A 121,896-nucleotide genomic window follows, 5' to 3' on the forward strand; every position below is an offset into this window, starting at 1 on the left:
AATTCTATTTTAGCAACATGTCACATGGTTTCATCTCCTTTTATTAATTTTGTTTGAATTTCCCACCGGATGATTTCATTTGATCCCACCTAAATCTTGTACCACAAGAAACAGTAAGCAGTTCAACCCACGCACATTTTCTCCCTTCCGCTCCGTTTATCAACTGTTAGTTTATCCTCCCTCAGTTATCTCTCCTTGGGCTCAGGGATCTTGGTCTACTGAAGTGTTTCTGATATGAAAGCTATTCCATATCTTAAGTGATATTTCTTCACCTTCTCTATACCTTTTATAATATGACTGTACCCTTTTTGAGAAGAGCATGTTATTCAGAGCGGGGGTGTATCACAGCTTATACAGTGGGGTAGCTTTATTGCTATAAGCAATTTATTGTATTCAGCTGTTAATTCAATTACATTTTGAAAAGATGCACAAAGACTAAAAAGGAAATGTAAATCTTTATCACTTCAGTCACCTCACGCTGATTCTGGGACTTGATACTCAAGCTTAAATTTCTCAAGACTAATTACTGATTTGGGGAATCTAATTGTCTTACTGGAGCATATAATGCAAAGTATTTTTGAGGCTGTAAGCAGAGACTTAGGTGTTTACATTCTGTTTGAAAACTCATTTCTGGTTGGAAAAGAAGTGTAATATTTTTGTTTCCTTCTCCAGATTCCTGTGTGAGACTGGAGCAGGAATGAAAACTCCTCATCTTATAAGTTAAAAGCTTTCAAATCACAAATCTCCTCTCTGCCTCTTTTTTTTCACTAGTATTTTCTGTGTTTGCTCCTAGAAGTTAAACCTGTTGCTGTAAGTGGCCTGAAAGAGGCTCTTAAAGAACTATATAATGCAAATATACATACATATATAATTTTAATTACATATATCGTTTAAAAGTTTTCATGATGTGAAAACTTATACAAGAGTATAATGCTTAACTACAGCACTTCTTAGAGCATTTGGGTACTCTGAACAAGATCTTAAATCAGCATGGGTTCTCTGAAGGTAATAGAGCCATGAAGGTTGAAATTAGATGAAATAGGATGAAGCAATTTTCTGACCATGGCAGAATCATATCTCTCCTGTCCCTTTCCTAAGGACTTCCAAGGGCTCAAACATCATGATTTACCTTGCTACAGGAGGTCCAGACAGTCCTTGCACTGCATTTGCAAAGCTTTTTGGTCACAGCCATACGGCTGACAAAGGCATTATTTACACTGACAGGTCTGATAAGAGAATGTAAACACCTTAAAAGTGCCATTCCTCTTGCACAATTAGCTTCTGGCTGCTGAATCAGTGCTCTGGGGACAGCCCTTCCTGCCAACCACCCCTCCTGTTGTTCAGCCTGCACCTATCTCTGCTGCCATCACACCATTCCTCTTCAGGGCTCCACATGAGCCTCAGAGAGCCCAGCAAAGCCTTTTGCCAGCCAGCACCTAATGGTTGTGCCCCTTTTCTAATCCAAATATTTCGTAAACTGACAAAAGAAGAGTAGCTGGATGTGATAACTGGTGAGAATCCTTGCCATACACATATTTTCTTTCAGGTTAAGTGTACTATTCTTGAATTACCAAACCAACCCCCCTAGATAAAAAATGTGAGGAATCCCAGATAACTATCGACTGGTTAAAAATACTTTTTTGCCTAAGTTTGTAGGTTCCTCCAGAAGCCCAATGACTCCATCCAGATAGTAAACCACAGTACTCTCTGAGCAGACACAGACCTACTCTGTTTGCAAAACACACAGCACCATCTGAAGTCCTTCATCCATACTGGGTAAAAATCAATGGATTCAAACCCTGGATAAAGGTTTATCTTTTATTATCTTGTAAGAGATAACAGCAGAGCTGATGATATGATCCAACAAGTGTTTACAATCATATTATTGTATTTCATAAGTTGCCACTCCACACCTGTCAGCACAGCCTGAGCTGCAGCTACTGTGCAGGCTGCAAGGCAGCAGAGTACAGTCTGGGTGCAGCTAAGTGGTTGAGATGCCCAGTAAAAACAGCAGCTGTTGCATGGGAGTGTGCAGAGAGGACAGAGTCAGGCTCTCCTTGGAGATGCACAGGGGCAGGATGAGAGACACATGCTCCAACATGGGAAATTCCAATTAGATACAAGGAAATTGCTTGCACTATGAAGGGAACCAAGCACTAGCACAGGTTGCCCAGAGAGGCTGTGGAGTCTCCATCCTTGGAGGTATTTAAACATGGTCTGAGCAACCAGCTCCAGCTGACCTGCTCAGAGCAGGGCACGGGGGGTGGACTACACAATATCCAGAGGTCCCACCTCAATTACTCCATGATGCTGTGAGTTTATGGCCAGTTACTATATTTCAGTTGCAGAAGCACTAGTTAACAGGTTTTGAGGATTTTTCACATCACTGTAAGTATCATGGGAAAGTAGCAATAAAGTATTTAAGAAAATTCAAGGACAAGAAAATAACCATTACCTATTAAAAAAAACCAACAACCTGAGCACAAATGTAGATGTTGGAGAGATGATTTCCAACCAAATTATCAGCTGGCAGCACAGCTTCTCAGGAAATGGAGTTCATTTAGACATGGGGAATTTCCAGCATGCTAGAGTGTGTTTTCAACCAGATTTGAGATGAAAAATACAGTTCATATATTTTACAGGAAAAATCAAAAATATTTCAATTAGTAAAAAATGCTAATAGTGTTAAAAGATCATCACATAATACACACATGCACATACATGCATGAACATAAATAAAATATAAATACATATGGAAATACAACAAGAATACCAACAGTAAAAATTCAGGAAAAGTGATGCAGGGGAATCAAAATAAAACAAGGAGAGAATATCCAAATGGAACATCACAATTCAATTTTGAATTTGTTTGAAATTTTCCCATTGAAAAAGCCATTTGTTTTCAACATTCTTCTTTGTGAAATACATCTTGTACCTTGTGGAGCAGCATTTTTCAAAGGGAAAGTTCAGTTTCAAAACTTTATATCAGTTCTCTTCAGCTATTCATCCAAAAGCAAGTATCTTTGAGGAATATGAGGAATACAACTCCTATTTTACTGAGCCATGGTTTTCCTTTCATCACAATAAAGCAGTGAATTCTTCATGTTTGCTACACATTCCTGTAATGTTTCACAAAACGGCATCTACAAATTTTACTACCGTGTTTCTTTCCAGACCACCCTAACAAACAACTTCTGCTTTATTTTTAGAATTAGCCCTTCTTGCTGGCTTTTATTTTCCTGTGCCACCCTAGCATGATTTACTGTAATTCAAATTTAACTATTAGTTTGCTGCACTGCTCACCTGACTCTATGGCACAACTGATACTTACCGATTTGCCTCCAGGCCACTCATCACTCAGGCTATTTGAGCACCCCAAGTGCGACAAACAAAAAGGACATAAATAATGTAACTTTCTTACTTCAAACTATGGAGGACACGTAATGAAATTAGCTTCCCAGAGATCCTAGCAATCAGTCCTCGCTGCATGAAAAGCTGTGACACTGCGCATTATGTCCCTGGGTGTAAGCATACACCATTTATGGATGCGAGTTACGGCCAAGAAAGGAGATTTGTGCTTCCAGTGGTGTAATGCCACTAAAGGTCATGTTAGAAGAACTGAAAGTCTCTGTATCACAAAGTTATAAAGACCCCTGACTTTTCAAACTCGTGGTAGTAAAAAATGAGAGTGACTGAGGCTACTGCACAGTTAGTGTCTGAAGCAGCTGCTGCTCCACAGTCGGTCAGGAAAAGGTTAAGATTTTCTGGAAGTGATGTCTCCACAGATGGCAAATTCCTCTTTCTGTTCAAATGAGACTGTCAAAAACAAAACAACCTCTCTCCCAGAGAAAGAAAACTAATTTTCCACGAATTCAACCCTTTCTTCTTCCACCATTTCCTCAGCTGTTGGTTCACTGCCAGCTCACTGCATCCTCAGCCCTCCCTCCCAGTGGTTCTCAGAAAAGATTGTATTTGCTGCTTGCTGTTGATTCCCAGCCCCGGTTACCCTACTCTTGCAGTAAACATTACATTCCCCTTCCCCCGCTCTCATTCCTACTTTTTCTCTCTTACCTTTGTGGTTCCATCCCCAGTCTGCAATATCATGTGCTATTTGAGCAAAAGACGCTACCTCTCCCTAAAAAATCTGACTCGTTCACACCTCTGAACGTAAAAAGTTAATTGCCTCAGGGGTTTATTCATCTCAACAGCATCAAGCTAAGCCTCTTTTTCTCATGATTCAGTTTCAAATCTGTGTGTTACCAGCTTTTTTGCAGATCTTCTCTTGTTTTCCTGTGACAATCTTCATTTGCTTCACTAAGATCTTTAAACTCAGCAGACTTCAAGAGCTGCAGTTGGTAGCCTTTATTTTTCCCCTTCAGCCTTCCTCCAAGGCTTAAAAGGCTTCTTTTACATTTTCCGTTTTTTTTTTTTAATCATGTAAGAAGATTCATCTGTAGATCACAACTAGCAGGAGCTCGACCATCAGAGTTAAATGTCTTAAGTCCTGTATCCTTTTGCAAATGTCTGAACACTCGTCTGCGAGACTGTGGATGTACAAATGTGCCATTTCTATGAACTAAAACTTTTTCAGCAGCAGACCCATTTCTCCAGGAGGTGTTGTAGTTCTGTTCATAGTCTGTGGCTCTGGGGCATCAATAACTTACTTGTTACTGCACTTCCAGTCAGTTTCATACTTTCACACAGTTATACCAATAAGGGGGTTATGTTCTGAGGATTTCTATAAAAATCTGCGCAATAACATAAACACCCTTTATTAGGTAAACAAACCATCAGGAAAACAAAATTTTGGTTATCATAACTTGAATGATAATGTGGAAATGTGGAAAAACACATTTATGTGAGGGTGCCATATTTTTAGGAATTTACATGGAATTTTGAAATCTCAGTCTTTTCTGTAGGTCTTGGCTGTGTGTGCATGCAGATGTTCATTTAGCTTGTGTCTACATACACGAATCAGATTGCAAAACTGGAGCTGCACACTGGTGTGGCAAAGAGGCACTGCCAGTGGCATGGCTGGCTATGTTTTCATCATTTTCAAGGAAGGAAACCTCATTAATTCATTAATTTCTGAACACATACAAAAACTACAGCAGAACTGGGGAAGAAAATTCCCCAGCTGAGAAAGAAAATCCCCAGCCAAACTATTCTTGCAGACGGATCCCTCCAGCTCTTGCAAGGGAGATGTAGCAGATGGTCACCTATTTCAAGCCACCTAATTTCAGTGCTGTGCTAGCCCACTGGATATGCCACTTTCAAGCATGTATTCTGCCTCTAATTCCCGTGCACAACACTCACAGGGGCTCCTTTTCCTGTCTTTTTCTATAGGCAACTATACTATATGAACTACACAGTGGATACACACACAAACACTGTTTTAGCTCTGCATTGTACTTGTTCAGCTGATGAGTAACTTGAGAATGGACATTCAGAGAGGCTATGTGTGCTTCTGAGCTCAGCTAAACAGCTCTCCAAAAAGTTGTACTTACAGTATCAGGGCCCAGGGCCAGCTTTGGTGTTAGAGCAACTAAGGCACTTGCAACAGAAAGCCCCACTTCTGTGAGAAGAACCTGCAGAAGACACCTACATCCAGGAAAAGATAAATATTTTCCACAGGAAAATTGTGAAATCCTTTTGTGATAGTATCACATATTTTCTAACTATATGGCACACAAAAATTATTACTTCACCATCTATTCCTACTGCCTCTCTATGTTTAGAACTCCACTTTCACTCCCTCCCTAATCAGCACCTCTCCCAAAATCAGGGACCTCTGTCAGTGCCTGACTGCCCAAAGTGCCCTGGGTACCATGCCTTAGCTGGTTGGTTCACTGATAACTGTGCCAATTACTCCTGATGGGAGAGGCCTTCGTGAGCAAAGGGAATGAAAAGCATTCTCTCGTTTTGCTAATCATAATTCAAATTATCAAACAGGATACACTAATGTTTTTCTTAGGCCTGTTTTCACGGTAGTAGCCATGAATTTTCATGTAGCCTTTGAGTAAGCTGTGCTGGCTGCCCAAGTTCTTTCTTTATAAATACTATCTAGAGTTGTTGATCCCTGGGCTTTCCCAACTCAGTCAAGGGTAAAATCTAGCTCGCTCGGTCTCAGCTAAAGAGAAACCTGTTTCCCTAGCCCTCAAATGAGGTCAAGCCATCAGTTTTTACATTGGAAAATCCTAAAAAATATGTCTCTAGTAACTCCAATGAATTTCTTGGTTGTTAAATCAAACTATCCCATGACAAATTGGCACTTTTAAACAGAATACAGTCCCATAATTCTTTCATTTCTGTAGATAAATGTTAAATGAGGATGATGTCGCAAAATTCCAGATATCTTGCTGGAAAGCAAAAAGGTTAATTAATCCTGAGTGTAGTTTCAATCATGAACAAATAACAATGTTTAAAGATCTCCAGGGTTTACATTTCAGCAGAGGCTGCTATGCATACAGCAAGACTGTGATGCTCTTCATCAATGTCTGGTGCTCCACAGAGATTTTTTCTGTGTGAGTCCCAAAATTCAGGATTTGAGTTTTATTCACATAATGAAGCTTAGACTGAATGGCTGAGCCAAACTTACCAAGATGTCAGGACATACTTTTAGTTTTAATTCCTCACTTCTCCCCTTTACCATCTCTCCAGCACCTGATCTCTTTTCCCTTCAGAGGTCACCGCTGTCAGTTCCACACCAGAGACAAGCTATGACTGCAATCTGGCATTTCTAACCACTGCAGACCCAGGAGTATAGTCCATGACAGGAATTTGCCTGTTAAACATTGTGTCCTAAGACTGCAGTGACATGAAAAACCCTTATTCTTCTACCGTGGTTTCCTGTCCTAGACACTGTATTTTCCCAAAGGCCTGACTTTTTTATTTATAGAAAATATAATGAGGCATTTTGCTCCTTATTATAATTGGACAAACACTGTGTGAAAGATCATAATTTCTAAGAGACCCTCACACTGATAGTTTGGATCCTACATCAATCAGAGGAGCTTCTTGCCCGGATTTTGGTGGGAATCAAATCAGCCCCCAAACCTCATGAATGATGCTTACAGGTGAGCTTGTATTTACTGCTGGCTGTTTGGGAGTGTGGCATATGAAACATCAGACCTGCACCTACAGCTGCTGTACCCGCGAGCTCAACACTGAGCACACGATCCAGTGAGAGTGCAGCGAGCGTGGCAAGCACAGTGACTTACAGAACAAGGTGGCACACCCAGCATCAATGCTGAAAGAGCTGAAATCTGATCTGATGTCTTTGCAGAAGGACAGAGAGGACTATTAATGTGTATTACAAGGATGTAAATTTGAGCTGTGAAACAGAACTATGAGATAAGCCACAGCCAGAACTACAGATTTGAGTTTTGTATCTATCTGCTGTGGGAAAATGGAACCTTGGATACAAGAGCACTTAAATCCAGGGCTTAGGGCTTTGGACTTGAGTCTAATTTTTCCATCTTTGTATGTTTTTCAAAACTATGTTCAGATTTGATCTAACACAAATTCAGGCCCAGACCCAAAATCTCAATTCAGATTCAACTCTACTGAAAATGAGTTATCCAATTTGTGCCATTTAAATCCAAATTTGTCCTAATTTCTAGGAAGTTCAACGTCAGTTAAACTGGTTTTGAAGTTCTATGGGGAAGTTCAGGTTCATATACCAGAAACATTTGGAGAAATGTAGAGGAAGAGGAAAACACAAGGGTGAAAATCATAAGGAAAATACTGAGAAGACCAGCTGCCAAGAGAGGGGAAAGAAGGGGACACTACTGCATGGCTCTGTTCACGCTTCTGTCAGATAGGACATAGAGAACCAGTTCTAGTGTGGAAGCTATGGAGATAGATCAGCATGAAATGTCTATATTATAATAAATCTTGGTTTTCAGGTAGATTTTCTGGAATGAGAGCATTCCCATTCTAACCAGTGATGTAGATCTGGGACTGGAACTGACTTGTATCTCCCTTGGAAATGATGGCACCTGACTGCTTTCACTTTGTGAGCAGGTATTTAGTATTTTAGATAGCTGACACACTGACATGATGGTGTAGACATGACATGAATCTGGGGTAACAGATCCAAGCAGAAGTAACTTAATACCAGTGACATCACTTCACTGGTTAAAGACCCTTATTTTAAAATTAAACTCTTATTTTAAAAGTGGTTTCTTCTAAACTGAAATGGTTAAATCTTTTCTCCAGTCCTGAGAAGATCATTTCCATGAACGGAGACATGTGGAATATTACTGTTTTGATTTTGCTGTTCTTGATAAAGAAGGAAACCACAAATCCTTGCTTGCTCTGTACTCAGAAAGACAGAATGAAAAACACTAAGCGACCACCTGCTGTGCAAGCACAGCCTGAGATATATGTACAAGCTGGTAAGAAATAAACCCCTTTTTTCATTCTCAGTGAGACCAAAGGTATAAACTTCCTCACACACAGTGTCTCCTTGGTCAGCAAGATCTGCATGGGCTGTTGAACTTGGCAGAAAGTGCTCCATGTTCGTGCTCACTCTCTCTCTCATGTGCTCACCATTGAAAGTAACTCCCACAGGTGCTGCACAGAACCAGAGTTCATTATTTAGACAGGCATTCATACGAGAAGGAACACTCAAAGTGACATGCAAAAAGCATCTTGCAACTGCCTTTATAAGGGCAGTGACATTGCAGAAACTCAACAAAATTATCATGTGAAGCTCAACATGTTATTGTGGGTTTTGTCCTTTTCAATATCCGCATTTTTGTTTACTGATTTATCATGTGCATGTGTGAAACTGTGGACCCAGCCTCAGGTCCAGTTGTTGCTGTACTGTTTTGCACACTCTGTGCAAAGCTTTGGCACACATGGACCAAGTGCAGATTCCATAAGACCCACACAGAGCAGTGATGACTGTGCTGCAGAAACACTCAGAGCTAAGAGCAGGGCCATGTGTGGAAAGGGAGCCCAGACTATGTGCCAGAGAAGCCTGATAGGATAAAGAAGTTTGAAATTGCAGGATGGTTCTAAAACTCAGCTAAGACTTGAACAGCAGACTGAATGGGTTCTCTCATAAAAAAGAGAGGAAATCCTAGTGGTGTTTAAAAATTTCATGAAAAGGAGAAAGCAGAAGCAGTAGCTACAGAAGAAATTGAGATCAAAGATGGAGATTTTTTTAAGGTGGAAAAGCCAAAAACTTGCTTGCGTTATGCAGCAAAAAATCCCAGAACAAAAAGAAATGAAAGTGGCAAGTAGAAGAGAGTAGAGATGGGAAGCGTGCAGCCAGAGATCCGCCTCCAGTAGAGGTATATTCCCTGCTTCTCATCCCACACACCACTATTACCAGCCACAGAGTGCCTGTAGCTTGCACAGCACCACCATTTTCTCCAGACAGCTGCTTGACTGATTATATCCCTCTTTAACCATTCTGGAATGTGTTTTTAAGATGTTTTGATGATCAGATCTACCTACATGACATCATTGCTGCGGGCCAAGGAGCTATAATGACAAATCTGACCCGGGCTCTTGCACTTGTGAGTGTGGGCACATACAGACTTTGGGCATGGCCTATGCTCAAAGTATACTCAACTTTTTAAAGTATATTTTCCCAAAATTGATGGCATAGTCTGGGAAATGAAATCTCATCTCTGGAGCATTGCACTGGGACCTTCAGTGCATTTTTACTTCCTGCCTCAGACACAGCGATTTGTTGATGACTGCTCACATAGTGAACTGCACAGTTACCCACTCTGCAAATGCTGGGAAATGTCTTCCAAGGTAAAACATTAACAATTTTTGAAAGATGTGGAAGAAGTTAAATTAAGGTGAAGCTTTCTCAGTTTTCTTTTCCTTTTTGTGAGACATTCAGCATTTGGTTCAGCCCCCAATGTTATTTAAGTGTACTTGGTGCTCACAGAAGAGTTTGAGGCGGTTGAGCATCCCAGAGGGCTGGGTACACAAGTCCAAGGCTAAACATTTCCTAAGAAAACATTTCAGGTTACCTTTAAAATTAGAGGCCAAATGGCAACTATAAAACAGGTAATAAATTACTATCACAACCAGAGCCCCGTATCTCCTTCGCAAGCAAACATCTGAACAAGACCAAACTACCGGTAGTGCAATAAAACACAAAGGGTGTGGAGTTTGTGTAACATGAAGACATAATTTCTGCTTCATGAATCTACTTATAGAAAGAGGAATGAATTTCTGGGAAGTAAGCAAGTTCATTTAAACAGAAAATAAACTTCAAAGAGAATCATAAAAAGGGGAGGGCAAACACAGATCCCTTTGTTTTCAACTCTGTACAATTGCTCAATAAAAATGTCTGCTATTCAGATTTAATTTTTGGTTTAAACATTACAATTTCTTCTGCTAATCTTGGCAAAATTATGTTCTTGTTCTGTAGGGACTTCTGTCATTACTCTTTTTCTTAGCCTCTGAGCTTAAGGCTTCACAGGGACACCAGAGTTCATCCCCACAGACTGGCCTCCAGGACTATCAGTTGCTTATAGCTTACCCAAAAGTGTGGAGTGATATTTTTAGATATGGACACTATATCTGCAAAAACAGTACAGGTTAGCTCAAAGTCTGAGAAACTGGATGTGTCACTGCTGTAGGAAAAAAAAATCCATTCTTCATTCTTTCTTTTCAAGCTACAATATAAATTCCGAATCTATTTCTGATTTTTAACTTAAAAATGCATATTAGCTGGCAAGTCAGCTCTTCCTTTTTCCCTGCCTCTGATCATAATTCCTCTTTTAAAAGACTATCTGTGATCCTCTTCAGCAAAAAGAGAACCAAAGAAAGACTTTAATTCTTATCAAATGTTGTAGCTATATTTTATCCACAATTTCCTTATTCTCCTGAGAGCTGAACCAGCTGACATTTATGGATTTAACTATTAGCATGCTATACACGATATATCTTAACTTACCTGGGCACCCTGCCTACAGTGGCAAGGATTGTTGTTTTTAACAGTTAAATTTCCCATGGCATTTAGTGGACCTAGCTACCTATGGGGACCTACCTCATTTTCCTGCCTTTGAAAATCCAAACCAACGTTAATATCTAACAGTTTTTGTAGCAACCTTTTTAATACCCAAAAGAAGACAATTTGTATTTGTATATAACAGATCCCAAAGACCCAAGATGATAAAGAAAACCAAAATACAAAGTCCACTGGAGGCAGAGCAAAGACAATGTATGACACTAGGGACATCAAGATCATGATTTTGGTCATCTGCTACACTGAAAGCTGGGAAAAAAAAATAAAGTTCCTTATTTACCCACAGACTTGTCCTTCTCTTGTGAACATCAAACTCACCTGGAGCATGAAATGTTTCTAGAGACTATGGCATTGTTTTGGTCTGGTTAATATTTCTTTTTGTAAAGCTTTTTATCTTGTTTTTCAAACAGTGCTAGCACCAAAATGACCTGGCAGCTTTTCTTTTTAAGGAAGTATGACTGGTCAGATTCCTAGGAATAACTATTTAAGCCAGAGGGTATGTGGTAGCCAAAGATCCTCTACAGTTATAAACAAGTACTTCTATAAAACATTGCTTCAGGGAGAGAAATGTGGCAGATAAGGCACTTCTGGATGACAGTTACATTTTCCTCAAAGTAGGAAAAACAATGTCATAGTTCCCAAAGGCCCCATCTCTGAGCTTGAAATAGAGCAAAAAATTAAAAAGAATGAAAAAGAAAGCAAGCACTGTTTTCCATTTCTCAAGAACTGCCAGTAATAAAAAGACAATGGATAAGCCTTTCTTGCACTGCATGTAATATTTTTGCATCTTCATGAATGTTATGTATATAAAGCATACACAGAGATGGCAAGAAAAATAATACCATCAGTACAACCACAGAGTTGAGAAAACAAGCATTCAAAGCCAGGGAAACTGTCTTAAAATAAAATGCTATCCCTGAGCTTTACCCTCCTATATTTATTCTAAAATATAGGATTTGTTATAGAAATAAACAAGAGAAATATTGGTGATTCCAACAGCACAAAAACCATAAAACCATTTTTTGTACAACTCAGCATACTATCCTTCACCAAAAGTAATGTTTGGCCCTTGCACATCTGTAGGCTGGAGAACTTCACCAGCTAGTTTTCTGCAAGCCTCTCATACTTGAATTGCAGAAGTGTATTAATTAAGCTAACTTTGGTCAAACTGTCTTATTGCTTAGTTATCCTTGCACAAGGAAGGTGTGGTTTTATCAGGGGAAAAGTTATTTAATGTGTTTGGAATGAAAAATGCAGTAGATACATTCTCCCTCCTGCAAAGGGACAAACTATGAAACTCAATTAAATTTAGTAAAATTGTACACCATTGGTATAAGGATTTAGAAATCTAAATTAAAGATTTCCCTTTAGTACTCAATATTACTACTACTATCTTTTTTTTTAACCCACCCAAATGTTAATGGTCTCATAAATTACGCAACACACACTCTGAGTACATCCAAATTTTTTTTTTTGTTTATGTGAAATAAAAATAATAATGAATTCATTAACTGTCTGCATTGATATCAGTCAGGGACAGTTAATTAAGTAGTTTATAAATTCACCATTGAACAAAATGTTCCTGTAGGTTAAAAATAAATGAAATGTAATATTAATTCCTGTGTTTAGGGATTAGAATCAAGGATTCCTGCAGCATGGTGGAGGTTATCAAATGAAACCACAGAAGAGAAAACAGAGGATACCAAGACCACAGGAAACCCATTAGACCCAAGTGTAATTATGAACTAAGTAATGTCCTGGGATATTTCAGACAAAATGTTTCCACTAAAAATGGAACAATATTCATGGAAATGTGCATTGCTTCACCTAAATCTGAGGTATTTTGTATACAATTCTGGTCACTTGTTCAGAAGGGATGAATTCAGGATGCAAAAGCAGTGCAGATGACTGGCATGAGCCAAAGAACGTATAGGCTACCATACATGAAAATACAATAGGCTCATTTGTTTAACCTAATGAAGTAAAGGTCATTAGTGAAAATGGAATCAAGCATAACATCAGAAAGCTAAAATAACTTTTTCAGCTATTGGATAATGCTGACACTTGATGGAAATTGGAATTCTGATATTTGTACGATAATGTAGATTCTTAACCAGCAAAAAACCTCGTTTCTGAAACAGACAATTAGCGGAAATAGAAACTTAACCGCTTTACAGAGAGACACAACTAACTAGTGAGAGGGACTGTATGATACAGTTGTCTGCAACAGGAGAGACACAGACTTGATGATCCAAAATGTCTTTTTGAATTGTATCATCCTACCTAATAGGTACTAATCCTATAGGTATAACCTATAAGTTTAATGGGGTTCAGCCATCCATAGAACACTAGGCATCACCAATGTTTCAAGGATTGCAATAGCTGACAGGTACTACCACCTCAAAATCACTTTTTAATTTAAATCAAGAGCTGTCAGGCAAGTGTTACTCATGTTTACTCTTTTCCTGAAATCACCCTGGCTTGCTATGGCTACAGACATGCTGCCAGTAGTTGTCCCCGCTAAAAGCAGCTTCCAGTACATCGGTTACCCAGACTGTGCTGTGTGGGGTCTCATCCCTGCCCAGGCTCCTCTGCCGAGTGGTGCCCAGTGACACAGCCCTGCTGCAAACTGCCTCACATTGAGCACAAGCACTCAGAGAGCATGGAACACGCAGTAAACCTAGAGGACTGTGGGAGAGACTAGCAGTGTTGAAGCAGCCAGGATTTGGAAATTTTGGCTTTCAGGAAGAGGCCAGTTTGTTAACATGAACTGTGAATCCTGGAGTGTTACAAGCCTGGTTTTTGACTTCAGCCTGTTTTCATCAAAGACCACCTTTCTGTTGAATGAGGTGGTCCCACCCAGGGGTCACTTTCTGGTCTATCTGCAACCTTGTCACCACATGGTGAAACTGCAGCTATTGTCTACTGAAGTTTTGCCCACCTCCAGCCATCGCCTGTCATTCCTTCTGCAATCTCATTAAGCCGTGTTTTGCTTCGCTGACACCAGCGTTGCCAAAAAGCTCAGCTGGCGAAGGAGTCTGTGTTAGTAATGTGGCTGGCATTCTGCCTCCTGGAGCTGAGCACTTCTGAGTCTCTGCTGGTCCACTCGGATGGATGGCCTAAAACTCTCTCCCTCTGTTTAGCTTCCCAGTGACGTAGCAGGCTTGCACTTGGACTATTGCACTGGCCTTGCTCCCTAGCAGTGATAATATCTATAACAGCTATTTTTCTTGCCTTGTAGCTTCTCTTCCCTAGCCAGCCACCTGAGCTGTTGAAATACTTCGTGATCCTGTGTTCCAATTCCACTTGAAAGCTCCAAGCAGCCCTGCAGACCATTCCACCTAATTCATGGAAACAACTCAGCTTTGATGGAAGATTTTACTTAAATTGTTTCAAATTTGGGTTAGAATGCTTCTTTTTCGGTTCCCTTGTGAAACACTCATCAGCCTCATTTATGCAGGTCTTTTCATTTCAGAGGCCAGAGATGTGAAGCACAAACTCTGCCTTCTCTTCACAGTCTATAAACAACAATTAACTGTCTAGGATGGAGTCCATTTCACTTCACCTCAGCCATTAAAAAGTCAGCCTAAGTCAATAATTTAGATTATCTCTATAATGGCTGGAAAAGGGAGATTTCTTTTAGAAGAAAAACCTTCACCTACACTGACACATGGGGAGGTCTTACCCTCTGGAGAGGTCTCTCTCCTCTGAATGCATATCTAGGACACCTAATACTCAGAAACAAAAGGTAGATGAGTCTGAAGATTGATGGTTTATGTCTTGACAGTATTTGTAAAAGAAACTAATTATTTCTGGCTCTTAAAAGCTAAGTAAAACTTTGTAGCCCATTTCAGAGAAGGTAAATAGAAGCACATAGAGAATATCTATCAAAAGACAGACAATCACTGTCAAAGTCACAAGATGAAGACAGGAGATCTTCAATCACAATCCTGTGCTAAGAGCATTAAACCCTGCCTCTTTCAACAAACAACTTTCTTCTTGTTGCCTGCAAACTTATCAACAGCAGTTTTACATGGATTATTAATTGCTTGTAGTGCCTTGCCTAGAAAAAAGTGGTCACACACAAAGGGTTTTCTGTCACTGGGTGGCCAGTCCATACCCCCTAACCCCTTCAAGCCAGCTTGAAGAGAGCAGTCAGGTTCCACATCCAGAGCAGTTCTAAGTGATACTTTACTGCTCTGGATTCAGTAAAATTCCAGTGGAGACACAGTCGTACCAGGAAAGTGTTGGTTTGATTTTTGGGTATTTTTCCCAGGAAAGAAGGGATATGAACAAAAGCAATCTTTCCTCTGATCATAACTGTAGAAGGCTTGCCAGCTCCAAACATACTTTCTAGTGTAGAGCAGACCTCGAGCCTTCACAAGTATTATGTCACCTTCCATACATAAAAGTCAGACCTGTGAACCTTCAAGTTCTTAGGTTATGCAAGCCACTATGTGTGGATCTGTAATGATATACACATTCACACATATTTGAGTGTACCCAGAAGTATTTGCATGTGCACACACACAATTTTATCATTTTTAGGAGTAACTCTTGATTTTGAAATATTTGGTCTTACTAAGTACACAGCTCCCCAGAAATTTGTATGCACCTACAGGGGAACTCCAAAGAGATATCTCTCACTTTATCATGCTGGACTTAGCCTTCTGAAAAGACTGACAAGATCAGGAAGGGAGAGGTATGGCTATAAAGCCAGGGTGAATAATTTGTGGTGCAATGTAGTTGTAAAATCACTGGGCAAATACCTACTGTATCTCTAATCCATTGAGCTGCTGAATGTGGAGTGCCTGTCATGGAGAAGCCCAGATGTGTCATACAAGAGGCTGCATGGGAGTCCACAATTCTTATTGCCAGCTTATCAGAAAGAGTCATAAGACAAAGGAATTGCTCTTTTTCAAATAGTTCAGTAGCTGAGAGCAGAAAATAGTGGGTTTGTTTGTGGTAAAGACAGCAGTACACCCTGCACTCACTCTGCTACTGTGCAGAAAATGTAAGAATGCAAAGCAATAGCATTTTAATTTCAGGTTGTAAATGCTACACTCTGCTCTTCATGCCCCACGCTTCATGCCGAAGAAAAGCTGCAGCATGCCAGACAGGAGCTCTTTTCAGTGAGCAGAAACAAAACTGAGGAAACTGGAAAACGACATTGGTGTACTGCATTTAAACTCCCTTCTTATGGTAAGCAACAGCCGCACCAGCAAGCCGCAAACAGAGAGACACCTTAATGGTCCAGGAAGTTCAGAGATCTTTGAGTTAAATATTGAGCAATGCAGGTGCAGGCTGCAGATGGGAGGTTTGGGTGTGAAAGCATGCCAAGTGCATAACAAAACTCGATTGAAGGAAGCCAGTACTAAGACCTCAGTCTGAATTCATTGCACATAGATGGCAGGAATTCCACAGATAGCCTGTGTGAAACAAGAGAGTTTTCAAGGTTCCTCAGTGTGAGAGCCACTGGCATAAAAAGGGACCTGCGGTGCTTTGCTCTCTCTCAATTACAGTTATCACTGGGCACACCCAAGGATATCTTATGCTAAATATGCAGGGACAAATAACTTCTTGGTGCAGCACAGCTGAAGTGACTGTATTCACAGAATCACTGTTTTTTCAAGATTTGTGTCTAATTACTTCAGAACTAAGAACTGAATATTTTGCTGGTCTTACCCCCTCATGCTACTTCATCTGTAAACTATAGGAGGTAAAAAAAGAGTTGACTCTCTTACACACAAAGCTGAGTGAAGAGAAACGCTATCAAAGCAGGCCCTTGCATTTCCTTGGAACCATTGACATACTGGCATTTAGAATCTGGGCCATTGTTCATACAGTGGTTTTGATATATAAAGCCCTGTGCCTACACTAACTACTCCATTACTGCTGACATACTTAAAGAGACAGACTTTATGATTTATTCTTAATATCTTACATTCCTTTGCTTAGGTTCCAATTCTTCCTAACCTTTACAGCCAGCATTTTAAGTTTACACATTATTAATTATTATACCAGAAATATATGCAGTATATTAGGTTAGACACATACACAAGTCCTTGTAGAATGTAGGAGACTTCACAAAACTAAATTTCTCTCTCCTCAAGTGTCTTTGAAATTACTCCTAAACTTTTATTGCAACTTAAGGATGCAAATAGGATTTATGCATGAAATGGGCTGTTGCTGGCTGTTAGCACATGGGTGAATTTGGTCCAGTGGGTGTGTATGTTGATTTTTCACTCTAGAATTTCTGATCCTCCCAGTTCTTCACTACTACCTGCCAAGATTGCTATTGTTAGGTTTGGTTTTTTGTACACCTGAAGAAAGATTTATAACCTTTGTGGTCAAAGTATTCCACATCTGATCCTTTTTCTATTTGCCTTTAACTCTCTTCCCCAGCCCTGTTCATAACTGCTTAATAAAGTTTAAATGGATTGATGATGTATTTATTAATTATTCATGTAACTAAAAGCTAGTTTATTAACTGAGTAGGTCTTGGTTTCTGGAGTACTGGGGAAAGAGCATGTCACTGAGGACTTCTCTATGTTGATGGTGGCCATATAAGAGGTTCTAACTTTCTCAAGTGCTTATTTCTGAGAACTTTCAGCTCCAAAGGACTGGTGTTTGCAACAATTTTCTTTGGAAGATTTGAGAGCTTAAACATTTCAGACTTAGTGGCAAATTTTAAATCAAGTTAATAGACCTTTTTGAGAGAAACTATCATTTGTATTTTGAGTTCTATAATTATTTCCCTAAGATAATAAAATTCAACTGTTTTGAAAATGAATGTTATTTTACCTGTCCTATTTTTCAAAATAGTATTTCCTTAAAGCTTGATAGCTTGACTCTTAAATTAAAACACCTTTTCTATTTTCACATTACATCTTAAATAACTGACATATTTTATGATCATCTCTGAAACCCAATAAGTCAAGCTCTGATTTGAGACTTCTGTATTATTTTATAGTTCTTACTTGCCATAAGAAGACTCCAAAAAGAGATGAAACTTTGTGGCAGATTATAATGCTACAATTATATAATGTTTCTTTTGAAAAAGTCAAGTATTCAAGCATAGAAGAACAAAAAACCAAAAAGTTGAAAATTGCATTAAAAGTAAGAGCCATTAGTGTTATCCGAGAAAAATACATATATTCTGTACAAAACTGGAGACTCCACAAATCCCAAATTCTAAATTTTCAGCTATTCATTGAATACACACTTGACCAGTAGCAGTTTGTCCAGGCCTTTCATTAGAATTATGCACAATATATTGCCCTCTCCAGATGTACTCTGCCACTGCTTCATAAAGAGGAGACATGGCAGCAGGCACAATGGAAGAGGCCAAAGGAAGACTTTGGATACTTTTTGCCCCAAAGAGATGACAGAACAGATTTGATAACTGCAGAAATAAATACAGCATGTTTATGTAGATAATATTTTATTTGTAAATAAAACTTTAATTTATTTAAGAAATTATGGTTCCGAATTTTTACAGCAGATTTTTATGATGGTATTTCTAAATAACTTCTACCAAAGGTGGAATTTCTTCACTGATGTGAATCTGCTTTTGCCATGCCTTACTGGTGAGGTTTTGCTGAAGCAGTTCCTTTGAGAGGTGCTCACTACAGGAATAATTTTGCTGTTCATAAGGGATCCAAAGAAGCCTGAGGAGAGCATGCCTTTATTGTAGACAGAGGAGAGTAAACTGAAAAGCCATCCTCATGTTCTCCTAATCTTGTTCTTCTTAGTCCCATGTGATTCAGACATCCCAGACAAACTCTTCAACATGCACATGAGCAGCAGTGTTCTCCCAGCACCAACACCCTTTAAAAGGCAGCCATTATTAACATTCCCACGACTCTTCCCACACCCATCCCTACTAAAACCCTCTTACCAAGCTTCTGAAAGCATCTTTGGATCTTTGGAAAGTGCCACATGGCTATGCCTGTTCCTCTTCCAGGTCAACTGTCTCCTCTCTAAAGATCTCTTCCTCTCTTCCATCTCTCTTGCATACTGTGAAAGGACATAGTAGGGAAAAGGATTTCATTGACAGTTTATATAGATCCAACAACCCATGTTTTGATGTGGCCCAGGAGAGGTAAAATCTAATTTCTGGATAGTTTTCAGTAACTTTTTCCTGGTTTGGGAACCGGTTTATTTCTGTTTAAATGTTGCTATAGATACTGGAATTTAGCCTTACAAAGTTACATAACCCACCTCTGCAGAGGCGAGGGTAAGGGTGTCTGGAGAGACATAACACCCTCCTGCGCAAATCTGACGCAGAGAACATTTGGTGCAAAAATGCTGGGAGGGAAAGGTACCCTTCACACCTCTCTCCAGGTCTGGGGGGCTGTGTGCCTGCCCTGAGGCCCATAAGGGACAAAACATGGCTGAACCATCTGGGAACGACTGGGTGAAACTAGTCATAGGACAGTCATAAGAAATATTGAAAGGCTAACAGCAGATTTTGTTCAGAGAGAGACAGCGACATGTACTAGCAGACGTTCCACAGCTTGGAAACAGGAATGAAGGTACATTGCATTTGTCTGGACTATTCAGGACAGTGATGTGCACAGAAACCAACAACTTTGGAAGAAGCTAAGCCTAGGCCCAGGGTGTCGGTGGTGTAGTTAGCACACCAGCTAACTAGCCCAAAAAGCAGAGCTAGTCAGTTGTTGTGTCATTGCTGTCTCTGTGCCCAAGATCTCTGGTGGTGGCTGGATAAGCACAGTTCAAAAATCACCAGTTTCCTCAGAGCAAACTCTGAGCAATGTTACCTAACCACGGTAATATGCTCATGGCATTTTTCTATTACTCATGAATATTTCTTTATCATATGGTAGGAAAAAAGAAGTTTCTAAACCAACTCATAAATTAATTTGGCTTTTTCACCATCATGTTCATAATTTAGGAAATTACTTAGGAAAAGTCCACTATCCTCAAAGCCCAGAAATTCTCTATTGCTCCACCAAATACAACTGAACTCCAAATGGACACCTGCATGTAAGAGGGGAAGGATGGTGCACTGCTTTCCCAATGTTTTCGACAAAGCGAGGTTCAGCTCTTGACCTCTTGAAACATTGAAGCCTAAGTCCGCACTTCCAAACTGAGATAGGCATTTGAACATTTAACAGAGTATCTACTGATTCAGACACTGTGATTTTCACCCTTCCCGACCCACACTACCAGTTTCCTGAAAATGGTGATCATGCTTCCCTATTTCACAGAGCTGCAGCAAAGAGAAATTCCCTTAGTGAGTATCTGATGCTTGTCATCAAAGTCTAAAGAAAAGGACTGAAGAAGAGCTGAAATGGAAATTCCCTGCATCCCAGGCATATAAAAAGCCCAAACGCCCAAATTAGTGTCCGTTGTAATCTTGCCTTTCTTGTAAACTGCTACAAATGCTCGCTTTACAACCAGTGCAGATGCTGCTACTTCTTTAGTGAAACAGGGAGAGAGCCCAATGAGACAGAGACATCAGGCACAGCCATTTAGGACCAGAAGTAAGAATTAATCAACATCATGTGGTAATATAGGCTAGCAGATTTTGTGAACAGAAGCCTTGTTTCAGCTTTCCCGCATATACCTGCTCCCCCAGTTTTATATCTCACAGCTCTATGTCACTGCCAATTATACTGATACCAGAGCTTTTAACCCATATGGAGCTTTTAATTAAATAAAGGCCATTTAGATACACTTCACAACCTATGAGTATAGTGCTGTACGTGAAAAAGTCTCCAACACCATTTGAAATAAGTATACACTTAAGTTAGTAGATTTTTCCCAAAGCATGTAGAACAGGTCAGATACAGGTCCACTGCATTTAAAAAACAGGGTTCATGTAAACACAAAGAGGGATAGTAAATGATCCACCACTGTGAAGGCAAGTAGGAGGTCCTGACTCCAGTGCTTGTAGTGCACAGATATATATATATATATATATACAGACATTTCAATTCTATTTCCTCCTTCTGTTACCTAAAATAAAATAAAATAAAATAAAATCCTTAAAAAAAAACCCCACAAACCAACCAACCAAATTTTAAAAAGCCCAGTTTGCCTCGAGAAATGCCAACAGAGAACAATTTCTATGATGTATTGCCTCCCCTACTGTCCTGGGAGTTGGTTTTGGCTGGGATAGAGTTAATTTTTTTTCCTAATAGCTGGTACAGGGCTGGGGTTTGGATTTAGTATGAGAATAATGTTGATAACACACTGATGTTTTAGTTGTTGCTGAGCAGTTCTTACTCTAAGTCAAGGACTTTTCAGCTGCCCATCCTCTGCCAGCAAGGTGGTACACAAGAAGAACAGAGGGAGCATGGCCAGGACAGTTGGCCCAAAGTGGCCAAAGAGATATTCCATACCTCAGAGTGCCACACTCAGTATACAAACTGTGTGGGGGAGGGGTGAATTGCTGCTCAGGGATAGGCCTGGCATTCGTCAGCAGGTGATGAACAATTATAGTGTTCATCATTTGTGTTTCTTAGGTTTTATTTTGCTGTCTCTTCTTTTTGTTGCCTCCCTTTTCATTACAATTACTATAATATTATTATTATTATATTTTATTCCTATGATTAGGCTGTTCCTATCTCAACCCACAGGTTTTACCTTTTTCCCCCAATTCTTCTCCCCATCACGCTGGGGGCCAGGGCGCAGCAAGCAGCTGTGTCGTACCTAGTTACCAGCTGCAGCTGAACCATGGCTCCCAATTTTTGACAAACTGATTCCTTCAAAACTGTTTCGAGATGCACACTGAAAACCCGAGGACTTAAAAAGAACCTGGTCTTTTTTGAAAACGTAATACTAGCATGAAGTGATGTAGATTAAGGAACAGAAATGGTGAGTTTTCCCTCAAAGCTTAGACTGGTAGATGTTTTTCTGGTGATTGTTTTATCTGATTAATGAAAAATTTTGAAAGTGTTTGGCAAAATATTCTGTACAAATGCTTTTCCTGTTGCAGTGGAGAAGCTATGAGAACAACTGAAAGACTTGCACATATTGTGAAATAGTTTCTTTACTTTCACATCATTTTAATGTCACTCACTTTCTTAATGAAATCCTGAACCATAAACTGAGCTGTGGACAGGATACCTATGTAGTAACCCCCCCTCCATGACTTTGGATGTTCTGAATGCCACATCCCCTTCTATCTGACTACCTTTTCTTTTACAATCCCATAGGATTTTGCTTGAAATATAACTACTACTGGAGTATTTCAAACAAATTCAGGCCACTTTAACCAATCAGTTCAGTGTCATTCTTTGCTCAGAAATGCCAGTGTGACCTTACTATTTGCTGAATCTGTAAATAAGTAATTATTTGGCTTACTTATTAAGGTTACACACCCTAGCTAGGATGAAAAACCAGACCTACAAGATAATCCTCACCTCAAGTTTCTGCTGGCTGTACTGTCTCAATATACCCATACTGTATAAGTGAAATTTCATCTAGCCTTCATACTGTAGTTGGACATGTGAGGTACAGGTGGTCAAAGCAATAGTCATCAAACAGGCATTTTCTCCCATTAATTTATGAGTATAGAATTTTGCTCTGCAGATAGAGACATATATTTTCCTTACTGCAGAAACTGTATTTCTAAGTATGTAATTAAAAATTTTCTGTCAAATAATTTTTCATTAAAATAGGTGGATCAATAATGGCATTATTAGCTATCTGTGTAGAAGGCAAAGAAATTAAATTTCATAGAAGAGGTATATATTTCACACTATAGTTGATATCACCCCTTAATCTTTTTTTTATATACACTGAAATTCTAAATATCATTGCCTTACAAAAGTAATTTCGAATATCATGAAAACAGAAGTTACATTAAAAAAAAATAGACATGCTGATAAAATTTTTTAAAACTTTTGAAATTATGTATTTTCCTAGAATTTTTTTTTTTTTGCTTTTAATACTTAGAACATGCAGTAAAATAAAAAATAATATTATTGCTGGTTAAAATAGGGAACAGCACTCGTTCTCAGCTTTTAACCAACAGATGCCATTCTTGCTGGAGCATATAGTACTACATACAGGTATGTAAGACAGTAGCCACTGGCTATTCCTTTACTTTGTTGTTAATGCCTGCATTATGATAATTTTAACTTGCAATTTGTTCTCATTCAGGTTTTCTTTCTAACAAGCACAACATTTTATAGCTAGAAGTTGCCATGAACAGCCTGATTTTAAAGTATACATAATGATCCTTATCTTCCCCGAACAGTGGTACTTAATGCAGAAGCAAAGAATCACACGGTTGGTCAGACTGGAAAGGACCTCAGGAGGTGGTTTAGTTCAAACTCCTGTTCAGAACAGGTTCTGAGTTTAGAACGGATTTCTCTAGACTTTTTCCAGTCAGATCCTGAAAACCTTTCGAAAACATTTCAGAGCCTCTCTGGGCAACTTGTTCCAAAACTTCACAACAAAACAATGTTTATTCTCATTTTGGCTAGAATTCCCCTCCCCCACTCCCTCATTTTTAGGAAACCACTGTCTCCCATTTCCACAGTGTGCTCCTCAGTAATGTCCAATGCTCAGGAGGCTGCACTTAGGTCTCCTGACAACATTTCTTCTCCAGGATGTCACAGCCTTTACTGAAATACTTTTTTTATACAGTGATATTTTTAACTTACACAAATCAACTAAAGATGGTAGCTAGTTCAAACTGGTCAGAGTCTGCAAAGGTCTTTCAAACAGCAAGAGAAGGAACCAATATTTTACCAATTTCAGTACATTCTTCAGTCAAATGCATTAAATTCTACATTTTGTCTGATAAGTCATTTCATGGCCTCACAATTCAGCAAAGAAATGTGCTAACTTTTCAGTAAGCATTCAATAACATTAGCATAAAAGAGGTACAACATTTTTTAGTTCTACATTAACTTTTCAAATTCTTCTAGTATATCTTTTTCATACAATACCAGCTTTGCAAGGAAAAAAAAAACCAAAACAACAAACCAAACCAAACATTGTTTCCCAAAATTGCATGCTTTTGGAGTTTGTTTTTAAATATTGAGTATTATGAGTCATTTGTGACTGTGGAAATTCCAGTAAGTCAATAGAGTTACATCAGACCTGAACTGGACTCTAATTCCTGACAGTATATCCTAAACTACACAGGCAAACCAAGTCCCCAAATGTGAAAGGAGTGTTAACATCCTCCATATTTTAAGACAATTGGCCAAATTAAACCCAAAATTTTTCCTCCATTCTTGCAGGACACATAAAAACCTGTGATCTCTGGATATATGAAACTGCCAAAGATCAATCTGTCACCTACTCAAGTTATATAAAGCCATGCATAATAAAACACAACAAAACAGGGAAATAAATTCTTAAATTAAACAAAAAAACTCCTCAAGAAAATAGCTTAAAATGTATATATTTTCCCATCAGTCAAGCAAATAAGTAATAACTGAAGGTCTAGCAGCTTTAACTATAGACTACTGCACTTAGATAGCCGTAACTATCTCCTGGAAGATCCAAGACCTGGTTTTCCCCTAGGAGTAACCTGGCACTACTCCACTGAGCTGCTTAACTGAGCAAAGTCAAATGACTTTTACATGATATGGACTCTTAGTAGACATAAACAGACACATCTAAGTTACTTTTTGCACAGCAAAGTCAACTTTGATCTGTTAACAATTCCACTTTCTATCTAACTGATGCCTTATAAGATTTTCTGAGAATAGCAAAGAGCAGAATTACTTCCCTCAATTTCCCATCTACCATAGGTTGACCCTGGCTGGATGCCAGGCACCCACCAAAGCTGCTCTATCGTTCCCCTCCATAGCTGGACAAGGGAGAGAAAATACCACGAAGGGCTCATGAGTTAAGGACAGAGAGAGACCACTCACCAAATACTGTCATGGGCAAAACAGGCTTGAATTTTAGATGTTAACTGAATTTATTGTTAACAAAATCAGAGCAGGATAATGAGAAGTAACATAAGACCTTAAAAACACATTCCCTTACCCCTCCCTCCTTCCCAGCTCTACCTCCTCTCCCAGCAGCGCAGAGAGACAGGCAATGAAGATTACGAGTTCATCACACGTTGCTTCTGCCACTGCTCAGGGAAAGCAGTCCTTCCCCTGCTCCCTCCCACAGGAGACAGTTCTCCAGTGTTGAGTCCATCTCACAGGCAACAGTTCTCCACAGGCTGCTGCAACACAGGTCACTCTTCCACGGGGTGCAGTCCTTCTAGGACAGGCTGTTCTAGCGTGGGTCCCCCAAGGGGTTCCAAGTCCTACCAGCAAACCTGACCCAGCATGGGCTTCTCTCTCCATGGGTCTGCAGGTCCCTGCCAGGACCTTGCTCCAGGACAAGTCTCCCATGGGGGTCACAGCCTTGTCTCAGGCATCCACCTGCTCCAGTGTGGGACTCTTCCACGGGCTGCAGGTGGATCTCAGCATCCCCGTGGTCCTCCATGGGCTGCAGGGGCACAGCTGCTTCACCATGGTCTGCACCACGGGCTGCAGGGGAATCTCAGCTCCGGTGCCTGGAGCACCTCCTGCTCCTCCTGCTCCACTGACCTGGGTGTCTGCAGAGTTGTTCCTTTCACATATTCTTGCCCCACTCTTCTCTGGCTGCAATTACATCTGCACAATAACTTTCTTCCTTCTTAGATATGTTATCACAGAGTCGTTACTGCCATTTCTAATTGGCCCAGGCTTGGCCAGCAGCACGGCTGTCCTGGAGCCATTTGGCATTGGCTCTGCTGGACATGGGGGAAGCTTCTGGCAGCTTCTCACAGAAGCCACCTCTGTAGTCCCCCACTATCAAAACCTGGCCATGCAAACACAATACACCATCATTTCAAGACTTCCAGAGCATATTTTGGAACACAGAACAAATCATTATACAGTAAAAGTCAACAGAGTAACTCACTTCTTATCCATGTGTTTTCCATTGCTTTCTGTTGGGAAGGAACACTGAACATAGACTAAAAGCAACAAACCTTTTATAACCAAACCACTGACTGCATATATTTTTGCACGAGAGAAGAACCACATCATCTTTCTGTTTCCTGTTATATACTCTGAGGAGAGATTCCAGCCCCACTACTGAGGAAAAACATAATTAGAGAAATAAAGCTCAAGAACAGTATTAAGAGACAGGGCACCTAGACAAGATCATTCTCAATTATAACGTCATCCATCATCATAAGCTTGATGAAGATTTGGTCTCCAAACCCATCAATCTTCACACATACATATCTGCTCCTGCATCCAAAATTGTTGTTATTCTTTCTGCTATGAAAACTTCAAGTGTCTCTCAACTACATCGTGGACATCACTACTAAATTCAACCATCTTCCTACACTTCAAATAATGAAATTCAAGCTTAGCAGCCTTCAGTAGTCATTGCACCTGAAACAAAATCATGCCTGTTCTTAAAAACATCAACATATAACAAGAAATTGAACACACACAACATCCCAGTCCCCACATGTTTTCTCTGTAATTTTGATTGCTGCAGTGGGCTTGAGGGCTGGCCCTCAGAGGGCTGATTTTTGTTAAAAGCAGTCATGTGTGACTTGGTGGTTTTAACTAGAAAGAGCAGTCATCCATCCTTTCCTTGTGTGAGGCGGTGAACACAAAAGAACCTTGTTTTGTGGTGTTTGAAATTTGTTTCTGCACAAAATGTGTATTCATTTCAGGGATGAGGAACTACAGTAGTTGTCTTGGTCCAAGGGCCACAGGAAGGGACAGGGAGGAGGAGGAGGAACCTGGGCCAGGTCAGGCAGCAAGACTCATCATCCACGTGTGGGCAGGAGGGGGGCAGGGAGGGGTTCACACAGTAGCCACAGCCCTAGGCCCCATGCACCTCAATACCAGTTCTGCCCAAGCTCCTCCAGTGGTTTCCTCTTGTCCACACCTGGATGACAGAGCCAGGAAGCCTGGCTACTCACCCTTGCCTTGCCCTTCCTCCAAGCAAACAAGAAGGTCCCAATTATGCAGACATGCAGATTGACTCACAGGTTGCTCACGTGCTCAAGTGGCTACAAGATGAGAGCCCACCGTTACAACATGGGAAGTTTGAATGCAATGAAGGCGCATCTGACGTTGTGCTGAGAGCTTTTAAATACCTTCAAAGTCCTTTCCCATGGACCGCTGAATTGACACTAGCCACAAAACTCCCAGAACAGCATGGGAACCATCTGCCAGAAGACAAGGCTGAGTCACAGGATTCACAGGAGATGTCTATGCTATAGTCACAAGTGATGTGACTGCAATACTGTGTACATACAGCCAGGCAAGCTTTAAATTACCTGTCTTGGGCACTGGTAGTAGTGTGGCCATTGAGCTCAGGCCAGCCTAACCACTCAAGTATTTACCTAGCTTTTTGGGCATGTTTTCCAGCTACAAGGTCCACACTGCCACAGCTAGATTGCTACCAGTTCCCCAGCTGACTAGTTTTAAACCAGCTCAGGTATGTCTGTGACTGCAGCGCAAACATACCTAAGCTTTTAAGTCATTTAAGCTTCTATTCAAATTCATACTGCCTCAACATCTACATTTCTAACAGCTTGGACTTAGAGCATGTATCCTCACCATACTGTGGAGATTAAACATTTGGGGTGCAATAAATTAATAGCATTTTAAGTGTGAAATTTATGGTTCTTCCAAAATGTGAACGGTGTTTAACAAAAGTAATGAATATTCCTGGCTATGTGATGACCTCTCACTCCTTCCTTCCAGAAGCTGTTCAGTGAGTACTAGATGTGTGAGGTGACTATCTGACCTGAAACTCTGCAGAACACAGTAAGTTTATACACAGATCTCCAAAACCTTCAAACATGTATCTGTAGACTAAGGAAAAAGCCCACTGATTGCAATGGACATTTTCCCTGCATAAATACCACTCACTGACTATACATCTATTACATTTTGTAACACAGAACAACTTGGAAGAAATGCCAGCTTAACAATTGTATTGCTTGGATCCAGCAAACTACTTCCAATTCACCTCATAACCTGAAGTTGAATTTAGGAATTAAAAAGTACACAGAATTCTTAAGTATTTCTTTTATTTTTTTTAACTGATTTTTGGGAAGCAGAATATGTCAGAAATGTGACAGAACAGCCACATTTATCACAGTGGCAATTTAGCTGAATGTAGCAAGAGTTCATTTTGACAAATAGCTGGATTTGGGCTTTTAACAGACATCTGAACATATTATACCCTTTCATTTAACATTTTAATACTGATTTGTTCACACCAGAGATCCATACGTTCCCCTCAACCCACTCTACATAACACCTCCTGTCTGCTTATATCAGAAAGTTGCACGTGCCAACACTCTTCCTAATGCTTGGGATTATGGATCCTCAAGGCCCCATCATGTTAAATGCTGCACCTTGTTGCAAGGGCTCATGGCAGGTGCTACAAACCAAAGGACACCCGAGCAGCATTATTCCTTTATTTTCAATACCAAGGACTTACATACCACTTTTCTTCCTTCCATTTTGAGACAGAAGCATTCTGTGGGGATGATGGTTAGAGCAGAGATGGAAGAGGTGTTGTGCTGGAAGATGTTAAGGGCTGCCATCAACCAGTCCTTTGATCTAGAAACACTTCCAGACCTGGTTAAAACTGCTGGGTCTGCTAACCAGATGGCAAGGACTCTCTCTTCTCCCAGCTTCTCCCTTCTGGTTTTTCAATTTCCACTAAAATCAGTAAGATTCTGCTCCCTTCAGAATTTGAACTTGCCAAAAAAGAACACAGGAAGGCAACAAAATTCTGAGAGGTGTACAATCAGTGCAAAAGCATCATTCTTGATCCTCCCTCTCCTCTTCCACTTCACAAGAAGACAGTAAAACTATACCAGATTAAAACAGGTTCACCTGACGCCAGAGCTAGATAATAGCAAGAAAACCAGTGACTTCACCAGGAGCAGCATGCTGGCTACTACTAAATATTTTGGCATTTCTCATTATTTGACATCAAAACAGTTCTGCCTCTGACCTAAGGGTTCCAGTTAGCTGTTTAACCTCTGCTAATTCCCAGAATAAAAGAACGCAAACTGGGACGTACCTACTTTATCTTGAGCATGTTCATGCAAGAAAACTACAGCACTCCTTTTCACAGCCTTAATGAAGTATTTTATGCCCATGTGTGTAACACAGCATTCTGTTTATTTTACAGGCTTATAATAAAAAAATTGACACTATATGAGCTACATGATAGTATTTCAACAATACCTTGTTGTGACATGATATGGTGTAATTACTTAGCAGGAGATACTAAAATTTATTGTTATGTCACTGAGTCATACCCTTCAGGGCTTCAGATTGGTGTCTTAATTTGCTTTTTTAAAGCCATACAGACTAGCAAGTTAAGTCAGGGGATTTATTAAAACATCCTAGGAATAAAGACATAGACTGAACATGTGTGCACAGCTGTGTGTTTGAAAATACTTCCCCCATCCTTTCCCCTTCCTTCTTTGCTTTGCTTTTACTGCCTTATTGGCTGGGTCAGTAAGAACCAAAGTGAACAGAAATTTCAACCCAAACATACAAAGAAACAGGTATGTTACATTAGGGTCCTATTAAGACAGTTATATATGTAGACTGGTCCTGCAGAGCCAGAAATACTCAGCCCCTTCCACTGACTTTACCTACGAAACAAAGCATGTAAATGGAGACCTGCAGGATGACCTGTCCGTCCACATGAAGTGTCGCTGGCTTTTCATCTGTCCACGCAATTAGCACTGGACAGGGCCTTGCCAAGCACAGCATTTGCCTCTTCCTTGGTCTCATGGTTAGGTACCATACATCAGTAAGGAGAGAATATGATTTTATACGGCACACTATAACCATTGTAAGCACACTACAGTGAACTGGCAGCAGCACTTTTCCCTAACCAGTGGAATTGATACAGTCAGCCAGGATACATTTTTTAAATTTTTTAATTTTTTTTTTTTTTTAAAGTATTGCTCCCAGTGAAGTCCCTCGGTTATCTGGGGCTGTCAAGTGCCTCCCATTTTATAGAGGGCGCGTACAGTGCACTCCGCTGAAAACTGTCTCGAGCAGCAAGCGCGGTCCCGGGGCAGAGCCAGCGCCCCGCCGCACCCCGCATCCCCCGTGCCGGGAGCGGCCCCGCAGCGCGGCCCCCCCTCGGGCAGCGCGGCCCCGCGCCGCTCCCCACTCCTGCCCCTCCCGCTGCGAGCGGAGCCCGGAGAAGGGGCGGGCTGGGTCACGCACACACACCTGCCCCGGGCGGGTGCCAGACGCAGGGCTGGGCAGGCAGGGGCGGCACGGGTGGGGGAGGGAGGGGATCGCCGCCTCTGGCGACGGGGGCCGAGTCGAGGGAAGCTGGCAGCGCCTCTCCCAGCCAGCCCCTTTCCTCCGGCGGCAGCGCACCCGGGGCACGACGGGCTGAGCGCAGCCATAAAAACCACCCCGGCACGGGCCTCAGCAGCCGGCGGTCCCGGCGGGCGAGCCGCCAAGCCGGGGCGGAGCCGCGCCGACACCTCTGCCCCACGCCTGCCGCGCTCCGGCCCTCGCCCCGCCCGGCCCCGCCACCTCCCTCGGCGCGACGGGGCGCGGCGCAGGCAGCCCGCGGCGGCAGGGCCGGGGAGCGGCCGCCCCGCGCCCTTTCCCAGCCCCCGCTGGCGAAGCCAGCTCGGCGGCAGCGGCCCAGCGTGAGCACCTCCCTTCCTTCCCCCCGGGCGCTGGGTGTTGCTGTTGTTTTGCTGCCGCCGCAGGTCGGCCGGGGTGGACGCGGAGGGAGGGAAGCAGGGAGGGGTGCGCCCTGCCGCAGGGCTGCTGCCAGGTGCACGCCTCTGCCTGACACACGGGCGGGGAGGAGGAGCTGGACGGGCAGGTTTCTCGGTGGGGCGGCCCTGTTCCCCTCCCCTCTCCTCCCCAGGCTGCTGGGGTTAATTAAGTGTCTGTGAGAGGCTGTCTGCCCCCGGGAGGCAGGGTGGGCGCGTAGTCAGTGCGTGCCCGCTTGTTTGTGAGTGGTGACTTGCCCCGGCCCCTCGGCGGAGCCTCCACCCCGCGGGCGGGGACCCGCCCGGCCGCGCTCCCTGCTGTGACCCTCCCACCGCCACTCACCCCGCCGGCCCGGGGAGCCTGGCAGGGCGAGCGGCGCCGGCGTCATGTGACAGCGCGGCCCGGTGCCAGGAGCCCGGGGGGAAGGCGAGCGGGCGGAGGGCGGGAGCGCGCTGCTCCTCCTCGCACACAGACCCGGAGACACCGCCGAGGCGCCTCAGCCGCGGGGACGCGGGACACGCCGGCCTCGCGCCTCGGTCCCACGGGAGCGCCCCCAGCCCCGCCACCTACCGCGACCCCCGGCGCTGCGGGAGCCGACGGAATCGCGGCGCGCCCCGCACCGCCCGCCGAGCGTAAGTGTGAGGGCGGGGGTAATGCGGGGGCCGGGCTGTGCCGGCTGCGGGATGAGGTGCCGGACAAGGAAAGTTTCCAGGCGCTGCGAGCAGTGCGGAGCCCGAGGCGGCAAGGTGACGCCGCGGGAGCCGCAGCCGCCCCGGGGGTGGCGGGAACTGGGTCTCCGTCAGGCCGCAGTTGCTGGGAAGGGGGAGCAGGACTTGCCGCGGGGGCTCAGAGCGGGACTCCCTCCGCGGCACCCGGGAAACTCGCTGTGCGGCCGGCGGGAGCCGGGGGCGCAGGGCCGCCGTGTCGCCGCGCCCGCCGGGCAAGCAGCGCACCTGTGTGGCCGGCGGGGCCGCTCGGGGGGGCGCCTTCCCCCGGCGCCCTTCCCCGCCCGCCTGTCCTCGGCGGGAGGGCCCGCGGGCCGCCCGCCCCTCGGGGCCGCTCTCCCGCCCAACGCGGCCGCAGCCCCCGGCCTCTCGCCGGGGCCGGGCAGGCGCATCTTCGGGCAGAGACTGAAGTGCCATCGGATCCTGGGCGGGATACAGTGCCCGACCAAACCGAGGTGGAAAGTACAGCGGGTTCACTCGGTTCCGCGGGCGACGGGCGAGATGGCAGGGTAGGAGCTTGCGTCCGGGCCGTGTCCCACCCGTAGCGCGGAGCGGATCGGCAGGCGCCATGTCCCCCGTTTAACTCCTGGTGAAGTCTAGGATGAAATCGGTTCTCAAAAGTCTGCCCCTCGTATTGTCAGGTCACCTTAGCACCGCTTGGCCGTCATGCAGGCGAAGGTAAAACGTGGGACAGCACAGCAGTGAAGTGTGGAGTTAGAAATAACCTTGCCTTTGCTAGATGCCATTTGTTGGTGGGTTTTTGTTTGTTGTTTTTTTTTTTTTTTTTTCCTGGATCTCTGTTTATTTGTCTTTAACCGAAAGGGGAATAGGAGTTACTTGCTTTGGACTGCTGTGAGGTGAGTGCCTGGCACAGCTAGGGGAGCCCTGGCAAAAGAAGGCTCAGCAACGCGAGCCTGCGCTGGGAGATCACAGCACCTTAACCGGAGCTTGGGAGAAAGACCTAGTTCAGAGTAGCTCAAGTGGTCGTTCCCGAGTTACATACAGAAATACATTAAAGTTGTTTTGTACACTTCCCTTTTGGTTCAGGTACTGTACTTGCACTGTCTGCTGTGTTTTATTCACTTCCTCACCTTTGAAAATTCAGGAGGTGTCACTGGTTGTGGAACTGAACTCTGAAGGTTTAATTGTTGGGAAAAGCTGAATTTGGGTGTCTGATAGGAGAGCTCTGAAGACTTCATTTAAACTAATATTCATAAATATACATTACCTGTATTGAAAACAAAGAGTTATATGGCTGCTGACTAGTGACTTTTCCATCGAATACTTTTAAGATACACTGGCATGATAATCACATGAGCAACTGGTACTTGTGTGAAAGGAATTACATCTGGATTTGATAATCCCACCTGACCCAGAAGATACTTATTTCAAATTAGCTTTCACCTTGTATTTTTAAGAATAAATTGTTATTGTCTAGCATCAAAATATAAAACCTGAAGCTGACTTGACTAGCTTTTTTTTCACAAGCAGGCAAATATTCCTGTGGTTTTTCCCTGTGCACCTTGTTATAGTTATGGTACAGATCACAAGAGAGACTAGGGGTCAGGGCAAGGGGTGGGGGCAGGAAAGAATGCTAAATGGTCTATCCCTTCCCTGAGAATCCAAGCAAAATTTCCTCCAATTTGCAGAGCTGCAAGGGAGCCCTTAGGTACTGTGAGCATTTGACCTAGGTAACACCTGTTTAGCCAAAAGCAAAAGCTTTCAGATAAATAGTGATGTAAAGGTGAGTGAGATGAGTTGAAGATTCAGCAGTAATAGAGATGTTATACAATCACCAAATTACCTATATTTCCAGTTATTCAGTATGAAGAAGTAAGGAACTGATACTATTGGCAAAAAACCTACACCCACACGTTGCTGTGTAGATGCTGTATTAGCCAGTTTTTACCCTGTGTTCGTTATTAAAGTCCAACCTCGAAACCCCACAGCATTCATTGGTGTTGCTGTGGTAGTCATCCACGTAATTTGCTGTAACACTTTCTCACATTTGATAATATTAGATGTCCCATCCGTGGTATATAAATAACTGATGCAAGGTACCTAAGAGAAGAGAGAGTATTTGAGACCACAGCTTTGAAGGAAAACAAGTGTTGAAGTTATTCTGCTGCATGAAATCTAGACAAGTTGTGCTATTCCTCGGCTTCAGCTCATTTCATTTATTCAGCTGTATATTTGGGTGCGTCAAAAATAAAAGTAGTAAATTCATGGGAAATCAAATTCTGAAATGAAGTCTTGAGTGTGTATGAAAACAGGGATGTGAAAGGCTAAGCGTGTGATGGCTTAGAAAAATATTCTTGGGTGTACTGAGTGACGTTGGTCCTCAGCTATGGAACAGTATTGAGCGTGAGTGAGCCACTGTCCAGGAGCAGACCCAAGCTTTACAAATCCTTCCTGTCACGGTCTCATCCCCCAGCTCTGCCTGCGAAGAAGGTGCTTGCTGCCAGGCTGGGTGCTGCCTCGTTGATGTCATGAAGCCAGAGCTCTGTTTAGCTACTGGCATTCTGTAAATACAGTAATAAACCAACTGGTCTAAGGGAAGGTTTCAGTGAATCCTCCTGACCTGTGGTGTCTTAAAATCTCCTGCTCCCTCATTTTAAGGGAGCCTGTTTGTAAATAGGGCAGGTCCCCTGCATAAGGACAGTGTTTTTATTCACACCCAATGAACAAACACCTCCACCCACTGTTGTTGTTTTAAAAGACTCCAGCTGCTCATGAATATAGGGTCAGGGAGGGCCGCCTAAATGTTTCTCTGTGCTTTCTCCCCAGCGCAGCCAGCAGAGCTGTTTCCTGTTCTTTGTTTCAAGGCTGGGGTTTGCGTCACACATTCCAAGTGGCATATGTGGTGCTCTTTCCTGTTTCAGGCTGTTTTCTGGCAGTTCGGTAGCCTCGTCCAGGCCCCTTGTCACTGCCCCTCAACTCCCAATCCCCACCCGATGAGTTATCGTGTCTCTACACACTCGGGATTGCTTAAGATGCCTATGTTATGTCATAACGAGGTTTCCAAGTTAACCTTTAACGCGCGCCCTCGACTCCAGTATAGTAAGGGGGTGAACTGGAGAGCTTCACTCTGTTCACTGAAAACTTGAGCTCAAGTCTCCAGAAAGTTGTGAGCCAGTTTTCTGCTCTCGCTTGCTCATCAGCTGATCTGGAATAGCTCCATTAAAGTCACAGAGTTGCACTGATGTATAAAGAGTATAAGTGAGAAAAAAGTCCACATCTGTAGGCTCATAGTTGTGAGAGGGTTTTGGCTTCGGCCGTTACTCAACCTGAATGGCCCACTATAAGCACTTCGTATTTCCAAATCTCAAAAGGAGTAGGTATTTTCTCCTTATACAGACTAAAAGATTCATTGTCTTCCAGATGTAATAAAGAAAATGAGGCACCGCTGTCTAACTTATCTTTGGCATTAATAAGTACTTCCGCATTTTGCATTTCTGTAGGCATAACAGTAATTGTTTTACTCCTGTTTTTATATTTATCTTTCCCCCTCACCCTGTTGCAGGCAGATATAATGAAAATTGAGAGGAAATTGAGAAAAACACGAATCTTTCTATTGCTTTGGATCTGACAGAGGAAGAGCAAAGGGACCCAAGCCAAAGTTCATTGAAATCGAGAGAAAGACTTGCATTAACCTCTGTGTGCCCTGGATGAAAATGCGAGATGGAGTGTTTATTCTTCTCTGTCTCTTATGGGCTGGAATATGTATGGCTTCTGTACACACAGAAATACTTCCACCTTTTCATTTTACTCTCTTCCCCCCAATAGTTTTTAAAGTAGTCTTTTAGCTCCTGCTCTTGCTTTTCTGGTTGCTGCAGGTTAGCTGTGTGAGATCATTGCAGGTATCTTTAGGAAATATCTGAAACACACACTTTAAACTTCTTTCAGAGCTTAATTATATGTGAAAAAATAATTTTTATTGGATTATGTGCACATACTTACAGCAAACTGTTTTTTGTCTGTTCAGAAATCCAGATAAAAAGAAGTATTTGGCTACACAGTTTTGGTAAGTTGTTTATTGATTATTTCAATTTGTTGCTCTCAGTTGTTTTTGTTTTGTTGGTTTTCTGTTCGTTTTAGAACACTGTGGATGAGTTTATCCATTAGAACACGATTACATATTTTAATTCTTGTACTGTTAATTTGCCCAAGATTTCAAACAGTTAATCTTTTTTTTTTCCAAAGACAGAGGAAAAGAGTGGCATTTAACTGTGTTTAATATTGGAAACTGCTGTATAATAAATGCAGTAAATTTTGTGGTTCACACCTTTTTGTAGCCAGAAGTTCTATAAAATAGGGAACTGAGGTTAAAATTATAATAATTTTTGTAAACCAACTTTTAAATATTAATTAACACCATTAACAGGAGGTCTTTTAGAGTTCTTTTATGCTGTCAGCATTAAATCTTTGTGTTTTCATTCTGAGGCTAGTTGCTTCCAATCCAGAATATGAAGTTTGGCAGAGCTGGTTTTAGGAGAGATTTAACTCTTTCCCATGAAGCATTCACTTGATGCCAAAGCTTCCTTTGAGGGTTTTGTAGCCGTAGGTGATATCTCCCAGGGGAAGGAAGTGTAAGTGTAGATCAGCCAAATGGAAAGACAAAGCTCCAACAGGTTTTAAATAGTAAACTAACTCAGAAGGGAAAAAACCTCCAACCAAACGCATGGTCTGCCTGTCATGCAGTCAGTGTGTGTTACCAACAAACTAACTTGATCCATGAAGACATGACAGAGTTTCCACTTTTAAAGAGTAAGCTGCTCTGATCACTGTAACATTTCTATCCACTACACTGTCCACCTCTTCTCCCTGGTAGTTTTCATTTCCATAGGTACATAGAAGTTCATCAACATTTGCCCTGTATTCCGATCCTTGTTCAAATTAATCATTTAGGCTATTATTCATAAATGTATACATCCTTTCTCTAGGATTAGATTTTCTTTCTTCTTTCCCATGCTATAAAAAATGTTTAATCTCTTTCTCACATTTCCTGAAATAGCAGAACCCTTCACATAAGAGAACACTATTTTCTGTCATTTTTCCCTCATAATAAAAAGGTTTACTCTTTCTCCTTTTAAATTATCTTAAAAATTAATCTCTTAAGAAAAACACAACAAAAACAAAATGAAGTTCAGTTTGGAACAGAAAGATTATCATACCATTCCACATACTTCACTTGTTTTCAAAAGTCTGATCTTCTATCCTTACTAGACTGTTTCTCCTTCTAAGAAGTAGCTTGAGACAGGAAACCAGACAGCAGTCTGCCCTGATAAGGGAGAATATTGTCTAATGGAGGTGCCTCAAGAGCTTTTCTTTCTCCTCTTAGGTTCAGTAATTATAGAGCTGAAGATTGAACAAGGTTTACATGGGCTCAGTTGTTCCTTGGTAAAGATATTTTCTTAACAAGCACTTCGAAAATATTTTTGCCCAAGATTTTTGGATACAAGAAAGCCATTTCCAGGCGTATGGCTTCAAAGATCCTGCAATAGTATTATCAGAATTTTAATGGAAATACTGATTAGTCTGCTACACAGGTGATAAATGATTATGTCAAAGAAGTTCTAGGTCAAACAAGGTGACATCAACAAAGTTATGATGCACAAGTGCAAAACACAAGTTTTTCAGCCTGCTTGCAGTCCTGAAAGGATAAAGATAAAAGATTTTCAAGTCTTTGCTAAGAAGCAAAATTAGTTGAAATACTAAATACCAGAATTGTGTAGAAATGCTCTTTTTCTTAATACCTATCAATAAAACTTCAAGGAGAAAATTTTTGCCTAGGTACTGTTTTCTTTTACAAAATATTCTAACTGTTTCAACAATTATTATTATTATCCAGTGGAAATCCAGCAAATAAACACAGAAAGCTGTTGATCAGTAGAATATTTTCTTGGTGTGCTGCTTCTTAATGATTTTCCTTCTGCTCTGTTCCTTATGGTCTGGCTGCTCTGGTCTCTTCCCACAGCACGGTGTCTAGACCTTTGTTCCTTCCACTGCTCTTGCTTGATTTGGCCGAGTCTGCTGTGCTGAGCTGGAGAGCTTCTTTGCCTGCTGCTATTTTGGGGTCAAGTGCAGTTAAGCACTTGCTTACTTCCCATTAAAGTTAATGGAACTTCAGAAACACTTTTTTGCTGACTCAGGTCTTGATGAGCAACTGGTACAGTAAAGTGCAAACACGTTATGAGCTCTGGAAAACAGTTTCTCTACCTTCTGCAGGGAATGTTGGTCTCAGAAACTGGTTCCTCTCTGTTAAACTCTTTAGAGGTTCCATTGAAGACTACTCACTTGGGTTTGGAAAACCTCCTTTCCCTTTTGGATTTCATCAGTGGAGAATCTTCTGATACTATTGTTTCTCCCTTGTATCAGAGGAAGTTTGACTTGAGGCTCACAGAAGCCATAGGTTCAGAGCAACCCAAAGAGTCCCAAAGTGCTTGGACTGAAGAGCTTTTGCAATGGGACTTAATGTTGGCTGCTGGATTCAGACAGTGCTGCAAGAGCTGCAGTTCTTTGCAGAGGGCACTCATGCAGTGCTAATTTAGCAGATACCATTGCATTATTCTGTAATTATACTGACAATAACAATCATACCTTGAAGCTTCTAGGACAAAGACTTGCTGTACATGGGGCAGCATTCATTTGCTTCCTCCAGCACAAAGACTGAGGAAATAAACCCTATATATGTTCTCAGGCAGAGTGAAGAGGGGCAGAATGTATGGTCACCACCCCCCTGTCTGCAACAAAAGTCAGTCACTGACTGCTTTTCCAGGTATTTATTGAGAGCACAGGCTTTATGTTAGAATAAACCTTTGTTGCTGGATGTGCAGTCAAAACTGGCCCTCCACCCCACCCTTTCATTTCATAACAGGCCTGCGGCATTGGTGGACCTTGAAGGTAGATGTGCAGAGCTGCTGGGAGTAGCTGCGCTGTGGTTGCCCTTTTCCAGCTGCTCTGCAGTGCAGATGTGTAGTCTGAGGGCATTTTTTGACCACTTTGCACATTTCATCCAGGGTAAATAATCCATACAAGCCCTTATTGTCAGAATACACATTTAAGTACCTTTAAGCTTTCATTTAATCTTAATTATGTCTCTGAAACAATAAACCATACACCTGTCAGGAAGTTAATATTGAGAAGTCTTTAATTCTGACAAGGCGATGAAGTCTAACAATAATGAATTTCCCTTCTGGAATGGATACCTTGCTGTATATTGGATCATAAGGGCAGAGTTTGTGGTGTTTCTGGCTTGCTGTCTTCGCTGGACTTCTGATAGGAGAATACTGAGGGACTTTGCCTGGACTTTACATTGCACCTGTCCTTATTTGCATGCAAAACCCAGTTGCTTCATTCGTCTTTCTGAAGTGCGGGGTGTGAGCAAAATCTTATCAAAAGCTGTGTCCTGTTTGGACAAGTTGGACTGACTTGGCAGAGATCCACAGGGTGGAGTGAATGGGAGGAGGCAAGAAAGTAAAACTGGGTGGCTTGTTAGCAGAAAAAAAGAGGGAGAGCAAAAAAAAGAGAGGGTGGAATGTTTGCTTACTGGATTGTAGTTAATTGTTTAGTTTCAGATTACATTCATTTTAAATTCTTTTACCTCACATGAGAAAACCCTTTAATGCAAAATAGTTTACCTAATACAGTGAAAGGCAAAGGTTCTTATTTTTTAATACATTTAACGTTAATATATTGTTGTCACCTCATCGGGTTTTCCAGGGCACCTCAAGAATGAGAGATGGTATTTTGATTTTCCAGAAATTATTTGTAAGTACTAAACAATTTGCAGGCCTTCAAACAAGTACATTCTGAAATCACTCTGTAAAGTAGAACCCAACTGTTTTTTCATTCCTCTGTAATAGAAACAGGCAAGACTGTTTACCTTCCCTATTGCCCCCTTCTCAAATGTTTAGGAGAGAAAGACTGAAAAGTTTTGAGTTAGTAGGCATGATTTTACAAATATACTGGGAAAAACTATCTGCTTTTTAATGGAAGTACCATGCTTTATTCGTGTGTGAGTGTACATGCACATATTTGCTCATGAGTGTGGTCCAGGCTATCAATTTGGAGCATCATTTTTAAATACAAAGAGCAGGTTTTTGTGAGTTTATTTGCAGCCTCAGAAAAACATCCTTTTGAGCTAAATTTTAAATGCCAGATCCAAAGCTGACTTACACTGACTTTGTAGCAATCCTACAGAACCAAGTGTTACATCTTAATTAATTTTCCTTTCTTGAAAATTGGTTTCCAGTCACTATCAAAACGGGAAAAGAAACCTTCTGCTTAAGAGTAAGGTGATGAAGATTGATTGATTCCTATACTCTGATGAAGCATAGTAACTTACATAAAAGTAAAGTTTTCCTTTGCTGTTCTTAGATGACTGCACTTGGGAAAGATTGAGAATTACTTTTCACTTCTGTTCAGAGTAGTACACTTCCTGTTGTCTCTGTCAGCTTAATTCCTGTACAGTAATTTAGAGCTATCTCAGGAAACACGGAAATATGTAGCGTGACATGTGAAATGTGTATCAAGTGTCTTTTCACACACTTTCTTGGAGTAAAAGGTGAGAAGGAGTGACTCTTAAACTGAAGAAAATACAGTTTAAAAAAATTAAAGAAAGGATGAGCATCATTGCAGTTACTTAGAACAAACTTTTCTCCTTCCCTTCCCTTCCCTTCCCTTCCCTTCCCTTCCCTTCCCTTCCCTTCCCTTCCCTTCCCTTCCCTTCCCTTCCCTTCCCTTCCCTTCCCTTCCCTTCCCTTCCCTTCCCTTCCCTTCCCTTCCCTTCCCTTCCCTTCCCTTCCCTTCCCTTCCCTTCCCTTCCCTTCCCTTCCCTTCCCTTCTCTTTTTTCTCTGTTTCTCCCCTTCCTCTTCTTTTTTCCCTATCTTTTCTCCTTTCTTCCTTCCTTTATTCCTTCACTAAAGTACACATTGTTGTGTCACTTTATCTATGCACATACAAACTAAAAATCAAAAGTTTCTGGAAACCTGAAAGGAATTAGTTCCAAATTCTTACGTAGGAGCTCTGAGTGGCTACATTTTACTGTAAACATTTTTCATGTCTAAAAGTACAACTTTTCTGTTTTCACAATGTGGATGAATGTGTGAGAATATGAATGATGCATAGATATGTGGATGTATTTCTGGGAAGTCAGTATTCTGAAATGTTAGTTCTAGCTATGTGAAATGTTGAAAACCTGAAAAAGATAACTTAGATAATGGTTATGTAAAAGATAACCATCCAAAGAAAGTAGTATAATTAATAACCTTCTCACAAACATACTTAAGGTATTTACGGAATTACCACAACTTTTAGCAAATAGTGCCATCTTACACGACTGCTCCCAAATGAAAACTACATACTATGTTTAAACTGGAAATTACATTAAGCTGCGTTATTTGTTTCACTTTAGTTTTGTGATTTGTTTTTGTCAGGCCTTCACCTTTTGTAAGATGAATTATGAAGATACTATAATTTACTTCTGCTGCTTGCTTGTTTCCATTATTCAAAATGCACACTGTTGTAATAGATTTCCAAAAGTCTTTAAACTTTGTTTTTGTACCTGAATAACTAATGGTTGGCTTGTAACTCATGCCATCTTTCTCTGGAAGCTCTTAACAAATTTTGATCTATAAACACATGTTAACTGCAAGATTGCTCATTAGTGCAGGCTTATTAGAACTGTTTTAATTTGAGCAGGTGCATCTTAAAATGTTCATTTACATTTCTGGGAGAATTCGCCGGCCACAGCTACGAACCTGTTGGTGAGCCTCCAGCCTGTCCTGTGGGGTGAATTGCAGATGGTGGAGTCTGGCTGTATTCGCTTCTTTCCAGTGCCATCTACTGGCCAAATTGAATTTGTGTCATTTACTTTTGTCCTCGCATCTTAAAAGAGGTCGTACCACTTCCAGGCAGGGCTGTGAAATTTACGGTGTCCGGTCAGAACTTGCCCCTTTGACATCAGTCATATAATGTATAACCTCGAGTGATTTGTGAACAGCTTGGCACCATCTAAATGTCATTGCGAACAACTTCCCTTTGCTTCCCTGTAGTTTCTCTGTGTACCCTTATGGCTTTACCCAGAAGAGGTATGGCAAATGTGTAGTATGATAGTTATGACATGCTTTACACTAAATACTTTTATTTCAAGCTTTTAGAGATAGGACAAGTAAGGTTTAACACTGAAAAAAAAAAAAAAGCCCTGAAGCTGCACAGAATGCAAACGGATTTTTTAAAGTGCTTTTATTTTGCACAGTTAGCACAAATAGTTGTTGAATTCTCAGTAAATCTATTATGTCATAATTACTGATGCATTTTTTCTGTTAAGTCATTGCAGCATGTTGAATGTAGTCCAAGTTAGTCTTGAATTTAAATCTTTTTTTTTTGCATTGATATCAGTGTCACTGTATGTGATATCTATTGAGTGTTTCTGTTAGTATTCTTAGGAAAGAGAGATCCTCTCCAGAATCAGTTCACTTGTATAAACAAGATTATTCTGAGGTTTTAATGCTGATGAGAAATGCCTGGTCTAAACTGTGATGTGTTAAAGCACTTGACAGCTAATGAAAGTGAAAATTCTGTGGTCTTAGTGTCCTGACATGCACAACAAAAATTCAAATTAGCTTGCATTAAAGTGAGCAGATGCCCCTTTGTTTGAATAGCAATTTAGAAGGAAAAAAATTGCGATAAATTCAGTCGAAGATTAAAAAATCTATGTTAGAGATGGATAAATATTCGCATTAATCTGACAAAATAGTAAGTTCTCTACAATTCAGAAAATTGATATGGGTGTTTCCTGTGGCTTTCTCACACCTTGTCTTTCCCCAGCAGGACAGAACATCAGAGGTATCAGAACAGGTGAATAAAAAAGATGCTAATGTTTGACCCAGTCCCTATCAAGCAAGAAGCCATGGAGCCTGTTTCAGTGGTAAGACTTTTAAAATACATTGGCCCTAAAGATGACTCTTTAGTTTTTCCACCTTTAAATTCATAATGAGATGTAATTAAGCTGTGGACTAGCTTAGGAAAGCATGTGAAGCTATATTTTGTTCTTAGTGCAATCAGATTCACATTCTAGGAAAACTTTCTGTACTTTATTAATTTATTGCCTTAAATGACCTGACCCGTTGCTTATCAGAGGAGAGAGCATCTGAGTATTCCTGAGCCACTGCTTTGTAAATACCATCTCTGTAGCTCATGCTGCTGATGGAGGTGGGTTGAAATTAAGTTGCCATGCTTCATGGTGAAGTGTCCGTAGCCTGTGGTTTATGTTACACCCTTGAACTAGGTGGACAACTTCTTGCTGTGCCTTTTTCTCTTTTTCTCTTGGTTGTGGTAACAGGTGCCCATGCTCTAAACAGCAGAAAATTAATCCTGCAAAAACCCAACCCACCAATGGCTTTTTGCTGGGTAAACTGGTTGCACTACTTTACCATGTGAACAGATGAGAACTAGGGCAGTGGAGAAGGAATGTGGGGAAAAAGGGGGAAGAGGAGACACTTCTTTAAAATTGGCTTAGTTTTCCATGAACTTAGAGTATAGGGTCATCTCAGAGAAGAGTCTGCTAAGCCACAGCAGCAGGAACATGTAGGTGGGAGCAGTACAATGACAGTTGTGATGATACAGGCTGCTGCTGAAAGGAAAGGTTTTGACTTTGCTCTCTCCTTGCCAGCTTTGTGTCTCTTTTGTGTGACTGAAGAACTGTGTGGTCCTAGAATGATTTGGAACCTTTGGATCAGCTCACTGAATGGTCAGAATTGCTAACCCACCAAAAATACTAATTTTTTTGTTAGATCATGAAGCTGATCTGACTCATACTGGGCAGCTGCTCAATATTAGAGCAAGCGGAGGGGGAGGATGAGAGAATAGGACCTCCACTTTCAGCAGTAGCCTGCAATAACAGATGAAGTGTAATATGAAACCACACCCCTAGAAAGGCTGATCCATTAAAAGGGTGAAGTCAGTGTACATAACTCAAGAGTATATTAAACTTGTGCTCTGAATGGCATCTTTCAATGGAAAGTTTGCTTCCTGTTTTATTTAAAATAAAGAGTAATTTTCATAAATTTAAATGCATCTGTAAGCAGTCGGATTTCTTCAGTGCTATTAGTAACACTTCCGGGAGCTAAGTTTATATGCATTTTAAAATTACAGTTTGACTTTCCTGGGGTTTATTTGCTGGAGAGTAATGATAGAAAACTAACTGTCACTGAAGGTACGAGTGTGATTAATTCCAATATTTGGGTCAAAAAGGAACCTTTGTGTTGGCCAGCCTGTCTGTCACTTTAATCATGGTTATTGTGTAACCATATTAAGATTAGTGGTGATTATCTGCTGTAATCTAAGATTATCTAATGGTGTCCATTGAAAGCAGAAAATAGGCTGGTTTTACAAAAGAAGTGTCACTACTGTCTTTTGGGCCGCCTTTTGTGCACGTCTGCCTTCATCTCCCAAAGAAGGTTCTGCAATGGTTTGGGGTTCTGCACAAGACACACAAATGCCCCAAACAGTTGTGTGCTTCTGCCAGATGGGCAGAGTCAGTCCCTCCACCAGGAGAGGAGCAAGCAGTCTTTCCCAGACCAGCAGATGAAGGAAAAACTGCAGTGGGAAGAACAAGGGAGCATTTCTGAGGCAAGTGCATTTCAAGACTGGGGTTCCAAATATTGGTTATTCTGTACCATATCCTTCTCCTAGTGATGTGGTGCCTTCCATGGGTTGGACCTCTGGAGTCTTCTCGTAAGTCAAGTGTAGTCACTCTGACCAGCTGTTAAAGACTACTTGGAGCATTTTACCACCTCTGTATGTTTTTCTTTTCACCACTGTATAAGGGAAAAAAAAAGCAGAAAAGAAAAAGCAGAAAGTCCAGAGGAAAGTATGGTTTCTGAGTGAGGTTTCCCTCATTGGAGACTACTTTGTTTTCCCTCAGGCTGAGGAGCACATGTTTCAGCTTCTGTACACACGTAGGCTGCTTAGACCCAAGCCCTCGAGCTCTCCGCTCTTCTTGGTCTTGTGGCTTCCTTGGAGCCCTGATTCCACAACCAAAACTGCTCTGGAGACACCTCTAAGGGGAGATATTGTGATATGAAGAGAACATAGGATAGGATAGCAGCCACTGAGTAAGTTAGTTTTCTTGACCGCCTTTTGAGGAGGTGGAATGGGAGAGAAAATGTTAGTGTGATGTTGTGAGGTGCTAAGCATAGCAGGCTGACAGAACCCAAAAATCCAAAATCTGGATTATTTGTATTGCATCTTTCATTCTGATAGTATCGTTAGAGGCCAAATTAAATTAAGCCCCTTAGGAATAACTCACTCTTCTATTTGAACATACACTGTAGGTGTAAAGTCTGTCTCTCTTTAAAACATCATGGTAGTTGGAGGGGGAGAAGGAAACTAGTAGTTTAGACACCACTGTGTTTCAGGGTGTGTGGCTGAAAGGATTAACTATACTTCTCAGGTGACTGAAGCTCGCACCCACACTATTTCATCACTCTACCAACAGCTCATGCCATTTATTGAAATGGATTATTGAACATATATTATGATAGTTCTTAATGAACACTGACAAAGTCATCTGAGTCCTACCTAAAAGAGTACCTATTTGCTGTGAGAACTTTTTAAACATTTGGACAAATACCAGTTAGCATTTGGTGAAACAAGTTGCTTTTTTGTTTGAATTGGAATAAAGAGTTTTTAATCTGTGTAGCAGAATAGTAGAGAGAAGACTTGGTCAGGCACAAGAAGTATGATGCTGATTATGTGGGTCATTATGATTAGATTTATTGATAATACAGTACCTAAGTATTGCCAATACAGCATATAATATAATCAGGTCTAAAGGGTTATAATGTATATTTATAAGCAGGTTCAGCTAGAAATGTTTACAGTCTTTGGCCTTGCAGAATGCACAACTACAAAGGAACAAAGCACCTGTGGAAGTACTTCAGGGTTTTAACTTTGTATGTGACTGAATCTTGGCATTTTTACTCACCCATCCAAAAGTGAGTGTTCCAGTGTTTGCTGTGGGCATACTCTGCTGGCCTCCCTCCTGGGAAGGGGGAATCTACTTGGAAGCTTCTCACAGTCTCAGGAGACCAGTTGTCCCAGTCTCCAGCAGCATTTCTACCCTTTTGCAGGCTGGTGTGCACCAAAATCAATCACAATGGTTAATTGCTCCCCCATCAAAGAATGCATAAACTATATGAGCATGCAGACAGTTATTCCTCCAGTTTCCACCTGGTATTCTTAGGATTAGGTTACACCGATGGATGCTTGTTCTTTAAAATAGACTTGTTGGCCAGAAGCATTCTCAGAGATGTAAATTGCACAGGCTTTTCCTTTTTAGCATTCTTGCAATGGAAGAAAAGTTCATAGGCAATGACATTGTGATCACCCCTGACAAGTCTGCAGCACTGTAAACGCACTGATGCTGAGTGGTGGAATGTTTACAGTTTGTTGAAGCTGGGTGAACTTTGTACTGTAAACCAATAACAGGAGTTTTAACAGAAGTACTTAATATTTCTTACCTGTTTTTTCAAGAGGCGGGCTAAATTTTAAATTCATACAGTTGTGTAGCTTTTAAGATGTTTGGTGTAGCAGAATTTGGCAGATTATTTCAGAGTGGTGCTTGATAATGTCTCCTTGTGAAAGCTGCAGTCTTTTTGGAGGTGATAGGAGTGCATGTGAAATGTTTGGGCTATCTATATGCTTGACAGATTGACAAGAGGAAAAGCATGGTGATTCTTCTTTGGGATTTTTTTGTTTTAATTGGATGAGCCACATGTTTTTTGTTTTAATTGGATGAGCCACATGGATATGACTCAAAATTAGTTCCTTTGATTTATTTTCTAGTTTCTTTTTAGCTTCACTACTCTGGGTTTTATTATGGACAAACAGCAAGGAAAGGGAAATTAATTGCTTGGTAAGGCCTGAAGAGGGAAAGTGATGATATCAAACATAGAAAGAGCTAGATGGGGACTGTGAGGGGATATATGTTGAAATACAATCTCGCATCATTATAATGATCTGCTGTTGTGACATACTGTTCTGCATAGGGATGTCTAGGAAAGCAGAAGTTAGAGGAAAGTGGGAATTTGTTGGGGTTTTTTCAGTCCAAGTTTTTTCAGTCCAAATCAGACCAAACTCATGCATATGCTGTTAATTCCCACAGAAGAAATTAAAGGAAAATGTATCACCTTAAATATTTTAGGCAAACAGAGCAACGATACCTAATTTTCCATTGTTCCACCAGAATACGTTGCATAAACTGTAGGACAGGTGAGAAAAGACTGCCCTTGTCAGCCGTGAACCACGCTCCTGCTTCCTGCACTTGGTGGCATTTAGAAAACTAAACAGAAGTAAAAGTTGGGCTTTTTTTTGTTTGTTTCTTTGCTGTAGTTAATGCTTCCTATTTACTGAGAGAGATTGTGAAGTCATCCTTACTCTCCCATCCCATATTCCCCAAGGGGTACTGTCTGTTTCCCTGGCAAAGGAAGGAAAATAGACACCAAATTTGAAAGCAGTGTTTCACATCAACCTAATGGCAATTGCTGTATCCCAGGGAGCTAGAAACTGAAACTCTGCTATGCTAAAAGATACAGGAAGCTTAACTGCAGTGCCAGGATAGATCTGAGTGTGACTTACTCCAAATGAACAGGGTTTCCACAAGACTTCATTTGTAGGGAAGCAAAACTGTTTTTCACCAGTGTCTGATTCACAGCAGATACTCTCCTTTTCATTGTCCTAGCATCCTTCTCAACTTTTTCATTCTTTTTTTTCCCCAAACACATCATAATTTGTCACACCACATTTTTCTATGGCAACTTCATCTGCAATTCAGATAGAGTAGCAGTTAAAACAGCAGAAGAAAGAAAAGTTTAGGAAAATTATTCAAAAACTGACAGAAAAAACAGCTGATATTAAGTCTGTGCTGGCTTAATTACAACAATGAAAACCTTCTATGGAAGATAATGTGAGGCATATGGGGTAAAATACCAAGTTCCTAAAATAATCACTTCTTAAAAACATCATTATTTTCTTCCTAATTCGTGGAAAGTATTATTTGCTTATCTAAATATATGTTACTTAATATTTCTACTTTAGAGTTTCTACTTTAGAGTTTAGTGTACAACATTTTAATAGTGGGGTATTTTTTTCAACACAGACACACACCTTTGAAGAGTTGAACGAGGATAACTTTATATAGAAAGGTTACAGGTAGAGATGCTTCATTCTTAAATAGATTAATTCCTAGAGATGTAAATTGCACAGGCTTTTTCCTTTTTAACATTCTTGCAGTGGAAGAAAAGTTCATAGGCAATGACATTGTGATCATCCCTGACAAGTCTGCAGCACTGTAAAATGCACTGATGCTTAGTGGTGGAATGTTTACAGCTTGTTGAAGCTGGGTGAACTTTGTACTGTAAACCAATAACAGGAGTTTTAACAGAGGTATTTAATGGTTCTTACCTGTTAAAATTTAGATTTTTGGGCTATGCCCATAATTTGATCAGATTTAATTGACACTAAATGCTGTTAAATACTAAGTTATATCAATATTTAGTGGTCTACTTCACTTAGAATGCTAATAATTTCATTGCTTGGCTCAGCCGTGCTGGCAAGTCTACAGACAGCACTTCTTGCAATAATGGCATTTCATAAAATTCTGATGAGCCAATTACCATCAAGATGAATGTTTCTGTAGATGGAATTAGTAAGAATAGTCATAAAGTAAATATATAGCTTTCAGAGATTTAAATGTTTGAAGATTAATCACCATTGTGTGTGCTGCTTTATTTGAATGTTCTATAAACCGAGTGACTCAGCATTGTTTTATCACAGTGCTATGAATGCGGGAGGAAAATGTAGTATTTTCTAAACTCAGTGTTTCAAACTGTAACTGAAAAGAAGAAAATTACATTTGTGTAATTTGCAAAAATACCTCCAATTAACATTGACATTTAAAATGAACTAAGTGTTCCCTCACAGGGAAGACAGAGGTAAGAAACCAGGAAGATTCTTCAGCCCAGGAAGAAAAATAATTGAAATGTTATGGAAATAATTTTATAAAAATACAGTAGTTTTATATTTCTGATCTGGTTTACTTTCTACCATTTTGAGCATTTTTCAAATCCCACTCATCAAAATATTTTGGTGCCAACGAATTAATTAGTTTCTTAATGTTAGTTTACTTACCTAAAATCCAAAGATACCACTTTATTTCAAAAGGTTGACAACAGGACTAAAAATTTGTGTGCTTTGCATTTTCTGTGTCTCTCTGCTGTGTTGGAACAGCACATCAGTCTCCACTGTGAGATAGCTGTTGGTAAACAACCTTAGTTTTCAACAGTTTTTAAATGCAGTATCGATCTGGATATTTGTTTAATGATACTGCACTCTGCAGTGAATGTTAATACTTTGTGGTTTACAAAAATCACCATATATATGTGTGTTACTTACATAATACATATATATATATGTAAAAATTGTTACTAAAATGTGGAGATCATCACATAGCTCAAGATTAGCTTTGGGGTTTATATTTTAATGGGAGCTGCTAGCTACCACTAACAGGAATATTCTTCCAACACACCAAAAGTTTATCCTTGTACTCATCTTCCAAAACTATAGACTGGCTAGTTAGCTGCTTTATATCTCAAAAAATTGTTTAGAAAGGTTTAGATTTTACCTTTTGCACTTTTGAGTTTCTCGCCCATTACTTACATAGTTTAGCTGTGTATTTTGTAATGATTGTACGGTTCAGATACTTAATTTCTTGCTTTAGTGATGATTGTTTTTCAATTACTTTAGCAGTTGATTGGGACCCATTACTTGCAGTTGTAAGCCCAGTTGAACTCCCCTCTTGCCAGAATTGATGATTCTCAGTATATAGTTACATGCTTGCCATAGCAGATGTATCTCCCGGGTCAGTTAAGAAATGTACTGCTTAATATGTGACAGCAATTTTAAAGGGAGGAAAGTAGTTGAATAAGCCTTGAAGATTTGTTTTCATAATCTGTTTTACATTGCTTCTGAAACAGTTAGTGAGTCAGAACTTGGATAACTTCCTTTGTGTGGAATCTGAGGCTTTATTTAACTCACTTTTAAGAAAGTACATTAAAGTGCTTTCTTGAAACTTTTTCATTTTGCCTCAGTTTTATTGGCCGCCTTTCTTTTTCAGCAGTAGCTGTGTGTATGGGTTGATTTATTATTTGATTTTCTGTATTTCTTTTCCACTCCTTCTGACAGTCATACCCATCCAATTACATGGACCAAATGAAGCCAAACAAATACGGCGTCATTTATTCTACACCAAGTATGTTGCACAATAAATTCTACTCAAACCCTGAAGGACTATCAAATGGAATCCAGATGGAGCCAGTAGACCTCACAGTAAATAAACGGAGTTCACCACCTTCAACTGGAAGTTCTCCTTCCCCACTAAAATTTCAGACTGTGCATAGGAGAAGTTCACCTGGATTGACTCTGTCCTCACCCAGCTCGCCTCTCAGTAAATTCACACCGTCACCCCCAGGAGTACCGCCTCTTTCTATGCCAATAACAATCCCACCTGTAATGGCCGCTGCTCTTTCACGCCATGGACTGAGAAGCCCTGGGATACTCCCAGTTATACAGCCTGTTGTGGTCCAGCCAGTTCCTTTCATGTATGCTCCCCATCTCCAGCAGCCCATCATGGTGTCCACAGTTCTTGCAGATGAGATGGAAACTCCAAGTAGCATGCAAGGTTGGTGGTGTCAGAATTTCTTTTTATGCTGTCTCATCCTGACAAAATAACACAATACCCAAGCACTTGGTTTCTGTGGGTTGTGTGCATTTTAGGAAATGGAACATAATTCCTGTTCTTCTGAAATAAACAGGCATAGAATTTGTTGTGTAAATATTTTACCAGACTTCCAAGGTCATAGGGTCACAGAATCAATTCGGTTGAAAAGGCCTCTGAGATCATTTAGTCCAGCCTGTGACCGAGCACCACCCTGTCAGCCAGACCATGGCACTGAGTGCCCCATCCAGTCTTTCTTGAGCACCTCCAGGGATGGTGGCTCCATCACCTCCTTGGGAAGCCCATTCCAATGTCTACAATGTCCAAACTAAACCTCCCCTGGTGCACCTTAAAGCCATTTCCTCTTATCTTCTCTCTAGTTGTCTGTGAGAAGAGACTGACCCCTACCTGGCTACAGCCTCCTTTCAGGCAATTGTAGAGAGTGATACGGTCTCCTCTAAGCCTCCTTTTCTCCAGGCTAAACAACCCCAGCTCCCTCAGCTGCTCCACACAAGACTTGTGCTCCAGACCCTTAACCAGCTTCATTGCTCTTTTGTATCTACATAAACTATTTATTTACCGAGATTTGGACTGATAAAAACATCAGACTGATGAAAATTAATAGAAATGTTTTGAATCACAGTTCATCAGGAGATAACTAAAACTGAAAGATTTTTTATTTGGTATAAATTGTCACGGTGAATATAGAACTGATGAGTTTCTCTTTTTAACTAGAGATTTTTATGTATATTTTTTATTTCCATAACTCTTCATATTTTTTATGTGTTGTCTTACCTCTCCTACCCTCTCCTGTACAGTGCCTGTCATTGAGTCTTATGAGAAGCCCACAGTGAAGAAAACAATCAAAGTAGAGCCAGGAAGTGAACCATCGAAGACTGACTTCTATCCTGAACAAATGTCCCCTCCAATAATCACCTCATTGTCTCCTCAGCAAGTAATGTTGCAAGAGTAAGTAGCTAACTTAACAAGATCAGCAGAAGACAGGAAAGCAGTTCACTACAGCAGTTACCAGTTTTGAGGACTGGGAAGGATTGTTGCTATGCTTTAGAACATGTGATAAAATACAGGAAAATGTTCATCCCTCCCACCACTGCCACTGTGAAATGTGATCTCAGCTTTCCTTTCACCCTTCTTCAGCAATACAGGACTTGATCTATATTTATACATTGCAATAGATCTGCCATTTATATAATGCATTTCTAAAGTGTTGATAGGTCCCAATTCTAAAATTTACTGAAAGTAGGACTCCCAGTAAGCCAGTGATAACTTACTTACGTAAAACCAGCAGCAAAATTCAAAGAAACTTAAAAGAAGTTCATACTGATCTCTCTATTCATGTTACTTGAAATATCTTTCTTCAAAATGAGTGTTGTGACTTTCTCTTCTTGGAGGACCTTTTTTTTTCATAAATTTTGCCTGTTTGGTGGGAAGAACCTCTTCAGGTTTACAAGTTCTGTGTATATCCAGTGAAACTGCATTTTTACCTGAGGCCACTGTTTCTGTGGGTGATTTTTTGGCAGCTGAAGTAGTTTCTGAAGCTTCCTTTCCTCACAGCCACTTGTTTCCATCCCAGTATTAACTCATTGTGCTGGTATAGCTGTTACTGGGGTCACTGCATGAACTGGATCACAGATCTAATGGGTTTAAAACAGTGTTGTTTGCAGAAGGCAGGACAAGGGCTAGAAGAAGAAATTTGGTCTGGGGCATAAACCTTTTAATTGAAAACATTAAAAAAAATTCTCAAGAAAGTACCTGAGAAGCCATGACCACCCTTCCACTTCCTGTTTGCCTAGGGAAAATCCTGTCAACTTACTAAATGACCCGGAGCCTGGCTCATCTTTCAGCGGCTCTGGGTAGGCATGCAGGCTGCCAGCATGGCTGTAGCAGGAGCTGAAGTTGGGAGCTGAGCAGGGCTCACAGCACAGAACCTCAGAATCCATTTCTGCACTTTCCTCCTGCTCACTGTCACCCTTGAGGTGGTTGTGTTTGACCTCACCTCATAGAGCAGGGAAAGAGGGCTTCAAACCAGACTCTCAAAACCCAGTGTGAGTATGGTTCAGAAAGAGAAAGAAGAGCATAGGATGGGTGGTCTCCTGTATTTCCTCCAGAAAGCTGCCTTCCTCCTGCTCATGGCCATTGAGTTCGAAGGCACACCACAGCTCCCGGGCTGACTACATTCCACAACAGCCTTCTTGTGGGCACCCCTCCTTGTCTTCAAACAGCTCAGATGCAGCTTCTAGACTGCAGGCTCTTTGCACTTAGTTGCCAGTTAGCTTTTATAAAATACATGCTGTTTATTTTAAATAAGCTTACACGTTTTATTGTAATAAACATAGTAAACATGTGTGTTTACTAGTTGGTAACTCACCTTCCATAATGGACATGCCACACAAGGGAGTCAGGTCTTTATGTAGCTGGAGCTAACTACTGCTAGGTCAGGACTATCAAATGGTTCCGTTTATTTTTTGTCTTTGTTAAGTCTCTTTAACAAGAGCAAACCAGTAAGTGCTGTTCCTGGCTGGTACCACACCCTTCCTCCAGGGCTGAGACTTCTGCAGACTTGTCACCTGCATTAGTGATTTGCATTATTTATTTCCCAGTGGGTTTAGTTTACCCAGGAAACCCATGCACTGAGCAAAGAATATAAAATTTGGTATAATGTGTAGATAGCTTTGTTACAGAAAACATTTGTATAGTCCATGTTTCCAAAGCATCTCCTCTGCTTGCCCATGCAGAGTGTTGTGTTCATGGAGACTCCGTTCTCTTATCATAACAGCTTAAATTGCTTTGTAGCTGTCCTGTGGAGCTCTAGTTCTTGTTCCTAGAGCCAGCCCTTTCAAGTTCTGCTGTATCCAAAACAAGAAGTTTATAAATTGTATTTCTTATCATTAAAAAAAATACGTAGACAACTCACACAAGTTAAAAGATGAGATACTTAAACCTTTATTTAAAAAAAATGATGTTTTCTCACAGCTTTATGAACTATAGTTGGGCAATGATGTTTTTATCATTTTTCTTTGGTTCCAAGTGCCCAGAGTGTACTATGCAGACACACAAGCTGAAAGGGGCATATTAAAGGGGCACAGGAAACCTTTAGTCTCACTGAAGTGACTTACTTAAGACTTTCAAGTGACTTATTTTGCTTTAGTGTTAGCTTTTGGCTGTATATATATATCTATATATATATAAATAATGTTGGTGGCATTTCTGTAGGGATGGCTGGACTTTCTAGTATGTCTGATAATCAATGTAACTGTGCAGTTACTTTTAAAGTCAAACTTGAGGTAATAACCTGGCAAAATGTAAGGAGCCTCATTAACGTATTTTCGTGCAAGTTTCAAAGTCTAATTCATGCTGCCAACATAGTGTGGTCTGTGGTAAAGAAGAAAAAGCTGTTGAAGTTTTAACATTTTTGGAAAATACTCTTACCTATTGAAGAGTAGCACTTAAATTGGTAGACTTACATGAGCTTACATGTGGTTGTAGAAGAGGGAATGAAAGAATTAGGGCTGTGCTTTTATTATTGGCAATTACTTAATATTTACCTCTGAATTTGACACCACCCTAACTATTTTTTTAAACTGCCACACCCTAACTGATAATTGATAACATTCTGTTGTATTGCCAGCCACCTCTTCCCTAAGGGCAAGAAGAGACATTCTCAGTGCTTTTTCCAGACACTTGTAGATTGAAAATATAAATCACAAATGGTGTATGGCCAATACCCTTTTTCTCCCTCTTCCCAGATGCTACCATGTCCAGGACTAGCCTCCACACATAATGATTTAAACCATGTTTGTTCACTGTCCTAAGCCAGAGCTTCTCCAAAAAGACTGGTATGCAACTGCATTAAAATTGAGCATTGCTTTAGAGAGCCATTTCTTTGGAAGCTAGAAGCCTGCCTTCTTAATTAAGAGTGTGTCCATCTCTGTCTAAGATCACCATCTGGGGTGTCCTGCCATTATAATATTTTTAGCTAGATTAGATGTGTACTTGAAGAGTACATCATTCAACAGTCACAGAACCACCCAAGAAAGAGAATTTGGCTCCCAATTTCAAGCTTGTAATTCTTAATAAAAGAATCAATAACAGAATTCAACTTTACCCACATTGGTAATCCCCATCCTGCTGCTGTGGAGTCATAGAAAAATCTCTTCTTCTTAAACCATGCACAGGATTTTCTGTCTTTAGAATATGGCCTCTATTTTGCTGAGAGAAGTAGGTATTCAATGTTTCTGAAAATCAGGCCCTAAAGGAACTTGGGAGTAACTAACTAATAGAACCCAGTGTTACAAAACATAAGGTGATTGGTAAAAACATGTGAAATACATTAACTTACAAAAGACGGGAGTTCTAGAAAGCTCCTTTTTGTTGCATGGAGGAGCTGGTTTTGCCACAAGGAATGCTAATATCTGAACATTATACTCTACACACACCTTTTTGACAAACATACCTTTTCTAACATTGATGTGGAAGAAAGAATCAAGGTTGTCCCCAGTTCTGCAGTAAGGGTGTCATTCAACAGTCAAGGACACTTCTTAAGAAGCTTGTATATTTTTGCGTGCATGAGCATTATTATGGGGTTTTTTTCTTGCAGAAGTCCATACGTAGTTCATATATGTCTTACCTGCACTGTACCTGTGGGCTTCTAGAGTGAAAAATTATGTTTATGAAGGTGGAGGGACAACTTCAGACATCCTGTGGGTGTGCCACACAGGCTAAGCTCTACTTTTAGGAATTGACGTCAGTGGTACAGGGAGGCCGCACCCTCCTGCCAGCACCAAACAGGAAATTCTTAATTACATTCTAAAGGAGTGGCTGGGACAATAAAGACTGAGTTCTGCTTTGAAACCCTGAAGACAACAATTTCTTTAATAATATGGAATAGCTGTTTCCAATTACAAGCAAATTAGTTATATTTGAAGGAAAAAATATAGTGAACAAATACAAGAAAAGTTCGCTCAGGGTTTAAGAAATCTGGGTTTGACTGAAAAACAAGAAGTTGAAGGGGGTTTTTCCTCTGTAAGTTTTAAAAAAAAGCTAGGAAGTAGTAAAAATGGCTACATCATGCCACAAAGTGAGTAAACATTTAAAAATATTACTGCTAAAATACACAAAATTTGCTAAACCCTGTTGAATTTTTCGACATGCATGTAATGTTGTTCTTTCTGCCAAGAGACAGAGTGGTAGTGAATAAAAGGCTCTGTTATGAATCATATTAGCTGAGGTTTGCTGGGCTAAATCTTCTTCATTTTTAACATTAATCTGACTTTGCAGGAATCACCCTTCAGTTATAGTTCAGCCAGGAAAGAGACCTTTACCTGTGGAATCTCCAGACACACAAAGAAAACGCAGAATACATCGATGTGATTATGAAGGCTGCAACAAAGTCTACACTAAAAGCTCCCACCTGAAAGCTCACCGAAGAACTCATACAGGTTTGAGCATAGCTATGCTTCTCTTTCATCAAGTCTATGGTAAAATAGTAGGCTAAGCTTGTAATTTCTGCTAATGGCCAGGTGACCACAGGTGTAAATAACAAAATGACTGAAGGTAGATCTGGCGTTGTTGTGGAAATAATTATAGGCTGAGCAAAAGACAGAGGACATCGTAGGAAAAACCTACAACAAGAGACTGTAAGCCAGAATAGGTTCACAGTGCTGGCGTGTTTTACATTCACTGGCTCTTCACTCATTTTGTGTCCAGTTGCTTGCAGTTTACTCAATCCACACACCCTGTAAACACCAAATCAGTTTAAATTGCACTGGCTCACCTATGACATCGCTGTTAAATTTGACAGTGATTTCCATGGGAGTAGCCCATTTGCAGAAGTCTGGACTGTATGCCAAATGCAAACGCATCTGCTCTGAGGAGATGCTAACCACTGGTGCAATGGTGCTTTTTTTCTTAATGAGTGTTCCAGTAAACATATCCCCATCTCTGTTCTCTACAGAAATGTTTCTCTTGGCATGCTGAATGAATATATACACATCCAAGGTTTTTACAAAGATAGGAGACACATTTAGGAGCCCAGTTCACGTCTGTTGTGCATCAAGCCAGCCAATTACCTGTTGGGCAATACAGTGGTGTTAAAGGAGGAGGATGATTTATGATGGAGAGAGAGTTTAAGTTGAGGTACTTGTGACAGTGATGCCAGACATTTACACTACATTAGATCTCAGAAATCACAAGATTTCTCCCTGTCATGCTGTACAGTCCTTTCCCCCAGAAATCTAGAATATGAGATCCCTGTTTTGAAAATACTTGAATAAATGCTTAACCTTCATGCTTCTGCACGTCATGAGACAAAACAAGTGCTAATATGGCAGGGAGAGGAACAGAGAGGCAATAAAAAATAAGTTGTGTCAGGAAACAATTTTTTGGTCAGTTAACTTTGACTACACAGTTTCTAGTGCAGAGTACTCTGCAGCCTTGTGCTGTTTGGAGGCTTTTTGAGTAAGCATTGAACTACTTGCTGAAATTTGGCAAGGCAATAAAATAAATCTGTCAGATTTATGTGTGAACTGATGTGATCAGAACTGATGTGTTCATGTCTTAAATCCCCACTTCTGTGTTTCCTTTTCCAGGAGAAAAACCATACAAATGCACTTGGGAGGGATGCACGTGGAAGTTTGCTCGCTCCGATGAACTAACGCGGCATTTCCGCAAGCACACAGGAATCAAACCCTTCCAGTGCCCAGACTGTGACCGTAGCTTTTCACGTTCAGACCATCTTGCTCTTCACAGGAAACGCCACATGCTAGTCTGAATTCTTCTGTCCCTGACTCCTGTCACACTTCTTTTGTTTTTTACACATGCCTTTTAATTTGGATTCAGCTGGTCTGGATCTCTGAGTTTATACCATTAAAAGCTTACATATGGTCAGTAACAGATGTTATCTAACCCTTCTATGTCCTTGCCACGGGTCAGACCTAAAGAATGTGAACACTTCTTTTTTTTCTCCTGGGGATGCTAAGCAAACCCTTTCTGCATTCAGTATGTTTATTGTATTTCATTTGTCAATAAGGGAATTTGTAAACTAACAGCTTTTGTTGGTTTCTTCGTATAATCAACCCAGCATATACTGATAAAATAGTAAATGTTATTGAATATCCAAAATGCTAGTCCTTGCCAGAGACTTATTATTTATGTGCCCTGTAAGGGATACACTCTCATTTTATGCTCAACAATGCAATGAATGGACTCTCCCAGCTCTGTTGATTTCTGCAGTGTGGTTAATACAGCAGTTTTAGAAATACACCTGATTTAGAAATCCTCTCTGCTCAAACAGTGAGTAATGCTGAGGAAATAAATCTAAACAGTGTAATTACTTTACAGAAAGATTGAGTCATAGTATCATTTACCCCAGTCAAGAAGAAAAATGGGCAGGAATTGGTCCGTACATAATACTGTGCATCTAAACCAATGTCATCTGTCATCTGAATTACAGTGTAGTATATATCCTTGTTTTTATTGCATAATGCCCCACTGGATTTGTGAAAGGAAGACTTTGTGTGACTCTGTATGTCTGGTTTCAGTGCAAGTGTATGGATGGAAGACACACAGCTGAGTCAGGGTTTACCATCAGGAGCAAGTTTTTCACCCAGACGGTGGCTGGGCACTGGAACAGGCTTCCCAGGGATGTGGTCACAGCACCAAGCCTGCCTGAGTTAAGCATCTGGACAATTCTCTCAGGAATATGGTGTGACTTTTGGGGTGTCCTGTGCAGGACCAGGAGTTGGACTCTATGATCCCAATGGCTCCCTTCCAATTCAGTTTATTCTGTGATCCTATGGTACTCTCCTGTGATTTGGCATTAAATGATATTCATGGAAACCTACTGCACCTCATTTCAGGGGTATAGACTATCCCCCTGCAATCATGCCCCTGCATTTCTTCTAAATATTTTTTTTTCTCTTTGCTGTACTTCAGAAAATAGCAGAAAATAGCAATCATTAAGTCAAAAATGCTCCGAACTGGATTGTTGTGAGTACTACTTTAATACACTACAGTATTTAAAAGTATTGATCCAGAGTATTTTTATGAGAAGATGGCAGCAGATATGAAGTACTTCTGATGATAAATTGAGTCGTATCTGTTTCGGATAAAAACATACACCAAATCATCTAGTTCCTAACTGATTTGTGACTCTGGTAGTCTCTCGATGGTAGGTACAGCTGCTTCCCTGTGGATGTGTCTATTGCATTAAAACCATGTCTGTTAGCAAACAGAACTCCATAGGTAAAATAAATTGAATTCAAGCAACCTGCTGTTGACCCTAGAAATGTTCCTGTTTGGGAGCCCTCTGAAAGGAAGGTTTCTGTCTGTATTAGCTGGCAGACTTTATGGCCCTGGAAGGAAACAGGATGTATTTCTCTACACTCACAAGTGCGTTTTCCTTCTTTGCCCTATGTAAGGTAAACACCATTCCCTGCAAGTTAAACATACTGAAGTCAGCTTTTCCTTTCTTTTGGAAAAACCCAGTGAACAATGGAGGTGTGAGGGGAGGAAGAGTTTCATAGAACTCTGCAGGAGGCAGGTGGAGTGTTCATCAGCAGGTGGGTATATTTGAGCCTGTGGAGCAGGTAGGCTGTGCTTCTATATCCAGTGGAGTCCAATGCCAAACAATCTTGGAGATGCAAGAGTGTGAGTGCAAAGAGCCTTTTTTTTGTGATAGGACTTTACCAGCTGTTCTGCTGACATCCATATGCCCATGGAATTAGAGGAGAGGTCTGTACTTCCTGTAGAAAAATGCTCTGACAGCAATTGCTCTGTTTCAACTCCATACATCCTCACCACCTCGGTAGGGCTACATCTGATGTCTTGTAACTCTCCCTCATCTGCTCACCTGTGGCACTGACACACCTGGCACATGAATCAGTCTTTTTTCTTTCTTGGTAGGCCAGATTGTTAGTGACATTGAGGAACTTATAGGAAAGAGACTGATACTAATGAGCAACTGTTCCAGAATGGAGATTTTTGTTGGATATTTTTATTGTCCATGGTAGCAGAATTGGCTCTAGGTTTTAATGGCAATTTTGGAAATCCAGGCATATCACTGGCTGAGAGGCTGTGTGGAGGGAACCCTGTGGCATCAGTCACAAGTCTACAGACGTTTACTACTCTGGGAGGAAAACAATTCTCTGTTCCATTGTAGAGGGGAAAAACCAGATAGTATAAAAATAAGCACCTTAATAGCAACTGGTCCCACTTTTACCTTAAAAAAATGCAAGTTTTTAAAATTCAGGATGTTTAAGGAGCATTTCTTTCTAATGCTCTGTTTCTCTTTTGAGGCTTACATAAAATGTTTTCATTAACACGTTCTTTTTAATTTTTTTTTTTAAATCTACCCTAAAAGCAGAACTTTTAGAACTAAGAATTACTTCAGATATTTAATCTAGGTTATTTGCCATGTTAATTCATTAGCTTGTGTACCTTTTTCCTGAAAATATTTATGCTAATGGTGGGGACAAATACAGTGGAGATCGAGGAGAACTTTAAAATTTCTTCATCCAAGTGTCTTGTGAATTAGGACAACAAAAATTTAAATATTAAATATAAGTATTTGAGATTATTTCATGTAATGCCTTCCTTACAGGATTTTTCACTTGTGTCTGTGGTGTCTTTGTGCGATGTCTAAAAGGTCACAAACAAATACACTTTCAGCTGAATGTGAATTTGCATCTTAACCGGCTCATTGGTTCATTTTAGCAATTTTATTTGAGGGATACCTTGTAATTTTGAAATATGCACGATTAAATACTTTCCAAAGCCAGTCATTCCATCTATGTCCTAAAGAAAAGCCAGTCTAGATAGAAAATCCTAATCGTGGAGAATGAGTATATTTAAAAACCCTCACCTTTCTCCCTAACAGTATTGCACTGTGCAGTGTATAACAGGTAATACTGTTTTACTAAAATGTGCTCGTTCAAGCCATTTGATTATAATAAATTACTAGTTTCTAATACAGTTGCAAGAAACTAAGCAGGTATTAATGTGTGGAGTTTCTTTAAATACACACGCAGCATTCTGCAGTGATACTTCTAATGCCACATCTTGTTCAAGTATCTTGTTGTCTCTGCCAAGGTTAGCAATATATAGTTGAATACAAATCCTTTCTAAAAAAATTTACAAAGCATTTTACATTTCTTAAGAGGGCTACACCAGTTTTCATTATATTTTACAGATATTAGCACTTCATGTACTTTAGAGGGCCAAAATAATCTTTTTGCTTAGCATCTCTCACCTGAACATATAGCAAGGATGTTTTATTTACTTTAATACTTCTATAAACTATGCAGAATTTTTTTAATAAAATGTAATATATTTTATAAGCTAATAAGACAGAATGGCTAATTAAAGATTTCTAGCGTGCATTACTATAACTTGCAAATATGGAGACATTTTGGTAATCTTTTCTTACTAAAGATGTGAATGTTTAATGTACTTCACTGTTTCTACTTTGGTAGTCCAATGGGAATTCAGTAATGACATTTTGTCATGTCAAACTGTGAACATAAATTTGTACTGTACAGTCCTCATACTATATTTAGTATACAGTGCATATGTATTATACTTGTTAATAAACCCCTCAGAATGTTGGTGGTGGTGATGTTGTCACGCGCTGGGTGACAAAGAGCAGTGACGCAGCGTGTGAGGGTCGGAGGCAGGCCTGGAGGAGACCCCCGCGGCTCGGGGCAGGGTCTGGGTGGCCCTTCTGCCCGCCGTGCCCCCTCCCGTGTGTGCCTGCCCTGCACGGGGCCGAGGGCGGGAGTTCGTGTTGGGAGGGCTGTGTCCAGCAGCACACTGACTGGCAAGCTCACAAAAGTGTTTTACTCACTTCTAATTGGGGCATTCTAATTAGGGCGTTCTAATAGCCCATTGGCAGGTGTGGAGCACCAAACGTGCGAGTTTGCCCTTCTTATCACTCGCAGGGTGCCTGAGTGGGCCTGCTCCCGTAGCCATGCTCTGCACCACAGCCTTTCCCAGAGCGGGGTGCCAGAGTCAGCACCTGAGCGCTGCGCACCTCCCGACACACCTGCAGGCTGCGCTGAGAGATGATGATCGTGATGATGGGTAGAGGTGACGAAGAATGGGGTTGTAGTTCTTCACACCTTTTCCGATGCCTAAGAAGAGGAAGCCCGGCTGAATTCACTGTGCTTGTCTAACACTTCCTCTTTCTGCTGAAGTATTTGCATCAAGATCTTGGTCTCTCGCTGCCTGGCATCCTGCAGATCAGCCTGGTGAGCACCTGTGCTATGCCGTGGTGACATACAGAAGGGAAAGCAGGTACAGCAGAAATGAGGCATAAAAATGAAACCCTACAAACAGCAACCAGAATATGAGAAAAAGACTGGCTTGTATTTCTTGGCCTCCTGCTTGAAAATAAGGACTGCGCTTTGCAAAGCCAGAGACAGCTTCTATCCATCCTGTTGATTTCTAAGGTTCAGGCAGGAGGGACCAATGGCACGGGGGAAAGTCACGGCCACCGACCCAGCGTGGCAGCTGTCACGGGGAAGGGCTCGTCCTGACCTGTCCTCTCGAGCCTGCACACCTGCAAGAGGCTACTCCAGTTGCTGGGCTGATACGATTTCTCTCTGTTTTCCTATGAGTCAAAAAGCATAGCGTACGTTCATCGCGCACGTTCATTGCGCAATCATTTTCAGGAAGCAGTGATAATTTCATCGGCCACTGGGTGTCCCCCTTAGTCTGAGAAAAAGGCAAACGTTAAGCTTATGAGATATAATTTAAGGTAACATTTATTTTCTTGTACTTGGGAAATTAAGATGTTCCCTCTGTCTTATTCTGCTATCACCGAGTTCGATCCTGTCATACACAGAAATCTGCTCAAGGATTCAAAACTGATCTCTGTGTCTTTACTGCAATTTTTAGCCATAAAAACATTTTTAATGTATCCATTACAGTTAAAACTCTGGCCTGGCTGAACACTAACTAAGCCAATACACAATGTTGCTTGAAGAGAAATACCATCAAGTGCTAACTTAATAAAGAAAACCAACCAACACATAAAACCACGACAAAAGGAGTCTGCTTTATCAAAGGAACTCAGAAATGTATTTTAAGAAGCTGTAGTGTATGGTATGGTATGGTGTGGTATGGCATGGCATGGCATGGCATGGCATGGCATGGTATGTAAACAACTGAAATACTTGGCATGTGCATGACAGATCTGTGAGGTGGGAAGGATAAAGGCTTAACAGCATTAATATTCCAAAACAATACACATGGCAGACTTGAGAATCTATTTCTTTCACACCCACCTACAACTTACTTTCAAAACACTTTTAAAGGTGAGGGACTCCTCCACAGCCCAGTCTGTGCATTATTTAGGACATAACCCCAGTTTGCTGATGCATTAAATTTACAGAGACCAGAAAGGCTGAATTAAGAAATTTTACTTCCTCTTTTCTTGTCTAGTGAACAGAACAGACTACGTGCCCTTTAACCCATTAGCACTAAGTGTGACTGCTAATCATGTCCTTAGACTGTAATGCTTGGGAGGGGGAGAAGTCTTTCAGGAAGAAGGGGCTCATGTGTTCTTGGCAGCATTCTCCACTTTAAAGTGTCAAGAAGTCCTGGAGAGGTAAAATCATAAAATCATAGAATCATAAAATGGCTTGGGTTGGAAGGGACTTTTAAAGGTCATCTAGTCCAACTCCCCGGCAATGAGCAGGGACATCTTCAACTAGATCATATCACTCAGAGCCCTGCCCAGCCTGACCTTGAATGTTTCCAGGGATGGGACATCCACAACTTCTTTGAGTAATTTCTTCCAGTGTTTCACCACCCTCATTATAAAAAAATTATTGCTTATATCCAACCTAAATCAGCCCTCTTTTAGTTTATAACAATTACCCCTTGTCTCATCACAACAGACCCTGCTAAAAAGTCTGTCCTCATCTTTCTTACAAGTCCCATTTAAATAGTGAAAGGCCTCAACAAGATCTCCACGGAACTTTCTCTTCTCCAGGCTGAACAACCCCAGCTCTTTCAGCCTTTCCTCATAGGAAAGATGCTCCAGCCGTCTGATCATCTTCATGGCCTTTCTCTGGACCAGTTCCAGCAGGTCCATGTCCTTCCTGTGCTGGGACCCCAGAGCTGGATGCAGCACTGCAGGTGGGGTCTCACCAGAGCAGAGCAGAGGGGCAGAATCCCCTCCCTGGCCCTGCTGCCCACGGTGCTCTGGATGCAGCCCAGGACACGTTTGGCTTTCTGGGCTGTGAGTGCACATGGCTGGGCCATGTCCAGCCTCTCATCCACCAGCATCCCTAATGTCTACTAAATCTTAATTTCTGGGTAAGGCTTTGACATGGTCCCCCACAACATCCTCCTCTCTAAACCGGAGAGATACAGATCTAATGTGTGGAAATAACTGAGTGATAATTAAGATTTAGTAGAGATTTTTATCTCTTCTTTCCAAAGCTCAGGAGCCAGGCACCTGGCATCCTACTGCAATCCTATCCAGTTAATCTGAACTGGTAGGTGGGAGCCAGCAGTGTCTCAGCATCTTTGGACATCAGGAAGCTCTCCCACAGCTTCAATTTCACTGTTTCATCTAGCTACCACACCTGGTTTGTGCTCAGTGAGCCACCTCAGTGAGCGTTAAGGATCACATCCTCTCACCAGTTTGATCACCTCACAGCTGTCATCACAGGACTTTGCATTTCCATTAAGCCATAAGTATAATGACACAACTCCACATCACCATTGAAATGACACATGAAATTTAATAACACAGAAAGAATGAGAAGTTTATTAGGCTTTCAAATCCAAGCACAGCAAATTACTAGATGTCTCCTATCAACAAACACCATTAGTTTAATCAGTAAGATTTTAGCAGAGAAGTTATTTCCCAGGGAAAATTACTCTTTTTTCCCCTGTGTGATGATCCTCAGCTAATTAAATGAGCAAGGTAACAGGTTCAGTGGAAGCCTGGAGATAAAAGGGGGTTCACCTCCAAACATCAAGTTTCTAAGTATTAGGAAACAGGAAAAACATGCAAACCAGTATAGTTTGATAGGATCATAGCAGCAATGTTACAATATTATAAAAAAATTAGAAAGTACAGGTATTAACTATGAATTTGAAGACAATGAACAGCAAATTCTACGAAATTATGACTTGGCAGGTATCTCTAGGCAACTGGTCATGGTTAGTACAGCAAAGGAAGAAGAACATTAAACAAGGACTAATGGATTCAACTTTTCAGCACTTACCCAAAAAAATCTCTCTGTGATGAAGGGAAAGACTTCCAGGAAAGGAAAACAGGCTAAAGGGGTGCGGATATTCTACCCTTGACATCTACTCTACCAATGTACTGGATGGGATTCAAACAAGAGTTTTCTTCTTTGTATTATTTAATTAAATCCAAGAAAGTTGATCCCTGCAATATTAACCCCACAACATCCATGTCAGATAAAAGACTAAATGTGTACCTTGGCAGCCTGATGACACCCAACCAACCACTATTCTTGTTACTTTCAAATATAGCTTCCAATGGGAAAAGTCCAAAATAAATGCAACCTAAATATAAGGTCAATCACTACAAAAATTTCTCTCTCTCTTTGTTGATGATGGGCAACTACAGATGACTTCTGACTACTTGGATGACTCAAATAAGCAATAGCAATATCTGTATGTATCACAATTACATTTTGCAACAAACTAGGAATATTGTAAGAAGAAAGAAAAAAATATTAACAGAGTTTAATACAAAACCATCAAGTTAGTCATTCCTACACTCATATTACTAGTAGGTGTAACATCACTCTCCTACTCAATTGCTTCCCTGGATACTGGCAGATTAACGCTAATAGCTGCCCTCAGGTTAGCCCAGAATAGGGCACGCTTGCTCCTCTCCTTCGGCCACTCCAGGTAGGTGCGCTTTGCCATGAGAGCTTTCAGCTTGTGATACCTGGCAGGGATAAGGTACGGAGGGATTGGCTCCAGTAAAATGAGGATTAAGCTGTTGGAATTCTCACTGAATAACTTGTGATGGGCAAAGTACAGCTCATAGTGACACCACTCACTCTGCACAAAGTTGGGAGACAACACAAAGATCGACTTGTAGCTCTTCTCAATGCAGTTAATGATGTTCTCCACAATGCTCTTGCCGGGGATAAAGTTTCTCTCGTGCTGGCACAGTTGTACGCAGCCCTCCCCCTTCTCCAGGTTCGGGATCAGCTCGTTCTTCACCCACAGCGAATCGCGCTCGCTGTAGGAAATGAACGCGTGGAACTGCAGAACGGTTCCCGGATCTCTGGTGGGGCTGTGCCAAGCTCTGCGCTTCGTCTGCGTCCACTGCCACGTCATCCGCACGTACCACGGCACATCCAGGTAGATGCACAGAAAGGCCGCCGCAGCCACCAGCACCAGCGTCAGCAGCAGCGCTGTCACAAGCAGGAGCGTCGTGTTGCAAGCCAGCTGGCTCAGGTGGAAGTCCTTGAGCTCCGTTCCTCGCAAGCCTTCGGGGTACTCGCACACGTATGCCGCCGGCCAGCCAAACAGCTTCCCCCCGGACTGCCTCTCCAGGCGGATAAAGGCTTGCAGCTCGCACGAACACTTGAATGGGTTGTGCCCGGCCTGCAGCTCCCTGACCCTTGGGCAGCTCCGGAAGAAGTCAGCAGATGGGGTGAGGATCGAATTCATCTCGATGTTCAGGAACTGCAGGGATGGAAAGTCACTGCACCCTGGCAGGTCAGCCAGCCTGTTCGATGCCAGGTTCAGCTCTTCCAAGGATTTCAGCTCCGCCACCCCCCTGGGGACACTGCTGATCTGATTGTTTTGTAGGCCGAGTTTTCTGACGTTGACTGGCAAGCACTCAAACACAGCATCCGCCAACTGATTGGAGGACAGGTCCAACTCTGTCAGAGACTCAGCCCACTGGCACTGCATGGCAGCACCACTGTGGCGCAGCAGGTTGTTGCTCATGTCCAGATGTTTCAGTGATTTCATACGGCTGGTCATGAAGCTTACCTTGGGAAGGCTCTCAAATTTGTTCTTCTGCAAAATAAGTGATTTCAGATCCACGAGAGTGCCACAGTTCTGGAACAACTCATCTGTCAGGGCATTGTGAGAAAAATTTAAATACTCAAATGAGCTTGTTCTATTGGGGCAAAGCATGTGTGGCATATATGCATCATATATTGTCAAACTGGCAATATTCATCTCTGAAAACTGTCTGTATAGAATCTCCTGGTTGAAATAATAAACCTTATTACGAACATGCTCCAAAGTTAATGCTTTCATGGAGCCATCCAAAGAGATTAATTGTTCCACAGAGCTTAATACGGGCAGAAATGCATATTCAGTCAACTCCTCCAATGGTCCCCGAAAAGTCAAATTTCTCACAGTCAAATGTTCCACAGGTGAATACCAAATAAGCATGAAAATTTGCAGGATGATAGCCCATTGTAAGTCCACAGCATCAAGCATGAGAGCTGTTGTCTTGATTTTCTTCAGAAGCATTAAAGGAGGAGAGGGGAAATCTTTGTAGCTCAAGGTATATCTTATGTTAACTATTTTTAAGTTTTCTGAAGTGCTCATTCCATCGTACAAGAGGGGAAAACTGAAGTTTTGGTTTGCTGCAAAAGCAATGTGGAGGTTCCTTGTATTCAAGACTGTCAGACTCTGAGGCTCGTAGAGAGAAAAGTTTCCCAAGGTCAGGAAGACAGTGTGCAGCTGCAAATGTTTGATATACCTGAAGTCTGACCTTCGTATCATCGTAGCACTTAATCCAAGGTACTCCAAATGAAACATGTTCCCAAATTCCTGACAGATGGGCAGGGCAGTAAACTTATTGAAAGAAAGATCTAAATGTCTAAGATATGCAAGAGTTAGACAGCAAACTTTCAAAATGTTATTATGAGATAAATCTAAGTATTCTAAATTTTCATTAAAAATAAAGACACTAAAGTCAAGCACCGTAATTAGATTATGAGAAAGATTTAGTACTTGAAGGTCAGAAAGATAGATAAATTCTGAGATACTAAGTCCAGATATCCTATTATGTGATAAATCTAATACTTCAGTACGGACTGGAATGATTTTTGGAATGTTAGTTAGCAAACTGCTTGAATAATTTGCAATAAATTCATCTTCTACAGTTGGCTGGATATTATTCCATAGTGTGAATGTAAAGACACAAGTAAAGACATAGATATTTGTGAGGGATTTCATGCTATCCAGCTTTCCAGCTTTATCTTGTTTTTTTACAGAAACACAGAAGCATATCATTGTTTTCTGTTCAATATGTCTCACTGATGAGTCCAGCCCTACAAAAAGAAAACACATGGAATTTGATGAAGCTGTTGAATGGTTGAAGTTGCTTTTTTGTTGTGAAAATAAAATTCAATATAAAATCTATGTAATAAAATATTACTTTTATGTATTCTTGTTTTAAGTTCTTATCAATTGTCCTCTCTCCCATTCTTTAATTCTAATTATTGAGTCGGTCAAATATAAATTAATTCCCTTATAATGGGTGGGATGCCAGTGCTATGTTAAAAACTCAAAGATGTTAAGAAATACAAATTTCTCAACAATTATGGAAAAATACGAAACTGGTACAAAGTGACATCAATGAATTTACCAATAAAGGAGAACAAAACAACCTCTCCATCTGCCGTTTCTGTACATCCCAAGTTCACACACATTTGGGGACAAAACTCCAATAAAACCACCCTCACAGGAACTGGTGCAAAAACAACCTCATCACTCAAATGATGCTCTTCATTACACCTCAAAGACCCTGGACACTGCCATGCACCCTCTCAGGGCCAGATTATCCGATTTGTCCTAGCACAAAGACATAAGGGTCCATTTTTCCAGTAAACCAAGGATTCTGAAGAGGAATTATACTGGTCCATTGTATTGGGTTTGCATGGTGAGGTTTTGGTAGTGGGGGGACTACAGGTGTGGTTTCTGTGAGAAGCTGCCAGAAGCTTCCTCTGTGTTCCACAGAGCCAGTAGCAGCTGGATTCAAGGCCAAGCTCATCCACAACATTAGTAGTGCCTCTGGGATAACACAGTGAAGAAGGGAGAAAAAAACCTTGGGGAACAGCAACTGCAGCTGGGAGAGAGGAGTGAGAATATATGGGAGAAACAGCTCTGCAGACACCAAGGTCAGTGCAGAAGGAAGGGGAGGAGGTGTTCTGGGTGCTGGAACAGATTCCTCTGCAGCCCTTGGTGAGGCGGCTGTGCCCTTGCAGCCCATGGAGGTCCACAATGGAGCAGAGATCCACCTGCAGCCCATGGAAGACCCCATGCTGGAGCATGTAGGCACCTGAAGGAGGCTGTGACCTCATGGGAAGCCCATGTTGGAGCAGGCTCCTGGCAGGACCTGTAGACCCGTGGAGAAAGAAGCCCATTCTGGAGCAGGTTTGCTGATAGGACCATGACCTCATGGAGGACCCATGCTGGAGCAGCCTGTGCCTGAAGGACTGTGCCTTACAGAAGGGAAACATGCTGAAGAGTTCTTGAACAACTGTATCTAGTGGGAAGGACTCACTGGGGAACTTTGTGGAGAACTATCTCCAGTGGAAGGGACCTCAGGATGGAGCAGGGGCAGAGAGTGAGGAGGAAGAAGCATGAAATAACAAGTGATGAATTGACCACAGCCCCCATTCCCTAACCCCCTGTGCCATTGGGAGAGGAGGTAGAGCATTCAGAAGTGAAGCTGAGCACAATCATGAATATTGTAATGCCAGTCTGACCAAAAGCACACCAGTGGTAAAACCACACCATGACTGGACTATGTATGAAGCAGTGATACCCAAAATCTGAAAGAAAACACTAGACACTACCAAAGACTCCAGAATTTCCTAGGTGTCCTAGGAATTTTCCTATGGTTGGAACTTGACGAAGAACCTCTCTAGAAACAGTGAGGGACAATTATTCTAGTTCTAAGTATCAAAAAACCCAGAGAAAAAAAGATTCTGTGGATATGGTCCACAGTATCTGGTCATCCTTTCAACAGCCTACATGGATTCGGAGAGGCATCAGTCCTATTCTGGAAAACCATGACCTGGGCATTACTCTCCTGTTGCCAAGAATTAAACAAAACACACAGACAACATGAAGCATAAACACCTCATAAACAGTTTCAGAAGACAAACATCCCCAGTTTTATTTTCTGCTCTGATTTTTTCTGTTAAAAACAAAAACAAAAACAAAAACACCGAAACTTTTAAAAAGTTTTAAAATTCTGTCCCTGTGTAATCTTTTGTTAAATAGAAACCAGAAACCTATTTTTTCAGTTCTAGGTTGTAATGTGTGTTAGTTCCTCATAATTTAACTAACTGATATCAAAACTCAACCCTTCCCCTCCAAGTCTCCTATCAGACATAATCAAGTTTCCTCTTAACTAAGTAAAGCAAAAATATATCCAATTAACATCACCGAAATCAATAAAAGAATAAATCACTAAAGTATAAATTTCTACCTCAATTGAATCCAATAGAGAGGTCAAATTATTCCTTCAGAAGGTTATATTAGGGTATCTGAGGACACAAAAGAAATGAAGCTGGGATGGTTGGTCAAAGTACAGAGTCAACTGCAAGACAAAACAAGACAAGGAAATCTGACCCAGTTCCTTCCAAGTGCTGTTCTTCAGAGTCCAGGCTGATAAACAATCTAACTCTTGAATCAAATAAACTTTGACCTAGAACTATCTGGAGGAACTTCCTCCTGGGCAAAAGGGATGTCAGGAATAAAGCAAGAACTGTTCTGAAGGGAGAAAATACTAGAAATATATTCTCTGTCCATAGTGCAGCACCAGATGAGTTTTAGTTTACTGTACATGCTATGCTGGGCAGTGCAACAAGGGATGAGCCACACTGTATAGCCCTGAAGAGTGCCACAACGAGTAAAGCAAATACATCTAGCAAAGCAATATTAAGGATCAAGGGTTGTACCTCCAATGCTGTTTTAGAATCTTATTAAATTAGAGCTGGCTGAGAATTAAAACTGCCATACCAAATGATTTTTCTCCCTTTCCTCTTTGCTGAAATTCAAATGAGCATTTTCACTGAAACTTCAAAATGCAAGAGTATCTTCCGGAAGCAAAGAAACACCAGCACCTGACATTTGATGAAGTCAAAGATATATGTATATATAACAAAGAGAAAAAAATTGTAAATAATGAAGCAAATATAACCCACCTGTTGTGCATGGAATTCATCTCCAAGTTGAAGAACCAGCAAAAATCTTCCACATAGATGGTTAGCATCCTCAAAACAGAATTTCAAACATATGTAACCTTCAAGGTAGGAAATCTCACAAGATGCTAATTGCTCAATAATTGCCTACCTCAGGAAGTAAAAAAAACAAACAGGGCTTTTTAAAACAGGCTATATAATTCTAAGAACTAATGAAATTTCCTTACCATGTGGGTGTTAAGAGCACAATGAAAGGAAACTTTTAACAGTTCAGGCTAAAAGTGCATTTACTTCCGTAATATTTACATAACTGCGCAGTTTAGGAGGAAATAAACCTACCTGCGGTATAGAATATTTCCCTTGGAAAGACTGTTTAAATAATTCTGCATTGCTGATTTCAAGTCTGCTTTTGATGTTACACAGATGTTCTAGAAATCCGTCAACTGCATCTCCTCTTTGCACACACAGAAAAGAGGAAGCAGAACACTCACTGCCAACTTCTGCTCATAGCAAGATCTCTTGCAGAGCTCTACCATGCCAAAATTTTTTGCTTATCAAGGAGAGTAATTAACATAGCACCCTGACAGATGACAAAAGTTTATACCTCAAAAGCTAACAGGGGCAAACTGGCACAGTTAAAAACCTTTACAGGTCAATCATCTTTACACTAGAATGGTTATCAAGGATATCTCACGTTGTGGCTTCCTCCAAAAAAATTTTATAAAAAATTAACAGAGAATATTCCCTATGACAAGACAGCTGTAATGAAGCCACAAAGAATATGACAATATAGGGCAATCTGGGGCTGAAGGAATCCAATAAAGCAGCCATTCACTTAGCATTGTGAACAGGGCCATGAGCCTGGGAGAAAATCAAGAGCAGACAGTGGGTGTGTTGTAAAGGCAGATGTAAATAACTTCCCTTTTTGGGCTGGGATAGAGTAAATTTTCTTCCTAGTAGCTGGTACAAGGCTGTGTTTTGCATTCAGGATGAGGACAATGTTGATAACACACTGATGTTTTAGTTTTTCCTGGGTAGTGCTTAGTCCTGTGCTCTGCCAGCAAGGAGGTGCACAAGAAGCCAGGAGGGTGCATGGCCAGGACAGCTGACCTGAACTGGCCAAAGGGATATTCCATCCCACAGAACGTCATGGTCAGTATAGAAACTGGGGGGGTGTTTTGCCAGGAGGACTGATCCCTGCTTAGCGATGGGCTGGGCATCAGCCAGCAGGGGATGAGCAACCATACTGTTCATCACTTGTTTCTCTTGCATTTTATTCCTCTTTCTCTCATTTTCATCATCATCATCACTATTATTATTATTACTATTACTATTATTATTATATTTTACTTTGTTTCAGTTCTTAAACAGCACTTATCTCAACCTGCAAGTTTTACTTTTTTTCTGACTCTTCTCCCCAGTGGGGGTGGGGGATGGCAGGGAAGTGAGCAAGCAGCTCTGTGATACTCCGATGTGGGCTGGGGTTAAACCATGACGATAACCAAAATCAACACTTCACTCCCATAAGCCTCCAGACTAATACAACAGCTAAAGATTCAGCTAAAGAAGCTGAAAAGCATGAAACTTTATTCCAGATAGCAGTGCTAGCTACATTTCAAACTAGCATTAGATTCCCTTGAAACTCTTGTTTTGCAGTTACATTTCCAATTTTGTTTAAAAATTTAACCCTTTGTTTTGCTGAAAGAAAATCAGCATTTTTCATTTTAAGACTGATGATTGAACTGAATTGAAACTATTCTGCTTTCCTTAGTGCAGGGAACTGACTAATATGCTACAGAAAATTCTGGGGCATCTGTGACCCAAGACAAGACCAAGCATCATGAATGTTTCTCAATAAGCAGCAAGAGTGTTTGCCAGCTGATACTGTCTAGACTTCAAGTTAAAAGAGATGCTCCTATTGCTAGGCACTAATCCATGATACTGAATAGAGTTAGGCACTTGTTGACAAAACAATGATATCACAATTAGACAAAACACTGGCAGCTTTACTTCCAATATAATTCACAAAAAAACCTTTGCTGCATGGATAAAATCAAATGCACCATCAACTTTCATCAGAACTGACTCTAGTGCACACACAGCTATTAAAAGCACTTTTTAGTTGTAGTACATTTAATTTTCTTACCACCCTTCTTTAAAATACATTCAAATAAACAGTTTGCCATAAAGAAAAATTTGCAATTAGTTAAAATAAAACTCATACTCCTGAATACCTCTATTAAACCATTAGGAACCTTTCATAATCTATTTTTACTAACCAATTCAACAAAGTTTTGTTTGGGGCTGGTTTCAGTCATTTTTTATGATAGGTAAAAACTAAAAGCAATGTATTTCTGTTCAAGCATCTTGAACTGTACCAGCTACATACCATCTTTTCCATAGTCAGCTCACATACATTCGTGCAGATACCTTGTTCCATTTCTGAATTTTATACTGCTGGGGTTTTTTGCAGCTTTTTCTACCAATGTTCACAAAAAGACATTTCACGCTTCTGCCTGTATGTCATCATTACTTACTCAGAGAGGAACCACAGCTACACTTGGCCGAGTATCAAAAGCTATTCAGGACCAGCACCGTGCCAAAAGTGTGAAGAATCTCTCTGACGAGAACCGCAGAAGTGAACTTACATGTACAATTATTAAAGGTTTGCAAAGCTGGTGTTTGGTCACACCAAGGACTTCATGTTTAACTGCAATTCTCGTTGTCACCTGTGTGTCAAGTAGGTGAAACAAAGTCTAAATGCCACCACAAGTCAAAGTGAGCAGAGACTGTATCACATTCATGCTCAAGTCTACTTTGTTTCAGTATAAACAGACACAAGGATCAAAACTATGGAAATCAAACTGATAACCCAGAGCCACCTCGCAGAACACACAACTTTCTCACTTATTGGTTATAAATACTGCTTTCTCTTGACGAAACAGTGACTACAAATGAGCATTATAGTCAATCTTAGCAAATATTTCCAAAAGAAAAAACAGACTAACCAAAGCCCTGAATAAAAACAGGGGTTTCACAGAGGTTTTGAACCTTCCCCTCAGCAGAATCTCCCACAGAGTCCCATTATTTTCCCCTGAGTGCCTTTCCTTCCTCTAACCCTCTGCAGCTGAAGATGCTTTGTAACATTTCTAAATCTAAAGAAGAGCTGAGCTTTCAGCAGGGCAACCCACATTGTGTCAAGTCTCCCAGTCTGCCATAGTTCAGTTTCTTTTATACTACACACTACTTAAATATACATTAAAACTTTTACACTTTTATACTTTCATTTCATTCTGCACATATTTTAGGTTTTGGAGGGTGTTTAACTCCCATGTTATCAGTTTTGTATGTTGATATTTTTATGTATGTAAAAATAGCATTCCTGCTAGTCACTGAGATGACTAATCAAATGCCAGGAATCTGCTCTGATACAGTATCTGATATCAGAAAACATTTACACACTCCCTTTCCCTGATAACTGGAGTGCTGGAGCAGTTACAGATTTCAGTGCAGTACCAGTTGCAGGCACACATCCCCAGGCTGCACAGAAAAGAGTAGTCCCTTTCCAAAATGCGCAGATAAAGTGGCAGATGTGCTGTGAGACTACACCTGGCCCCAAGAACAGGAAAAATTTCTTCATGGATTAAAGCTGGTTTTATAGTAAGGGTTGAGATTATGACAGAGGCTGAAATAATTGTTTGAAATATTCTAATAACACTTGAGAAACTCATTCTTTCTTGTGGAATCAGAAAAACTAGCTCTAATAATTCATTGCACGTTTAGCTGTTTTATCAATTATTTGGCACACATCATGGAAAAAAAGATAATAGTATGTGGGCTTCTGGTTCCAAAGTACGAGTTTTAATTGATGCCCATGCTCATCAAAAGCCACCCTTTCCAATTTATTCACTCAAGGATTTTGGAATCCAGAAACCGGTGATACTAGAGAACTGTAATTATATACTATTGCTTATCATAACATCAGCTACATTCCCTGAGGTCTCATAGTTCCAAGTTCTTTCCAAAGTGGCAAGGAAACCTTGCTTGCTTTGCTAAAACCTTCCACTCCTTGATTTCTGGTGATGGCTATGGCTCCCACAGGAACAACAGGAAGGATTCTTGGTGTACTCTCTGACTTTCAGAGGGTTTCTCTGTCCTCCAGCCAACAGAAGCCAGATGAATTCTTAAGGTTACACAACAAGGGGTTATTAACTGTATTACAGAGGTTTCAAGGGCTACTGGCTCAGTTTTTTCCTTCCCCCTCTCAGGCTCAGTTTAAAGGCATAGAAAGGCACAGGAATTAATTTCTGGGCATAGGCAGCGATATAGGATACACGTCATAAGGTCACCCCAAGACACTGGCCTAAAACTCTGAGGCTTTAGAAGAAAATTTTCAAGCAAGGCTCCACATAATCCAGTTGTCCCTGGTTGTGAGAAAGGAATAGGCAAACCAAGCTAAGTCTGATGATCTTCAGTTTTCTGAGGGTTAAATGAGTCACACACTGAAACAGTAGTTGGAGGGGAAGGAGGAAGCAGAGAAAACATTAGTTTCCACAGTCCTGAATGAAATGTCTGCAATTTGGTAATAGGTGTGTTATATTAATTTTGAGGCTAAGTGGGGTGAGAGAGCTAAAGGTGTTAAATTTGACCTTTCCTCTACAGGTCATAAACAGTCACTCACAGTTTAAGGCTTCAGGTCAAGAAATCTCAGCCTACTAAGACCTCAGGCAAAAAGAAGCATCAAAATTAAAACTTTTTGCTAAAAATGGAAGATAAAAATAAGACAAAATGTAAACATTCTGTACTACATGAGGATTTCATCTTAATATGCCTTCTCTCATATTCATGTTGAAACACATTTTTGAAGGGAAACTTCCTGCTTGATGGTCATTTAGGTCTGGTATTTCAAACAATCTTCCCTTGTTGGGGCAAAGAGGAAGTTTGCTGTCATCATCTTTAGCAGTTGTTAATGTTTATCTGAGCTTAGCCATACTTTTTTGAAGCCAAAACAATATAAGTACAGACAGAGGAGCCTGCTATATTTCTATAAAGGAAAGCAAATATTGTAAATGTAGTTTGTTTTTCTAACTCAGCGAGTAAGTCTTACCTGCTGTCCCAAGACCTGGAAAATTTTTTCAGGCTGTGACTCATTATTGACTTTCTGATCACAAGCCATAGCTGTGCTACGAGATACTGCTTCAGCTGAAAAGGACAGATTCTTTTAATAATAAGCATAAAGTAAGATGTATGGACGAGAAGAAAAAAGCAGAAAGCTGGGGGGGAAGCATGATTTAGACATGTCAGGAGTTTCTCAAAACATAGACAACATGACGAAGGCAGTTCTGTTACTGCAGATGCCCTCCCACTCCCTCTGGTCAAGGTATCTCTGAGGATCAAAATGGTACCAGGGCTCTATGGGTATTAGAGCTCTGTCAGTTCACTGCTTCTCCCTTCCTGCAATGCCAAGCTATGAGCCCCAAAAAGTGAAGTAGCTCACCTTTTTATTTTTTTTTTTTAAGGAAAAAACCCAAAACCTTTCTTCCTTGCTCAGTCCTTGTTTTTGGCAAGTTCACAAAGTTCTGTATCTGGGTCCTATCCTTTAAATCTTCACTGAATCTGAGCAAAGACTATTTGAAAATCATTTTGAGCTCTGGACTTCAGGCATCTTCCCAGGATCCTTAATTTTCTTCCATGTGAACCAATTTTAGCAAAAGATCTCCTTTGACAAAGCTGTCTACATTTTGTGATTAAAGCAGGTCTGCAAACTATCCAGCAGCTCAAGCATTCTTCCATGTGACTATACCAACTGTTCCAGATTTTGTTCTGCTGAGAAAAACTCACTACAGTATTTCAAGTCGTATTTCAAAATCCATATTCAAATTAATTTACAATTTGCTATCTCAAGAGAATTGCAATAAGGTGAACTGAATTTTGACTACAGTTAGGAGGTGTGCCAGTTTGGCCAAATTTAGAAATACAGCCTCTGAGAGAGGGCAGTTTACAAACCACCCCCCTCCCCCGGTTCGGGAAAAAAAAACTTTTTCCTCGAAGGAAAGTGAAAGAGATAAAAACTATTTATTTAAGAAACACACAGGAAAAGGATAATAATGCTAAATAATACAATCTCTCGCTGTGGAGAAAAAACCTGGGAAAATGTTAGAGTCCTCCCTTTGGTTCTCCTCCTTCGAGCTGGGACGGGGTGGGCCCCCTCCTCCAGGGGCCAGGGCCCAGGGCCCTTGGTGGAGAACAGTCCCGACGCGTGTTCTGATGTTGAAAACAATCCAGCAGAGAAAGGGAAAAATCCAAAATTCCAGGGAAAAAACAAAGTTTAACTCTCTGGAGGGGAAAAGAACCTGAAAGATGGCTGAACAAGCAAGCAGGGTGCATCTCTGCTCCTCTCCCCCAGCAGCAGAACGCAGAAGCCAAAAAAAAATGCAGAGAACGAGAGTGTGTTATCTCTGTCTGTGTCCTTGAGGTTTCTTTTTCTCTCTCTGCTCAGGCTCAGTTTAAAAGCATGGAAAGGTGTATATATACTAATTCCTGGGCATAGTGCAGCGATAGGGAATACAACTTCAAGTCACCCCAAGACAGGAGGCAACACAGACAACTAGTTAGAAACAAGAATGTGTAACAAAAAGTTAACTACATTGGCAGTGAATGGAAATCATATTTATTGCATCATTAAGAAAAAACAAACGAAACTCCATTGGAAAGATTCTTAATCTGTTTCCCCACACTAGTTTTCATCAGCTGTTGGCAGATTAACGCTAATAGCTGCCCTCAGGTTAGCCCAGAATAGGGCACGCTTGCTCCTCTCCTTCGGCCACTCCAGGTAGGTGCGCTTTGCCATGAGAGCTTTCAGCTTGTGATACCTGGCAGGGATAAGGTATGGAGGGATTGGCTCCAGTAAAATGAGGATTAAGCTGTTGGAATTCTCACTGAATAACTTGTGATGGGCAAAGTACAGCTCATAATGACACCACTCACTCTGCACAAAGTTGGGAGACAACACAAAGATCGACTTGTAGCTCTTCTCAATGCAGTTAATGATGTTCTCCACAATGCTCTTGCCGGGGATAAAGTTTCTCTCGTGCTGGCACAGTTGTACGCAGCCCTCCCCCTTCTCCAGGTTCGGGATCAGCTCGTTCTTCACCCACAGCGAATCGCGCTCGCTGTAGGAAATGAACGCGTGGAACTGCAGAACGGTTCCCGGATCTCTGGTGGGGCTGTGCCAAGCTCTGCGCTTCGTCTGCGTCCACTGCCACGTCATCCGCACGTACCACGGCACATCCAGGTAGATGCACAGAAAGGCCGCCGCAGCCACCAGCACCAGCGTCAGCAGCAGCGCTGTCACAAGCAGGAGCGTCGTGTTGCAAGCCAGCTGGCTCAGGTGGAAGTCCTTGAGCTCCGTTCCTCGCAAGCCTTCGGGGTACTCGCACACGTATGCCGCCGGCCAGCCAAACAGCTTCCCCCCGGACTGCCTCTCCAGGCGGATAAAGGCTTGCAGCTCGCACGAACACTTGAATGGGTTGTGCCCGGCCTGCAGCTCCCTGACCCTTGGGCAGCTCCGGAAGAAGTCAGCAGATGGGGTGAGGATCGAATTCATCTCGATGTTCAGGAACTGCAGGGATGGAAAGTCACTGCACCCTGGCAGGTCAGCCAGCCTGTTCGATGCCAGGTTCAGCTCTTCCAAGGATTTCAGCTCCGCCACCCCCCTGGGGACACTGCTGATCTGATTGTTTTGTAGGCCGAGTTTTCTGACGTTGACTGGCAAGCACTCAAACACAGCATCCGCCAACTGATTGGAGGACAGGTCCAACTCTGTCAGAGACTCAGCCCACTGGCACTGCATGGCAGCACCACTGTGGCGCAGCAGGTTGTTGCTCATGTCCAGATGTTTCAGTGATTTCATACGGCTGGTCATGAAGCTTACCTTGGGAAGGCTCTCAAATTTGTTCTTCTGCAAGATTAATGTCTCCAGCTGAAGCAGGTTGTCACAGTTTTGAAAAAGTAAATCTGTTAAATCATTCTTTAAAAAATTTAGGTATCTAAAGTGACTCTCAGATGAAGGACAAAGCATATGAATCATATCTGAATCAATTATTGACATGTCTGCAATATTCATATCTGCAAATATTCTGTATAGGTCATCCTGTATGAAGTATAAGTCTGTGATTAGAATTTTCTTCGCTGTCAGTGCTTTCATAGAGGTACCTGAATAGTCAAAGTCATAACTTTCAATTTCTGACAGTTGTGTTACACTGTTAATATTGAAGTATTCAATAGATGAGTGCCATACAGTCTGAAAAATTTTCATAAGAGAATTCCATTCCACTGACACATTTGTCAGTGTCAGATTTTGTAACCTGGATCCTTGTCTGAAATTAGATAATAAAGTTACCAATTTTTCTACATTGTACTTTGTGATTTCTGACAATGACAGGCTTTCTGTAGTATTTTGTATCACAACCCAATCAGAACTAGCTTTGGACTGAGGGCTATTTGTACACGGGAGTGCCGGGCACTTGACTTCTTGGTTAGAACCATCTTCTGGAAAATTGTTAGAAGCAGATGTGAAGAGTTCCTCTTCCACAGACAGGCTGATGTGGTTCCAAAAAGTTAATGCAAACAGACACTTGTAAAGAAAAAAGTTTCTGAGAAAGCTCATATTTTGTGTCACACTGCTTTCTGTTTCCTTGAAGATGCTCAATACTTTTCTTAACAGTCCATCTTTGTTCTAATCCTGCTGGAAAACAAAGAAACACAAGCAAAAAGCAGATTGTATCATTAAGCAGCTGTGCAGGAACCATCAGAGAGAGAGATTTTTTTAAGGTTCCAATGTCTCATTTCTCCTTTTGATTCAAAAAGCAATGAAGGTACCTACAATCACTCAGAAGAGACATTCTTTATTAACAGAACACCACTGAAATTTTTATTTGGTAAATATGGTGTATTTAACATATAATGAGTCGGTTTTTTACAAAACATGTCTGATTTCATAGGTGTCTAAAATTTGCTGCTTACAGAATTACTGCTGTGATTCAGTGTATTATGAAGGCTTCCTAAACTGTGTAATATACTTTGATTAGAAAGTACAATAATTGAGGTCAGCACAGTCATCCTCTCCTCAGATTCTCTCTTAAGGGATGTGAACTGGACTCGGAGACTTTATTTAAAAATGGACTTTTGACTGTAACACTTGGTCTGAAACACAGGATGGAGGTTCAAGAGCCTGAATCAAAAGCTGAATGTCTTTAAGCAGCTGAGATTGGATCATCAGTGCTTCTTTTAACTGGGGAAACTGGGGTAAGGGTAGAACAATCTCTATTTATGCCTTGGGGAAGTCCACAGAAGAGTTTACTTCTTGTCTGAGCTTGAGCATTTCCTGAATTTAAGACTCTGAAAGTGGGGTGGTCACATGTCTGGTTTGTCAGGCATACACAGAGAACACCAGACACACACTGGGAATATGTGCAGGCTACACAAAAATATATCAGTTGTAGAACCTCTTTACACAAAATCCAGCCCTGATCTAAGTACATTGACTTCAAACATCTCTGTTGTGAAAGAGAGTTTTATTTAAACAGTTTAGAGGAAAAAAAATCATAACTGTGTGTTTGCTTCGGTTTTCCTTATTAGAGGTCACTTTTTCTTTCTGAATGTAGGAGTTTAGGGTAGCCAGCTTCCCTTTGTTTAAGTCAGCCATTGCGAACACTGTCTTAAATCTCCTTTTAGGTATTGCATAAATCCATTGGACCGCCCCTCTAAAACAGGAACTGGTAAGAACTTGGTTAACACTTTTACATGTGTAAATCTTATTTAAAGTTGTTTTCCAGATTTCTAGTATCTTTTTATTTCCTCTTCTTTTCCCTTCCCTCCCATTAATTTTAAATCATAGTGTTGCTTGAAGCTTCCCATAGTACTTACCAATGATTGCACTGGCCTTCAAGTTTCCTTTGCTATTGAAGTGGCTAAACTGTGAGTTTATATTTCTAATGACTCCACAATGAGACAGTAGCTATCACCTGTGGGACTGATTTACAGCTTCAAGGACTACATTCTCTGCACCATCAACCATTCCACAAGCTTTCTCAGAATTACTGGGTGCAAAATACACGTTCCACTTGATCTAATAATACAAAAAAAAAAAAAAAGAAAGAAAGAAAAATAAAAAGAAAAGTCCACTGAGTACTTTCGTAAAGAATGCGTGAAACTAAGGTTGGCAATCAACTAGAAATAGTGGGGTAATATGGCAGAACTTTTCCAGCCTTTTTCCAAATTTTCATTTGGAAAAATTATATGCATCACTGCCCTCAAAAGGCATTTGGGCATCCTCACTCCCGTTCTTCTGATTGTTTGGGCAACTCTACTAATGTGTGTATGTAGCTTCAAGAGGAATCTGAAAAAAATCTACCTTTAAATCATTATTCCTTCATGGGATAAAATTTCAGCAGTATCCATGGACTGGATGCAAAAAGGGTATGATTCTTCTCCATGTGTTTTGTTTTCTTTCCCATTCATATATCCTAGCATTCAGTCAAATTATTTATGAGTGCCTTCAAACTTTCTTTAGAATATCATATGAAGCAACACAAGTAAAACTTTTATAACACATAACCTGTGATTTGGGGGCTAATACTGTAGAAGTTATCCTTTATAGTCATATCGCTTTTAATTCAGAAGTATCCTCATGTCTTCAAACTTGATAAAAAAAGCTTAATCAAGAAAAGCAATTCTTGAGGAGGGTAGGCAAGCCAAGAGCATAGCTAGAAAGTGTCCTGTTGTTTAAAGAGTGAGGGGAGAGACAAAAATTGAGGTTCTAATTGTTTTTCCAATATAAAATTGGTATTATCTGACGAAACTTCCACACAAGAAATATACAGAATATATTTAGCTAAGACAGTTCAGTATTAAGGCATGCACTTCACAAGTTACCAGAACAGCAAAAAAAACTAGTGTTACAAACATGCCTTTCACAAGGATGAAACATATGATTAAGTTAGACCCATTCATGAACTGTAAAAAACTATTGCCATCACTCTGCCTCCCTTAACTATGGGTGTAGGGCTAATAAAAAGAGACTGCTATTTTGACAGTTTCTTTGGATAAATGTTCTGAACACAAGCAACTTACAACAGAACAACAACACAAGCAACATCATTGCTTACCCATACACTCGAAAGAACATCATACCCCTGCTATGGAAAACAAGGCTCATTTTCAAATAAGATGCAGAATATAAGACAATTCTAGCTAACTAGCAACAGCATAAAGTCAAGAAAATGAAAACTTTCTCACCAGAAATCCCTGCTCTCCAAAAAAGCAGAAAATGTTCTCAGGAGAACACAAAAAGAAAACTTCCCGTAACTCTATCCTGTTGAGTAACAACACTTAGGAACGCCCAAATTTTTATATAAGTGTTTGTGCCATCTACTGACAGCTTGTGAAATGGCATTTGCTTTTCTCCAAATGTATTTTCCACATACAACATTACTGTGATAGCCCTACTACTCTATTATTATTGAACTTTGTGTTTTTATGCTTTGAAATACAGGAGAAAAATTAATCTTTTCACTGACTTTCTATCTTCATTAAATTAACATGAAAATAAGTACTTCTTTTGAACAAGAAATTCAAACACCTTCCTATCTGAACTTAATAATGATCTAAGTCTATATGCATTATTGTAATTTTTTGTGCATTTTGCTATATCAATTTAGCTGTCAGGCTCTTATCAAGGCTGGTTTATAAAAGTACTACTTGTCTTAGTTTAATGTCCCTTTAACGGGAATGGAAAAATAATCTCTCTCCTGCTCCAGCAGTGTTGTGATTGGGTTAAACAGTGAACATGGAAACACTGAGTCGGGTTTGGTTTGGTTTTTTTTTAAATTAAAACAGAGCAGTGACTTTGGTACTGAATGCCCAAACACAGGGTTATTGTCCTGGCAAAGACATAAACCAGTCTCTCTTTATTTCTGTATAATGTTGGTCAGAAATTCCACCATAGCTGAGATCTAAATACAGAACTGCCACATTACAACCTACCTTTCTGGGTTTGCATACCGTAACACATTCATGATTTAATATTTCAATGATTCAGGAAACAGAGGAAATAATCTAAAAAAAATACTTCTTCACTTTAAGGCTTATTCTGTAGATTATATTTAATTTCTCATGAAATGAAATGCCACTGGCATTGTTTGTATGCCTACATACTATAAAGACAGATGAACCATATGTTAAACAGCAAAATAAGCATGTTACCATTAATTGCATGCCATTAGCCCTTCAGATTTACTGCTCAGATTTACCAGTGCAATCACTGGAAGTAGATTAATACAATCCGTGAATGTCATGCATACTTCCATGTTCTGTTAAAAGTAGCCAAATGTCTTTCCACCTATATTTATATTTATATTTAAATATATATTTATATTTATATTTATATTTGTATTTATATTTATACTTATCTATTTATTAAAAGGCAGGTATCTTTCCTGAAACCCATTAGAAAGATGACGACAGAGTAATAGCAAATGTCAGTGAAATCTGAGATGGCTAGAAGTGTCCAATCTCTAATGCTTATTTATTCCAAAACCATTTGCAATATTACCACAGTGAAACAATACAAGTGAAATTAAGTACTGAAATTTGAAAGAGAAAAAAATTAGAAAATGCAAGGGTTAAATTCAAAAAAGTAGTTTAGGAAGTTACAAAATTTATACAGCCTTCTATCCAAACAGACAGACATCCACATTTATGTACACATAATGTTAATTTCACCCTGAAGTGATACCTTTGTGTTGCAACAGTGACTAACAATGTCTTGCAGTTCTGTAGCATGCATGGTTATGTACAGAATCTGCAAAATTGACAGTGCAAGATCAACGTTACAGTCAAAATTATCATCTGTCATAGGTTAAACAATCTTCAGCTACCGTGATTCCTCCTAAAACACTGCTCTTACTCTTCCCGAGCTCCACTGAAAAGCAGAGGGAAATCCCTAGGGCTACTCCAGATTTAATTTTCAATAAATATATCCAATATTAATAAATTAAACAGCATTCCCTGACACTTAAATTCTCACTGAAAGACCTTCAAAAGAACCTTATTATGGAGGGATACAAACACTTGTTCTGCTGCCAACTACCTTAATGAGAACCTTCAGAGTCTTTTGCCTGGTTACTGTTTAAGTCACATAGCATGATCGGTATTTGTGAAGCACACTTCTGAGAACTGGGGCTTTATTTTGTCACCTCTTGGAGTCACAGTGTGCTGATTTGCCTCCTCTGGCAAAAGTAATTTCTCTCGTTGGCAGACTAGTCATAGAAATGATGCTATGATGAACCGTGGAATTGCCTTTTACCACTGTGAAGGGCATGCTTCGCCTTAAAATGAAGTGGCAAAAAGAGGAATGGGTATGAGGAATTACACAGAAACAAGAACTACAGGCTGTTGGGAAGAGCTTGAAACCCCTTTGCTCAACCAAATGTTTCACCAACTGACGGGAAATGTGTGCACGCACCCGCCGGCTTCTGTCGGGGGCATTTCCTGTAAACAAACACAGCGATAAGGAAGGTGCCAAGCAGTATCTGAAAAACTACATTTCGGTTGTTTAATTCTGTAACCCCACGGGTCAGTAAGTGCTCACTCTGAGGAAGGATTACAGTTTCTAAAAAGAAAATAATAAATTTTTATGCTACCTCAGCAACTAGATTAATTTAGACTTTTTCTCTCAGAGGGTGGTTGAGCACTGAACCGGCTTCCCCAGGGAAGTAGCCACAGCACCAAGCCTATCCGAGTCCAAGAAGCTTTTGGAGACCACGCTCTCAGGCACGTGGTGTGATTCTTGGGGTGTCCTGCACAGAACCAGGAGTTGGACTCGTTGATCCTGATGGGTCCCTTCCAACTCATCGTATTCTATGATTCTATGAAATTCACCCCTTTCCCGTCTCAGCGCGGAAGCGGGGCTGCCGCCGGCCCTGAAGAAAGCGCTGCTGCAGGCGCGCCCGACGCTCCGGGCCGGCGCGTCCAGCGGGGAGTCCAGCGGCCCGCGCCAGGGGCACTGAGGGCCGGGAATGGCGGCCTGGGCCAGCGCTGGGTCAGCGCAACCTGGAGCCCGGAGACGGCTCGGCAGCGGCGCGGCGCTGCCGCTTTGCAACAGGCGACCGCCTCAGACAGCCGGAAGGAGAGCAAGGGACAAAAGCCACCCCTCCCTCCTCTCCGGGGCCGGCCCGGCTGCCTGGCCCGCTCTGCCTCCTCCCCTCGCTGCTGCCGACGTGGCGGGGCGGGGAAGGGAAGGAGCTGGGGGCGCGCCGGTCGGGGCACTGCTGAGCGGTAAGAAACACGGCGATTTCTGCTTTTTCTGCCGCTTTTGACACGGGCTGCGCTACACAGCTCTGTCCCAGAGAGGAATTTCGAAAAGGGGGAAAAAAAGAGAAGGGGGAAGTTGTGGCCGCTGCGGGCTTAGAGGAGCGGCGCCCCGGCTGCTCCTGCCCTGCCTGTGGCAGGGGGCAGCGGGGCAGGGGGAGCCGCCGGCGGCGGGCGCCAGGGTAGGTTCGCCTGCTCTTGCCGTGCCCGCAGCGTCCCGCGGAGGAGGAGCGACAGCGGGCGTCGAGCGAGAGGGGAGCGCGGTGCCGTCGCCAAGAAAGTTATTCCTCCCTCCGGCTTGGGGACGGCGATTCGTGCCCGAAGGCGGCCGGCGGCGGCTGGGCTTTGCTTTCGAGGCGAGATGAAACTCCTCAGTTGGAGGGTCGGCAGATGCCGCTACCGCCGGCCCCTCAGTGTGGCTGGTCGATGCCGACCGGGCACTGCTCTGCCAACGGTCCGGGGCTGGCCTCAGCATCTCCCTCACGAACTTCCCGCAGAGTAATTGCCTTGGGGCAGAGCTGTCCGAATTGATTTGGATCAGGACAGTGTCACGGATGAGAGGTTGAGTGACAGTGAGCCCAGCTGCAGCACGGCTCGTGTGTTCCGACAGACGCGGTAATTTGCTGTTACGTGCCGTGCTCCTGAAAGGAAGGTTCCGCAGACAGCTGCAGGGACCGTGGCCCGAGTGGTACCCAGAGATGACCCAGTACTGCGAAAATCCGTGTGCACACGTCTGTGTGATCCATTAAAAGCTTAGTCAGAGCTAATGCCCATACAAAATTATGACGTATGTGTGTAAAGCTTTTACAGGTTTTGATAGAGGATCCTCGTATCTCATGATGGAATTTGGTTTACAAATACAAAAACTTTCTTTAGGTGATGCTGCCCATCACATAGTGAGTACTGTTAAAACAATAGCAGTACTTCCCTACACTAAAGCATTTTATAATATTTGCTGTATTTTTAATGGAAAACTGGCAAATGCAAAAATTCTGACTTGTGAATTCATGTTTTCTGAAGATAGTTAATGTACAGTGTAAGCTGAAGTAATACAAGTTGTAGCAACTGCTTACTTATTTATTTATGTTTCTTGTTCACTGATCCTAAGTGCTACTCTTGGAACTGTTTAAGCAAGTGATCTTTCACATTAGATAAACAGGCTGCTAAAGCTATATATGTGTACAGTTCTATAGACTTTAATAAAATATACTCATTTAAATACATGCTTCTCAGGCAAATTTCACCTAACTCCCAGTTATATTTCGCTTTTTGTGTTTTTCTCACCTGTTTTTCAGTCTCTCGTAGAACCTCTATTCTTCCTGACAGGTGCAAACCTTTGAGCCATATTTAATTAATATGAGAGTCAATGAAAATGCCGCATCTACAGAGAGGACTTTACAAGTTTTTTTTATGCCATGCAGCTCAACATATTGCAAGCTCTCTGTCAAGGATTGTCTTCTGAGTGCCAAGTATACTGTTGTTACCAACAAATAAGTGTTAGTAACCACAGAACAGTGGTCCTTTTGGACTCTGGCACTGCCACTCCTTAATCAGCTGCAGAGCTTGCTCTATCTTTGCCTGATGACTGCACAATGGTGGAAAATACCTCCAAAATTACATTGGAAGATATGGAATAAATAAGAGAAAACTGGTTCATAACTTACCAAAAAAAATCAATAACTACCTCAGACAAGCTTACCTTGGCTTCAAAATCGAAGTTTAATCACACAGCTGGAATTTTGGGAGATGGTGAAAAGTGTTGGACTCCCCAAAGTGCAAGACTTTGAGACAAGTGATACAGAAACAGTGTGAGCTATGGCTGTGTCTATGAAATGGCTGTAGGGACCATGGCCTGTCATGTTCACAAATTATACCCCTTCTCAAGCACATGAATATCACCACAGCTTTAGTCACAGAGTGTTATCCTTCCCTCCATCAGTCAGCAGGCTATAGGAACCTGTGTATGTCACAGTGATGAAAGGGAGAGCAAGAGCTGCTTGGCTGTTGCAACTCAGATTACTCTGTTCTGCAGTGGTCTTTCATAAACACCTCATAGTGAATATAGAAATTAACCATGTGGAAACTCTTACATTTGACTTCTCCAGACAAATGAATATCCTTTTACCCTCACCAAACCGTATTTTGGAAAACAAATGCTGCTCTTCGTATTTGAGTGGGATCCTGCAGAGTGAGTAGGGTATTTATAGTTTTATCCTGATACCAGTGCCAGCACGATGCATGTGCCATAGGGGTCCGTGCTTTAGGAGGTCGTACATCGAGGCTGTGTTGTTTTTTAGCAGTAGCATGTGGTAAACACTGTGTATTTTATAGTTACTCAAACGTTTATGGTACCTAAAAGACTTTAGTTTCTATATTCAGAACTGAAGATGTCTGAAGACGTATCTGATGGCACCCCATCTGAAGAAAAACCTGAAGTAATGGAAATGCCCAGCAATGAGGTATTGCCTCATGAATCAGAACCACACCTTGTAGAAGCTGGGATCTTGTATGAGTCTTCACAAGATCAACATGGACAGGTCACTCAGAATGTCAGTGATAGAAAGGAAGGAGACATATTCATTAATGAAAACCCTTTGACTGAAAAACTAGTGGAAAGCCTGCCTTCCAGGGAAGAGACAATTGAAGACATGCCCACCGAGTGCATTGAAACTGTAAGCCTTGATGCAGAACCTGAATTGGAAGAAACACTGCATGAACAAAACAGTCCAGTAAGTAATACTTTCTTTTCTGTAAAAGCCCTCCCCTCCCTGCATTATAAGGACAGACTTTTGTATAATGTACATACTGTTTTTCACAAAAACCTCGGGTGTTATGCAGAAAACCTGCATAGGGGTAAATTAAATTGCAACACCAAGCTTTTGAAAACTAGGAATAGTTTAATTTCGCTTTGCCAGTATGATATTAATGTGGTCTTTGAAGCCTAGTTGCAATAAAACTTGCATTGTGTAGAGATGATATGTTACTGGAGACTTTCTTGAGACAACAGTTTCTTAATATGATTTAAATATGGAATACTGCTAACTGCTTAACACTACACATTACTGTGAAAGGTGTGCAGCACATCCTCTGGCTGTGTTTTTATTAAACTCAGTTGTTAGGAGTTCCCTGTGCACATTGTACTAATTTGAAAACAAACCAATGGGAAATCGCAAATCAGAATTATAATTTAATAGGAAAATTAAAATAAATGCAATAGTTCAAGAACACTGACAGAGTCAGGATAAAAGCCGACACCCTGTTAGTCAAGGTGGTGGTAGCAGTGCAGATGAAGTGGTCCTGTTGAAGCAGTGATCCTGTAGAAGGCTCTGGTCTTCACTTGAAGGTCCAGTGGTGGTTCTTGCCCTCTAGGAATGCAGCAGGTAAGGGCTACTTGGGCTGTTCCAAACCCCGGATTATATCCAGGTGGGAATGCTTGGCTGCTCCCCCTGGGCACAGCATCCCACAGTGGGCTGATGCAATTCTATGAATCCTGCAGTGGGGCCTTGATTGCCCATTAAACAGAGACAGCCCCCCTGCAGGGAGTTATCAGGGATGAGTCATGGTGGGAGATAACAAACACTGCCCCACCTGCTTTAACAGCTTGTGAAGATGATCATAGAATACATACTATTGGTTACATCTTACTTTGTAACCTAGGACACACATCTACTGAATTACACATGTGAGGAGACTTTGGAAGAGAAGCTTCCGACTCTGGCTCCTGGTAAAACCCAGGAATGAGACAGGTTCCTGCCTCTCCCTAATACTATCCCTAATAGACTTGTATGGCTTTATAGGATTGGGTGCCTGAAGAAATATTAGGATGTCTGTAGAGACATCTCTGGAGTTTAATGCTCTTCCAAGAACAGGTGATGTGAACTACGCTTCCCGTTCTGCTTTCTTATGCACAGAAGTCTGAACTCCACATAATACCTGATTTATCATCTATTAAATGCTAGACTTTGTTGCCTGATGGGTTCTTTGTGTTTCTTCCTGCCTTTTGAGAGCAAGATTTTTAGACAGTGGAGTAACATTTTTGTTCTTATAGGATACCGACTCCTCATCTAAAGCAAGTAGATGGGGAGCTTGGGGTACCTGGGGAAAGTCTCTCCTGTCATCAGCTTCTGCCACAGTGGGTAAGTGTTCAATCAGTAAAGCGTATGGAAATAATTTATAATTTTCATGTGTCATTAGAGAGATTAGTGTTGCAAATTAAGGATTTGTAGACAGTTTTGTCCTGATAAACTTGGGAAGCATGATTTTTTTAAAGAGGAAGATGGACCTTCCTAATTATTCATTATGGACAAGATGCTAGGCTTGCTCGTAAAGTTAATGAATTACCTGATTGTGGCTTCTTCACAGAAAGGATCCATAATCCAATACAATTTCTATCAGCCATAGACTTACGGTTTCTCAAGTCAAAGCAACCCAGATCCGTGCTCATGCATGTTAGTGGTTTGTATGCCGTGACTCCTGCCTACACAACATGAATTCACTTCTTGTAAATTATTCCAGCTTTCATTGCTGCCCAGTGAAACTGTCCAATTGTCACACTAGATTTCAGACGAACATATTGAAGCATGGGCCCTATACTCCCTCTTCCTATACTCTCATTTTCAACAGTATGTCAGTACAAAATGTCCTTGTGAAGACTTTAGATAAAACTTAATTATTGCTCATCAAAAACTCACAGACAAAAAGCAAAGCATACAAATATGTAGTTACCAGTGGGAAATAATTTCTCACAAACCAGAAGTGTTTTGTAACAAAAAAAGCTGTTAGCTAATCAGTTCTCATAAAGGATCCACAGAATACCTTTAAAAGATGAACCTAGGAATTAAAATTAATTGCTAGTTACTAAAAATAACGAGTTCAACAGATACTGGTTTTATGATCCCATATAATGCTAAATAATTCTCCTCCTTATCTCCTCTGTTCCATGGACAGTAAATTATTTTTCTCTATTTCTCAGAGGAGGGGATTTTTCTTGTCCTCTCTTTTTTTCAGTAACATCCACAGTCAAGAGTACATAACTACATTTTCTTGCAGGCAGTCCAACCAATTAACATTTCTAGTTACATTTGGAATGGGTTACAAAGATGCATTTAAATTTACATAAATGAAGGCTGCTGCTGAAAGTAGCAGGCCTGCCTTGCCCCAGCAATGTATTTCTTCCTTCTCTTATGCTCACGGTAGCCCTGATGTAGTGGTGGCAGAGCTGGTTTATGGGACTGATTTTGGAAAGTGCAGCTGAAGTAAGAGCTAGATCTTCAGCTGGATCAGTTGTAAAGTCCCTAATATGGCTCATCATTTGATCATTGAAATGCTACCAAGTGGGAGAAGATGGGAATGCACAGAACAAACTGATATGGGCAAGGGCACTTAGCCTTCTGTGGAGCTGCACAAGTCTTCTCAACTTGTAGTTAACCTCAAAGTTTAGTGCTTCTCTTTTAGACTCTGAAAGAAGGATCTCTGTGTCAACACTTTTGCTCGATTTTTTCCCAACACCATTAGGTCTAATAAAGGCTACTGCTTTCACAGACTTCCAAAGATCTTTGTCTCTTTCATTATCAAATTATCATAACATCAGCATTCTGAAAAGAGTTTGGTTTTGTGTTATAACCAGCTGTTGATCATTTGGAATTGTAATGCTACTGGATTTTGCAGTTCATTTTTATGGTTGCAACAGTGGATTGCTTGGAACAGACCTCTCTCAGGCCATTCAGTTTTTGCCTGTGAGATAACCATATTTACATTCTGTTTAGCTTTTGTAATAAATAGCATTCTATACAATAGCCATTAGCTGTTTGTGAGTAATAAGATTGTTTGTTACCTAAATGTTACAAAGGTCTTAGCCTCTCTGAGCAACCAGTTTAGTGTCCCCAGATGTATATATTTTCTGTGGGACAGTATGGCCATAGGTATTTCCTTGCCCTATTGACATGAGCTTACGTGAAAATGAGGAATGCCGTTGGAAAAAGTTTAGGAGACAAACAAGAATGTGTGTTGTAGCCCTTCTTATTTTCTAATAAGTAAACAAGACTTATCTTTTTACAGCTGTTCATTGCTTTTGTCTATAAAACCTGCTCCCAGCATTGTAGCTCTGTGGATTTCCATGGACTTTTTAATGATGTGATGTCCTTTTTTTAGAGCCCTTATAGCATCTTGGTTCATATACATTAAAAATTGATGTGTAATTGATACTGGCTTCTTAGCATACCATCTGACTGTATCAGCATCATAACTACCTTCACAGCGTGTAAGTATGTAAATGAGTTTGTTGTGTAGGCAGCTTGACTTGATAAGGTCGTGTGATGTCTATTTTGAATAGGCATATCATCACCATGAAAATTTATCTTTAGGATTATTATTGTCTAAAAATGAGCACAGTTGGAACTAGACAAGTTGGCTTGGAAAAGGAGCTTCCACATGCAAAAAAATGAAAAACAGAATTTTAAAATAATTTTAATTCAACACCAGAATGGTTGCACTGTTTCACACTGAAGACCCATCTACTATTTAGGTTCTGGCAGTGACCAAGAACAACTAGGAAAGCACCTAAAACCAGATGTATGTAAAGCAGCAGTTGCCCCTGTTTTCCTATTTCCTGGAACCTGCAGCATAGACAGACTTCCTGACCCTGGGATCAGGGTAGGTTGAGTTTCCATGTTACTGCCTAATAATTTTGAATCTAACTTCACGAATTTTTTAAACAAAATAAACTTTGAATTGACCAGAATTTAAATGTTCATTCTTCCATATTTTCTGAACCCAAGGTAACTTGGAAGACCACATAGATAATCTTAGATTTGTTCCAGGAAATCAATGTACCAGGTAATATTTTATATTCCTGATATAGTGGGCTTATTTCCTAGTTGTTTATTATGAAAACTCGTGCTTGATCCTGTGAAATATTTACTGTCTCTCGGTGTCATGGACAGCATATGGTACTGTGTAGACCACATATCTGCTTCAGTATGATAATTCCTAGGGAGATATATGGAAAAAAATTAAAGCTATTGGGAATTTCTATAAGCTTTCTTCTTATTATTAAATATTTATTATTCCACTTCAAGTTGTTCCATTTAATATCTGAGCAGTTCAACCAACACTTCATCTCTTATTCCACACTAGAAAATAGTTTTGCTGTGGTCCAGTCCATTGTAAAGTTGCTATTCCTTCAGTGTAGCAAATGCTGTAAGTAAAACTGCTTTCTTGGAGGAAAGACTTAGCAGCAACACCTTTGGTCTGTATTTTTCTGTTGCTCTGTCATCATATTTGTACAACGTAGCTGCTTGTCTGGCGAAATATGACAAATATTTACTATTCCTTATATTTTTCTTCAAAATTGTACTTTGTGAAAATAGCAGAAACAGTTTGAGGTGGACTAAATAACATTTTAAAAGCTTAACCAAATACGTTCTGCTTTTAACAAATAGCGTCATGGAACAGCCCAGGTTGGACGGTACCTTGAAGAGTCATCTAGTTGAGGGTTTTGTGGGAAAGGTTTTATGCATCTAGATGAGATTCTCTTGCATGTTGTCTAGTCGCATCTTGAAAACCTCCAGCCATGGAAAGTCTACCATGAGCATTTTTAGTGCATGGCTATAATTTGTTTAGCACAGCTGATTTTCATTCCCAATAATAACACAGTTTCCATATAATTTGTATCTCATCCCCTTTTAAGTAACTCTGCACGTACAGCCAGGGATTGGTTTGGTGGTAGTTTTTTATTCCAAAGAAAATGTCTGTTGTCTTTGAACTGATTTTGACATTATTTGGATTGAGGTCCCCATGACAAGACAAATGTGATACTCCTCTACACAACAGAATCTGTAATGCCTTTGGATTAGTTTCAGTCACTGCCTGAACCATGTTTGGGGTCTTGACACTAGATGTCACACTAAGCAAACTATTGAATCAGCTTCATCAATGAGGTGAAGAGATATCTTTTGTTTTTAAAAGGTGCAAGAAATTTGGTTCCTCCTTGTGGAACGACAGTGGAGCAGAACCACTGAAATAGTTGCTGGAATGATGAGATGGGAGAAGTACGTTCTATGTCTGAAACCTAATCCATGTCTCTTTCTTTTCAATTGTGCTTTTTAGCAAATCAGCCATTACACAATCCAGTCCTTTAGTAACAGTATTGATAAAGCTATCCTCCTAGAGAGGGTGCTATTGCAGCTAAATCAATTAATGGTGGGTAGCCACTGAAATGTGTAGTCCCACACCTTGCATATTTCTTCCTTCTCCCTGTACCAGCACTCATGTTCCTCTGAGCTCCCTCTAATCCAGTTCAGGAGGCTAAATTGACATAAAAATAAATCTAGAGGAAGGAAAAATCCATTTTCTGCCTCTTCAGTTCCTTGAACCGACTCTTTGAGACCAGTCAGGGCCAGCAGAAGGGACAAGTATAGAACATGGGAAGGAGTAGAACCTCCCATAACTGCACCAAGAAGCCATTAGGCTAGCTTAGCTGTAACAGCAAACTCTTTATCTCCAGGGCTTATGTGAGGCAAAGTACATTTTCAGTTTGTACTGGTGGCTTGTGACTTGCATTTTTAAAACAGCTTCTATGCTTGAAAGCTTGGCTCTTCAGTTTTTCTTCCAACTAATCTATCTACTAGCTTAATGAAAGTGACTACCTTCTGTAAGCCTTTCCTTCCATATGCTGTGGTGTTTTCAATGAGGTATGGCATTCAGAAGGTGCTGAAGTTATGGTGCTCAATGAGCTGTATTTCCAAACGAAGTCTGTTCTCTATCATACTGTATACAAGTGCTTCACTCCATGTAAGTTTAAGGTGTTTTACCTTTAGGGCCGTTGCTAGCACTTGTCAATATCTTTACACAGTAAAAGTAATGAAAAAAATGACCCAGTTGTTTGATTCACATGATCCCTGAAATTCATACTATAAGGCTGTGTAATGCATTGTTCGTAATTAATATTCTACTATCTTGATTATTTTGTTCTTGGGTATATTCTCATCTATTTCCTCAGCTATCAGAATGGCACATGAAAATATCAGACACCAATAGTTCTCCCTGGTATGAAAAGCACTTTTTGTCACTCACTATGACAGAACGAAATGTCACTTTAGGTGTCACTGTGTTCATGAGCTTGGATCTCATTACACATGGGTATGTGTAATAATCAGCATTGCATAGCTTAAGTTGACTTCTGTGTGGAACAGAAATGCAAATGCTGCAGATAATGTGAAATTAAAGTATTCAAACATTGCAAATGTCTCTTCTATTCTCTATAGCTACTATTCCCCTGTTGCAAAATAAAGTACAATATTAAAAAAGGAAGGCTGGGTGTTATGCTTGTACTTTATGTGATCATAAAAAGGATAGTTAATCTCTTCAGAAGACTTTTTTTATTTCACAAATTCAGCTGATGAAGGGAAAACTGCTTTGGCTTGACATCACACGGTGGTCACAACTGTTTTGTAAATAACACTTTGTTGTTTACACAAAGACCTTTTTTACAGTTCTTCCTTTTTAAGGAGGAAATGTGAGCGTGCATTTAGGGTCAGCAGTCCGTTTTGCTTTATATCTTTTAACATTGGCTTTTAGTCTAGAAGACACTGAGAGCTAATAAAATGGTATAACAGCCTTTATGCCTATTGCTATTATTGAAACCTTTTATGCTTGCAATGAGATCTTAATCTAGTCTCATTTACTAGCTTAATCGGAGTGATTCCTGATTTGCGGACTAGATAGCATAGATATTATCAGAATCTAGCCTGGGGTTTTTTGTTTTAGCTGCAAGGAAGAGAAACTTTGTAAAGGCTTGAAGTGAATGGAGTACCAATAGGAAAGCGTAAAAGGGAGCACAGTGGGGTCCTACTTCTTAGTGTACAAAACCAGAGCACAGCTGGATTTTCCACATCTCTATACTTCATGTAGTGGAGTGATTCTCTTTCAGCCAGTTTCAGGTTCCTCAGTTTCTCAGCTGGTGAAAGAAGTTCATTTAAGGCATCAGTCTTCATCTTTAGCTTGAGCCAGATGAAGATTCACTCATGTTACTAGACTAAATTTTGATTGGTTGTTCATTAGAAGTGCCCCCATGGTAGGACACAGGTTACAAAGGCTGTGTGGTAGCCAGGGACAAAATCCCAAACTCCTCCCCATCTGTACTACTGAAGCAGGGAGTCCAATTGCCAGTGAGATGGACAAGGGTTCAGTGATTCCTATATAGAGTGGTTTAGGTTTCAGACATAGCGAACTGCCCTCCAGAGGTGTCTGTTTGCCTCTTCTGCAGGGAATCTAGAGCTACTAAGCTGGGAGGTGGAGGATAAGACAGCCTACAGTGAAGTGGAATCTATTTACAGCATTTGTGAGTGCTGTAATCTGGCCTTTGCCAGATCAGGCAAACCAAAAGGCAGGTCATGTTGTTAGGCATTGTTTGCAAAACCTTCCTTTTCAAATGAAAGATCCCAGCTAGGAACATGAACAATAATACTCAGTGGAAATTGCCAGCCAATAGAAAGGCAAGGAATCATGGAGGTAGAGAAACAAAAGCAACAACAGAGCAATGCTTTCTTCCAAAAGCTCACAGTGAACCATACCCATTGCATAGCTCTTCAGTCTGCTGTTACAGAAGAGTAAATGGAGATGTCAGAGGTGTCAGTTCAGTTGCATTACCATACCCAGTGTTACAAAATGAGTGTATCTTTAAATTGGAGCCTTTTCTCCCATGACCTCTTTTATTTCTGTGTCTTTTGAAATTACAAATAGTCATTTTCATTTCCAAGGCAACATGCATTTCTGCCGTGTTTGTGTACATATGCCTATCTAATGGTTGCTTCAGTTGTAGTCTTCTGATCTCAAGTGGTTTTGCTGCTGCAGTCAAACATACATGCCATATAGCTTAGTTCAGCAAAGCCAGCCCTAGCTGACCTGGAGTATTTTCTTATTATTCTAGTGCATGTAACCACAGCCCTGAAAATGCTACCTTTTGTAAGTCAGTAAATACCAATACAGCAACTGTGTACTTTCTCTTCATAAATGTATTAGCTTGTCTGCAAAATGACAAGAACCAATTCAAGGCTATAAAAAAATCCCAGAAAAAAAAGTGGGAAATTAATCTGAAGATGTGTAACTTTTGCAGACAACTGAAATTTTTGCTCAATATTTATAGGACTTTTTATATGACTAGAAGACCATAGTATTTTTTGTTGTCAAGTCAATTAAGTCAATGGAAAGAATAAAACTCTTGCTCATTTAAAAAGTTGTGGGCGGAAGAAATGGAAAGGAATGTGACATGCAGTATCTATTATATTCATTTAGAAGCACAAGTAATAGTGGTTTAAGTGAGCCCCAGGAATTTGGGGTTAAATAAATGACTCCAGAATCTATCCACACTAATATTTTCATTGAGCTCATTAAAATATGTGGGAGATCGGATTAGACCATGGAGGATGCTGCTCTTCAGTATCTGCATTGGAACAGACTTTGCAAACATCAAGAAATTGTTCAACAATGACTTAAACATTGTGGTGCATTACCTGGTATGACCCACACAGTTGAACACACTACTGTTTTTTGTAAGACACAAGATAAAAGAGATAAAGGTCATATTTTCTTTAGACATATTTTCTTTAGCATTTATCTGCCTAGGCTGTTTCAGTGTAAAGCATTAGGACCTTGTGCAGCTTATGAAATTCCCTCTTTCTGCAGGTCTATTCCTTAGGAGATGTCTGTTCTTTGTGTTTACCTCCAGATACTCCAGTTTTCTTGTATGTGATCTTTCAGTAGTGCTGCTTCACATATATTTTCTAGAATATATTTATTACTGAAGTCACAGAGCACCTGATGTGTGCTCCATCTGCAAATCACAGAATCATAAATCTAAGCTTTCCTTTTTCCTACTCCATTTCAAATATATTTGCTGCATCTTTCTTTAATCAGATATTCAAAAGCATTTTTGTATGATTACACACACACACATATATGTATATGTTTATTCAGAATGCTGCAGGGCACTGGCAAGTGATAGGCTATTTTGCTGTAGTTAATGTAACTCAAAAAAGGTGCTTTGAACTACTCTAATAGAATGCACACAGTTGTGGGATAGTGTGGACAACACTTAATGAATCATTATGTCTAATTTTGTGCCTTAGATGTTTAGATATCTGCCTGACCATCTGTATTAATGCCTTTTCTGAAATAATTCATCTATTTACAGTTCAGTTTAACCAAAGAAGTATGAAATTGTCATTAACATTTCTCATAAGTAGTTAGGCAGATAGATGAAGCACTCTGGATTGTCCTGCTGCTAGAAGTGATTGGTTTCATGCAAGATGCACTAACAGTGTACTGTACAAGATAAAAATCAAATCCTGTCACTGAAGCTATTTAATTTTGTGTTGGAAAGAAATATTGCTCACCTGGTTTGTTGTTAACCTGTTGCACCTCAGCTGACAGGCAGAACCTTCCAGCTAAGGAAGATTACTAGCTGGATTGCTTGTAATGAGAGAAGTATATCGTGGACATACTTGTGCACATATCCAGTAGTAAAATAGGCAGACAATTTTAGAGTAGTCTTCTTTAAGGGCAGCATTTTTCAACTACAGTTGATGCAGATTAGGAAGACGTTGCTTTGCCTTGCTGACTGTCAGTCAGTCTACCCTATCCTATAGCAGGATATTACCAGTCCCTGTGATTTGCTAGTGTAAATAAACTCTGAGTAGAAAACCAGCAAGGCAATCCTGTTCTGTCAAAAATATTCAGATAAAAATGGTAGCAACATTTATACTTTATTTTAAACTAGACCACTTTAATAGAGGGCTAGGGAGTCACTGCGTATGAATCAGGTAGAGGTGGTAAAATCTCTCTAGGAGATCAGCTACCACTGGAGCAATAGTTCTGCCTGTGTCAATTGACATCAGCAGACTTTACAAAGTATGTTTAAATAGTAGCTTTGAGGAGAGACACTTCAGAATCTTACTTCAAATGAGCAACTAAGGAGCTTAAATCCTGAAATAACTTTGAGGACCTGAGTCAGTATTCCTAAAAACATAGCACCTATGCAGAAGACTGAAGAACAAATTCCTTACCTCCGTCCTGCAGTCACACAAAATCCATTAACTTCGGGTTAATTGTTCTAAAGTTCTGAAAATTATGTGAGGTCCAACTCTATGGCCTTACGAGGACTGCCAGTTTCCATTTAAACTGATTGCAATAGAATATTTAGCATTTTGAAAAGCAGGGAAGTAAACTTATGTGTGCCACTGAAATAACTTTTATTTTTCAAATCCAGCATAATTTGTGTTATAGTCCAGCTTTATCATTTCTATTCAGTTAATATAAATATACTAGAAGAAGTGAATTGTTAACCTAGACAAATTAAGCAATTGAGGTAAGTTTAGTAGATATTTTGTTTGTCATAATTCATTAAGTATAAGAATACTACGCACTGTTAGTAATAAGTTTTCAAATCATATAGTCTAAAATATGCCTCTGCTACAGGTCATGGGATAACAGCAGTAAAGGAAAAAGCAGGAACTACCCTAAGAATTCATAGTGGAAGTTCAGCATCTTTGGAAACAGCAGAGCCTCCTGCAGCTGAAACACCAGTTACTCGTAAGTTCAAGTCCACTGAAATTGTGGACAGAACTCTTTGACACTGCCAAATTAGTTTGATTTACAAAATTTTAAGATTTTGGTCACAGAAACCGTTTTACTGTAATTTGTGACTTGCAGAGTTGAAATTATACTGTAACCTGCTTTTTTTCTTTTGTTAGAAGCAGAGGATTCTCTAGACCAAAGCTCTTCTGAGAGTATTCCTTCTTCCCCTTCATCTGGATCTCGTGGCATGCTGTCAGCTATCACTAATGCTGTACAAAACACAGTGAGTCATTTTAGCTGGTCTCTCTGGTCTAGTTATTTTTCATTATTTTTAGGTTCAACTTCACTGTAGGTCACATCTTTTAAGTTACAATTCTTTGTAGAAACAGTTCTTTTGTAGGTCTGTTTAGAGTCTTTTCCATGACAAAATAACTTTTAAATAAATTGTCAAATTAAAAAAAAAAAAAAAAGTCAAACAGAACTAACTCAGTTACTACATTGTCACCAGTTTCAGTGAAAAAAATGTGGTCTTCTCCTAAACTATGTAGAATTTTGGAAATTCTTGGAAAATCTTTTTTATAATTGTAGCATTGTCTGATTTTTTATTTTTACACATATGTCAGTCCAGAGAAAGTGTGATAGGATTTGTTACCATTTTTGAAGGCAGAGAAAATAAGAAAATACTCCATTTGCTTATTTTAAGGCTTTTACTAAGCTCTCTATTTTTAGTTCCTGGCCTTTACCTTCACCCCTCTGTCTAGTCTCTCATTTTGTGTTAATCTTCCCAGAAGGGGGCCTGTTTGAAAACTCACAGAGGCAAAATCTTTTGTTCACAGTTCTTTCCTATTACACTGTCCTTATATTTTGTGTGTTGAACTTCATCCTTTTCTCTTTTTTTGGATTTCAGCTTTTGCAAAATCCTGTACCATACCGTTTCCAAATCAATTTTTGTGTCACCATCTTCCCCAGCATTTTTTACACTTTTCAGTATGGTGTTTCACTTGAAATTAAAAGAGACTTTAAACATTGGCTGTAAAAGCATGTAAGATTAACTCCCCACTGAGCAAGTTTTATGAAGTGGCAGTTCTTTTTTATTGTATATCCAGTTCACTCTGACTGCCTCATCAATCTAATATCAAAGGTTTGGGGAGCAGAAGGAGATTCCTGCAGATTATTCCTAAGACTGTTTCTACAGAACCTGGAGCATCATACGACTTGTGAGAGCTGGCAACCAGTAAGATTACTTGAGCATGTTGTAAGAGAAATGTGGTTGTAGGCACCCTGGAGATGCTACTATGCCGTAGTGATCAATGTGGTACAAAAAGAATCACTTAAGGTCTCAGTAAGTCACCTATAATCCCATTTGAGACTTTGGTAGGGTTTTCCATTATATATCAGGTTACATCAGCATTTGAGTATCTGACACACACGTAATCCAGATTGAAATGGAAATCTTTAGCCAGTGAAAATTCTTCTTCAATGTACGTAAAAGATATGAAGACACAGGAGAAACGTGTATTTAAATAGACAGTTCCAGAGTCATCACAAGTGTTGAAATTTTAAAAATCAGGTGAGGCGGAGTCTTCTGTTCATGATGGACTTGACTCCACATTTTTCATGTCTAAAACATGTTCCTACAAACCAGATGCCATCAGATGAAATTAAAGTGGTATTCATAGAATGATAGAGCCACAGAATAGTTAGGATTGGAAGGGAACTTAAAGATCATCTAGTTCCAATGCCCCTGCCTTGGACATGGACACCTTCCACTGAACCAGGTTGCTCAAAGCCTGATCCAGCCTGGCCTTTAATACTTCCAGGGGTGAGGGATCCACCACCTTTCTGGGCAGCCTGTTCCAGTGCTTTCAGCATCCTTATAGTGAAGAATTTCTTCCTGATACCCAATCTAAATCTATCCTCTTTCAACTTAAAGCCTTTTCCTTTTGTCCTAACACTGCTTGCCCTTGCAAAACGTCCCTCTCAAGCCTTCCTATAGGCCCCATTTAGGTACTAGAAGGCTGCTGGAAGGTCTCCTCAGGGAACAGCACTGATTTTCTGTCTTCACAGGAGATGTACTCCAGCCCTTCTATGATTTTTTTATTTTTTTAATTAAATTACAACAATTGTTACATTTCATCCCATGTAAGTCATTTAATTAAATGGAAATATTTGTATAGCTCTTTTTTTTTTCTTTTGGAAAATGTATTCAGAACAAAGTAAATGCATGAATCCTATTGTTAGTTAAAGTATAGGAAATTTAGGGACCTGAATGCTCAAAGATGGTGTCTATAAAAGCACTCCTCTTTACAGTTTGTATTAGCCTAAACTGGGAAGAAAATAACCATATTGCATTATTTTATACAGGGGAAAAGTGTGTTATCTGGAGGCTTAGATGCTTTGGAATTTATTGGGAAGACAACCATGAACGTCCTTGCAGAAAGTGATCCTGGATTTAAGAGAACCAAAACACTGATGGCAAGAACAGTCTCACTATCTCAGGTTGGATTTATTTAAATACTGCTCTGTCAATGCAATTTCAGATTATTTTTCCAGAATTTCACGTGCCTCAGGGGGAGGCCTTTGTTGCAGTAGGTACTGGTTGGGCTTGGGGAAATAAATATTATGCTTTATATTTGCTCTACTTTATTTTTCTTCACAGAACCACAAAAGATAATGTAAAATCATCTTTTCTGCATAATCACATATGCAATAGCTTATTTAAATAAGATAGTATATGTGGTAATAAATCATTACACTCTGGAGGCAGAATCAAATTATTGATGTTTTGGTAACAGCTGTAGATAGATATCTTCCAGCATAAACATTACTATACTCTTTTCCTTGGAAATCAGTAATACTGGAATATGACATATATGTCATTAGGAGCTAAGCCTGTAAAAAATTGTATCTCAATGTCCGTCTAACTTAATGGTAACCTTACACAGTTGTGACTCATATGTTTTAAAGCTCAGAGAAGTGATAAAAACAGAAGTGAAAGTGCTTTAAGTACAAAATGTTTTTATTTCTCCAAACACTGAGAGGAGGGAGGCTGTGGAAAACAACAGATGTTGAAAAGAAACTAAGTTTACTGCATGTTTACTTCCTTGTAGAGAAGAGTGAGGTACTTTTCTTTTAATGAGATGTTTCATCTTTAGTGTTCATCATTGTAGGAGTTAACAGACTTATACTGTTACAGCAGATCAAAAGCAATTAACTCTTGTTAAGGCCCACAGGGTTAAGATGAGCTTTTGAGAATGTCTCCTTTAACAGCATGCATGAATTTGCATGTAGAATCTGAGGCAGAATACAACATAAATCAGTTCTCATGGGTTGCACTATCACTTTCCAGTGATTTGTTCATAAAACTTAGTGAGTTAACTTTTGAAGAAGGAGACTTCAGAGGGAAAATGTATCATTTAAAGTCTTTTGTAACAAATGAATCACTGAAGACAATAGTGTAGAAATTTTGAATGATGGAATAACGTAAGTGGTGGGAGTTCACCTGCATTCAGACACTTATATGTGACCTAACATGCAGTTCAGATGTATTTACCACCTTTGCTGTAACAAATTCATGAGAGGCCGTTTCATCCTGGGAATAGAAGGAAGAAGTAGAAGATCCTGTTGGATACACTATTCTTTTTTATACACTGCTAGAAGTGTATTAAAAGCACTCCAAAATATACCTAAGTATATAGAGGGTAGGTCTGCCCCACCTTTGGTATAAGTCATTAATCTCTTTTGTCAGTCCTGCTGTCACATAAAACTGACTTTAGTATTTGCTAAGAATATTCTATAGGAAATATTTATGTAGGTGCATTATTTATGCAAGTTGGTGGGTAGGTCCTGAAAATTATAGTCTTCCCATTTTGTGGTCTGTAGAATGGATTGCATGGCTCTTTAAGGCTGCACATTAAATAGTCCTTTTTCTTTCATTATAATTGGTGGTGAAATTTATTATATGGTATCTGTAGTTGACATTGCTTTTGAAAATATAAGCAAGATTTTTTTTGTTCATTGTTTTTTAAAGAAAGTTGGTTAGCAATTACCATTGGGAAAACCCTGCTTAGAATACTATATAAATATTTTATCAGAGAAAGTTATCAAAAAAGAAGTTAGCTATTTCATCTCTAAAATTTTAGCTCTGCAGGTGTGATATAGTCCCAAATTTTACTACTACTTCTAGACACACTGAAGCAGATGGTAATAAAATCTGTCACACTTCCAGCACTATCAATAAAACATGGAATGATGTATATTTGTACAGCTGTTGCGAGAAGCTAAAGAAAAAGAGAAACAGAGGCGGGCCCAGCAAGTTACAGTTGAAAGAACAGCACATTATGGACTACTTTTTGATGAGTTCCAAGGTTTGTCTCATCTCGAAGCTCTGGAAATCCTGTCAAATGAAAGTGAAGCTCAGGTACAGTATGCAGACAGCTTAAATCAATATGGTTGGTAAAAAAAATTATCTTTACATTAATTTTATTCTGCAGACACATGTAGAATGAACAGTAAGTTTTCCATCAAGTTCAGAGAAAGCTGAATTGATCCTATGGGCCTGTCCTGGGTTTTAGGAACTCAATACACCTAAAATTTAACTACAAGATCAACTCAAAACAAAGTTCATAACTGACAGATATTTTTGTTAGGATCATATGTAGTGTGTATTTTTCAGATTGTGACACTATGCAGATGTCTTGCAAATTCCTTGCAGAATTTGCAAAGAGGTCGAAATCTTTTTGGTTTTGTATCAGGTACAAATACTTACGTTCAGGAATTCCAGACCTACTACATGTGGAGGCTGATGAATTAAAATTAGTTCCAGATTATTACTTGTTCACTTCTTATTGTGTTAGTTTTTAAAGTTACATAAAAATACACCAAGATACTATTACTGGAAGTATACAAATGTCTCTCTGAAGATGGTGATGTTAATAAGGCCTATCTGATAAAAATATATTTTAATTTCAACTCTCAGTTTATTTATTCTGCTAGTACATCAGTAGATCTCTGACAGTAGACTAATAGAATTTTGTAGATTCCTAGCAGTGATTTTTTGTACTGAAACAGTTTTCTAAATAAATTTCTTAAAAACAAGTTTTCTTTTTTGTTTTTCTTTTTGTAATTAGCATTCTTTGCCCTGCGGGGTACTTCTTAATAAAATAGGTTGGATGTTAGGAAGAGGTTTTTTACTGAGAGAGTGATAAAGTTTCGGAATCATCTGCCCAGGGAGGTGGGGGTGTCACTATCCCTGGGGGTGTTCAAAAAAAGATTGGATGTGGCACTCTGTGCCATGGTTTAGTTGAGGTGGTGTTAGAGCATGGGTTGGACTTGGTGATCTTGAAGGTCTCTTCCAACGCAGTGATTCCGTGAAAATATAACCAACTTATATTTTAAAATATTTTAGTTGCTCTCAAAAATAAAAGAAGCTTATATGAATAACAGTTAGGTACATACTGTCAGTGTTGTTTTTACTTTTTGTTATTGTGTCTAGATGAAAAACTACACATTCAAACCCCACATGTAAGGTTCAAGGGTCTGCTTTTGGAAAAAAAAAAACAAAACCAAAAATGGCCAAAAGGTTCAGGTTAATTGCATGTGTCAACACTATTTTATTTTAATGTGAGATACCACTGGGTAAGCAAGACGTGCAGGTTGTTACCATGAGGTTTCTGATGCACTTCATTTATGTCCTAGACATGTACATAGTCCTACTCAGTCCAGCGGGATTGATGGTAACTGTGTGGGTCAACAAGTCCAATGCCCAGATAAATGTTGCAGTTACCACGCACATACGCACACAGGCACAGAGGGCAGAAAGAGTACCGTAAACTTGAGACCTCTCCTAGCAGCCCGAAAGCCACAGGAGGACTGTAAGAGGTACTGAACACATACATGTTTAAGCTTTTATTTTGTAAGTTTCCGTTAAAAGAAGTTCCCAGTTAGCCCTATGGATAGTGCTATAGTAGGGGAGGAAAAAAGCCCCATGTAGTCCTTCACAACCTGACTTGAGTCTCACGGTTTTATCTTGTGTTTAACCCTGAGCACAGGAGCTGGACACAAGGACACGCCGGTAAGAAAGTAACAGCTGTCTCCAGCCTTGCACTGAGGTAGTCTGTGCATCTGTCAACCAAACTTTGAGAAGCCCCTTGAAACAAACATAAAGGAAAAATTTTGCATCAAGGACAATAAGGGCATTTTCTCTTGGCTTCCGTAGGCAGAAGGAGCGCTCTGCTCATGGGATTAACAACATATAACTGTAGTACAAGCAGTGATTCAAAGAATCTGTTTCCAGCCCTCTTAGGTTTGCCATCCTATTAGATATGCAGGGACTTGCAGATACCTGAGACATGCAAAGACCCGCCAATACATTCTTCAGAACAGGTAGACTGTCAATAATTTTGGCTGCATTTTGAAGGCAACTTTTTCCAACTCTTCCTGTGAGTGCTCAGACTAACCATTCTGCGTGTGCTCTTTTTGCCTGCTGTCTTCATCCAGGCAATCCCAAAATGCCTATTAGAGTTTGCAGTTAAACCACAGATTTATAGTCCAAAACTCATGTTCTGGAGGAAGGAAGGGACCTGATGATCTGGCAAGGCTGGTGTAGTTTTTGTGATACTCAACAAATTCTGTTGACAAGAACTAAAAATATGTCTAAGCTGGGAGGTTAGAGAAAAGGTTTGAACTTAATGGATGTTTCCATTTCTTAGTCTATTTTGGATTCAGGCTCTAAATTAGCATTTAATAATACTTACTGTCCTTTCTTTTACAGATTCAGTCACATTTAGCAAGACTTGATGGAGAACAGTTGGAGACTGTGAAAAATGATTTAATTGCTATAAAGGAGATCTTTGTTCCAAAGGAATTAGATGATGAAGTGGTGCAGGCACAAAAAGGTAATTAGAAATACAGAGACTTAACCATATAAATAATTGCTACTTCTTTATCTAGCAATTAAAACAATTCCAGTCCAAACTGTAATTTCTGATATCCTAATAGTCTTCATAAGGTAGTTAATAAAATTAATACTCTAAAAGTTCTGGAAGCTGATCAATGCTTAATTGAATTTATATTGTAACTGAAGTGCGAGATATAGAAAATCAAACATAAATATTAATTTTTTTTGCTATATCATCAATGAAAGTATAAGAAAGTAAAATAATAACTTTTTGGATAACTCAGCTTTTCTTACAGAATCTGTTTAGGAAATTGTATAGTCTGAAAGTTTTGAAGTACTTAGAAATGCTTTTCTGTTCAGCAACTTCATCCTCACTCTGCACCCTCCCTTGCTAGATGGGGGAAAAGATTAGAGTATCCAAGAAATTTAAGAACCCTGAATTTTTTTTGAATGAAAGTCACTTTGAAACATAGTAACAAAGCTGCTTTAGAGGTATTGCTTGGCAAGATGTGGTGTGTGGAGTGCAAGAAGGAAGTTAGAGCAGCGTTCCGTAACTGCGACACAGCACAGCATTGAAGACAATGGGCTGAGCTCACGAAAGTTACAATAAAATGGGTGGTTAGGGGCAAAATAGGCGTCTTAAACAGGTCAAAAATGTTAGCATTCCCCCAAACAGGTTAGAACAGAATGATAAGAAGTCAGCTTAAAGCCAGCACGGTTCATGTCTCCAGGCCTTTGTCCTATGGACATCCATACCAAACCTCTTAGAGCTAACAGCAACAGTCCCCTTGACCTGACTGAAGACTGGCTCATGCCACTGAACACCATATTGTTGTGTTTCGGAAACAAAGAAACATCGAAGGATATTTCTTCCACATCTTCTTGATCTTCTCAGGGAACTTTGCCCATAAAACTTGCATTTTGCACGATGGTGAGATACGATTTCTTCAGCCTTCAGAAAAGTTAGAAAAACTCTGTTAACATCCACATGTTCTAACAGGAAAGTAATTCTGCTCAGACTTCTCTTTCTGGCAGTGCTTACTCAGCTTGCCTGATCTTTCTCACAGGGACCTCATTGTTTCTCATTGTGGGGAACAGCAAGTGCTCAGCGTAAAGTCTTAGTATGGTAAAGTTTTATGCTGTTTTGTTCCCCTCTTAGTTACTCTTTAAAACCCCACATTCTTCTATGGAGTTGTGAGAAGTAGAAGTGAAGAAAGTGTATAGCCTGCTTAGGAATGAGGACTCATGAGATGTCTGTTGTTCCTTAATTTCTATGGAAAATAGTACCTTGCTTTGAAACCAGCTCCCAGGAGAAGCTCTGTTTCTTGCACAAAGTGTTTTTTTCTCTGAAGGTCAGAAGTTCTGGTTTTTTCAGTAAAGCACAACTGTTTATCATGCTCCTTGAAACATTTACAGGCATTTTGAATCGGCTGCAACCAAGGCAATGAGCACCTTAAAAAAAAAAGAGACCAAATCAAAGTGTGCTGCAGGTTTGCCCCTGCAAAAGCAAACCACTCATCGGTGAAACACATCCGTTCCTCCTGTGACTGTGGAAATAAAAACCACACACATGTTCTCTCCACCTTACAGCTGAATGGGTGTTACTTCAGGCAGCAGCGCAAAATTCTGCACATCCTTTGGTGTAATCAGGCTCAAGATTTGTTAGCATTTGAACTGCAGATATATTTCATTTATTGGTGTTAAGTTGGATGCATTTTAGTTCCACTAGAGGAACCAAAAGAATAGAAAGGTAAATTGCTTCTCAAAAGTAGCTTTCTGTTAGGGCTGAGTCTACAATTCTGGACATGCATTAATAGCTTCTACGCTTACAAAATCAAGTCAGTAAGCCATATGGTCTTTTAATAGTGTATTTTTTTACATAGAATTGTATATTTTTACTTAAACTAACTCATATAGCAAGAGCTAGTAGGCTTTGTTAAATTCTGTGGAGGAACTTTGATTTTAATTTTGCTTGCTAAACAGTTTAAAACTGCAACTAAGTTGATTTCCGTAAGATTTTGATTTGTGTTTCCTAACTCAATAAAACACGTGGGTTTTATTACTGTATATGTATATAAAAATTACAAAAATTTATATTACTGTATATATATATTAAAAAAAAAGAATAGATGGGAGAAAAAACAGTACTTTGCGTTCAAGTGTTTGAAAAAGGTGACCATTTGTTTTATGTAAATTCTCAGGATCTCTTATCCTTGGATCTCAGAATCTGAACAAGTTTCTGATGTTGGTGCTGCTTTATTTGCTACCATAAATGCTTTCAGTCCTACAGAAGGAGGTAATACTGCAGTGATCTTTGGAGGACTGTTTCAGGAAAGGACTTGGGCTAGGCTTTGTTCTTGGCAACTTTGAAATTGGAACTGTAGTATTTTTTGTGTCTTGGCTTAACAGTCAGGCGCAAAGTTGATAAAAAAAGAGAAAGAACATATGTTTTCTGACACAAGTAGCAGAAAGCCACATGCATACCCTTCTCTCTAATGTTTCCTCTCACTTTGATTATGCAGCCCTTCCATGTATTTTTCACTGCAGCTTCACATCAACGGTTTGTGAAATAATAAGGGGAGAACATCTGTAAAAGTGGCTTTACCTACATTTTGAAAGCCATTAACACCCAAAATCTCATACGTGAGGTTAAGCGAGGCAGTAGCCAAAGTGAATATTCAATTGAATATCCCAGTTATCAACAGTTTTGGTAATTTTGCATTGATGTGGTAAACTGCTGCTCACTTTTCAGCCTGCTGCCATTCATAAAACAATTTGTCGTTGATTTAAGAACAAGTGAGTGCAGTGTATCCAGTGTACTGTATTCCAAAGCCTGAAAATCCTATTGTCAAAATTTCCTCATAAGGGCAGCAGTGAAATGAACTCCATGCATCTCTTTGGCCTGCCAGAATACAAACTTCTTGACATGTTCCTTTGCTATTAAGACAAAATCTCAGTCTCTTGTTTGTTGTAGGTGAAGAATTCTTTGTGCTACACACTAACTTATTTTATAGCACCAAAGATGGACACTCTGTACAAGCAAGGAGGAGATGTCCTTTTCCCTGGGAGAGTATAATCCAAGTCTCAAATTTTACCACCTTTCCACATGTTGCATGGTAAACAGTTCTACCAAGGTCCCCAAACTCACTGGAGAGTAATGGCCCTCTGCTTTTAAGCCCAATACTGAAGACTTGCATAAAAATGGAAGATCTGGCCTTACCTAATTAGTGAACAAAAAAAGTGAGAATATAGCAAGACACAAAATTGATTTTTGAAGTAGCTGGACTTTTATCAGTATGGGGACTCTGACCTTCTAGTGACATCAGGCTAAAGAACTGGATTTTGTGTGTTCCATCAGGAAATCTTTTGCAAGCTCAGTAAATGCAGATGAACTAAACCAACCAAAATACTGACTTTTAGGAACTTGAAGCATGTTAGAATATGGCATCTGATAGTTGTCAAAGGAGTATATGTAATAAAGATGAAGTTCAAATATGAGTGATACTTATCTTTGCTCAAAAATCTTGTGAAATAAGATTTGAGGCTCATTACTTCAAAGCAAACCAGAAAACATTCTTCATTTAAGCAAATCTCGACCTTAAAATAGAAAGAAAACACACCTCTTACCTGTGGTTTGCCGGCAGAGCAGTAGAGAACATGTATGAGCAGTATGAGAGAACAGTATGTTGCTTCTGAAACTTATTTGTATCTGGCCGTTTTTATTCCTTGGTTTGAGAGAACAGGTAGTGTTGCTTCTTTGGTTATTTTGTGGGTCATGTATTTTTTGTCAGATAACATGGGGTTATGCAGTTTCTTGCCCTCTTGACTGTTTTTGTGAAACTTAATGGAATTTAGGATGGGATAGAAAGAGCAGTTAAAGTGTCAAGCTGGTGTATCAGGTTGTGCAGGGATCCCTGTTGCTTGTTCTCTTCTTTATTTGAGCGTATACGTGCACACCCCCATACATTCCTTTCTTGTGTTGCTGTCACTGTTTTTCAAGTGCTGGAATGCTTGGTGAAACTATTTCACTGGATGTGTTTGATCATATAAAATACTATAGCAGTAACACGCTAACAAAAGCTGTCTTGTTTTTTCTTGCAGCAGATATGGGAGAAGAGTTTGTCAGCATGCTCACAGAACTGCTGTTTGAATTGCACGTTGCTGCTACTCCTGACAAACTAAATAAGGTTAGCACCTGTTAGTGAGCTGCCTTCAGTTTTGTGGGCAAAGAAGGAGGGCTTTATTCTGAAATCTGACACAGAGCAGTACCCAGTTCACTTCAGACAGCTCAGAAAGCAAAGTACAGGAGGCTGAGACTAAAATGCTGAATATAGAAAGGCTTTCACAGAAGAAGTGAGATGAGTAAGGCAGTGTAGTTGGACAAGCCCTTTCCAGTGTTAGAAAGCTTGAACTAGGGTGTCTCAGCAGATCAGGGCTAATGAGCACAGCAGATTTGGTCTTATGTATTGGAAACAAAAGTCAGGTTCATAATAATTTTTCTTGCTCTAGAAGTTAGGTGTTTATGAACTAGTCACATGACTAGTCACATTTGTACTATCAGGTCCCTTTAAAGCTGGTTAACCTGCCAATCTTAGGCTCAAACAAATGTTTATCTCTCTAGCTACATAGATAGAGGATGGATAACTAGCTTAGGCTTAGGTCTTAATGTATTTTAATTTGACTTGATGTTAAAAAAAGAGATGTCATTAATTTCCTACTAAGCATAACAGTAGTCTGATGTTGTATAAAGCTTCAAGACTTCAGCTTTGATCTATTTTCATGCCTGGGAAGGCAGCTCAAGATACAGTGATTTTATATTTCTTTTTCCTTTAAGAATTTAGTACTTTTCTCTTACCTCTCCAATTTTTTTTTTTCCCTTCTTTATACACACTTCTTATTTTCTTATTTGGGAAACTGTATAAGAAAAATTTCTGTGTAAATTGATTTGAATGATAAAATAAAGCTGAAATATTAACTTTGGAATTAATGCCAGCTGTATGTGTTTGTTAGGAATATTGTACCTTTAGAGGAATTATCCCTGGATGATCCATCTTTATGCAATCTGAAATGCTTCTCCTTACAGTTTCTTAAATATACACGTAACTAAATGCTACTCAGAGTCTTGATATATTCAAATTTCTGTGTGTAAAAAGGAAGTAATTAAATGTATTGTTAATTGATGTTCAGGAATGTCATCTGATATTCTCTTTTCAAACTGAACTTTGCGGTTGGGTTCTTTGTTTGGCAGGCTAGGAAAAAAGCTCATGAGTGGCTGGAAGAAGCCAGTTTGTCCACCCCAGTAGACACAGAAGAGGAGGTAAATGAAAAACCTGGAGAACCTGGTGAAGAAAAGACGCAAAAAGATGATAAAATTGACAGTGATAAAACAGAAGTAGACAAAAGCAAAACTGTGGAGGTAAAATAACTTTTGAAGGATGAGTTTCATTAAGTGAATGGACATACTTTGTTTGATAAGATTGTTTCTTCATGTGTTGGCTTCATATGTCATCCTTATTTTTTAAATTCATGGAAGTAGTAAGAAATAATAATACACAACTATTCACTGCAGACCCAATAGGAGAGTAAATTACATGAATATTCTTACTGTTATTCTGTTTCCATAAGTAAATATCAAAGTAGCAGGTTCTCTGTCACATTGTTTTTATTGTTTTATATCTGTGGGGTTTTGTGTATGCATGTTTATACTCAACACACAGTGAGCTGAGAGATTCTGTGGTGTAATGTCAAACATTGCATGCACACTGAAAGTTGTATCTCAACGTTTCTCAGTATCTCCTTCTCTCAGTGACTACATGGGAAAAATGGTCAAACTATGTAAACAGTTTGAATCATAAACAGACAAAACAGAAATATTATTTAGGCAACTAACAACTGCTCATTCTCTTTATGAAAGATAGTTCTAAGGCTAAAAGTTCATTTAAAAAGTCCTGATAAGGTTAATTGTGATTGAATATTTTCTGTCAAGTTAATGGCAATATTAAATGTGGTTGCTATCTTTGTCAAGATTATTATTTCTGATAAGAAGTTATCTGTCATGTTTCCTTACAAAAAAGTCTAAAGAAGCAGACAGAACGTATACACTGTATTTATTACAGATTTTTATGTGATTGCAGATTTCCAACTGGCATCACCTTGTGAAAGCTGTAACTCGATAGTGCTACGTAGAGATTTCTGTCACTGTTGATAAAAACCACTTATTTATTGGGCACATTATCCATTTCTGCTCTGGAGATTCAGCTAAGGGATGACTCAGTACTTTTGGCTCCATATGAAAATAATTATGATTATGACTTACTCTAGAGTTTAGGTATCTTTCTATTTGTTAGGACTAGATTTAAAAGTGGTATGTGAGAAAATCCAAGAGCCTGACCTAGTTCCCAGCTAAGTAAATGGTAGACTTGATCTTCCTAATTTTTCAGAACAAGTAGAAGGTCTGTGTTTTATAGCCTGTGGATATTTCATTTTCCAGTATTGGTTGTGAGGATGACATTATGGCTGATATTACTTCACTGTGTATGTGTTGGTTTTTCCAGTTGGGGTAGGAAGGGTTCCTATGTTTGAAATTCTTACATATGTATATATCTATAAATACATTTATCAGTGTTGTTATTATTGATTGTATTATTCCCATTTTTAATTTAAGGAAATCTACATGCTGTCCATTGAAAGTCTGGCTGAGGTAACTGCTCGTTGTATTGAACAGCTTCATAAAGTAGCAGAATTAATTCTACATGGGCAGGAAGTAGAAAAAACAGCTCAAGATCAAGCAAAAGTACTGACAAAGTGAGTATTATGTACTTCATATATGAACATTTGACATTTGCATAGAACTTGTCAAGTTCCATTCAGCTTGTAGGCACAGCATGTTCATGGATCAACAAACAGCATTGGTTTCAGGGGTCCTGGTGCTGTATTTTCCCATGCAATCAGGTTCTGTAGGCTACCTGTCATTTTTTGACATGGCTGACATATACATGTTCACAAAAACATGACCTATACACAAGCTAAAAGTTGTTTCTGCTCCAGCAAGCAAATGTCAACTTGGGTAGCATTTCCTGTTCCCTCTGCAGAAGATACTGTGCCTGCATATATGGAATCTGCTCTTAGAGTGTGTAATGCAGTCTTATTATCTAATAGTTTCATTATCTAGTGTTTATCTGCCAAAAATATACAAAAATCAATCTGTAGTTCTAAACAATAGACCACATTTGTCAGCAACTTTGTACTCAACCATAATGAAATACCCAGAAATTCAAGAAGCCAGTCTGTCTAGTGGGACTCCACATTCAGATCTCAAGCTCTCTGTAGTCATCAAGTGTACTGATTTCAGTAAGTTTTAATGTTAAGATATTTTAAACAGTTGACTCCTAAATAAGTAAAATATTTAACCAAGTGCTTATCCTTAAGAATGCTACAAAGAATAGCAAAGTCCATAGGAACACTTCAGACTAAAACAAAGCACTTACTAAGTTTTTTTCAGAATCAGAGCTAAGGTGTGGTACACCTTGAAGAATGAGGTCCTATGGGATGCACTTGTGAATTCTAGGAAAACAATGAAAGATCTCAGAACAGAACGAGATCTTGTTCTCTCGTGTTTTAACCACAAGTGTGCTTTCACTTCTAGCACAGAGTAGATGTTTTACTGGTCACATAGGAAAATTCTCACTGTTCTCATTCAAGTTTGATTTATTTCCAGCAGTATTCCCAGGAGTTGTGTTGCTGCAATCGTCAGAAAAACAATAGTTGAACTAGAAGTTTAGAATTTAAACAAGTGAAACATTGCACTATCGAAAAGACTGGTGTGTGGAACAAGATATCGTTTTGTTGCTGTAGTCAGCAGTGGATTTTTCAGTGAAAGAATATAAAAACTTTATCATGAACAGTCTATGCCTAAATATTTTAAAAATATTTAGAAGCAAAATTGCTTTAAGAACATCTTGGCTTCCAAGATAAAGTTTGTCACAGGGTTTTTATCTATTGATAGGTCAAGGATGTATTTTTATATTGTCTCTCTTGTTTTTTTAAACCAGTTTAACAAGTGCCATGTGCAATGAAGTTTCATCTTTATCAAAGAAGTTTTCTGATTCTATAACAGCAGCTGGGGTAAGATGACAGCATTTTGTGTAGCATTTGGGCTTTTTTTAACATAGTTCACCTCTTGAAACAGAAATTCTTACGTGAGTCCAGTGGCTTTATATCAGCAAAGCGGCTACTTCTTTCCTCAGATCAAGAACACAGAGCATTTTTACAGCAGAAAAGGTCACAAGCCTTGATAGATGACACTGTGTCCCCTGCCTTCTCTCTTTCTAGAAACCATTTCCTGTTTTTCCTGATCACCACTCAACACTTCTTATCTTCTCACATTGAAGGGCCCCACATTTGAAGTTACACAGCTTGATGATAATTTCTTCTCCAACTCAGCCTATCCCTTTCGAACACATTTGTGTAAAAGTCATTAGCAGATTGTATTGCAGTACCTTAAGATGGCTTCACGAGTTGTCATCTTAGCCTTTACTAGATCCCCTGCCTTAGTACTGCAATGTTTTCAAAAGGTTTAAGAGGTTAGAAAACCCATTTGGTCCGTCTTAAAAAAAATCACTCTGTCTTCTATCACAAGATATTCTGTTTGAGAACATCCATTTATCTGTGAACGTCTTTGCTAGAAATAGAATCCTGTCTTTCAAGATGCTTCAAGGATGACTGACATCTAAGTATTATAGCAGGATTTGGAGGTAAAAATTGTGCAGTTACTGAAATTGTTCTGTAAACATCAGAGAAGAACAAATTCTGGTTCTCCTGATGGCTCCATGAAAACATGAATGTACTTCAAAGGGAATTCTTCCAGTTCTCCCATTAGTTCTTCCAGCACATCTCTGAACATGTTTTTTCATAGTCATTTGTACAGAACATGATTTATTTCTTTGCTTTTATTCTGAGTGATTTACACAACTTCCAATTAGTCTAGGAAAAAAATGCTTATTTTGCATTTTGGGATTGTTTTTTAGCATATATCTGTGGGACACTTGCAATAAATATATGCACAAATATATAAAAATAAATTGCACACAAAATATTAAACTAGCCCACTAAACGGTGCATTCTGTAATGGATTTTCTAGTAACTGAGAGTAAAATTGTACTTCTTTTCTCTAACCATCTCTCCTCGGTTCTGCCATCTTTCTCAAATCTAAAATTAAGAAGTTTCATGTTTCTATAAATCTGTAGTATGAGAGCTACAAGGTTGTAAGTGGAAATCCTTCAGTTAAATTAATCAGTATTGTGTTCAGTATTGAAAGAAAACAACTTTTGGTGGAGGTTACTGTTATTCTGAAGAACCACAATGCAAAGAACAGTGAGAATAAAAAAGGGAGGAACTTTTGCCATTTTAAAAAGCAGCGGAACTAATGAATCTTGATTTTTTGGTCTCTAGTAGTGTCACTAGTAATTGTATCCATCTTTCTTCCTATCTGGTTGTTGAGAAGAATGTCGTGCATGCTGTGCTGTTTCACTGGCCAGCCTGCACTGTCCAAAGCAACATATGCTGCCTCCAGTTTGGGGATCTGAGTTTCAGCTGGTTTTCCTTCTGCAGGGGAGCTACTCTGGACCTTTCATTTCATCCTAACCACAGATATTTGTGTAACTTCTAAAAACTTCGTTTTTCTTCTGATGTGTGTTTTTCCTTTTTGTGTCCTTGAAAAAAAGAAAGGGGTTAAAAATTTTGTGGGATGTTAAAAGGTCACTGATAGACAGATAGACAAACAATGTTGTTACATAAACCTCACACCTCTAGGAAAGTAGGCAGTTTGAAACTCTGTGGCACATGAATTAATGAAGAAGTAAAACCTTGGACCTCTCTTACTTCAGCTCTGTGATAGAAATACATAGGGTGTACTGAGGTGTGTTTGAAATGTGGACACAGTTACCAGGAGTACTGAGATCAACAGTCTGAATAAGAATCAAGGTGAAAGAAGACCTTTATAGAATTCATAAAACCATCATAGTCATCTCAGATATCAGTATATTTGTGTTAAATGTATTTCTTGATGTGGCATTTCATTCTGTTTCCTGGTTTACAGAGCAATATGAAGGCAGAGGTTCTTAACCCCATCATCAACAGTGTGCTATTAGAGGTAAGCTCCACCTCTTCACATTAGAAGATGTTCTAATACAATTGTTTGAAATGAGACAGGCACATTTATTTCTAAAAGAAAAGTTATTTTAAAATTAGTGACAATATCATTCTGACTGTTCAGTGCCAGCTCATAAATGTCCTAATTTTGTGTTCAACCTCTCCCACAAGCACTGTAGTAGTGAGGTTGCATTTACTGAGGATTCTTAAGAGCTGTATGACTGAAGTGAGGCTGGCCAGCTCTGAAGCTCTGCTGGTGTATTGGTCAGAGCACAGCAACAAGTTGCAGTTTCAGACTATCTGCTTTAAAATTTGCACTGTAGGTATATGCTACAGTGTTTCCCATCTGCAGGCATTTAGTTTTCTACAAAGATTCACAGTCTAGCAACAGCCTTGGTCAGCACATGGATAACCATGTGTCAGACCACCAAAATGTTCATGAGCAATTTCTTTTATTTGACACCATGGTCTATTTTTCTTCAGGAAAGCACAGTGAGTAAAACATACCTCAGTTTTACTAAGAAGAGGTTGAGATGAAGTAATAGCCTCACAAAGTCCTAAAACTCAAGAGTATCTGCAGCTCTAATTTTTAGCTCTGTTAGTTAGAACACACTTCTCTTAAAACATAAATAAACATAAAGTAGTGACCATAAATTGTCATTCTGTATTTAATAGCTGTGTTCTCTTAAAAATAAGGAGAAGATTGCTTTACAATAAGCAATTTTGCACTGAGTTAACAATACCCTTATGGAAAATTATGGAAAGTTGAATAGAGCTGTAGTGAAGACTACCATGCAGTTCCTTTTGTTATAGGGTAATTTTGCTGTTGCTGCTGATTTATCTTCATGTGCTCCAGGAACTGCAAAATCTAGGAGTATTTAGAATTGTGGAATACAATGTTTTGTACTTCATAAATCCCATCGTTGTATACAAATATGTATTAATACAGCCTAGGATCATGGAGAATTACAAGCCACTATACTGTTCAGTATTAGAAATTCCAAAAATAGTACTACGTGTTAAAACCATTATAATTCAAACTGTTAATTTCAGTGACACTTCTTCCACCTACAGCAAATTCAAAATTAGTTCAGTTGATGGAATGACTAGCTGGTTTGTTTTTAAAAAATCAAATCTACTTCTGAACACTGTGGCATTTTATTCTACTCATATTACCAACAAAACTGCCCAAGAGTTCAAACTTAGGGGAAGCCAGATTTTTGTATACTGATTCAGGTTATGCTTGTTAGCTGTAAACTGGTGTATTTTATCATTTTTCTTATCTACAGATTCTAAAATCTTGTGTGAAGACATATGCTAATATAGAAAAAACTACAGTGTAATTTTTGAAGTACATGGCAGCTGTACTGATGTACGATGTTTTCTCTCCCCATTAGGGCTGCAACAGTACTACTTATATTCAGGATGCTTTCCAGTTACTGCTTCCAGTTCTGCAAATTTCCCATATCCAGACCAGTTGTTTGAAAGCCCATGAGTGACAGTTTCCCAGGAGCTGTCACCTTGAGAGCAACCACAGACCCAATGTCTTCAGCTGTGCCAAGAGAAGAGCTGGTACAAGAGATGTCTGGCCACTAGAGTTCTTTGAAGACACTAAATGCAGTTTTGCACATACAATACTGAACAAAATTTTAAAACTCTTTCAGACTTTAGAAGTAGTTAGTAAAGTGAGTAGTTTCTTTTTCAGTACAGTTGATGCTTTGCATTAATTTAAATGGAAGTTTACTGATATTAGAGTTGATTTAAATATGGATTCTAAATGCTGACCCTTTCGTTTGTAAACAATGTATGCAACAAATTGGAATGTAAAGTTTCTTAAAACACTTCACTTCAGATTACCATTTCTATTGTTTGTATAGCTGTCAGTTAAAAAAGTGTATTTCAGAAGCTGGTTTCAGTATTTAATTTTCGTCAACATGAACAAATTATCATAGTGCTGAGCTTGTTAAATATTATTTCCAGTAGCAAATAATAACATCATATTAATATGTACCATTAGCATAACGCTTTGTATTGAAGGAGTTGCATAGCAATAGGTATTAACTTTACTAAATGAAAATTATGGAGGATATGCATAAAGAATTATACTGAAAAGAAATTTTTTGAGCCAGTTACAATTATGGGTATAGCCCTGTATTTGCTGACCCATAAGTTTATATTAATTTAGGTCTATTTCTTCATTTCAATGGTTGAACAACACAGCAGACAAAAGTAATCTTTTTAATATGCAAGGAACAGAAAATTTCCTTTTTGATTGGCAATTGAAACACCTGCTAAACAACCTTCTCTCAGATGTGTTACAGGGTTAACTCTTTGAGGTTTACTGATACCTACAGTTCAGAAACAGAAGTTGTAGTAAGAAGTTAGGAGGGAATTGCTTTGGGTGTGGAGATCATCTGTCAGAGCAATCACCTTTTTTTCCGAGGCAATAGTTAGGGCATAAACAAGCAACGGGAATGACATTTCATAACAACACTAGCAACCATGTAATTTGTCCATATCTTTAGTTTAAAATCTTGATTTGTGGACCTAAGAATTTGTTTAGGCTAGTTTCCTTCTTAGACAGGAAGAACCTTTCAATATTTTACATAGCCTGTTCTCTTGGATTTTTGTTATTATGTTTGTTTGAACTATTTTGTATTTTTTTCTCTTTATATACTCATGAATTGTATTTAAACGCTAATTTTTACAGCTAACATTTTAATACATTTAAGCATAGTTCATACATCATAAAAATAATGAAATAGAGCGTGAGGAAGTTTCTGTGTTTGATGGAAAAGAGAAACCATGTATCTGCTTTTTACATGGTAACTTCTTTGAGTACAAATAAGAAGACAGAAAAGTCTTTTTGTGTTTTACACTACTGTGGTCCCTGTTCTGCTGTCACACTCACTGTGACTTTTCCATTTTTTGTTATTTAGAGATGAAATTTTCTCTATTCCTGAAATAAGGTTTATTATGCAAAATCTATTTTCTGGCACCCTGTAATTTAACAGACGTGAGATACCTTTCTGGGTAAGTAGAAGTACAGTCTTCGAATTCATTTGCACAGGCTGAATATAATCTCAGAAACCTCAGGGAATAATGTTTGAAATTATTGAGGGGCATTCTTAAGATAAAGATTGCTTGTCTGAGATACTCCTTACTAGAGGTTTCACTGTCTTGCTTAAATTATGCATTTATGAATAAAGTAGCTTACCCTGAAGTAAAAGAAGCTATAAAAAGTAACATGGAGACTTAAAGTATTTACATCCATACAATGTAGGAAGGGAAACAGGGCAGGATATGAGCATAGGGATACTCCCATCTGATCTTAGGATCATCTTGTCCTAGGAAAACTGAAGGTTTTATCTTTAAATCAATTTTAGGTAAATAATATTTCAGTAGAGAAGTACTGTCTGGATGTAGCCAGAATATTTTGTTTACACTGATCTGTATTTTTCCACCAATCAAATAAATCATTTGAGATACTGAACTGAGACAGTACACTAAAAGGGAGTGGTTTGAATAATAATGCGATGGGAGTATATTCTCAGTGAAGTAATTTACTTTCTAATTTTGTGATTTACCTTTGGAATGATGAATGTGATTTTACTGGGAGACTGGCAAAAACAGATGCTGCCTTAAACTTTTAATGGAGAGTGTTCTTTCTTTTATCACCACCCTTTTCAGGTCAGTACACTGAGTATGCCTTGGCACTTGGAAATCTACTGGGTTTTAAATACTTGTGAAAATTACCTGTTCCCTTGAGCAGTTGTGTTTTCCATGGCATTCCATTCACTTTTGAGGACACACACCCTGTTATGCAGAGACAAAGGAGGCAAGCTTGTGCACTGACTAAGTTAGAAATTTATCAAGAGAAGACTTAAAACAATGTCTGCATACCTGCAGCCTTGCAGATGATCCACAGTTACAGGTCATCACTGAAGGATGAGCTCGAATTAGACAGTAAATTAAAGAAATAATTTACTGTATATTAAGGATATTGACTTCTTTTTTTTTTTTCGTGGATGTGGGTTTGGGTTTCTTTTAGGTAAACAAACCAAAGCAAGCTGTAAGTTGTTTACTGCTTTTAGGGTATAGTCTATTCATGTGTTAACATCTCTTTCCCATGAGTTCCTCCTACATTCCAGCTTCCATTGCTAGAGACAGCTGAACAAAAGAATTGTCTCTTCTGCTTTTGATCATGCTGCTTAAATCACCCACTGAAGCCGTTAATATCTTCCTCCAAAATGTGCCTCAGTCATATCATACAAAATCAGTCATTACCACTTGGGATGCTTTTTAATGATGTCCAGTGTCACTCGCCAGTCAGGATTCATAACAATTTCAAGGAGTCTGAAACGCTGCAGTATTTTGAATGACAAATACAGATTTTGCCCTTTTTTTCCTGATTCACAGAAGTGTTTTTATCATACAAGCATTCACGCGGCTCATAGGATTATCTTTGAGACATTCCAGTTCTATTTCAGATGACAGCCCCATCCTCTCCGTTAGTCTCAGTAGAATGTAGAGCATGGAAAAGGACTTTCCCGAGTTCTTTTTAAAACCATCTCAGAGCAAGGCTTAATGTGATACCATCAGCCTGGCTGACCTACTTTGAAGTTCTTACAGTTGGACTGGAAAGCCCTCTGGACTTTAAACACTTTGTTCTGTCTCAGGTCAACCTTTGTTGCTGAAGCTGCTTTTATTGTGCAATTTGTACATTTTCCATGCTGTCTCCTACTTCAGCATTCATATTGATGATGGTGTGGAGTTTTAGAATTAAAATTTGAAAATAAAATGTCAAAAATGCAGCTGTATTAAAAAGGTGGGAGACAGAAATTATTTTCAAAAGAAAAAACAAAAGAATGTGTTCTTTGGAAATATGAAGAGTTTTCAAGGTTGGATTAGAGAAAAGCCTCTGTAAAAAAATTTTTCAGCATTTCTCAGAATAAACAAGAGATGACATCTGAGTAGCTCAGCAGAACAGGAATAATGCACTTCTGAAGTAAAATGAAAATCTGCATGAACTTAAAGGAAGTCAGAAATGAGGACATTAAAAGAGGAAGAGCTCAAAGGAAAGAAGACAGTTAATTTGGTCACTCTGGATGTGCAGTGCTCATTCTCCCTCTATTACCTGCACGGAAAAAGTCCCTGGGCACACATTTGCTAAGAACTCCTTAGTAGTCTCCTGCTTTGATCTCCTCTTCACAGCCTCCCTTTACAGCCTTTTGAGGATGTACTCAGAACACCAGGTAATTCAAATAATTTTTAAACACCTTCAGAAATCTCTCAACCCATTTAGTAGATTTGGAAAAATGCAGCCCTGCTTTTCCTGCCCTTTGTGATCTCAGAGACTCTATCAGCAGCTTATCTGATGCTGGCATTTAAGGTAGTCTTTGCCTTCCCTCCAGTTCCCTTTGCCAGTTCAGCCCCGTGTCCATTTTGCACATTCTCTGCTCCATCAGTTCCTGTTGGGGTCCCTCCCCTGCCGTGTAGCCCTGGGAGAGGGGCCCTGAGGGCACAGACACGGGGTTCCCCTGCCCCTGCTCAGCCTCGTTCCCATTGGTTGGTTTGTGTTCCCTGCGCGGGCAGAAGGACCCCTGGTCCCGTGACTGGAACAGTTCCTTGGCAGAGCTCCGGCCATGCGGCTGGAGAAATAAACATCTCTCTGAAACAGCTATCAAGAATCTGTCTGTCCGTATATATTTCCTTTCCACGGGACTCCTGGTTTGATATATGCGTGTTGCAGGATCCCCACTGCAACAAATGGTGGAGATTTGTGAGCAGAACGATCCCCGATCCCTAAGCGACTGATTTGTGTGAGTAAACCCTGGAAACTTTGGATTCCTCTTCTTGGTTTTGCTTTGCTATTCCATATCTAAACTATGGAGGAACCGTGGGAAGACTCTTGGCTCTCAGAGCCGCATATGGACATTTATCTTAAACTTAAAATGATTCTTGAACAACGATTTGTAAATTTTAGCTTGATTCAAGCTCAAAAAGAACTGAAACACTTCCTGGCATGGTTGTTTAAGAACTTTTTCTATGTTTCTTGGGATTTAATTCTTACCAAGGGCTTTTGGAAAACCGTTTGGACACAGTTAATACTGGAGTCAAAATATATGCCGATGGAAGAATATTTTCGTGAATATTATTTAGTTACCGAGACTGTTGAGCAATGTCAGCTGTGTCCTGGTGAAGGGAAGCGTGGCGCAGGGACCGTGCGGCCCAGGCCACGTGCACCGAGCGCTCTGAGAGCAGCAGCGAGGCAGTTCCCGCGCGCGGGCGGAGCCACGCGAGCCGCAGTGTCGGTGGCGGAGCGAGGAGCGGCGGGACCCGGCGGTGCCCGCCCGGTCCTGTGCAGCGCGTGGTGGAGCGAGCCCCGTGAACGCCCGACCGAGAGGGGCGGCGCGCGGGCAGCGGCTGGCGGCGGTGGAACGGAGCCGCGCCCAGCCGAGACGCGCGCTGGAGCA

The 121,896-nt window shown here is 40.1% G+C and overlaps 3 protein-coding genes and 2 long non-coding RNA genes across 21 annotated transcripts; 2 read left to right on the top strand and 3 right to left on the bottom strand.

Annotated features, from left to right (window-relative positions):
- Nucleotides 1–18,429: 18,429 nt before the first annotated feature.
- Nucleotides 18,430–30,116, bottom strand: LOC125326753. Of its 2 annotated transcripts, none has more exons than XR_007203979.1 (3): nucleotides 28,461–30,116; nucleotides 18,903–19,021; nucleotides 18,430–18,832 (listed from the first exon to the last, which is right to left on the bottom strand). It is a non-coding gene; the product is annotated as an uncharacterized LOC125326753 (long non-coding RNA). The 2 variants fall into 2 exon arrangements; XR_007203980.1 differs by lacking the exon at nucleotides 28,461–30,116 and adding an exon at nucleotides 25,009–25,431.
- Nucleotides 30,117–30,821: 705 nt separating this feature from the next.
- Nucleotides 30,822–60,855, top strand: KLF3 (Kruppel like factor 3). 7 transcript variants are annotated; one of them, XM_048304449.1, is made up of 7 exons: nucleotides 30,822–31,361; nucleotides 35,440–35,478; nucleotides 42,286–42,385; nucleotides 49,702–50,197; nucleotides 51,052–51,202; nucleotides 55,532–55,692; nucleotides 56,842–60,855. In XM_048304449.1, exons 3-7 carry the CDS (start codon nucleotides 42,329–42,331, stop codon nucleotides 57,021–57,023), a joined length of 1,047 nt encoding a protein of 348 aa, XP_048160406.1. In that variant the 5' UTR covers nucleotides 30,822–31,361; nucleotides 35,440–35,478; nucleotides 42,286–42,328; the 3' UTR covers nucleotides 57,024–60,855. The 7 variants fall into 7 exon arrangements, with proteins under 7 accessions (XP_048160406.1, XP_048160403.1, XP_048160404.1 ...); XM_048304446.1 differs by having other exon boundaries at nucleotides 30,823–31,361; nucleotides 42,289–42,385; XM_048304451.1 differs by lacking the exon at nucleotides 30,822–31,361 and adding an exon at nucleotides 31,809–31,963.
- Nucleotides 60,856–64,000: 3,145 nt separating this feature from the next.
- On the bottom strand, nucleotides 64,001–84,512 carry LOC125326301 (toll-like receptor 1). Of its 9 annotated transcripts, XM_048304438.1 has the most exons (5): nucleotides 84,135–84,512; nucleotides 83,864–83,982; nucleotides 80,359–80,560; nucleotides 78,384–79,177; nucleotides 64,001–66,269 (listed from the first exon to the last, which is right to left on the bottom strand). In XM_048304438.1, the coding sequence occupies exons 4-5, from the start codon at nucleotides 79,097–79,099 to the stop codon at nucleotides 65,048–65,050; spliced, it is 1,938 nt and encodes a 645-aa protein (XP_048160395.1). In that variant the 5' UTR covers nucleotides 79,100–79,177; nucleotides 80,359–80,560; nucleotides 83,864–83,982; nucleotides 84,135–84,512; the 3' UTR covers nucleotides 64,001–65,047. The 9 variants fall into 9 exon arrangements, with proteins under 9 accessions (XP_048160395.1, XP_048160394.1, XP_048160392.1 ...); XM_048304437.1 differs by lacking the exons at nucleotides 83,864–83,982; nucleotides 84,135–84,512 and adding an exon at nucleotides 81,730–81,827 and having other exon boundaries at nucleotides 78,384–79,174; XM_048304435.1 differs by lacking the exons at nucleotides 83,864–83,982; nucleotides 84,135–84,512 and adding an exon at nucleotides 81,730–81,827.
- Nucleotides 84,513–84,662: 150 nt separating this feature from the next.
- On the top strand, nucleotides 84,663–117,329 carry FAM114A1 (family with sequence similarity 114 member A1). 2 transcript variants are annotated; one of them, XM_048304444.1, is made up of 14 exons: nucleotides 84,663–84,768; nucleotides 87,181–87,530; nucleotides 88,850–88,937; nucleotides 98,275–98,388; nucleotides 98,550–98,656; nucleotides 100,738–100,872; nucleotides 102,641–102,793; nucleotides 105,146–105,269; nucleotides 109,373–109,458; nucleotides 110,520–110,687; nucleotides 111,936–112,075; nucleotides 113,323–113,395; nucleotides 115,368–115,421; nucleotides 116,818–117,329. In XM_048304444.1, the coding sequence occupies exons 2-14, from the start codon at nucleotides 87,189–87,191 to the stop codon at nucleotides 116,917–116,919; spliced, it is 1,686 nt and encodes a 561-aa protein (XP_048160401.1). In that variant the 5' UTR covers nucleotides 84,663–84,768; nucleotides 87,181–87,188; the 3' UTR covers nucleotides 116,920–117,329. The 2 variants fall into 2 exon arrangements, with proteins under 2 accessions (XP_048160401.1, XP_048160402.1); XM_048304445.1 differs by having other exon boundaries at nucleotides 109,376–109,458.
- Nucleotides 105,187–109,377, bottom strand: LOC125326306. Its single transcript, XR_007203751.1, has 2 exons — nucleotides 106,559–109,377; nucleotides 105,187–106,223 (listed from the first exon to the last, which is right to left on the bottom strand). It is a non-coding gene; the product is annotated as an uncharacterized LOC125326306 (long non-coding RNA).
- Nucleotides 117,330–121,896: the final 4,567 nt, after the last annotated feature.

Source organism: Corvus hawaiiensis, chromosome 5 (genome assembly GCF_020740725.1).
Source record: "Corvus hawaiiensis isolate bCorHaw1 chromosome 5, bCorHaw1.pri.cur, whole genome shotgun sequence".
NCBI lineage: Eukaryota > Metazoa > Chordata > Aves > Passeriformes > Corvidae > Corvus > Corvus hawaiiensis.

Coding starts and splice junctions, on each gene's coding strand:
- KLF3 (XM_048304449.1), top strand. CDS start 42,329: ATGCTAATGTTTGACCCAGTCCCTATCAAGCAAGAAGCCATGGAGCCT. Junction 50,198..51,051: donor AACTCCAAGTAGCATGCAAG/GTTGGTGGTGTC, acceptor TCTCCTGTACAG/TGCCTGTCATTGAGTCTTAT. Junction 55,693..56,841: donor TCACCGAAGAACTCATACAG/GTTTGAGCATAG, acceptor TTCCTTTTCCAG/GAGAAAAACCATACAAATGC.
- LOC125326301 (XM_048304434.1), bottom strand. CDS start 67,033: ATGTTTCATTTGGAGTACCTTGGATTAAGTGCTACGATGATACGAAGG.
- FAM114A1 (XM_048304444.1), top strand. CDS start 87,189: ATGTCTGAAGACGTATCTGATGGCACCCCATCTGAAGAAAAACCTGAA. Junction 87,531..88,849: donor TGCATGAACAAAACAGTCCA/GTAAGTAATACT, acceptor TTGTTCTTATAG/GATACCGACTCCTCATCTAA. Junction 113,396..115,367: donor ATTCTATAACAGCAGCTGGG/GTAAGATGACAG, acceptor CCTGGTTTACAG/AGCAATATGAAGGCAGAGGT.